Source organism: Saccostrea cucullata, unplaced genomic scaffold (genome assembly GCF_032062105.1).
Source record: "Saccostrea cucullata isolate Sc308-1 unplaced genomic scaffold, CSIRO_AGI_Scuc_v1 ctg76, whole genome shotgun sequence".
NCBI classification, from domain to species: Eukaryota; Metazoa; Mollusca; class Bivalvia; order Ostreida; family Ostreidae; genus Saccostrea; species Saccostrea cuccullata.
The window spans coordinates 15,804-137,699 of record NW_026930419.1 but is presented as its reverse complement, the minus strand read 5'-3'; the positions used below and the strand labels follow the sequence as shown (position 1 = coordinate 137,699).

Sequence of the window (121,896 nt, the reverse complement as noted above, 5' to 3'; positions counted from 1 at the left end):
TAGAATTTTTGCTCGAGCTTTAGCCGTCTCTGAGCCTTTGTCTGGAAACAAAAGCCTATAAATTTTCGTTTAAAGGGAATTAACTCAAAACCGGAAGTGACTTTATGAAATTTTAGTCATTATTCTGATAGAGTTTATAATTGTCTATAACCTCTGAAAATTTGACCGAAATCCGTTTAGAAATGAGTGAGATATGAGGCCTCAAAGTTGCGGTCTAGGAAGCAGAAGAAAAAAAAGAATAATAATCTTTACCAACAGAATCAGTAGAAGGTCTTCCGTTGGAAACGGAAGACCTTAATAATCTTTACCGAACAGAATCATTAGAAGGTCTTCCGTTGGAAACGGAAGACCTTAATAAAAAAGGATCCTACTACGTAAATCGTTGTAAAATATAGGAGGGTGGTTAAGTATGCACTAAAGAGTTAAATAGACTTGAAAAATCCAAAACCGCCATAGAATACAAAACTATGTTTGGCCGAAGATATATAAACTATAATATGAGCATTTTGTGCGGGCATTATGATTAGGAGGAACGAAAGCTTCCATAGAAAACGAAAGCTTAATTGACAACTACTGAGAGGATTGATTTATTTGAATTTCAATTTGTTACGGTTTATTACTGCTATAATTTCTTCATGAATACCCCTGTTTTGATATAATAATTAAGCAATTTGCTTGACAGCTTGTAGAGCTTTAATTGTATTGTATCGTGTCCAACTATCTGTATGTATATACAGCGATATGACTTTGAGGGAATTTGAGATAACACAGGTCAGGCGTTTCCAGTGTTTGGGTGCACCGAATGAATGAAGCACTGAACCGAAGAGATGAAGTAATTTCAAAGCTTAAAATTGTTGTTCCCACTTTATCGTATAATCTTTTTAAATGGTTTTCATTTTTATTTATCATTCAGGTAGCTACAGTTTTGTTAGCTATTCTCTACTACTGGAATAAGACAGAAATGAAAAAAAATCAACTTCTGATGAAACTATTTTGTGAGGATTGTTTTGTTTGTGTTAACTTTTATATGTGGAGAGTATTTTTTGAACAATTGTTAAATGGCATATGATCAAAGACGATATATAGTGCAGCTCCCTAAAGCTTTTATTTCGAAATAGCTGTTCTTGTGAAGATTGGGTATAAGATTGTGTTAAATACAAAAAACTCGTGATTTAAATCATAAGTACTTGCGTATGTATGTAATTATGTTTAATTTATAAGCACATTATTTTTTAAATACCAAATACATGTACTTTCTCTCATATATTTGAAAATCTACATTATGTTATGAATTTTTGAATACCTATCGACGTTTCTTAAACCAAAGGAAGATTTTTGAGAAATGCAATTTAAATTTAACTTATTCTTAATTGTACATGTACCTCCTGGAAAGACAAAGGATTTTTAAATCAGATTTGATAAGACTTACTGACGGACAGAGCTCTTTTTTAGGCAACAAAAAAGAGTCAAACATGTCAGTTTCATATTTTGACATTTCGCTGAAAAAACAAATGGTACCAAATGTGGTTTATATCTCCTAGTTAAATGTACTTGGATACGCAAGAACATACGAACATTTTCTAAACCAAAACAAGCCATTAACAAAAAATTGAAACAAGAATATCACTTGTCTCACTTTATTTTCTTATTCTGTATAATAAGTTCTTTGGTCCTTGTCAGCCCTGGATTTGTTTTTATTGTTTCATGTCAATGGACATTTTCGTTTGATAATTGTTATCTCTATTTTTGTATATTTCTTGCGTAATTCCATGGTTTTAATAAAAAAAAAAAAAACTGACATTAATCTCTTAATACGCAAGGAAAGCTCCATGGTAGTTATTCGCGGAAACATCATTTTGATATTAAAAAGTTGTAATGAACTTTTACAGGAAATATAACTTTTGAGGATCATTAGCGCTCAGAACCATTTTTGAACTTTTTTTTTTTTGCTTCCGGTTATCTGCTTTGAAATGAGAAACAAATACTGTTTCGTGGGGATGTATTTTGTTATTTGAAAATGATAAGTAGTTATGCATATGAATGTTTTTATTTCCTTGTATTCATAAATTAGTAGGTCATCCAATACCCCAAAACAACTAAAATTAACCATCACCCTCTACAAATATTTAACAGTTTTTATTTTCTCCCACTCATGTAGAGACGTCACCATATACCAGTGAAGGGTTTCAAATTCTGACCTTTACTTGGCACTTAAGGTCAGAAAGCAGCGTGAATTTTATCGTGCCAACGCTTGCTGTGGGACCTTGATTTTTAAAATGTCATCCGAAAGACCCACAATTTTCAGTTCAATTGCCAAGCGCATGAGGAAGGAATAGTTGCTTGTCATTTTTATCGACAAATGTCAGTCGCAGCAAAGATTTGTGCAGATGACCTGGGCATTCCACTATCTGATGTCTTCATAACGTTTTGTTCAAATGTCCCTTCTTCCTTTCATCTACATAGTCATGTTTACTTTGACCACCTGTTGTGACTCTTTCATAAGTCTAATAAATGGCTTACATGTAGGTGTTCTTGAAATATTTTAAATATATTTTCTATATCTTCTAATGGTAAACTTTGACTCCCAGCAGTCAAAATTGGAGCAAATTTGAATTTGCACTAACTGAGCATGCTTCTTTTATGTATGATAAATAACTTTACAGATTTTAGAAGAATTATTTTAAAGTAATAGGCATTCAAATCAGATTTATCTTTTTCGTTTTTGAGACAAATACTTTTAAAATATGCCACCAATTTATCACGAATTTTTATTTAGCTCCCGTTGAATAAACTTGAATCCACTTCATCCAAGAATGCTTTGAGGTATATTGTTTTTTAATTGGCCCAGTGATTTTTGAGAAGAAGTCGAAAATGAAAATAAAAGTCCTTTATATCCCTTAGTCTGTATGTTCAGAAGTAATATCTCACCTTACTCCGTACTGTATAATATTTAAATCCGTTGAATTACTGTCTGAAAAAGCCATTTTTGATTCTATCTACAGAATGGATTTTGCCGTGAATTTATTTACTTGTATATTTCCAACTAAACTTGTTATAGGGATGAATCAGGGCAATGCCTTTGTGAAAATTAAAAAAAAAATCCTGCACCGATATTCAATATTTAACATACTTTAAATTTGTGTCTGTCTGAATAAAATGAAAAAAAAGTGTTTGTTTAAGACCTTCTAGGTCAAAATCCTTGTGCATATATTTCTTTTAATCTGAGGAATTAAACATTACCACTTAGTTCAGTTAATTATTTAAATACTTAAATGGTTAACTTAATATGTAACAGAACAAAAGAAACCGTCAAAGAATGTTATAAAATGAGTTTATTTTAATCTCAGCACTTATCTTTTTCAATAATATTGCAGGATCATTTTGCTCTCAATATGCCTGGTATGTACCATTCATAGATGTGTGATCTTAGAAAAACAACATCAGGAAATACAATGTAATCCATTTATGTACAGCTTTGATGGCGATGATTTATCTGCTTATAAAATGTTGCATTGTGTTATAATTAGGCAAGTGTTTGGTACCTTTTTAATTGTTTTACAGTTTTGGACTTTAGAGTCTCGCACATGTGTATGGTAAGTATAAAGTCCCAGCCTTAAATTAAATCTGAAGAAAGTATGTTGTACATGTATAATACTTTCTATTTGAATATCCCTGGCCTTTGTAGGGGTGGTTTTAATCCATGCTGTACAGGACGAAAACCACGCTGGAATAATAATACCAAAGAGTGTGAAGGTGATATTTATTTAAATATCCGTTTGATTTATTAAGTTGTAATAAAAACATTATTAATATTTTGATTAATGTAAAAACCTTGATATTTTCAGCATGTCCCATCGGTTATATTTACTTGGACTGTTCTGAAACATGTCCATATCCAAAATATGGCAAAGATTGTCAAAAAACTTGTGTATGCGATGAAAAAAATTGTAACTTTGCCCATGGGTGTCCGGAATCAACAGGTACGTTTCAAAAACATATTTGAAAGCGGTAAATACCCATTTTTAGGTTACATGTGTAAACTTGTAACGTGACCTATTGATATCCGTTTTCGTCCGTCGTTGTGCAGTATGCGTCGCGTGTTAACATTAAATCATGTTTAGTTTCTTTTCTACACCAATTCAACCAATTTCAACTTCATTTGGCATAAAGCATATATGGGTCAAGAGAAAGAAAGGTTGTGGTCCCTGCCCCTTGGGCCTGAGGGATGAGAAAAATACAACAAAAAATAATGGTATCTTTCAAAATATTCTTTACTCTTGGACACCACTCGTTCCAGTACTAGGGCTGAAATATATAGATTATACATAAAATGCATTATTTTTTTTTGAAAATTTTCTCGACTCCTTGGTGTTATATTTAAATAAGCTAACCCAGTACATAGCTACATGTACATATATGTTGAACAAGCCTGTCTCAACAAAAATTGTGAATTTCATAGCCCATGGGTTAGGAATTTTTGTGTTTGGGCGGTGCTCTAAAGATTATGACGTGAAAATACATTTTTTTTTTAATTAAATAAACAAACTTTATACATAGTTATGTTGATCATGTGCCGTACATGTATAAGGGGGCTCCAATTTTATACTGAAAATGAATTAATGCTTCGAAATCTGCTCTTGGTATTAATCGAACATTTATATGCTGAGCAGGGGTGTGTTGCCGGATGACCAAGCGTCTAATCCATTCTAATTGAATATTCAATAAAACACAATTCCAACAAAGTTTCAAATGTTTATTCTGTTTTTAAAATTACAATAATTCACTGGAATCGTACACGTAGTGTTCCTCGTTGCGCACACTCCCCTCTCGGGTTGTGACCTCAGAGGCTGAGTGTCTGTATCTAAAATATTCTTAGAACTTATGTAGAAATGAATTCAGTTTGGCTATGGGTGGAATTCAAATAATAATACAAGACCCATGCATTTTCTAGCATAACACGGCAGGAAAAGAGAGTGATTCACTCAACCGTGCGCTTTAAATACCTTTGTAGAACTGAGGCTCCATAAAGGATAAAATAAAAAAGGTCCCCTACATGATAACTGAATATATGCAAAAGTAAATAAAAACATAAATGTAGAGTAAATGTGACAGCGTGCCTTTCCAATATTGTGCAATGTGTGGAGTTAGGGTCATGGGTTAATGTGGGGTTTGGTAAAAATGATTACTAGTATTGCTGAATAGTACCGATTAGTTGAAATGTATCTCTGCCTATCGGTGTTAAGTGAGTGAAATTAGCATGCTAAGTATATAATAATGATAAACAATGGCACCTCTTTCCAAATTATGAATGTAATGGCCTCTGTTTTAAAACATGAACCAACTTCAATGATCGGAGATAAGTAACATGATGCGCAGGTGACCTTTAAGGACCAAGTCTCTTGTTTTAATAATGCAAGAACAACTTGATTTGGATTTCATTTTGATTTTGATTTCCCTTTCAATTTCAAATAAGTTACCAATCTAATCAGTCAAAGAAATACGCAGAAAAAAGATAACTTGTTAAAATTACTAAGAATTAAAACTAGTAAATGTAGTGTAAAGATACCTCTAACTAATGTGTGTATGTTTAAGCAAAAGTATTCTCAACCTTTTTACTTTCAACTTACTCTATCTTACAAGTAAATATTTGTCTTCTGAAAGTAAAACGTGCTTTTAAAATCAATGTAATTTTATAATTAAATAATATGTCATGATTATATATATTTATTACAAAGTGCCTGAAAATATAGTGACGTCACTGGAGGAAAACTCAAGTCCACCTCACTTTACAAGAAAATGGATCACAACTACAAACCTAATGAAAGTGTCAAAGTTTGGTATATCAAAAAAATCAAAAGAACAAAATGAAGCAAGTACATTTAAATCGATAGAAAGTACTCAACTATTAGAGAATCAAGAAGACTTTTTCTCACAGTACAAAACATTGATATTCATTTGTATTGCAGGCTTCTTTGTGTTTTTGTTTGCTATCTATGTTGGATCAAATATGTATAAGAATTTTTACTATAAAAGAGCAAATCTAAATAGAATCGAACAAACCACAAAAGCAAATGCTAATTATACCCAACTTAATCAGATATTAGAACCTCACGCGTCTCCTTTAAATGTGCCAATTCAGCCAAACAGTGTCACTGAAAATTCACTATACTTATCACCAGTGCATCCAGGAGGTTCGGAAGATGCAGCATATTTGTCCCCTGTGACTTCAGCAAGGGAATGTTCTGAAGACATTGATGTATATGATGAACCCCTTTTTTTGGAAGAAAACGAAAGTGAAAGCAGTACAAATAATGTTCAAGACTTGTATATAACGCCTACACACATTTACGTAGAAGTGATAGAATGACAAGAATGTTAATACACAGGAAATTAGTAATTAAGAATTTTCATGCATCGGTAACATTCATTTTCGAGGACAATGTAAGACTAAGTATACTTTACGGTAAAGTGATAAGTAAGAGTAATTTTTAACAGTCTCTATCTTACATGTACTTCTCTTCATTTGTATTACTAAATCAAATACAATATAATGTGTTTGTACATCCTTTGTTGCATGTACATGAATTGAAAATAGATGAACAGTACTGAACTTTAAGTAACACTATTAACATGTAAAATACGTATATATGGCAGGTAATTTTTTTACAGAGTAAAATGCATTTTATTATTAAACAGAATAGTATTTAAATATTTTATTAAGGCAATCAACCCAAATGTAAAACTTTTGTTTAGTGAGATTTTTCAATGAGTAGCCGGAGAATGTATGTTATTAATTTTACCATGTTTATATGTACAGGTTTATCATGTTGAACATCGAGGTGGCTTATATAATCGCCTTTTTTGCAAGGGCATACTCTTATTATTTGAATATAAATAAAGGATGGTTTCCTTACATTGAAAAGTGCTGCTGCTTTCTTAAAATCTAGAGTTTGACTTTATTAGGACATAGAATACTTGCTAAAGGTCACACATATTTCGACACGTGAATCTAAATTAATGAAATACGAATTCTTCTTAGAGCAGCAGCACTTTGCAAAAAGGACAAAGTATACAGCAACAAATGGTAACCTAGATTTTTAATTTATCAAATATGCCCTTGCAATATTGAAAATTTTTCATGACCTCCATTCAGTACACATACTATGCATTTATTACATGACTGTCAATTAATGGGATCAAACTTAATTCAGTACAGAGTCTTCTTTTCTAATACGAATTCTTTGCTTAATTTTATCTTATCTCTTTGAAGACATTTCGGCATATTATCAAAATATTTTCATACGACTAGCTTGATATAATCATGAGTTATCAATCAATTGAAGAGAATTCTAATGTAAAAACACTCTAAAAATAAAAATTTTATATAGTGTATAAATTTTCTTTTCTTTAAGTGTGTACGCGTTTTTGACTAATTACATATAAAGTCTGTATCACAGTTGCAAAATGCCACTTGTATTTAAATTTTACATATTTTCAAATGAATTGAAGACAATTACAAATGAACAAATGACAAATGGTAGTTGTAAGTGAATATACTTTTCTCCAAATAATTAAAACAAAGTTCAAATAAATTAAACCCATCTTTAATGAAGTTACACCTTCAACTAAATTGAAAGCAAAATAAAATGAATTTAACCTATCTTAAATTCATTTGAAGACAGTTCGTGCATTTAAAGATAGATCCTCGCCTGTTTGTGTTTGTTTTTCTGCTCTGATAGGTTTCTGTCTACGACTGCGCAACCGCTCTGGAGCTGTATCGAATGTTGCCATTTACACCATGTAGATATACATCAGATATAAGTTAAAGGTATTATTTATTTCTTTTTTCTTTCTTTTTTCCGCTTTTTTGCGTAACAGGAAATCAAAAATCAATGATGTTTTATTCCAGGCATATAATGTCTTGTTTCTATTGTCATTTTCTTATCCTACTTTCGTTTCTTATACATATATATTTACTATCTTCTGAATTTAACAAGTTCAAAATATTTCTACTAATAGAGAAAGAACATGATGAATGCATTTTAAGTTATCAAACTGTCACTGTATCTCAGCGACCATGCCTTAAAGGAAAAAGGAAAATTGCGTATTTTTTATTTTCTTTCTATATGTCATTATGGGAAATAAAACCATTTATGCATTTTATTTAAATGTACATATACCAGTCTCTTGTCATCAACGCACACTATTCCATCGTGTTTAAATGAGAGAATTTTTATAACATATATGTAATATCGCTAGTACGTAACACCGTGCATTTCAAGATTTGATCGAAGAACTGTCTAGGGATTACTTAAGCAAAATTTGCTTGTTATAAAGTATTAGATATGGCATAAATTGCAGATATGATACATGTACATTTTAGGTCACCTGAGTTAAATCTGCTGTCCTATTGCTATTTGTTTTGTCAGTGGTCGTGCATCGTGCGTTATTATTTGAACATTTTCAGTTTGCAACAACTAAACCAATTTTTATCAATTTTGGCACAAGGCATCTATGGATGGAAAGGACACAGAAAATGTAAATTTCATGGTCTCTTCCCTCCTAGGGCCTGATATGCGGGACCAAAACCACTGAAATTGATGCAATCTTAACAAAAATTCTGCTCTGGTCCTTGACATCAAGCATTCAAACTGTTGGCATAATTTTAATCAGTATTGAATCCTTTACCAAAATTGTGAAATTCACTTCTTCAGGGTTATTGGTTCTATTGATAGGGTGTATATACATGTATACTATATATTGAAATGCATTTAAGTTCGGTTACTCGAATTTAAATAAACTAAACAAATACAGAGTAATGTTAAATGAGGCGGCCTCTATCACAATTGTGAATTTCATGACCCCTTGGTGGGTGGTTCTATATATATATATATATATATATATATATATATATATATATATATATATATATATATATATATATATATATATATATATATATATATATATATATATATATATATATATATATATATATATAAAGCACAAATTACAACAACTCTTAAACTAATATAACTGCCGTAAGTGAAGAAATATTAATATAGAAAGCATAGAGAAATTCACTTTTACAAGGATACTCACTTCAGCCCCAGCCCGGGGTTAAACTCTCGACCTACGGAATCTGTCTCCTAACAGTGCAGGAACAGCGCGTTAGACCGCTCGGCTATCTAGGCACGTTAAAAACTTGCTTTCGATGCCGATGGAATCCTCACAACGCTGTCCTACACTACACGGTCATTGAGAATGGAAGTGAGATACAGTTATTTGGACATTAGTTTTTAGAGGATTGTTACCAATACATGTTGTGATGAAATTAATTTTATTTATAAAGCACAAATTACAACAACTCTTAAACTAATATAACTGCCCTAAGTGAAGAAATATTAATAAACAAAGCACAGAGAAATTCACTTTTACAAGGATACTCACTTCCGCCCCAGCCCGATTGGTAACAATCCTCTAAAAACTAATGTCCAAATAACTGTATCTCACTTCCATTCTCAATGACCGTGTAGTGTAGGACAGCGTTGTGAGAATTCCATCGGCATCGAAAGCAAGTTTTTAACTTGCCTAGATAGCCGAGCGGTCTAACGCGCTGTTCCTGCACTGCTAGGAGACAGATTCCGTAGGTCGAGAGTTCAACCCCGGGCTGGGGCGGAAGTGAGTATCCTTGTAAAAGTGAATATCTCTGTGCTTTCTCTTTATATATATATATATATATATATATATATATATATATATATATATATATATATATATATATGATATACTTCTTTTCTTCTCTTCGGTATTCAATAAACTAACGGAGTACAGAGTTATGATGAGCAATAATGTCTTTTCCAAAATTGTGATATATAATAGTCTTGTCTGACCCCCTTATCATATGTTTATATTTTGTTTTGCGTCATTTACTTCAATAAATGACAATTTTTCACTTTCACTACTGTTGTTACTTTAATTTTAATCCATCAAAAAACTAGCTCAGTTGACTTGGCTTCGGTCTTGCATAATAACAGAGGAACATAATATATATTATAAACTTCTTTTCTTCTCTTTGGTATTCAATAAACTAACGGAGTACAGAGTTATGATGAGCAATAATGTCTTTTCCAAAATTGTGATTTCAATGGCCCTGGGTCAGGGTTCCGGTTATTGATCAGGCTCTATTGAAAATATAGCAAAAATGCATGAAATCTTCTCCTCTGCTCCATGGTATGAAACCAAAAAACTATGTACAAGGTTAAAATGTAGAAGGATGATTCTCCATAATTTGTGAATTTGAGAGCCCTTGAGTCAGGGGTCCTGGTTTTTTGGGGGTTCTAAAGATTATATATTGAAAATGCATAAATTCTTTGAATATATTTTTCTTTGCTCATGGGCGTTGTGTCAATGATACAGGTACATATTTATAATGATGAAATGTGCTTCTTCCAAAATAATTCATTGCAGGGCCTCTTGATCAGGGAGTACTTAGTCTAAAAATAAAGTAATGCTTTGAAACCTTATATGTGTTATTTATCAACTTTAAATGTTAAATAAAAATTAGAAAATGCTTTGAAATATGTGGCCCCAGGGCAAGTGATTCCTGTGGGGAGGTGTGCACAACTGGTGTTTATATTATAAAAAGATAATACATTTCCTCTTTGTTACTCTGATCATCATTTTCATGTCCCTCTGGGTATTTAGTAACCAAGGTAAGAATGCTTAGTGTATAATTATGTAAAAAAAAAATGATGTCTTTTTCACAATTGTGACTTTTATGGCTTTTGTATGAAACACGAACCAATTCAATTCTTGTCTTATAAAAATTGTAAATGCAGTTCTTGCAGATCCCGGACTTTTAAACTTCCTATATTACACCCCACCCCCGTCCTATCAACCCTGCTTTCCGTGGATATGATCTTATACTAAAATATTGATTTCTAAACCCGTCTCTTTCATTTCAAATTTGCATAATATTATGCATAAATTTTCCGTGTCCTATGTTCCATTCTTTTTATTTGTGTCTATGTTTACGTTAAGTATGTCATGCCTCATATGTATAATTGCATACATATTTACGAGGGCTGTTCGGAAATTATTGAGACAATTACATATTCTCCATAAAGGACGGAGATATTTTCACGAAAATTCATCAACATTATATATAGAACGAATAAAACACTTATGCGAAATTTCTAATTCCTATGCTAATAAGATAAGTTTTTGTGAAATAATAAATATGCATGTGTCTATCGACCCGGAGCAGCACGCTACGTTATTTAACGTCACGTCAGCCGGAGATGTTTTCAAATGTGAAACGATCAGGAAGCGTTTAATACTCTTCCCTCTTTATTATTACATATAACATTACAAAAATAAGACATTCTCTTTTCTTAAACTACCGGTATTCTTTAAAATGTATGCTGTTGCTACCCCAGTATAAATATTCTTTTGTGAGAAAGGATGACTCAGAATCATGCAACGCGGGTCAACGATATCAATACTGTAAGTAATAACCGATGGTCGTCTGGAGCTTCTGATTTTACTCTGGTTGAATTAATTGTAAAAAAAATGTATACCAATGAAATAACAAACCCTAAAACAATTATTTTTCTAGTTATTATTGTTTTAGCAGATCGATCAGCCCGGAAAATAGTTCTACATTGAGCTATACAAAATTTTAGGTATGCTGGCAGCTCCACCCTTGACGTCAAAATCTATTTTGTCGTCGTTAACAGATTTCTCTACCGCACTTAATTTTTTATGATATCCGTATTTCTAACCAAAATACTAACAAAGTTGTACAATATGAATTTGAAATAAAGCTGAAAAATTTTACACATAAACTAAATTATTTTCGCTTTTATTATCGGTCCACGAAGAAATAAAACGTTGGTGATATATTTTTTCAAGTCCTATGCTTCCTATTTTTCGGGTGTAATTTTTGGACTTCGATAATTTATCCTACCGACCAAAGTTGATAATAAAGAGCTATTCAATTGTTAAAAACGGACTTCACTGATTAGCAATGATTCATTTTACATACACTGTATAAATAATAAAATGCAACAATTGCAATTAGCACAATTCTGACACTAGCGACAGATGTTTTAGATGGAATAACTTAAGACATGTTGAATAAATTAATTAAATAATTAATTTCCACAATGGGACTTTCATATTAAATAGCTAAAAAAAATTTTTCGTGATATTTAAAGTATTTACAATACACCGTGATACAATTATTAATGAAAGTAGAAAGATATTTCTGAATCCATTTTGTGCTGAATCTTTTTTTTCTACCGAATACGTTTTCTTAACACTTTATTTGCTATTAAGATAGTACAGGAGTCATATTTTGTCATTTTATTAGATGCCGACAGCAAGAAAATGGATGTAAGAATCGCATTTCTGTTTACTATTGTTACTCTGATGAAAGAGGTATGCAAGTATTGCATTGATTTTGGTTTCATTCTCTTTCTTTTTATCTCTCTATAATTTCAAAAATGTATTAAGTTTGTCATCGATCCTCATTAGTTTTTATTTTAAAATAATTTTGTATCTGTTATTTTATTTTTCAGACACCTATACTTTGTGAAAATTCTTGTGAAATCTCTGTCAAATCTAAGAAGATTGTCAAGTCTTGTCCTTCGAATAGAACTGAGATGGAAGAGTCTGCGAAAAGATTAAACTGCCAGAAGTATTTAAGAATCAACAATTGTAGCGATGATCCTAATAATATTTATTATCATTGCGTAATAAATGAATCTGGAAATAAAACCATTGAAGTCTGTGCGCCTAAAATTACAATTTTTGGTAAATATCATTCTTCAAAAAGAATTTTTGTTGAAATATATTTATTAAACAATGAGAAGTGTATCGGAGGTTAACAAGCCAACAAAAGACAAATAAACAAAAGAAGTGAGTGCTAAATTCACGAAATGATATCCCCATTTCTTATATGACAATAATGGCAAAAATCATGGTTTACTACGAAAGGCCTGAAATATGTGTCTGAGCTAAAAAAAAAAGTAGAGCTACAACAGGCACTATATAAAAAAGATTATGTTAAAGTCTTATTTATTTATATTCAATGGTTTAAGGGAGTTTTGAATAAGAGATGGGTACCCTAAAGCGTAACAGACGGATAGACAATCCCATCACTATATGTACTTCTTGTTTTCAAGTGTGGGGTATTATAAAAGGGCAACTTTCTCATCCATAGTTACCTTTTAAAATACTGTTTTTAGCACTATGTATTTTTTGTAAGTCTGACTGTGATTTCCTTCGCCAGTCCTTCATTTCATCCTCTCATTTATTGGTCAACTTATTTGAGGGTTTATGGTAACACAATTGTGTATGTGTTTGTCTTTGGGTTTTTATGTGAGGAACGGAAGTTGCATAATTTGCATCGAAATCAATGTAGATGTGCTCATTGCGAAAGTAATTTCAACTTTGCCATGCCTATGTAACAATAGTAATTTTAAGTAAATATTAACATGCATTTTTAAAGCATTCTTAAAAACTTTACTAATTCATTTTAGGACATTGTACAGAGTTTAATGAAGAGGCTGGATATATTCAGGCCAATTATTATTTGGACTGTAAAAACTTTAAAGTAACACCATGTGGCAAATACTACGGATCAAACGAAGCCTATTTGTGTACGTATATTGTTTTATCTTAACGTATTTTTATTTTTTCCCCCATAATTTCAAAAAAATAAATATGTTTATTACGGCTTTAAAACTTACTTCGACAAATCCAGTTGCAATTGTTATACATGTTGTTCCCCACTTTTGCGAAAGCGAGGGGACATAAATCTCACACGTCTGTCCGTCTGTCAGCCTGTGCGTCTGTCAGTCTTTAAGTCTATAAGTCTGTTCGCTGTCACAAAAACTTTTACCTTGGTCATATCTTTTGAATGAGAAGACTAAGGAATTTGATATTAAAAATGTGCATTTCAGGATTTTTTTTTACCCTGTGAGCTTTAACGTTTGATCTTCTTTTGAGACATTAAAATATTACTTTAGAATGGGCGTAATTTTTGCATGAGAAGAGATTGTGCTTTCACCATGATGTAATACATGTGTATTGCCTTCGATTAACCCTTTATTAGTACCACTATAAATTTTGATCCGACTATCTTTATCTTGAAGTATACCTCCTTTTAAAAACTTTAACCTTGGTCATAATTTGTGACTGAAAAGAAAAAGGGCTTTTACACTTGAAACCTGACTCTGACAAACTTTAAAAAAAAATATTTTAATCTCCACAAACCTTTGTCTGAGAAGAAATATGGTTTTCTAATTTGATGAGTTCTATACTTGTGACAAGATATTTTAGTGCATGCCATGATTTCCAACCTTCATTTTTGAACTTATGTTAAAAATCAACTTCAGGGATAACTTTTGAATGATATGTGATAAGGCGTTCATATTTTACACAACGTGCTTTCAATAATGACATTTGATCCACAACGACGCCGAAAGTGGGAGATCACAATTCTTTGAATTAGTTTTTTATTAGTTTTCATCCGCTGCTATTTTGTTTTTAAACTTTTGGAAGACACATTTTTTTAATTATCATTTTTATAGTTATTAATGGACTCCTTGAATTAATCTCAGAATAGACGCATCAACTTTTATTGATGATATTGCATGAAGTTTTAAACCATTTTGCAAGAATAGCCTGTTATTTCCGCATCCGTAAAAATTAACCGTAAAGGCAAGATCCTATACCAATGCTTTCGACTAGCTTTCAATCTATTCATTGCGAAAGGATTCATGATAAACGTATTAAGTTGTTGGTTAGAATCTCACTTGATTGATCGATTAATTCTATTTTGTTTAACATACATCTCGAGAATTTTTCCCTCACATTGACACGCCACCACTTGCCCGTGGAGTCTTGCAAATTTTATGTACTATACTCGGCACTGACTGCCATTGCGCCTGGAGGGATCTTTTTCATGGCAAGGAGGGATATTTTTCATGCCAGGACCTAGGACGACATGGGACCCCAGTCTGTATGGTCTCATCAGAAAGACCGGTTTTAACATCCTACAGTAGATCTGAAAGCACGACATAAGTATGAACTCCTTACTTTTTAACTCTAAAGCAGTTGATCTACATGTAACCACAGTGCCACGTCCAACGTGGAGACTGGATGTGACCGTATAAACCGAGGTACCGTGTTGGACTAGGTGCTGGCTCAAAAAAGAACACTCGCTGCTCAAGTAGCCGTAAGTGTGTACTAAAACAGGGAAGGACAAAAAATGTTGACCATCGATGTTTTTTTTCTATTGACTGGCTAGGAATAATGCATAAAGAATTTTCCCAATTTTCTGTTAATTCTTATAGTTTAATTTTGGTTCTAAGGCTGTACTTCCTTTGATAAACAAAATACAGGTAACTCTTGATGGCTCGAACTTCGATCTCTCGAAGTTCTTGATCGCTTGAAGTGAGTGTCCGGTCCCGAATTTTTTCCCTTTATAACTAAGCAAATTTACTCTTGATTTCTCGAACTCTTGATCTCTCGAAACCCTTGATCTTTCGAAGTAAAATTGCAGTCCCGCTGTACATATTCTATTGAAATTCACCCTTGATACCTCGAAGTGGCTATGTGTATACAAAGTTACATAATTAGCAACTTTACCTGGACATTTAATGACCCCAGGCAGAAGACGCGGGTCTCGTGAAACGGGATGTTTATTCAGGTGACACTAATTCTGCAAGGTGATAATTGATTTATAATTAATCCTATGGTGCCTATATGCTATCAAAATAATTATCATCGTCTGTATTACGATAATTCAGAAACGTTGTGTCGCTGAAAAACTGTAATTGCAGATTACGAGACGAAACAATTAATGAATTAGATTTTTATTTCGAATCAGTATCAAAGTTTAACGAAATATGAAAATTCAGAAACAACCTCGCTGTCGATATGACGACTTTTTTTGACAAATACATACAGAATTTCGTTCAATGCACATGTTTGGAAAAGTAACAATGCTATGTACCACGCTGGTCTATGCCGTTTTCATATACAATGAGTACAATGACATCCGTATGCTAAAAAAAAAAATAAATACACGAACTGACGATGTACATTTTTTGCTTTATTCAGTTTAATAAATATTCACTTAAAATACGAAAACATATCGTTGTTTTGTAAAAACCACGTGTAAAAGGTAGGAACTGCATGAAAATCATTACATCCGGTATGACTAATTTTAAAACCTGTCAAACAATCCCGGAAAAATCCGGACTCTTGAAAACTCGAACTCTTGATCTCTCGAAGTTTTTCCTCGGTCCCACGGACTTCGAGGTTTCGAGAGTTACCTGTACATCAAATCGTATAATACCTACGTCACAATGACTTGCATAAAAACGTATGAATCTGCCTAACATAACATTCAAATCTTGTACAATTTGAAGTATATTTAAGAGCAATTATCTCTTTTCGTACTCCAAATGAATGGAAATAAGATTATAAGAAATAAATTTAATAGAAACCCATTTAATACGTTATAAACGTGGTAGAAACTGTTTTTACGCTTTTTAAAGCCTTTTTGCGGTTTAAAAAGAGTAAACTGTCCCGACCCACTCTGTACCGTATAAAATAGCTTAGGTAACTATTAGATTCATTCCTTAGCTGATATGAAGATTTATAAAAAAAGGTAAAGGAATTAAAGATTGGCTTAACCTTACCCATGGCTCCCAAAACAACGTGACGTCACAATAGGCTCATCGTCAGACACCTAGGGTAAGAAGACTGACCTACACTGTACATTTGGATAATAGTATTATCAAGAACACACCAAATCTAATTTCTGTGTCCGTGAAAATCATCAAGGACGACCTAACTGTAGCAATGGACAATACTTCAGGAAATATTTAACTAGAGTTTTTGAACGACATTGATGATCAGTATCTGATGAATTTTTTGGAACATTAAACCCAACTTAACTACATCACTAACACTTAATATCTCGAGTACCTGGCAGTTATATAACATTCTACAGTTTTTTTGCTGAAGAGTTGAGAAAGCTCTAAAACTTGCAAGATTTCTGGTGAACAAAGCATTGTTTACAGTGGTGACAATAGAATGATTTGAACAATTTTATGTCGAAAATAAAATTCATTGCCAAGGATTGAACTCCAAATAGTAGATTGTCGAATAAGAATATTTAATCAGAATTCAAATGTGACAATTTTCAATGAAAACTTAATAAGAAGAATCTGCTTAGTTAAAAATATCATAGAAAATAAGACATTGTCGGAATGGCTCCTCTCAACGATTGATTAGGTTAGTTCGTTGATTGTTTAGCAAGGTATTCCATCAGGATCTTTTTTATAATCTGACTTAATACAATGATCTATTTTGCATTGGATTTATAGCACATTTGCCCCCATCCAACAGACATTTTCTACATTTATCGCGAAAGAGTTCCGCAAAGGAAAGTAATCGCAATATCAAGTATTTCAATTTTACGATGAACTACAACAATTACAGTAATGATTACGTTTAGAGGTTTTTATTTTATAAAAGTAAACCAACTTTTTTGTTTACACCTTCTTTTCTCATGTTTTCTCACAAAAAGAACGCCTTCATTCTGTACTATATTTCGTTTAACAAAACCGTAATTACTGTCTTTTAGGGCAACAATGGTTATGTAAGCTTACTCAGGACTAAAATATCTCCATCGTCCGGCAATATTTCATCCCTTGGAGGCTAACATAACCAATGATGCCCTCAATCAAGGTCACAATTTAGAACTTGTATATCAAACACCTCAATTAAACCCTAGAATGTGTATTGCACGAATACAAACTTGTACAATCTGTACAGAAAAACGCAACTCCTTTTAATACTATGAAAACAAGTAAAACATATATACGGAAGCCAAAGAGAGAAGAGGAGGAAAAAAAAACAAGAAGGAAGTTTGCATTGGAACGAACCCGGATAAAAAAATCCTAATTTTGATTTTTTTCTTGCCTCTTTCTTTTTTATTTATTTTTTTTGGAAGTTAAAATTTGAAAAAAAAAGAAAACATAAGAAGGTTGAAAGCCCTATACTATATTTTTTTCTGAACGATGTGCTGTAGTTCTTATACTTGAAAGGCCTTTTTATCTATCTTTGTTCAGTGTTCTTTTTCTTTGTACTTTAAACCTCGCTACTCGTTTGAAACCGCAAACAAGGGACGAAACCTTCGTCGACTAATTAACGGAACTCCTATTCTTTGCAAAAGTACAAATGTATCCATTGACACCCTTCAGTGAGTTAATGTCCTTAAAAGTTAATGAAGTTTACGAATATTACAACGCATCTTACAGAGAAGTTGCAATTGCATAATATGTTTTCACCCCTGACCTTAAAAATGTATATAAAGTGTAAAACTCAATGTCATTCCAAAAATGAAGAATTTACTTCTTTTAATCGTTTCTCAAAATATAACTCTTATCTTTTAATCTCTCATATATCCTCTAAAACTGTGATAAAGAGTTCATTTTTTGAGAATTATTGCATCTTTCATTTTTCACTACAAACTTTGTTATTGCTTCTCCTACGAAATAATATTGCCCTTAGATGCAAATTCAACCTCTTCAATGCGAAAGAATTTGATTATCTTATCGAACTGTTTGATAATGAAAAAATTATACATGCAAATTAAATAATTAAAATCCGGCGTTTGGAAACCTTTGGTGTATCTTTTATAAATTAGTACTGCCCAACTACTACTAATATTATATAGAGAATATTACATACTAAAATCCATATCATATGTCATATCAGCCCGAGGGCCGAAAGCTCGAGGGATGATATGGGCCCGAGGGCTGATGTGACATATGATATGGATTTTAGTATGTAGTATTCTATTTATCATATATTTAAAATACTTAATATGAGAGTTCAAAATATGGTCGTTGAAGAATGTTTGTGCATGTTGTTGACATTTTTCTTTAAAATTTAGCCAATTTTAGGTAACTGGAAAAAAATTAAGACCACAAATGTTGTTAAAGAATTATTTTATATGATTATATAAATAAAATCAAGTAAATTAACTTTTAAACTTAATACAAACGTTACATCCGGCTTGATATGGCTTTTCGGACCGGTCCGTGATATGGGGTATTGTGACGTCACCTGTATCACACCGTGCAGAATCGGTGTATTAATTACTAAGTATATGATTAATTAATATAATTTATTATACATGTTATTTTATTGAAAAGAATTATGCTGATGAAAAAGAAATCTTGTATTTTTAGACAAAGAATGTTATAATCATACTAGAAATGCACAAATCTTTGGAGCGACAACACCAAAAACAATTACAACCTCTCAGCGACCTAAAATGAATGAGCCAATAAAACAGTCTCTTAACGAGGACGTTTTGGAGTCTGATACTTCGTGAGTATATTGATATTTAACGACTTTTGCAAAAAGCGCTTTCTTTAACAGTCGACGGTTTACTTTCACGCTAGGACAATATACTGGTGTATAAGAGATGTCATATATTTTTAAATGAACAGTTAAAATGTTTATCTAGCCCCCTTCAAAGAATAATTTACTTTGAATAGAAAAGGAACTTCAACTACACTATACTCAATCCCATTTCTTTCCACCATGACGAGTCTTTTAGAAGTGGTTTTTCTTCCTTGAACAAAAGATTTTAAAAGAAGATACAAGCCACCACGAACGCATTACCCAATTCTTTTTAAAAATTTTCTTTCTTTTATTTCTTGTATTGTTTGTATACAGGTAAATTATGTTAGCACACCAACATATGCAAAGATGTATATGTATGTTTAAATGCCAAAGGAACTCGTCAATCGTAAAAGTCAGCGCTTTCGTAAAGGTCCTCTGTTTAGAAGATATTCCAAATATTTGTATATTATGATATCAAAAGATTAATATCAATTCTCTATAAAAATCAAAATTTTAAATAGGGATGTGGACATGACATATCTCCGATTTAGCTGAAATTCACACCATTTACTACAATTGGTATGTCTTTAATAAATATGATGTTAAAGTCTAACTTTTCAATTTGGTTGCCATGGTAACAGGGATGCTATATTTAGAACCCTCTGATAAAGCAAATTTTGCTCTGTTTGAAATTAAATTTGTGCACATTCAATTAATTAGTAAAAATTCACATGAAAATTATATTATGTGAGCTCATATTACTTAAATCTGAGAAATTAATTTCATTCAAAGATATTTGAATGAAGATTAAGCGAATTTTCATTGCAGCATTAAGGTTGTTAGCAAATTGGCAATTTGCCAAATTTGTCTTTTTTAGTCATATTCAATGAAATTCTTCACCATTTTGACAACTGATATATATGTAACCATGTATCACTAAATAAACTATATATTCTAAGGTTTTATGAGAATAAAAAAATTTAATGGGTAAATCAAAAACTTTCTAGAAATTATTGCATGAAAATTGGCAATTTGCCAAAATTGACTTTTTTAGTCATATTCAATGAAATTTTTCACCATTTTGACAACTGATATATTTGTAACCATGTATCACTAAATAAACTATATATTCTTAGGTTTTATGAGAATAAAAAAAATTAATGGGTAAATCAAAAACTTTCTAGAAATTATTGCATGAAAATTGGCAATTTGCCAAAATTGACTTTTTTAGTCATATTCAATGAAATTTTTCACCATTTTGACAACCGATATATCTGTAACCATGTATCATTAAATAAACTTTATATTCTAATGTTTTGTGAGAATAAAAAAAATTAATAAATTAATTGGTAAATGAAAGTAGGTCAGACAATATTATGTCAAAACAAGTTGGCAAGACCATCTTGATTATAATGTTTGTTTGCCCTAGTCTCCCAGCTCAGGGTAAAATTATTAAGTCGCCTCGTTAGGTAGGTTGTAAAATCTTTTTCCCAGAAAATTTCATAATATTTGTTGACAAGATAAGATGGATAAAAAAAACCATCCTGTCTTGCAATGTAAAAAAAAGTTTTGAATTTTAGTTAGTCTGTTGGGGGAAGGCAGCCAAATTTGTTTAAATGACCTTATATGCTAAATATTGTGGAATTAATTTTTATTACCACATTGCTTATCAGCATATTCAGATGATCAGTTACATGTATACTTTGTTCTTTTAATGGGTATAAATATTTTTAACCATTTGACCTTGACCTTAGACATTGACCGACTTAAAAAAACTTTAACCTTAACCACAACTTTTGAAGTTGGACTAGATTTTTATATTTCACAGGTGTTTTAATTACTTGTGGCAAGACCTTTCTTGGGATACCTCGTGGGAGTCTTGACATAAGCTGCAATGTATGGGGGAATCAGTATTTCACAATTAATCTTGTTCTCAGTTTTGTTAAAATGTATTCATATATATTCTAATCATACATAACATACTGTGTGAAGCCTGCCAATATAAAACTCTAAATTTGTGAGCCCATGTGGGGGTATATAATAAATCAGTATACCACCTCTCCTGCAGAGAGGGGATATAAAAAGGGAAGAAACTGCTTTTATAGAAAAAAATAAACAAGACATAAATTGGAAGGTATGCTTCACTTAAACAGTGACATTTTTTGAAAATACAAGAAATCAATTTAGAATACACATATTCTCTAAGGAAAACAGATGTCCTGCTTAAAAAAAAATTTTGCTAAAATTTGTTCCTTCATATTCTCTCATTTGATGTAAGCTTGGTTTCCTCGAATTCACATTTCTTTATGTCCTTTTATGTAAGTTTGAAAAGTAGCTCAGCCTTGCAGTATTGATTTGCTGTGGATTTTAGTAATGATCATTAGAAAACCCTCTCTATGTCCATCTTGCACCAGTGACAACTTTTACTGGATCCTCTTTTCTTTCTGTTATTTTTCCTACTTTGTATTTTTCATGTAACATTTACTTCCAGTCCACTGTGAATTTTTTTTTTTTTTTTTTTGGGGGGGGGGGGGGGGGGTATTTCCACTGCTCGGGTCATATATATAGTTGACATGAAAAAAAAAAAAAATAACATTAATTTTTGGTAACTGTGGATAAAAAATCATTTAAAAATTGTTTCTAAAACTTAAAACTGGAATCTTAAAATTTTGCTATATATAAAACATATACATTTTCAACCTATAAACATTATTATCTCCCTTTATGCATTGTTGTGGCAATCATGTCTTAAGTCACCATGAATCCATGCAACTTAATACACACTACATGTACCTGTGTGGTCTCTTTGCTAGAGGATCTGTAATCCTGAGAATCTTCATTAGGAAAATCTTGCAAGGGCTGCAATGATCAATTTAAAATTATTTTTTTAATTTGAAAGTTTGGGTTAAAATCCTGAACATCATATATATATATTACATGTACCTTATATTTACATGTTATCCTGAAAATTTTCTGAATCAAGAGGAATGATTGATAAAGGAGTGGATTTAATGTTGTCATCAAGCATTTTTTTTTCAATTTACATATAAAGCTTTTCTGCAGTTTGGACAAATCACCAGATATATAGAGACTAAGAGTAGAAATGAATTTGACAAAAATTAATTTCTAAAGTGGAAAATAAATTGTATTAATATATTCATAAATTAATTGTAATAAAAACATACATGTTTTATGGATACTAACGTAATGTGGTATAATTTATTTTGTTCTTTAATGCGACTATTTTTAATTTTTACAATATGTCCTTGACATGTAAAGTACACAGCATCAGACTGATCTCATCTGTACAGATCAATATTGTCAAACTAAAACTATTCATATTTAAAATGTGTGCAAGATTGATATGTCTGCAATATATAGCTGAAAAACAGTGATCAGTAAAATAAAATTATGAGACAGAAAGCTGCATCTTGGAAAGTACAAATGGAGTTGCCATATTCTAACACCCTTGGATAGATTTCTTTTCCTACTTTACAATACATCACCTTGCAGAGCAAATAAATTCATTGTATCAAGGTCCTAAAAATGATTTCACAATAGTATGACAAAGTATATGTACTTAGATCTAGAACACTATTAGCATTTGTAAATCTGTGTGTCTGCATGTTCTTTCATAATTTTACACTTACACTTTTTTAATCAATTATTTAAAATATTCTACAGTCCTGATATTGCATAAAATTTCAAACATAGGTAATCAGAGATTACAGAGCTCACCTCAACGAATGTTATCTTTAAGTAAGGCAAAGTCACACAATTAACCAACAAAAAGTGTACATTCCAAAAATGAAAATATTTAAGCAATTTTGATCTGATACTTTGAAATAGACCTACATAAACAATTTAAACTAGTTCTTCTTCATGAAAATGTAATCAAAATCCAACATCTGAAGCAAATTTGAGAATTTTCATCTCTTGATGAAAACTTTAACCTGTTCACTCAACCGTAAAATGTAGGTCAGATTCAGCATCCGAAGCAAGCCCGGTAGTGTGCATCCTTAGATGTATCATCCATGCAAATTTGGTCAACATAGGTCTCATAGTTACTTGGAAATGAAACTTACACCAAAAACTTTAACCTGTTCACTCAACCGCAAAATGTAGGTCAGATTCAGCATCTGAAGCAAGCCCGGTAGTATGCATCCTTAGATGTATCATCCATGCAAGTTTGGTCAACATAGGGCTTATAGTTACTTGGAAATGAGACCTGCACCAAAAACATAAACATGTTCACTCAACCGGAAAATGTAGGTCAGATTCAGCATCCGAAGCAAGCCCGGTAGTATGCATCCTTAGATGTATCATCCATGCAAGTTTGGTCAACATAGGGCTTATAGTTACTTAGAAATGAGACCTGCACCAAAAACTTAAACCTGTTCACTCAACCGGAAAATGTAGGTCAGATTCAGCATCCGAAGCAAGCCCGGTAGTATGCATCCTTAGATGTATCATCCATGCAAGTTTGGTCAACGTAGGGCTTATAGTTACTTGGAAATGAGACCTGCACCAAAAACTTAAACCTGTTCACTCAACCGGAAAATGTAGGTTAGATTCAGCATCCGAAGCAAGCCCAGTAGTATCCATCCTTAGATGTATCATCCGTGCGAGTTTGGTCAACATAGGGATTATAGTTACTTGGAAATGAAATCTAAACCAAAAACTGCACTAAAAATGTTAACCTGCTCCAAAAACATCAACCTGGTCATTCCTTTGCTGAAACTGCAGCATCTGAAACTTTGACTGGTACAATGAAACACACTAGAACCATCTTCCATGCATGTCTAATCAATATAGGACATAGAAGTACTTAAAAAGAAAACTGCTCCAAAAAACTTAACCTTAACCTGGGACGCCGACGCCGACACCGACGCCGACGCCGAGGGTATTACATAAGCTCCCCCAACTTCGTTGAGGTGAGCTAAAAAATCTAACACACTATTCAGTTATCATTGTCAGAAGTCAAAGGTTTAATATTACCAAGGTATGATTTCTACAAATCCCGTTTGTAAAAATAGATTGGACATAAGCATATTATAATTTGGAAAAATAAATTCATACAAACAATTTTCTTCAAATATACTGAATTTTATAGAAAATAAAATACCAGTACCCAAAACGGGCACATATATTGCACAGTAGTATTTGATTCAATGTCATGTACATGTAATATGCGCAACTGTGCTGAGGATACTGAGGAATCTCGAGTATCAGTGAGACCTGAATAGAATTATGAATAAAAAAATACTTACACATTGTAATCGGGATCGGTCGTGGACTACCACACCACTGCATTTATCTCTCGATCTCTATTTCAAAGACATCTTGAAGGGAACAGCTAAAATCCTCTCGGCCTTCGCCCCCATACCACCCTGATTTCCTCATAGTTTCTTTTCTACGAGTAGCTCTACGTGTAATACTCATCATGTCCAGATCAACCCTTTGGCTTTTCTTAAAGATTATCCCAACTATGTCAACTGTTTTTCATCAAATTCTGAGTCTCTTGAGGTAGAATTTTCCTGAACAAGATGTTTCAAAACAAGAAGAAAATCTGCAGATTTCATTGTTTGTCTGCCATCTTGTTTACAATTTACACATTTTGTATTCTTCAATGCCGAAGAGCTCCAACAAGGGAAATAACTCGGATAGAGAAAAAGCACATTTAGACCAACTCTAAAGTGTAATAAAACGTTTATTTTTCATTTACCCATAAATGTTTTAAATGATATTTGCAAAATAGCATTTCTTGAATCTAAATCTCCCTACTAGAATTTTCACATCACTTGTCAAAGTCTTTAAATATTAAGTCTAACAAGGGAGGTAACGAGGACTAATTATTCACTTTTTGGGCATCAGAAAATTAGAAATTGTAAAATTTTTGTGACCTTGGCTATTTTTTACATAGTTTTGATTGTCACGAAGGATATAAAAAAATATGAACATAAACAGCTTTGTCTAGTAAATATTTTTTTGATATTATTGATAAATAGCAAAATCCACTATAATTTACATCTTCTAGTCCCGTTTCCATGGCAACCGGATAAACTACCATGCTTTCTTTCATATAGTCAATCTTTTCATTCATTGAAGTTTCAGTAAGAAAAAAATTAGCTGAATCGAAGACATCGCGTGGCCACGTCATTTTGATATTTACGTAGAATTGGTATTAAGAAGTTCAGGTTTCAAATAACAGGCTTTGCTGTTCAGTGATAAGTCATGCACGGATGATAAACCAAAATGTTAAAAGTGTTTTGGTCTGGATGTTTTACACGTATATTTTTTAATTAACTCGTCATTGGCTTAAATGGTATTATAGGACTTTTGAATACATCCATACACACCAATAATGCAGGTCTCTTGTTCAAAAAAAATAAGATCACCTTCGCCTCAATGATATAAGCTACGGAAGATGATAAGCGCCAGGAGACATTTTTTTCTTGTTTATTTTGTACACTTCAATTGATATTTAAAAGAGCTAGGCTCACATTACGCATAAGATGCTGCTGTCCTGATATCAATTAACTGAATTTCACCATCCTTTCAATTTTTGTATAAAAATTAACTTTCTTCTCTGTAAAAAAATTCTTTAGAGATTTCACATATCGGAAAACAGGTTTTTAGCTTAAATTTGGCAGAAAAAAATGCGTATTTGACTACCTTCAGCAAAGAATTAAAATATGAGCCTAGCCCACGATCCGAAATTCTTAAAATCTTTTTTTTTTTTAGATCTTTAGAAAAAGATGTATCATTATGTAATTCTATATTATAGATAAAAGGTTGTGCTTTATATAAAGTTTCGAAACAATACTTCAATTTTAAGTCTTTTGGAGTTGGGTTTACAGGATCAGGTTAAAATGACACAATTTATGATGTTATAATGCATCAAACAGAGGGAAAATTTAAGGTCATCAACATTTAAGTAGGGCAAAAAAGGCCTAAGTGACTCTTGTGTTAAACATATTAATGTGCCATTTCTGTATAAATATCCAATCATACTTGATAATTAGGAAAAAGAACTCTTCAAGGAAAGAAGAACAAATGCTGAAAATTTTCACCAATGACAGGAGATATTTTATAGGAAATTATTATGTCAATTGCCAAAAATCCATGCGGCAGACATTTGTTCAAATCATGACTCTATGTGCTAGCTAGGGGGAGGCACTACAGTTTGGGTGATCAAAGTTTTACTCACGTTAACCAATCGTTAAATGTCTATTAGATAAAAAAAGGTAAAACATTATACCCTCCGGTACTTCGGAGCAGAGGTATTAATGTAGAATTCTTTTCTAGTTTCTGACCAGATGAAATATTCAAAATATATTCATGTATTATATATTTAGGCTTACGAGATTTAAAACACCATATGTTTCTCTCTCTTCAAAACAGCAGTACAAGTCGAAAAAAAGAAATGGTAAACTGCTATTGAAAACTAATAAGGACTATTTTTTGGCGGAATGGTGGCGTTTGAAAGTTTCTTCTCTTCTGCTTCTCAAAATTATTAGTATTTTGAATTAATAATAAGGGACTAATTTTTGAAAATATATCAAAGTATTTATTTGTCTTTCATTTATCTGTTCTAGTTTGTTTCAAAAACTATATTTGTTTAACAAATATATTTGTTTAACTAAATATGATTTTTGAAACAAACTAGAACATTATCAGCTTTTTAGTCCAATCTAAGTCAGATTTGAGTAAAAAAAATCTGAAAAAAAATTTTCTCTCTCTGTCAGTCAATGGTCACAACATTTTGTTCTTATATCATTTTGTAACTTTTTGTGACAACTTAACTATATTTGAGAAATAGAGAAAAAATATTATTGGTTATGTAGGTTATGTAGGAATAACATTTCATAAAAATTGAAGAAAAGTACAGAAAATTTGGATAAACAAATATCCATTTTAGGAAAGTCATTTATGTCTATTTGGCTTTTTCATCCTATAGGCCCTACAATTGCTAGTTTCTTTTTATGAAAAAAGAAAAACATAATCCTTCATAATACACGGAAGGGGTGGTTAATTGGCAACAGTATTTTTTTTAAATCTTAATGTCAAGGAATAAAGTCATGACCTTGACCTGAGCTTGCCTCTAATATAAAACGATCAAATTTGCAATTTAATCAATTGTAAGCTCACTGATATACTGTATGATCACTTGTCTACGTGATTCTGTGCAAAATTCATTAATCTTTAATTACAAAAATACATGTATGAGAAAAAAACTACCTTAATATGAAAATGTTACACATTAAAGAGTAAAATCTGTAAATTTTACTCTTGAATCAATATGATTGTACATTTAACCTGAAAAATTTAAATCCAACTTGAAAAAAGGCTGCATTGAAAACAAGTTATCGAATGGTTCTTTGTTTCATTAAATCATCGGATGAAGTATATTGAAATGAGCAAGTTCATAAAACAATACAAATTAGGGGATTATCAAAGATGGACCTCTAACACATCAGAGGTTAGGTCAGGTGGAAGTATGAATTCCCTGCCTGTTCGCATTATCCTGAAATAATAAAATAATATATGTCGTCAATTCAGTGTATAATTAATGGACTAACAAAATCAGTTTTGAGGTTGGATCAGGTGCAATTGAGGAGTGAACATCCCCTGCTGACCGGTCACACCCGCCGTGAGCTCATTCTCATGATAGTGAAATAACAGAAAATCAATTCATTATATAAAATGGACTAAGAATTGGTTTAAAAAGATCAGTCAGCATTTGACTCAATGATAAATTGTATTTGCTGACATGGTCATTGTATCTACCATGGAACTTAAGAAATTATGACTTTCAACGACACTGCTGATGTTATTGTTTTATCAACTTGCTTGTCAATAATATATCCCTATTTAGAAATTGTTTATACGCATGCTATTGCGTATCGAATCAACTGAGATGTATACACTCCGTATGAAGGTGATGAAGGTATATTGCTGCATAAGTAAGGGAAGTTGACGATAGAAAAGTTAAAGTCGTCACATAATGTAGTAAGGTTATCATTAACTTCCTTTTCAAGTAAAATATCCAAGTATGAAACAGATGGTATCTTTTATCTCAAGCTCTCCTGGATATAATGTTACGACCTAGGAATGGAAATTACCATTGCTAAGTGACAATCCGTCGTCGATATAACTGAATCAGGTCGAGTTGAAGGCAACAGCAAGTGTTTTCTTCTTTTCACGCATAAGATTTTGCATAATTTCTGCTTCATATGAATACAAAAATAGGTCTGCTAATAACGGAGCGCAATTGGTTCCAATGGGAATTCAAATAGATTGTTGGAATACCAGGTAGAATTATTAAGAAAACATCTCATGCATTTGAGTTCAAATAGAAGAGGTATAATCTGAGTGAGGGAGTCTCTGTATCGGATAGGAAAATCAGTGAAGAATCTGAAAAATCTTAAACGCTTTATCGGTAAAATCTGAAGCAAAAAAAACTTTAGAAAGATGGAACTTCAAGATAAGACAAGAGTTAATCAGTAATAAAAGAAATGAACACCCTTTACACAACAAATAACTCAACAACAACTATTATTAAAATAAATGTGAAGTATTCAAAAAAGGTTTATAATAAGGGGATACTTGTCTATATTTGATAAAACGGATAGAGATAGTACATTTTTATTTAGAAAATTTTGGTGCTATATTTTTACGCTCAGCGTGTACATGTTGATTTTGAAATGAAACCGATTTCTGTTAAATGAAATGGAATGAAAGTTCACATAAGTACAAAACGCATATCATATAGTGCTTGTTTTAAATTTCTAGAGACTGATATACCAATGTGGTCTCAACTTTAAAGTTATAAAATTTTAAGATATAGTATATTTTATTTCAAATAATCATATTTAGGATTCTACTATATGTATCATTTGTATCCATGTCTACATAGATTTTCAAACTTAAATTATCATGAATCCCCGGGAGTTACGTTCCGGTGGTAAGGAAACCTTGATCTTTTGCAAGCTAGTAAATATTCCTAGATACGATTCTTTTGGAATAATGACGAATTTCTGCACATGTCTTTACATATACATAAGTTATGCTTTTCTATCTAAAATATCACATGTATAAAAAATATTTTGGTTGTAGAAGTTTGGTAGAAGTCATTGCTTGGGGTTTACTGATCATGGGTGTCTTTTTAATGGTCACATTCGTCTTCTATTTTAAATTGTAAGTATAAGTATGTGTTTATCTGGAAATGAATCCAGCTTTTCATGGAAGAAACAAAATTGTACAAGTTTGTTATAAAGTTAATGCATTTACTTGTATTTATTTATTATTCCACGTCAATCGATATTATAGAACTTTTAACTACATGCAGGGCAGATGATTTATTAGATCATGTTGTTTCAAACTGAAAAAAAAATAATTAGCGCCAATTCCATTCAAATATCTAAGACTTGCCAATAAGACCTTTTTCAAAATTTTCTTGGCTAGTACTTAGAATAGCAATAACTGATTTTAAACCCTAATACCGGTATACTTTTCAGATACAGAACAGCGGATGAAGTCAGAAAGGTAACATTAAATTTATAAAAAAGATATTGTACTCTAGTGACATACAGGTATTTATTATAAAGTATATTTATATTCCCTTTAAAATCTGTACAAATGAAAACAGTCTACAACACTACATATTCACCAGATTCGAAGGCGTAATTACCGGAGTGTCAATTTGTGTGCAGCGGTACTTTCACACTCAACTTCATAAACAAGGTTATAACAAGTGCTGCAACCACCAAAGCTAGCTGTTTTACAACAGAACTTACGACTAAGACTAAAAAACTCAGACTTTTGTAAAATAATGCAAAATTAATAATAATAATTGTCTTTGAAATTGTTTGTGAAAAATATCTTACATGTACCATATTCCTTTTAAAAAGTTAAAATAATTTTCGCTATATTTCTAATATTAAAAAGTTATATGAAAAATTATGCTTGGTCTTAAGTCGTAAGTCCTTTTGTAAAACGGGCCCAGGAACAGCTTAATGGTTTTATATATTTGTCTTTGACTATAACGCTGTAAAATCCTCAGCTACCACCAAAGCCAGCTATGTATCTGAGCAAACAAAAAAAATATACAGACTTATCGCAGGATTATTTTTACATTTGGACGTGGTACATGTAGCGAAACTCGAAAAAGAATATAATTTCGGCATTATCAGCGAGGGTGTTGAGATCTCTAAAATTGAATATCGCTAAAAAAATTATTACATTTTAGTTGTAATGGTTTCTTTTGTGAGCTTTTTAATACAACTAATATTAATTCTCGCTAAAACTTAAATATCCGTTTTAAGGACAAATATCTAAATTGGCATCTCGCTAAATTTTTTAATTATACGATAATGTGTATTTTTTTTTTGTTTCAGATTTGCAAAAACAGCCTTCCACAGAAAACTGTAAGTATTTTTTTTTTACAAAAATAGTGGAAAAGAAACTTAAGGATAACAAGAAGGTCTTCCAGTGAAGACAGAAGATCTTAAAAAGAAACAAATTAAAAACAATATGTTCCCCAACTCCGTTTGGGGGACATAACTAGCAATTATTGTAATTAAATTGTTGTTATACATGAAAAACTTCGTCGGCAAATGATTTATCATTTATTTGTAGATGTCAGAACATTGTTTCTTTTCTGAAACTTTTTCTATGAAACTCATTCTACCTCAGATGTTTCCAGACATATTCATTTTTACCTTTATAAAATAGACCAAAGATTGTTTTTTTTCTGTTTTATAATCAACAATAGTTAGATACTAGTAATCTAGTAATCAATGTCGTAGTAAAATAGCAGAGAACATATTCTGCAACGGTGTACATGTATTACTATATTTTTTATCTTCTGAAAAGAACATCACTGATGATTGTCAGATGGATATGAAATAATTTGCATTTTGTATTACACAAAATAACTCAATAATGCAAAATTCATATTGAACATTAAGAAATTAAATTAAAAATCCCAATAAAAACGTATGAAATGAATTCAGGAGAACTACGAGGCATTTAATTTATAAAAGTGAATCCAAATAAGGATTTCACCTTTGATTTTTTGACAATACAGAAGAAATTTAATTTTTTTTTTCAATTTACAGACTCATGTTCAACAAGAACCCAGATCATCTCAACACAGGTAAATGCATCATGCAAAAATGATTTTATACCTATTCTTTTCATGCTTTTTGCCGAAATCAAAAAAAATTAAATGCCGTTGCATATTTCTTCAATATAACTCACGAACGTCATCAAAAAAATATCGGATCAGAAATACGTATAAAACCTGTATACTTCAAATGCATGTTTGACTCTTGAATGAAATACTTGTAAAGACCAGATCAATGTGTTGTCCTTCGCAATCTAAACGACGTGTAAAATTGCACAAATTAGCTGATTAATGTCGGTTAACAAAGCGAAGTGGGACTGTTCCACAAACCTCCCAACACCACTTTGTCAAAATACTCTTAATCAAAAAGCAAAAAAAAAAAAAAAGGTTCTTTGAAAGTTCCTCATAGTTCTTTCCGTAATTTTCAAATTCTTGTTTTTATTAAACACTTTTTGATCCTGGGTTGGTTCAAATGTATGTATCCATATAGCGAATTCCTTTGAGCTTATATGTAGATGTACATGTAAAAAATATATATAGAGAATAGATATGCCTTAAAAAGTTGGGGTTCCATGTACGTACATTATCAATTTATATCTTTTTATATCTTTTTTATAAAGTCCAATTTTTTTCTTTGAATTACAGCTCTCCTGAGTCTGCTGAAGCATCCAGTCTCTTGCAGAAAGACACTACAAATCATAATGGGGAATAACTTACAAAGTGTCGTATATTTTACCTGAAAGTCATTGATGATCAGTGTCGTACTCTACCCTTTAAAAAAATGATGAAAACAAAAGTGGACCTTTAAAAAATTTAGAATACTCACTGTAAAATAGAAAAAAGGACTGTGCATTGACACAAAGCTTCAGAATAATGTTTACCTTATAGAAGTGGTGAATCGAGTTTAAAAAAATGGAGTTCATTCCATAACATAATTATAAAAAAAAATTTCATCACGTTTAAAATGTTTTTTTCTTTAAATCAAATAAAATTGTTTTTAATACAAAATACTGCAATGGTCTGTCATTAATACGTTGATAATGTAAAGTACTTGTGATTGGAGGATTTAGAGAATTATATTTAAAATGCACGAAGCAAAAAAAAAAAAAAAAAAATGGACAAGCAAAACAACATTGTAAGAAATATTAAGCACTCTGTCCAAGAAGTTCATTCTAATCTTTTTAGTTAAAGATGAGTAAAACCAGTAGATTCGGTGACGAATAAAAAACAATAAATATCCCAATTACTTTTTATTCTTCTATGTAAATCGGTGGTTTGATTGTTAATAAAGCGGCTGTGTTGTCGCATTGAATGTAGAATATTTTTCATGAGCACAACACAACATTACATCAAAGCAAAACGAGAAGTGCACCTTGGGTTTGTTTCCCAAGTTCGCTCGGGGTCCGTGTTTGGGTTCGCATTCAGAAATTTTGGAAGCGCCTTGAATTCGCTCCGCGTTCGCTTGGGGTCAGGTCTGGGTCCACTAGAGCGAACCCGGCGTTCGATTACTGAAGTCGCTATACGCACTTGTGCGTAAAACGAACCCCGCTGATTAATCTTTGCTCAGATTTAGCCCCCTCCATGTAGTCGAAGAGATCAACATAATAGCTACATCGCCAAATATTTCAACTCATCTTCCCTGTATATCAAATCAACCGGGTATGTTGTCGAATTGTAGTTCCAGGCATGAAATTTTCATAAAGAATTCAGTGCGATAATTTGCAGTTTACATGAAATAGGCGAATTACAATATAGCAGTATGTTTAGCAAATGACAATCAAAGTTTTACTATTTGTGTAAAGACAGTGTGAAGACTGTGGGTTTTATCCATGAACAGTGCTTGAATAAAAAAAAATTAAAAAGTTTATTATAAAAAGAAATAGATTTTAAATATAGCTAAAATAGATTTTAAATATAAAAAAAATATTAATAGGTATCCTGCTCAAAGTCCTTCTTTCTATTCCTCGCGGTAGGCATTAGAAACATGTCTTATGCCTGTTAATGTTATACCTTAAATTAGTTTAAATGCACGCATAAGTCCATTGCTGGCTAGCGAAAGACACAATGTAGTGTTAATTTAACGTATACTTTTATATGTAGCGGTAATGTGACGTTCATTGTAGCGTTAATGACTATGTAGCGTTTATGAAAATTTCGAAAATGTAGCGGTAATGATACGCACCCAGAAATCGAATAGTGGAATCGATCATTGTTGTTTTAGCGGTGATCGATTCATTTACATATACATGTACACTGTTCATGTATAGTGAATTATGAAGAGCATTGATAAATTTTCCAAAATTCAACTGTATAATCGACGTGCCATAAAAATTTATTTCCTTGATTTATTCGCTCTCGGAATTTTGATCAAGTGAAATTCCAAGTTTTTCGCTGTTGTATTGATTTTTAATGTATCGAATGGTGTACAAGACGGGTATGGAGATAACGAACATTATTCGATATCAAAGTCCATTAAACAATACAAAATAGGAGCAGAGGAAACACGGACCTCTGAAACATTAGAGGTGGGATCAGGTGCCATAGAGGAGTGAGCATGCCCTGCTGACCGGTCACAACCGCCGTGTGCTCCTTGTCATGAAAAGGAAATAACGAGAAAAAAATCCGTCGTCAATTCAGTATATAAATAATGGACTAACAATTGGTATGTGTCACCGGGTTCCTAGGTACGTGAAAGTCAGTCAATATATCGGCTCTCAATAGCTCAGTGGGTTAGAACGCTGGCACGGTACGCCAGAGGACCCGGGTTCGAGATCCGATTGAGACTTGATTTTTCACAACCTGTGACATATGAAAATCGTCAGTCAGCATTTGACTCAATTGTATTTGCTGACAATGTCATTGTATCGATCAAAGAAATTACAATATGATAATTTTAATTGAGACTGTTGGATTTTTGTTTCATCAACTTGCTTGTCAATAATTTACCTCGTTTTAAAAATTGTTCATACGTAAATCATGATCTTGAGTATCGAATCAACTGAGATATATATACTCAGTATGCAGGTGATGAAGGCATATTGCTGCATTAGAAAGGGAAGTAGACGATAGAAAAGTTAAAGTCGTCACGTTTATCATATAGCCTGGTTGTTAGATTACCATTAGATTAGTTAGATTACCATCCAAGTATGAAACAGAAGTGTCGAACTCTGTGGAATGTTTGTGTAAGTTTACCAGGATATATCGTATCGGTCGGACCCACAGCTGACCCTCAGCAAATGCGGAGAGCACCAGGAGCGCACTCAAAGCGCACCCAGAGCGGTCACAAAAATTTCTGAAAGCAAACCCGAAGCGGACCCCGAGCGAACCCGGGAAATTGGGTTTGCTCTGGTGTTAGGTTGTGTTCGGTCGGTACTGTAGAATTGGAAATTACCTTTAGTAATCGTTATATCTAAACGTCGATTTGAAAGCCACAGCAACTGATTTATTTGAAAACATATACACTAGTACTTACTATGTACTAGTAATAAATATACGTATGATAATCAATTAGGGATCTTAAATACACATAAGAAGCATGCATGCATACAAATCTGATATCAAGATGAGGAATGAAATTCATAAAATAAACGACTTTGACCTAGTAGTTACACAAGTTACTCAACATGTTTTTAAAAAGTTTTTTTCATTTTAACATTAAACAAAATCAGATCTTACATTACACTAGACATCATGGTTGTGAATGTATACATTCACTTTCATCCAGACTTTTGCACTTGTAATCCTTGAAAACAGTATACACTGAACCAAACTTCTAAGTGTTCACCTCACATTTTTGAAGTTTTCAAGAACAAATGCAAACAATAAATACTTTCTTTAATTCTTGGTTAAAGATGCATATTTAAGTTCAATGTTGCGTAAATTTCATGTAAGCATCTGGTCAGAATTTTAAGCAAAGTGTCGATGTAATGATGTACCCTCAAAATGAAAATTCGAACAAAAAATCTCGATGGTGTAAGACCCACTTCTCGCTCTATTACTTCAAGACAATCTTTACTGTTGGATACCATGTAGCCCTGAATAGGAGATTGACCCATCTACTGCCAGACCTACATGTACTACATACTAGATCTTTCCAAACCATTGAAATTGTGAGAAAATGGGGGAGAGGGGACTTTGACATTTCTTTTAAAATCCCAAATGTGTTCAATGGGATTAAGGTCCGGGAATTTGACAGTGTATCGTCACACAAGTACCTTTTGGTAAATATCCTTGGGTGTTTAGCACGTAAGTGCGACACTTTAAGGATAATTCAGACTGCTTGAGCTGATATAGGACTGCCACGAGCACCGATTTCTTATCATTTTCGTACGATTGAAATGGTTTGTTTCCATGTTTCTAAGATCTTTTTCAGGACACTTGAACACTCGCTTTTCCTGGTTTAATGCGAAATTTTCTCCCAAGATGAACATTAAGGTCACTCCCGGTATGGTTAAATTTTGTCAAAACTTTCAAATTGTGATAAATTGGTAATGAAAAATGAGCACAACCTATACAGAAATGTGTTTAAATGGGTTTTTGATATTGTTTGATAATTTTTAAAAGTAATATAAAGTACAATTAAGCACTAAAATAAAAATGAGCAAAACGTGGTGCGAAGATGGTCCAGATATCAATATTCCAACGGCTCTCCCTTCTACATCAATGGTTAATTTGCCAATGTTTTGTGTTTCTAAGTGAAACCAGTTTTTAAAATTTGATAATGATCACAAAAAGATGCGTATTACACAAACACGTGCTGCAAAGTACAGATTTCTTGTTTTTAAGCTTCGTCAGGGAACATTGATTTTCATCGGTGATATTGAATTTTCTTTCTACAATTGCTGAGAAGACACATTTGTTGTAATAGTGTGAAAATATCATACCATTCTATAAAGTAGTTTTTAAATAAATGCATTTATTAAAGTGAACACTTAGAATTTTTGTTAAGTGTATATTCCCAACAAAATATTCAAACATGTACAACTTCAATTCAAACATTTCAAAATGGCGAATTTTGAGGTTACCTAGTATAATTTGCATTTCATTGGATGATTTAACTTGTTTACTGTTGTAGCAAACTTCCAGCGAACATTCAAATTATTAAATGTTACATGCCAACTTGCTGCGAACATTAGATAGGAATGTATGTTTCTTGCAGTGTTTCTGCAAACCTATGTTTTTTTTCGAATTTTCTTCCGGCTTGTAGCAATTGCCTGCAGCAAACATATCATTTTTTGTAAGGGGTCACAAGATCATTCACCTTGGTGTCATTTGAACGAATTTAATTATTTGCGTTCGCAAATCAAATACAAAGCCTCTATCTCCCATGTTCAAAATTCATTGTGAAGGTTTAAAGAAGTCTTTTTAGCATGTTGGTCTCAGTTAAGCTACAAGGTTATTGACCTTTGTGTCATTTGACAGAGCATGATTTGTGGAGTACAGATATAATTTCTAAATATGAAATATTTATTTTTCAATGTTCAAAAGTTATGGCCAATGACAAAGTTTGCAGACAAACAGACAAAGAGACAAAACAAAAACAACATTCGTCCCTAACCTATCGATCTTGGCGCTTAAAAATACAAGAGGCCAACGGGCCTTATAGGTAACCTGAGTATTGTGTAACAACTTTCAAACAATTAAATTTGGTTCGTGTTTTAAACCAGAGGCCATAAAATTTACAATTCACAATGTTGAAAGAGGTACCATTGCTTATCATACTTATTAACTTAGCATACTACCTATATTTACTTAATACCCAGAGGTAGATCAGAGTAACAAAGAGAAAATGCATTTCCACTTTATACCCAGTTGTGCACCTCATTCCAAATGAAACAACTGACCAAAGGGCCAAAGATTTCAAAATCTTGCAGATTTTATCATAAAATGGTTGATTAATACCAAAGAGCAGATTTCAAAGCATTAATTTATTTTCATACTATGTAAACCCCCCCCCCTCTGACCCAGGGGGCATAAAAAACGGTAAAGTGCAGTTGTCCCGTGTTTTTTATGCCCCTGCAGTTAATCTAATATACTCCTGGATTTACGAACTAAAAAATCTAGAGATTTCAATTTACAAAACACTGGATACTTTACAATCATTGAGACCACATGCAATGCGGTTATATAGGAAATCTCTACTAGGCTAAAACAAGAATGCACTAGGATAGCAGCTATAATTAAAAATTGACGTTTATCTCCTTCATCACCCATAAAAACGTATTTACAACTCAGCAAAAAAAGACATGAATGTAAAGTGACACATACGTATGGCTCCGAGTCTTAGCGCAGATTTATCTAACGACTAAGGTGAGTTTGTTTTATTCATTTTTTTACGCGTTGGGGGATGCCGCCCCCACACCCCCGCAAAAAAAAAGCGAAAACTCATGTAGATATCTTTTTTCCTCGTTTCGAGAGTTTCTTACACAACAAAATGGCGTCGCCCATCATAGTTGATACGCAGCGCACTCTCACGCGCGGATCTAGAATCAAAATGGCGGCCGTACCGGTAAAGTGCATTCTATCCAAAACACTTTGCTAGATGCATCTTTCTTCATCATAAATATTCATACTTGGATTCTTGGCTTAAAACCCAGAAGCAAAGAAAAATATTTTCAAAGAATTAATGTATTCTACTATATAATCAACAGAGCCCCGCCCTAACACCAAAACCCCTAACACTGGGGCCATAAAATTCACAATTTTATAGGAGGCACTCTTGTTCATCATAAAGATGTGCTTAGTTAGTTTATCTTAAACCCAAAAGCAGAGAAGAAGATATTTAAAAAATTAATGTATTTTCGCTATATAAACAATAGAGCCCCACCCTAACACCAGAACCCCTGACCCTGGGTCCGTAAAATTCACAATTTTAGAAGAGGCACTCTTGCTCATTATAACGATGTACTTAGTTAGTTTATTTAATACCCAGAAGCAAAGAATAAGATTTTCAAAGAATTAATGTATTTTCACCATATAATCAATAGAGCCCCGCCCTAACACTAGAAACCCTGAGTCCATAAAATTCACAATTTTGGAAGAGGCACTCTTGCTCATAATAGCTATGTGCCTATTAAGTTTATTTAATACTCAGACGCAGAGAAGAAGATTTTCAAAGAATAAATGCATTTTCACTATATAATCTATATAACCCCGCCTTAGCACTAGAACTACTGACCCTGGGGCCAGGAATTTCACAAGTTTGGTAGAGGACTCAATGCTCATTACATTCATATTACTATAATATTATAACAAATTATTCATTTGATAAAATTACAATGCAAGAAAGAATTTTGTATATATTAGAAGGAAATTTAAATAATCATTGTATTTTTGATCAGCAAAATATACTTCAATATCAATTATGGCTTTTTTATATATTGAATAGAATACATATATCAGGAATATACATATTTTGTATTGTCTACTTTGTTTACGGGGTTGATGACATATAAATAAAGTAATTAGCAAGTGTTGAGTGTCTAAACATTAACAATAACCCCACTCCTACATGTACCTAACCAAGCTGCCCATTTTTCCAAACACATTAAAAATCTTAATTTGTAAAACTTAAGGCGACGTAGTATTGATAAACAAAACTCGCGTTCGGTTTCCTGATAGAGGAAATACATGAATATTAAGTATTTAATTACTTATCTTCATCTAAGGTTTTGATTGCTTGAATTAATTTAAAATTATATACTAGAATACGATACAGATTGGCAATATGAATTAAAATAAATGCGGCATTTACTTAAGCTTATATCAAATAGTAGATGAGTTTTAATTAGATGCAGAACTATAGCTTAATGGTTTTTTATCCAATGTTTACCCCTTTATCCCGTGGATAAAGCTCATAGGATATCGTTTTCATATCCCAGACTTAAATGCAGTTATGACGTCACAATGGTTTTTGCGTAAGCATAATGAAGAGTTTCCTAAAAAAAAGTGTAAAACATCGGTTTTGAAGTATTAAACATGGGATAGAAAGAATATCCCATGATTTGTAGTTGGATATGATTTTTATCCAACTTTTTGTGTCTTCTTATCCCCTCGCCAAGGCTCGGGGATAAAAATCACACAACTCGTCATCATATTCAACTGCAAACCATGGGAGATCCTATATATATATATATTTAAGTCTCTGACCATATCGTTATGGCCGAAGACTAAAATATACTCGTGAAACCTTATAACGCTACAGTTCGATTCAGCAGTCAAGTCTCACTGCACAAATGTAGCGTTTTTAAATGTAATAAAATACATATCCTTACTGTGCAGTGAAGAGTCGATGCATAATATTTCATATTTATTATAAACAAATACAATATTCTCAAATAGCGATGATCTGATAAAAAAAATAGTCGAACTTCTTCATTTTGGCAAATGACCCATTTGTTATAAATATATTGAACGATTTCTTGATAGTAAAAACATAACAAAGGGGAGTTATCAAATGTAGAACCCGCTTTTGGTTGGTTAGTTTTGAGTTTCGAATTTCGAGTCTCGAATTTCGTATCACGAAGATCCTTCTGGGCTTTCGGATGTATCTCAATGATTTGCTGTCCGAATTAATTTAATCATCGATGACATACTAGGGAGTTGAACTTTGTTCAATCTCCATAGGTCGTCAAGCAGTTTCTAGCGCAGTAATTTTACAATGAATTATATAGCGGCCGTCGTTGTGTTTCAATATAAACTCGTACCAGGCTAGATAAACTAGATTTGTATATTTGTTTAATGGAGGTTGAGATTGAATACTGTTCGTTATTCCCATATCCTTCTTCATGAAACCTCCGCAATAAAAATAGTCCATCCCATTTTTCTTCATTAATCTAATTTTCATATATGATTTGAAGGAAAATGAAATAGAATTTTATTTAACTTCATTTGAATAGCATATTTTTGTCATCTCTCTTGAGAAATGACACATAAATTTGATTTTCGTATGAAAAAAGTCCCACTACGCTCCATTACAAAATGTGCGAAGTACGTCATCCAAGGAGCAACTGCTGGTCTAACTGGTTTACCAATGACGTGATTGTCTAAATATGGAGATGTAAACAACGATGAAATGTCAAAGAAACGCCGAAGTTTAACCCAACTTCTTTCAATTTGTTTCAGCAATAAAGAGACAGAACAACGTTTCTTTAAAAAAAAATACTACGGAAAATATATCGCTGTCGGACATTTATTTGTTCTGACAAGTGGAATGATCTGACAGACTGGAAAAATTTTGTCAGACCAGATACAGGAAATTTATTTATTCACGTTGGTAAAATGGGAAAATAGCATAAAAGTTGATATTCAACCTCACAATTTCAAACGACATTAATTTTCCATCCTTAATTTCATGAATTTATTAGCATTTAGTTGGTTATGTGTAAAACATCAGAACTGAACTTGAAAAATGTGTGTGCACGTGTTTTGCAGTAATACCTTTTAATATGTGTCATTTGATTTTATAATATAATTTTTAAATACAGTAAAAATTTCTTTGAAATTGAGATCATCTAAAATGACTTTTTATGCAGCAGTTTTGGTTTACTAGCTATCATTTGGTCCAACGCACTTCGTGCAAATATCAATTATAAGCGAACTTCATATGATTGAAGGAAGTTATTAACAACAATTATAAGGAATATTTAGTTGTGGAAACAGTGAAAGGACATACGTTTGGTAATATTTTGATATAACAGTTTAAATACATGGAAAAAATAAATCAATAAATATGCAGTTTTTTTAAAGGATGGCACTGTACATGTAGCTGTCTGGTCTGTCAAAATCTTTTTTTCCGGAGAGCTACAGTTCTGCAGCTACTTTAAGAGCAGTCCTATGATCTTGGCTATTCAAATGCAATTGAAATAATTTTAATGTTTCGTGTTGTATCTCTCACAAATCAGTACTAGCTGGCTTGAATCTGAAAGCATGAAACTGTTCCTCTACTTCCTGTCAGATCTTTCAGATAACTCCAATGAGTACTTTCAGTATTGTTGTGGTCGTTAAATACATCATATTGTCATGTAAATGCAGCATTTTCCTCAATACACATTGTGCCGGTTGAGTACAAAACTATGATATAGTAATCGAGTTACAAGTTTTTTTTTAAACAAATAATTCTATTTCAACATTGCAGTGTAAACATGTACGATTCCTTTGTATCAAGCCGAATAAATTAGTTTGTAGTTGTTATCACTGTTATAGGTAGTGCCACATATATCCCTTTGAAGTATACAGCTGTACTTTAAGGTTCCTAAGCCAAGTCTTCAGTTAATTTGCCTTGAAAATCCTGTATTTTCTGACAAGTACTGCAGTCTATCATTGTGTGTAATCTCCCTTTACTGTGTGACATTTTTATCAACATGTTTTGTTCTTTCATTCATGGATCAAATGCCCCCAGGGTAAACCTTGTAGCTAGTAAAAGAGCATCATCCAGGCATTGCATTAAATGTTGTTGATAAGGATCCCAAACCACCGCCGGGCACTCCTGTGCTGGGCGTACTTTTATTGTACATTCAATGCTCCTGATATTTTTCTTAAAGCAAGCTGAGTACTATGTTTTTATGTTGAAATGTTTGAAGATTTTACGCAGAATAAGTATGTTACTTTCTTGTTCGAAATTTAAGCCACAAAAATGCATTAGAAGTATTCCATTACTTCATAAAACTCAAAGAACAAAACAAATTGTTTTATTTAAATCCATTTATGCAAATTATCTTGTTTTCTATGTGTTTTTCAAAATCAAGCAACAATTAAAACCAAGTCGTGAAAAATGAATGTATAAACACTTTCCACAAATTTCATAATCTCATAAACATTTTTTTGCGAAGAATATATTCAGAAGATTAGAAACTGTTTTCCGTACTTTTAAAAAATGCCATCAATATATAAGACATGCAAATTGAACAGTAAATACAGTATACTCATGATCAAAATGCAGTTCTTTCATGAAACAAATAATACGTGGATTTATTTTGTTCCTTTAAACTGATGTCTATTCATGTGATAATATTGTCCTTCTCTTAACATAACCGCCGATCTAAATCGGTACTTTCGATTCATAGTGTAAAGATTTTTATCCGCCATTTTGGATATTTGAAATACAGTCAGTGTAAAAGGTAGGCTTCATTGAATCATTATCAATATTAATATTAAGACTGTCTTTAAAGTGAAAACGTACATATTTTACAAAACTTTAAAACTTTAAAAGTGACTTAAACAACAGAAAATGCTGTGTAAGTAGTTTATGCACTTATTTAATTTTCTAAATGAAGCGCATTGCAATGCCAGCATTGGTAATAACAAAAAAAATTCAAACATTTTAACTTAAGGTCAAGATCTAGTAAATAATTTTAGACTAATGTTTTGGTGTTTGATCCATTACGACGTCATAATCAATTTCAACTTCCCTTATCCCGTACTTTATGGCTTTAGTAGAATTATATAGAAAATTAGTGTATTTTCATGACATTCAATTTGAAATCATATGAAAAGTAAATCGGATATCTATATTAGATTTGATATTGATTTAAAGAAAAGGCCACAAACATACTAATTACGGTTTTCTGAGAGACTGTGGACAATTTGGATACATTTCCTTTGTCGGTTTTCTTCATTTTTCTTTGAAAATGACAGTGTAAAATAGTTTTGCATTTTGTTTACCGACAAATTATGCCCCGAAACACCTTATTTGACCAAGCTAAATTTAAAAAGCTTCAATAAAGGAATTTATTTCTCAATCATCAATAAAGGAATTTATTTCTCAATTTCTCAAGCTTGATAAAGCTGTATGCACCTTTCATTTAATAGATCTTGACCTTTAGCAGAATTATCAAGATATGAAGTAAATATTCTAAAATTAAAAGAAAATTACAAGTCAAATTATTAAGTACACATCACATTTTATTGCCAATTTAACTTGATATCACGAGCCATTTTGATACAGATAAATTGTAAAAGGGCTTAAAAAAAAGGTAGTATTTAGTGGCGATTTAAGAACAGCTTAAAACATGAACGCATGGTAAAAAGAATATTGGCCTATGATGAAAATAGTTATATTTTTATACAAGCTCGAATAATTACATTGAAACGTAACATGATACCCTCAGATTGGATGTTGTTATGTTCATGTTGCCATGTGCATGTCTTAAATATCTAATGCTGGACAAAAGGCAAAATGATTATAAAATGAAACTTAATCTCCAATAGGTAAAATATTAAATGCAAATTTGCCGATAGAATCCTTCTGCTTTTTATAAAAAATCGGCCTAAAATATAGCTGAAATAATTCCGGTGTCGCATTGCACAACAAAGAAACATTCAATTCCGTACAAAATATGTATGTTATATGTTACATGTAATCCATGTCTGCTTTTATGCACTTGAGACGTAAACTTTAGAATGGTTTGTAAATAAGATTTCACAGAAAATCCATTTTGCAGTAATTTAAAAAGTCATACATTCAAATTTGTCCATAAAAAATAGAATGGATGGGTTCGGTTTCTTTTTAATCGACGTTTAAAACAAAAAAAGAACGCATTGGAAAAAGTCATCAATTCGCCTTAGTTATTTTAAATAATAATGATATTAATAATAATTGTTTTAATATAGCGTTTTTCAAGAATAAATGCTATACAATACATTTTTACCCCAGCAGACCATAACAACCCAGAATCTTTCTCAGTGCAAGCAGCTGTTAAGGACACACATGATACAAACCAAAGAAATGGATGTATGGATTGGTATACAGTGTATATTTTTTGGCCTAATTTCATTGCAAATGGTGCAAATAATAAATTTCTAGAATAAAGAAATTGTAAACCTTCTGCGATGTTCAAAAGTATGCCCTTGTGAAACCATCCTTATTAATCTATACGAATAGTTTTCACTTCAAATTCCATTTCTGTGCAAATTTGCATAAAAAAAAATAAAAACTACCGGTGAAAATTACTCACTTTACTCATTTTAACACGACCGAACTTGTTATTTTCAAGTTCTTTGACAAAAAATTGTTTGTATCATCTGTCCTTGAATTTATTTATTCATTTTATTTTTGCAGTATTTCTACTTGAACTTTTATTTATAACCATCTTAAAATAGAATGTAACCAAACATCCATTTGATTTTGCCTTATCATTCATGTGTAATTGTTATTTTTTTTTTGACGATAACACTAAAAAGTGAAAAGCAAAAAAAAAACCCTCTCATTATCATCAATGTCTCCACCATCGCATTTGTCACAGCCTTGATTCTCCATTGTATGGACTTCATCAGAGTGTTTATCTTTCAAACCTTGGGTAACCTAACAAAAGAAAACCCATAGTTAACTATTAGTTTACTATGTTCAACAATAATGCTCCTATACGAATATGAATAATCATGGCTTTGCCATTCTTGAAAGAAGATGTTTTAAAGAATGTCTCTTCATATTTCTATATAAAATTTGGATTCCATGCTGTGGCCCAGCCCTGCCCCCAGGGGTCATCATTTGAACAATCATGAATCTACGTTACCTAAGGATTCTTCCATATAAATATAATCAATCATATCTTTGCTATTCTTGATAACAAGATTTTTAAAGAATTGTTCTATACATTTCTATATAAAACTTTGATCGGCCCTTGAAGCCCTGTCCTACCCCCAGGGGGTTATGATTTAAACAAATCTGAATCTACCATACCTGAGCATGCGTCCATAAAGAATAAAGAAATGATTATTCATGCCTTTGCTGTTAGTGAGAAGAAGATTTTTAAAGACGTTATAGAAACATACATATGTAAAACCTTTTTTTTAAAACAAACTTAAATCTACACTGCGTGAGGTAGTTTCCATATACATGTTAATATGATCATTCAGTCCTTTGCTATTTTTGAGGTTGCATTCCATTGCGTAAAAAACATTGCAAATAATTGGAAATTATTTGCTGTTTCCCTTAGTAGTTTTGATTTATGGTCACTAGTTTACGAACTTTTCAATAACCCGTTTGATATATAAATATTGGAGAAAATTAAGAAATGTAAACATTTCCTGCTCCATAATTTTGTAATTACAAGGTAACAGTATCCATTTTTATCTATTGCTTAAAAAACATCATATGGCACATTAAGCTCATGAAATGGGCACTCACTTTTAAGTTATATTTCTAAGGGGTTTAAGAAAGTTTGTTCCGTGGTGATATATTTTCCAAAAAATCAAAAAAGTGCTTAACTAAAGAGATGAATAATCAAGTCTGAAAAAATCACAAATGTGTGCTACAGATTTATAAGAAATTCATTTCTAGCAGGCAGTGTGTTATAGGGTTTTTTTCTTCCATTTTAAATATAAATCATACATTTTCAAAGCACCCGAATCACAGAAATGCTGGTCATTTTGAGCAAAAATGTAGGATAATTATTAACTTATGCTTCTTTATAGCGTATCTTGCATCAAACAGGCTGATGAGTGTAGGTATAAGACCGAAAAATAACTTTTTCAAAAATATTAAATGTTTGTCATTTTGAATTTTTTTTAGTGGCTTGATATTTTTTGCATGGTATTTTAAACTTGGTTTTGACCTGTATGTTACTATATGACACAACATCCCAAGTTTTCTGCACAGACATCTGCTCTATATTCTTAACCTTCCCTCATAGTTTCAACAAATGACAGCCAAAACCTTATCAGTAGCAATAAAAAAATGTAAAAATGAAATATCAATATCACAACTTGTTAATATCTTCTCATCTTATTTCTTTTTAAAAATAAAACAAAAACCTTGAATAAACTTTTTCAGAACCCTTTACAAAGTATAATATTAAATCCAAAATTATGCATTGCTTAATTTAGTAGTGGTAGAATTGTTGTGAATGTTACTGATAAAAACAGCTTCAGAAATTTTAACTGGACATTTTTCTTAAGTAAGATAACCAGTTTTTAGAATGTTCTGAATTAAACGACTAAAAAACATAATTTACAAGAAAGTAAAATTCATTTTTTCAATTGGTAAGGTTTTGAAATATAAAAAAATTCTGAAGAATTATCTGTACAATTTTTGCATCATTTCTCCACGACATCTTCTGAGGTTTTTAAATTCTACTGATGAACTCATGAAATTAAGGTTCCACTCAGCGTCTATGTTCTTATCTATTGGCGAAAATTAGGTTCCTGAAAAACATAACTATATATGCATATAATTTGCGAATAGCGCGAAACTTTTGCAGTATAAAGCGTAAGTTACGCGTAATATCGTAAAAGTTTCGCGTTAATTTGCAAAACTTTCACGTTATGAGGGCAAACCACTATTTTAAACTTTAAAAATTAGCTCAATGGGATTTTTGTAGAGTTGTACTCATGTTAATAAAAGTATTAAACATTGAAACATTTTTATATAAAACAGCATTCTTTACTATTGGCAATGGTGTGATAGGTTTTCAATAAAATCAAGACAAGTATTTCAGATAACCGGTGGCTTAACATATCCGGACAAATTAAATGGGAACCAATATGTCTTGATGCGTATAATGATGTTCCACTGTTAAATGATAACTTATTTTTGTTTCAATATAGCATAAAGAATTCATGCATTATCATATAAAAAAACTGAATAACGAGTTAACAAAAACAAATGCAACGGAAACAGCAGATTTGTAATCTGCCAATGAGGAACGTGATATAAACATGTATAAGTACATGTATGACCTTTAAATCGTTTCCATTTAATTCCTAGTCATAATTTGATTATTCAGTTAAATCGTACTGACTAATTATATCTAAGAAGGTATTAGATGAAAAGATGAAAAAAAACTTTACATGTAATATAGAAATAGCGATGATGTGTTTCAAAACGTACATTATGTATATTTCTCATTTCCTTTCCAGATTCTGCCTGCAGTTTGCCTAAAATGGAATTTCCCTGGATAGTATATGGCTTTTGGCTTTTCATATCCACTGTTATGGTACGTGTGAAAAAACATTAGTCAGCATTTTACTCAATGACAAATGCAAGTTCCTGACAAGGTCTATGTATCGACCATAAAGCAATTTGTAGCTGTAGAATTTATGAGTTTTAATTTCAAAACAGATTGCATTTTAATTATAAATTTCTTATATATATATATATATATATATATATATATATATATATATATATATATATATATATATATATATATATATATATATATATATATATATATATATATATATATATATATATATATATATATATATATATATATATATATATATATATATATATATATATATATATATATATATATATATCCAATGAAAAAAAATCAGAAATCACAAATCTCGAAAAATCATTTTTTACTGTTAGCGCTTTCTGCCTAATGGCTCTTCAGACAGTTAAAAGTTAAATATAAAATTGCTTAGTATATATATATATTGGTATTATGGCTAATATGTTTTAACATGGCTTTTGACCTAGTTTTCCTTGACATTTGAACTACTTTTTTGGAAATAAAAAACATTTTTAACATCTGACTTCTTTTCGACAATTAAGAGGGAAGTGTATGCAATTTAGCATGTATACCGTTCTTTTTAAACAATTGTGAAATACCAGACGAGAGTAAAAAAAGATGGTTTTTCATTGAGGTGATTTAAGCATAACTTATTTCCCTATTTCAGCCATATTGTTAGTCAACATTTCCATACCACTTCATTAATTAATCATGTTCAACATTTTTATAATGGGCACTGAAGTACTCGCAATATACCGAGTCACTGTATGAAATACAGTAGCCAGAAATGCTTAAACCAAAGTACTATGAAAATGTATCATAAAAGGTATTTAAGTCTTACCCTCTTTGGATAGTTTTGCATGAACCTTATGCTGTAAACATATTAATACATGTAGCTGACCACTCTTAGATTGATATCTTTAAAGAAAGTAAAGGCAGGCAACACACTTGTTCCTTGGAACACTCTAGTTATTTGCATAGAGCAGTGTTACATTATTCGAAAGTTCTTTAGGATCTTGTACATCAATTTCTAAGTAAAAAAAAAATTGAAAAAATGCGGTTTTGTCAATAGTGCATCTATTATTAATGTATGCAACAATCATTCCGAGGAGTATTCATTATTATTTCCGACCCAATATTTATGATTTGCTTTTAAACTTACAGACAGTATATCTGTAATTGGAATTTTTAGTTTGATATGAAAATATAAACACTTTAATCTAATTTTAATCGTCCACCATAAACCTAATCGAATTTCGATTGAAATGTTTCGTGAATATAGTTAAGACATTTAAAAATCACAGAAAATTGAGATTTCAAAAATATTACTAGTTTAGGGAATTAAGAAACACATTTTTAAAAATAAGATAGATAAGTATTTTACTAATTTTTTTTTCATTATTAATTCAAATTAACAATCAAACTGTTAAAACGAAAAAGTGATACACTTTACAGATGAACACATGACTGCATCTACATTTAAGGTCAACGTTGATGGACAATAAGGTTTTAGAGTGTTCCACTCAAACAAGAAAAGCAGTTTGTAATTTGGCTTTTGAAAATGCATTAAAATATAATCACCTGGCCAAGGTTGGGGTATCTATAATTTTCAGTCGGGGGGGGGGGGGTACTACATTTAAATATACAGAAAAAAGGTGCAGACGGACGCACCAATAATAAGGATTAGGAACCCTCTTGTTTTTCGCGAATTACTTAAGCTCACAAGTTTAATTTTGTATCGATCAAAGTTAACAAAAATTTGATTATCAAACAAGATCATCAGAAGGAACAAACTACAAGCTTAATCAATAATATCATGCTTAAAACACCTTTAGCTAATATTTGAAAGTGAGCAAAATGCGTGAGAAAAAATATTTGTAGGACAAATTAAAATGAGTACATGTATGTGTGGTGTTTCCAAATATCCCTGTTTTGCATTTATTTACTCACGATTGATTTTGTTTTATGCGTTTCTTAAATAGATGACTGTTCATAGTCTACTCATATTGCATTTTAGGTCTAAATCTCCTGTTTTCAGTAGGATACTTTTTAGATAAAAAATTGTTTTGTAATATTGTCAATGGGAACTGTGCAGACGGAATTGGACTGAACGATTAATCGAAAAAATGTGATGTTTTATTGCAATATTAGACCACTTTTTGACAAACAATTTAGCCGTTATGTATTAAAAAAAAGTATCAATGAATTTAAAAATGAATTGCAGAAAACAAGCCTGTCTACTCAACCTTGTGTCTGGTCTTCTGAAACAATAAAGGTCGTATCTTCGTGTCCAACTACCGTAGAGGAGACAGACAGAGCAGCAAGAATAAAAAAATGCTATGGAATAGGACTGAGGCAAAACTGTACAAGTCCAGAACAATTTAAATATCATTGTGTCTATAGTCTCAAGACGAATTCACTTGTAGAAGTATGTGCAACCGAAATTTTTATTGAAGGTAAGAACAGGCCTGGGGGCCATAAAACTTAGACGAGCTCACTTTTGATCTCAGTATCACTTTTTCCAAAGGAATATATAGTGGAAAAGTGAGATTGAGATCAAAGGTGAGCTCGTCTAAGTTTTATGGCTCCCAGGCCAGATCTTTCACGAATTGTCAGATTGATAATAATGAAAATTTCAAAAACACAAGACATTTGGTTAAATGTATCTTTCTATATTTCTTAGGGCTGTGTTTGGTATATAATGCTGCATTATTTAAGCTTGACCTTATAGAAAGAGTAAAATGCACCGACTTTCCAACACCGTGTCCTGCAAGATATGTTTCTACAAAAGCTCATCTTGGTAAGAATACTAGTGTTACATTATACAAATGATATAATATATGAAAAAAGAAATGCTTCTGGTGAAAAAGTGAACTTTTGTCATTGATTTCCGACTTGTTTATTATCACATACTTTATTATCATGATTTAATGTTTATTGTTAATTAAATCAATATTGTTTATACATAATCCACATTCAGAATTTGATACTTTATTATTAATTCTTAATTTTTAAGATGCACCATGTTATAAATTCATAAATCTGACATCAAGTCTCACTTTACCGAAAGAAAAAACAGATGAAAAAAAGACAACAGACGAGTTGTAAGTAGTAATTACAATCAATTTGATACATGAAATTGTTAGAAACATGCTAGCTTCAGAACTGCAGCTCATTGGTCAAGAAAATTCGGAGACTTAAAGCAGATCTTTTGACGTTACGCGCGATGTTGGTGCAATTTTACAATTTTAGAATCCGACCTATTAAACACATCGGTGATTTTAAAAACATACTCGCAATATAGATGAATTTGGTATGATTGGATAGATTTTTAATAGAACTACCCGATTCTAGTAAGAAAAAAACATTTGAATAATTTTTATGCAAAAAGTAGAATTTTAAAACGCATATAAAAGGTATTTTAAGCGTGTAACGCGTTACACTTTTTTTAGCAGGGATCGCGCATTTTTCGTGTGTAGAGCATTCAAAATTGAATCTAGATTTCTAATTTTCCTCACAAAACAAGAGCAATCCATGTCGTTTGTGACTTTATAAAAGATTCTGCATTAAATGTTGGCAAGAAATAAAAGCGATAGTTTTTACAGATGAAAAAAATATGTAACGCTTTCAATTAAAAACGTGTATATGAATATGAACAATAAATTTTCTCATTTACAAGAAAGTTTAAATAGAAACAAATTATATCAATATAATATGCCTTTCTCATAGATTTGAAATATTTCAGTCATATTGATATCGAACTGCATTCTTAGGAGCTAGTAACTGGACTACAGAAATGTCTAGCGTCTAAAATGACGCGCAAAAATAACACAATGCCTTTTTTCGAGTCGTCAAATTATATTGTTTTTCCCATCGAATACAGAAATAATTCAATGTTCATAATGTGCTACACTTCTCGGTTTGATAAGATATCAGATTAATAAATTTACACAATTAATTAATATTTTACGCAACATTTAAGAGGTTCAACATATTTGTCCAGTGGACGTTCTTGCCGGGTAAAGTTCGCTTTGCTTCAACGTACTACATGAAAATGCGTTTAAGATTGCTTCGAAAAATAAATAAAATTTATCATATATTTACAAATCCATAGCGCACTTTAAGTTCATGAGTTTAATTATAAATTATCTATGACTTTTTAAACTCGTATTTCAAGTACAAAGAGATAGCGTTAGGGTACCACTCAAGCATATTACACTATAGACGCATTACGTTAATTTCTTCCGTAGCGCTATGAAAGCGTAACGTCAAAAGTCACCAACATCGCGAGTAACGTCTTTGTAATCAGTGGTATTTCCAGATGGCGCTGTCTCGAACATAATGTTTAATCAACCTTATTGTAACTGGGAAAAAAATCTTTTGATATGAGTATTTGCAATCCAAAAATCCCATTTTCAGGGATGTGATGGAACACAATAGTTCCGTAAAATATGCCAGTTTAACCCCATTCTTTAAGTATTATGACATTTATCGTACATTTTATGTGGAATGTCAGAGTACTAAAGAGCTTCAAAATTAGGTAAAAATAGGGGAGATGTTTCTTTTCTCAAAATGATTAAGTTTCTCTGTAGCCAGTTCTAACATTTCTTAGGTCTATAACAGTTTTTACAAAGGGGAAAAACCTTAGTTGGGAAAGAAACACCTCACCTAAGGACTCTATATCTATTTTAAAGATTAACGCGAGATAAATGCTGAAATAAAAGTTTGCAGTGAAACATGTGGAGATAACGTACAATATTTATGATGAAAAGTCCATAAAAATTCAAAACATGAGCAGAGCAAACACGGACCACCAAAACATCAGAGGTGGGATCAGGTGCAAAATATTTAATTTGTCAATAACGTAGATACATTTTTATGAATCAATTTATATGAATCCGTTTCCTCTTCTTCTTATACGAGAATAAAGCTCATGCATTTAACATTAACTGATTCAGACGTATGTTTACATGCAGGTTTATTCCAATCACTTCTTTTAGATATATACAAGCTTCTGCATAGGGACTACATACCTTTATATTGGAATTGACCCCCAAAACTATGTGAGGGTCTTTTTAGTGCAATAGCATTACGCTTAGAGACCATAATAAATTAATTCTTATTATACAAACACTAGAAATATTAAAAAAAAGGTACATAAATACAGCTACGATCCTCTTGAAAGATGGATTAATTACTTTTATATTTCTTGTTCTTAAACAGCAATTAATAATAATAATAATAATAATAATAATAACTAGATACGATCTCGTTGCAAGCAACGAGTGGGTCTTCCGTCCGATTCTTGATAAGATGAGATACGATTTTGATTGAGAATTTTTTTCTAAAATAATGATAAAGATTGTGAAGAAGAATGATTTTGCCTCCATAATCTGTAAACAGACATTGAACATTAAGACGTAACCATTCGACTTTTGGCTACGTTAGGGATCAGCCTTTTCTTCTTCATATTATCTTAAAGCTCTCAGAGTTTTGAACACTTTTTGTTCAACAACTATTCAGAAATTCTCTTTCGTTTTCGAGTTATTTTCAAAAGAAATATTTAGGGGCCAACCCTTTAACTCCTTTATAGGCACATTTAGCGAAAAATGAAAGGTTGCATATTGTTTAGAACATTATTTTGAACATCTTTTGTTCAATATTACTTATCAAAATATTTCCCACTTTTGAGATATAGTGCGTCAAAGATTTAGCATTTTGGCCCCTTATGGTCCCTTTTTATGCACCAAACGACATTCAAAACATAATATAAAGTTTTAGATTGTTGAGATTAACATTTTTGCTTCAGTAATGTATAACACAATATTAACTGCTAAAGAGTTATCGATTAAAGACTTTTGGCCTTCTCAGCCCTAATTTGAGTGCCCAGGCCCTTTTTCTTGATCTCATCTTAAAGCTCTCAGGATTTTAAACACTTTTTGTTCAACAACTATTTAGAGATTCCTTGTCGTTTTCGAGTTATTTGCAAAAGAAATATATATGGGCTAACCCCTTCAACTCCTGAATGGGGACGTTTAGCGAAAATTGAAATATTGCATATTGTTTAAAACATTATTTTAAACATCTTTTGTTCAATATAACTTATCAAAATATTTCCGACTTTTGAGATATAAAGCGTCAAAGATTTAGCACTCTGGCCCCTTATGGTCCTTTATTATGCACCATAGGACATTTTAATCATAATATATAGTTGTAGATTGTTGAGATAAACATTTCTGCTTCAGTAATTTATAACAAAATATTGACTGCTAAAGGGTTATCGATTGAAGACTTTTGGCCCCTCTCGTTCCTTTACTTGAGTGCCCAGCCCCTTTCTCTTGATCTCATCTTAAAGCTCTCAGGATTTTGAACACTTTTTATTCAACAACTGTTCAGAGATTCTTTGTCGTTGTCAAGTTATTTGCAAAAGAAATATTAAGGGTTAACCCTTCAACTCCTTAATGGGGACGTATAGCGAAAAATCAAAGGTTGCATATTGTTCAGAACATTATTTTGAACATCTTTTGTTCAATATTACTTATCAAAATATTTACCACTTTTGAGATATAAAGCATCGAAGATTTAGCATTTTGGCCCCATTTAGCCGCTAATTATGTAATATAAGACATTAAAATTATAATATACAGTTGTAGATTGTGAATATAAATATTTTTGCTTCTGTAATGTTTAACAAAATATTGACTGTTTACGAGTTATCGAAAAAAGACTTTTGGCCTCTTTTGGCCTTTAATGTGATTAGTCAGCACTTTTTTCTTAATATCATATTAAAGATCTTGTCATTTTGCAAAAATTCTGTTCATTATGTTTTAACAAAATAATGATACTTTAGAAGATATGATGCAAAATGTCTAAAAAATTCAGTCATGATTCGTGTCCTAAATTTTAACCCATACCAAGCTTCCATATTAGGCACTTTCGGAAAATTTACTGACCATGTTGCAATATGGCAACATGTCCTTTATCATCCCTGAAAAAATCAGCTTTCTAGCTTGAGTCGTTATTTAGTTCCATCACAGACATGGAGATCATCAAAATATCGATCAAAGGGCGATAACTTCCGCCTGAAAGTGAATTTCAAAACAATAAAAAAAACGTATAAGGTTTAGATAAAGATACATCTTCTCTGAAAATTTCAAGAAAATCGGTCGAGCCATCTCCGAGAAATCTTCTGCACAAAAATTGTAAAGAAAAAAAAGAATCACTAATAAATGACCTCAATATCACAAGTATAACCGCTAAAGTAACGTGACTGTCACATTGTATGACGAGTGTAAATATTGAATCCAATCGTCATTAATATGCAGTTAATAACCATTATCATGCTTCTTAAGGAGGATCGTTACACCTTTTAAGACAGTATAAAAGATTTTTTAAACATGCATTTGCTAATGATAGGCAAAGTATCAAATAAAATAATGTTCTTATGTATTTAACTTTAGTTTTTTTTTTGTAAATATGTAAAATTCATTTTGTTAAAACTGTCTCATTCTATATTTTCACAAAACTGTCACATTCTACATTTTCAAAGATCTTGTGCTTTAAATTTCTATTCAAAGTTGAATGTCACAAGACATTCAGATAAAAAATAGAAAAAAAATAAAACAGCTTTATCTTGAGCATGATTGGTAAGATTTTTATCAATATCTGGAAAAATATAGTTTCACGGGATTAAAATGACGAAATGATAAGAAAAAAATTGAAGGAAATTGAATAACTGACAAAAACTTAACATAAAATTCATGTGTTACATGTATACATCTGCTTCAAGCGCGGGATCAAATACCTTGGTACTGATTTTCGATATGCATGTACTTGAACTAAATTTTGAAACTTGCACAAGTATTGGAAAATTAGAGACAAAGACATGTATCTATTTTATTCACAGTTTTGATAAAAGCAGATTAATTTACCGTTTTTCCAAATTGTATTATTATTTGTGCTTTTCCCGTACGACATGAATATTTATTTGCTTAGATCAAGAATTTAAAAAAAAAAATCGGTAATAACATGCCTTAATTATATGCAGGTGCATATCAGAGACATTGTTAACTGTAGAAATATTAAACGTGTTAAAGCATGAACTAAATATTTCAAATTTCCTTTGAAATTACTGTAAAGTGTGAATCATCAACTAATATACTTGTCAAAATTTGTAAGTCCCCACTTTTTTTTTCAAAAATTCAAAAACCTTAACTTCAATTTACTAGTTGCTTACAAATTTGCCTTTAATTTGTAATACTTACCTGTCAAAACCAAAAAAAATTTAATCGGATTTGTAATTACTAGACCGTGACCATTCTTATTAAAAAGCATGAAGTACGAGTTCCATATGTTTTTCGGGTGTATTCTTCATATTTTTTTTACTTCCATGTGTTTTCCATCTTTAATTGATAACGAAAAACAGAAAAAAGCTTGAATAAAATGCGGTGTATGTCCACACAACAATGTGCAAGCGAAGTTGCAATGGACCAAGCTGGTCGTAGTTAACGAAATGTCTGTTTTCTTTCACTGTATGACCTTGTTTTACTTAAAACCTTTTTAATTACTGCCAGAAAAACCTACAAAGTGTACCTGAATTTCTTTTAATCGTTACAAATCGCTAGATTTTCAACAAACACCACAAAATCATCCTACAGTTTATCCGAAAAATCAATGGAACCGGAACCGGAAGTATCCTCCCCTCAATGTCACACTGGAGGCGTGGGGAATAAATGTAAGAAGACATGCAACTTTTGTTGATAAGGCACAGACAATTTCGATAAGCCCCTTTATCATCCGAATCACAACCCTAATAAGAACATGTATGGAAGAAGAAAAACCGGAGTTTAAGACAGTTTTTCCAGCAGCAGAATCTTGCGGAACTAGAGGACGGCCTTGTCTCCACACGGACAAACATTAAATACAAGATTTTTTCTTAAATAGTGTGAACTCTTTGAGGAACGGTTGTCTTGTTGTGGATTCGTTTGAATGGAGAATAATGCAGTATTTAACGTTGTGAATTTTTAATTCAAGGGTGCCCTAACTTTTCTACATATTGTGTTAAAGCGCTTCAATAAAAATAAATTAAGTAAGAAAAATTATTTTGCTACTTTATTATCCTGTATACTTATTTAATTATACTTTTAAAATAATTTAATATGAGAGGTGTAAAGCAAAAACTTGCCTGGGGACTTAGAAATTTTGACTAGTATACATGTACGACACAAAACCTCGGGTTTATTTGATCTCACGTAAAGGATTGGATATGCATTAAGGGTTAGTTCTGTACCCTGCGAATCTACATAGTTACTCTACCAACTGCAAGAGGGTGATGAACATAAATAAAATGATAACAAACTCTGAATTCTGTCTCATTTGCCATTGAAAACCTGAAGAGCAAATAATCATAAGAGGACTATATTTCTAAGCATAATCAATAGGAAAACAGATTCTGTACCCACTGCCCGAAACGACACTCATAGCTGCGAGCTATAACAACGACATTGCCTGGGTCAAGAATAAATTCAGACAACTGCACATTCATTCCAAGGAATTTTTTCCACAGAAATTTTGACCCACAATGTTTCCTTTGGTACACAAATGCTACGCAAATTTCTCGCGAGAATGCGAGAATAACAACAAAAGTTAAACGATTTATAAACTTCTACACATGTATTGATTAACTGAATTTATCTGTTGCAGAAAAATAGCAATAATCTGATTGAAATCAGCCCTGTTCAGGCTTATGTTTGATTAAACAATATACAAACGACGTCATATGACGTCAGAGTCTTATACGCACCTAATGTCACGTGCATTTTGACGAGTCTGTTCTAAATGAAAACTAGATAATAAAAGTATCTGTGCTCGCCCTAACGGTCGCACCGTCAACATATCAAACATGCAATATAAGGACAAATATAGTGAAATCGATAATTTTCGTCGAAGTGCAGTTTTCGATGTTTCATCCACGAAATAAAATCCCGACAATTTTTTTTCCTCAAACCTCGAAAAATTAAACCCACGAAATTAATTAATTGTACAGAAACAGACAAATAATTTTGAATCTCTTAAAGATATCACTCTTAAAACAGTGATAAGAAACTAAGTGTCATAAATGTACATCTAGATGAAATATTTCAGATATAACACATGTCCTGCTTTCCATTCACAATGAAAAAAAAAATGCGTAAATTTATACGCCACGTTTTCTTTCAAAAAATAATATAAAATAAAATAAATTGACATTGTGCCAAGAACATGTGATCAGAGTCCTAAATATTTCTTTAAAATTATTTGTTATTTGTTTGTCTCTAATGTAATACATGTAACAACACTACGTTAAAGTTGACGAATTATTAAATTTATTTGATATATATATATATATATATATATATATATATATATATATATATATATATATATATATATATATATATATATATATATATATATATATATATATATATTACGCGATTGCTCTTGTGTTTCTGTGCTCGACTAAAAAAAAATGTCAAATACGAGCATGGGTAAAAGAAAACAATATCAAATTTATTTATTTATTTCAAAGACAAGTGTAAGCGCTTAAGGAGCATCTCTACACCTATAAAGTATAACTGACTTTTGTTGCATGCATTTGTTTCTAATAATAGGCTACATGTCCGATAAAATAAGGTTTCAAAATATTTCAATTTATTTTTTTTTTTAGAAATATTTGAATTTTTTTTGGTTTATTTTGTTAAAACCCTCCTATCTATACCTTTAAAAGTCCAATGCTTTAAATTTCTCATCGAATTTCAATGTTATAAAATATTGAAATGATAACCAACAAATTTAAAAGGAAAATCAGCGTAATTTTTATTTAAATTTACAAAAATACACACAAGAAAAACTAAAACTGCGTTTTCTTGAGAATAGCTGGTTGCATCTTCTCCAATATCTGAAAAGATATATAATATCAAAGGGTAAAAACAATGACAAAAATGAAATTGAAGAAAATTGAAAAACTATCAAAAATTTCAAACATCACAAAAATCCATGTGTGAGAGATCCGGTTCAAGTGTCGGCTAAAATATCTTGGTGCATGTACTTTTTTTATATAAACTTTTAATAAACTCTACTATAATTTGCACAATTATTGAAAAAAATGCCAAGCAAGGGCATTGAAAGGAGTTCGTATTGTACAAGAACTGCTTTTCAAATTTACAGACCTACTTAGAGTGTGACATTATACGAAAAGGCTTTCAGATAAATGTTACACCTAACATAGGGCCAATCTCCAAACGCTTTCTGGAACGCTGGGACGTTATTTCATGAAGATGTTCTAAACAATAGATACCCGTATTCTCTACGTGTGGACGGAGATGTAAATCAATAAATTTTTACATGTAGTTTTCCACTGGCAAGTGGTTGCGTCTCCATATGAGAGAAAATATTTCGTGGGGGAATAAAATAGCACTTAATCAATCGATTATTCAACCAAACTTGACACAAAGCATTCTTGGTTAAGGAAGATTCAAATTTGTTCAAAGGAAAGGCCAAATATATTCCCAAGAACCACAAGGCCACAAAGAGGAAACTCACATTGAATCATCCGAAGTAAATGTAGACGAGAATCTGTTCAAATCATGACAAACGGGGGTAGAGTGGGACCTCAATAGACTTCCAAAATTTTACAAAGGAATATCTTGGAAAAAGCTCCTTCTCAATGGAAAAAAAACCTAATTGGTAATATTTTTATGGTATATGTAGCATCCTTAGGTAGTGTGAAATCAAGTTTGCTCACAAGATGACCCGTGCTGGTCACACATTTTCTTGTTTAAATTCAAGGTTGTTCAAATCAGAACCTAAAGGAATAGGATGGGGAAGCAATGATTGATCAATTTTTAGATATACTAAAATATATTCATTTTTTTTAGAATATCTAAAACAAAATTAGTAATTCGATATGGAAATAATGGAAGTATCTTCAGGTATAGTTAAGATTCAGGTTTATTCAAATGAAAATCCCCAGGGTTCTGATGTGACAACAATAATATATCAAAATTTAACATGCATGTAAGAATTAAAATCTTCTCCAAAACGGTAAAGTTTTTTTTTCGTCAAATTGACATATAAACATACGTATGTACTGAAGATTCAATATTTATTCAAAGCTTGACAGGGATGGATGTAATAGGGTTGAGGGAGCCACAATGGGAGATATCTAATAAGCAAGAAAATAGTTTAGATGTGCTTTATTGAAATCAGTATCAGGAATAAAACAAATATTGAATACTTACATTTAAAAATCAACACCTGCTTGTAAATTAATTTCTTTTTATCCCATTTCATTGGAGTTGCATGGGATTAAGTAACGCGTGCAATGTTTATGTTTATGTGCAAAACGGAAGTGACGTAATATGCTTCGATATCGACGTTGAATCCTAGTTTATTTTTTAATTTATAAATTTTCTTTTCTTTTCAAGGCTTTGGAATCTAATACCCACAATGTTTGCAGTAATGTTTGTCGTTATTATCATCTTAGTGATAGGTAGGTACAATTTTTTCTAAAGCAAGCAAGAACTATTAATTACCTATATTTCCATTTTTTTAAACTGTGATTTAATTTTTTAAAGTAAGGTATGATGATTTCGTGGTGTTTCGATTGAAATGTAAATTTTCCAAAGCGAGAGGCCAGGTAAAGTTCTAATATGCATGTCTATTTCTAAACCGCTCAGTATTGCCAGATCAATGCTGATCTAGGTGATGATTTACTTGATGCTTAATAATGAATTGACCATTAGTGTTAAATGTCAGGTGTATATTTTCTAAAGTCAAACGTCTCTGAAAAAAAGGACAGTATTGCATAAGAGCACTTATTTTCTTAACAGGCTTACATAATGAGTATTTATCACAAGTTTATATTTTTCACTCTTATTTTCAATGTAGAGACAGACAAGCATACTTTATTTTGTCTTCATCATGAAAATGATATTCCCTCAAAATAACCCAGTAGTTAAAACACCAGGATCTGAAGGTCGCATGTTCAAATCTTGATCGTGTCCCTCCTAAGTCGATTAGAGCTGTAAATGCTTAAACTTATATAAGTCAAACTACTGTTAGATCTATGTATTTCTCCATCATATAAACATACAGGAAAAAAATATCTTCATTGCTGCATGAATTTAGTCAGAGGTGAGAAGTCAAAACGTGACCTTATCACACGTCGCAGTAATATTCTCAGGTAACTTGTTCTCCTTATTTTTCATGTATAAATATGAACAAACAAGCAAGTAAAATAAAATAAATTAATAGATAAATAATAAATAAACATATATTTCATACAGTTTTCTTCATTTAACCTCTGTACATAGAGAATATACACGATAGACACGAGCCATTGTTCACAAGTTATGTCACTTTTGTCACCTGCAAAGTTCCTAAAGTTTATCCTTATTTTTCGGTAGATTTTTAATTAAATCTTCATAATAAATATATGTTTTCTTCCATTCTATTCATGATAAATATGTAAAACTGTTGAAAAATATCAAAATATTGCAATCACTTCAGGAACAGCTGATAAACATTTCGGGGTTGTCGTAACTGTAAGCTGTTGCCAGTGTCTTCAATGCCTTTAGATATTGAAATCGTACATTGAATGTTTTTTATCAAATTTAACACATTAAACACATTATAAAAATGTCGAATGATATGTTTTTGATATAATTCTTTTAGGAAAGTAATGCCTCTATTTAAATTAATGCATCATGTGACACCGTCACTACTTTTGTATTGAGAAACAAATATGCAATTGAAAAAAATGAGGTATTTAAACAATAAAATGTTTTCTTTGTTTGTTAATAGTGGAATTAACGGAAGCATCTGTTGCAGAAAAAATACATAACCCACGTAAGCGGGTTATGTAATTTTTTTCTGCAATAGCTGCGACCGTTAATTCCAGTAATAACAAAATAAAGAAAGATATTTTATTGTTTATATTTATATTTATATCTGTTTCAATAATCATATAAAGTAGGATTAAAAAGATTAACTATTGTATTCATGATGCGATCGCCTTCATACGTTTCATTGATGGAACAGCCACTGATCAAGAAATCTGAACAGGTGACATGCCTAATGTAGTTCATGCAGTAATTAACACAATGGTTTTTCTAAAGAAATAAAGGGGAAAATATTCAGAGGATGCTAATATATAAAAAATAACATTTCACATTGTGTGTCTATATACTGTTTAACGAGACCGTGGAGTCTAATTATTTCTGCCCTAGGGATTTTAATATTTTTTATAATATATTTTTACTCTTTTTTATTGTTTTAAGATAAAAAACATCGAGTGTTAACCATCCCGATTCCTTAGGGGGTGATTTCAAATGTTTTCAAATTTTACTATTGGGAATCTTTTTGGATTGCTTGATTGTATATTGTTTAACGTCCCTCTCCAGAATTTATCACTCATTTGGAGACGCCATTACTTGCCGGTGGAGAGCTGCAAATTTTGTTTTATACTCGGCACTCAGGGCCATCGAGCAGGGAGAGATCTGTTTCGTGTCATCACCTACTGCGACATGGAACCTCGGTTTATAATGTTTCATCCGAAGGAAGTTATCGTAAAAAGTCACCAAACTGTGAAAATAAAAAAAAAGTTCACCATCTAGGTCTGGCAAGGAATTGATTACTAAAATTATTTCTTCAAAGCCTAGCTAAAGGACCTCTAATATTGCCATATTACGAAATAAATATATTTCAGTGCACAAGAATTATCGGCGCATATGTTTTTTATCCTCGGTAAAATAGCCATTTTTAAATTGCTGGTATGTTTCTTTGGATGTTCTGTCATCAGTTTTAATATAATATCCATGGACGTCTTAAACATAGACAAATTATGTTTGTTTTTCCAGCGTCATGCATTGCTGACAAAATCGGCGACGTCGTTTTAGCCATTTCAGGATCTTTTCCTAATTATTGTCGTAAAATCACATTTTTCAGACCAGAATTGGTCTTTGCTAATTTTATTTTTGTATTAGAATTCAAAATAACTTCAAAAGTGCACTGATGCACAAATGACTGTATAAAATTAAAAAGCTTTGCAGTTCGAACTTGAGGTTTAAAGTGGATTGGTCCTTAATTTATAAAATTCCCCCTCATTTTTAAGTTCTAACAATAAAGAGGAAGGTATGGTTTCCATACAAATTTTGCCCTGTGAATTTCTAAAAAAATGAAACTGGTATAAGTTGAAAACTCATGGTTTTTTTAATAATTGAAATTCAATGCAGAAAAATCATACAAGTCATATTTCTCACATGTGTTTTTAAATGCTAATTATGACGTCATAAACATGTGCATTTTCCCGTATTTTCTTAAAAAGTTGCAGAAGACACCAATTTTCAATGGAATTTTTTTTCAGATGACATTGTACAGAGTCATTTATCTAAATAATATTTAAGCCAGTTTCAAAACTTTTTGATGTCATTACATTTTTCGGGCGCAATAAAGCTGAAGTATAACAGTCCTGTTAGTTTTAGGCTGCTTTTGTAGTGAAATGTACTATGCTAGTTCTGAAATATCTAAATATTTCCTTTCAATTTTTTCAACATAGTGCGACAAAAAGTAAATAAATACTGAAAATCTTGGAAAAAAACTGATCTTATTTTAATATAAAATTTACACTTTTATAGTAAAATCTGAAAATTTAAATCATATACCCCCACTATTGATGATCGTTTCTAAATATTTAAGATAATATTGGTTTAAATTCAGAAAAAAAGTTTAAGACTTTAAAATAAATTTCTTGCTTATTAAATTTTCAATGTCAGAAAAATCACATTGTATCAGTACAAAAAGGTAAAAAAATTGATTATGTAAAGCAATTTGAATTTTTCCTAGTCACAATTAGAAAGTGTCTCTTTTCAAATATACTTAGAGTTCATTTCGTTTCATGTTTCAATTGGAAAAAAAATTGGAGGGAAAAGTTCGAAGAGGTAATTTTTAGTTTAAGACACAACTTTCAATGCAAAAAGATCATATTAAATGTACTTTAACGCCAAAAAAGCATACTGACCACCATTTTTTTTAATTGTAATTAAGGTATGAATGTAGAAACGAAAAATATACTTGACAGAAAAACATAATTAAAGACTTTTAATAGCAAGATAGAACGTTGTTTTGCACTACCTTCATCAATATTCATGAAAATACTAAAATCTACTAAAACTGCTTTTTAATTGCAACGACTTTAGTAAAACCCTTTTTTTTATTTCTTTAAAACATATCAGAATTTTTTTCAAAACATTTAATTGATTTGTTTCACACAAAAATCGACGTTTTTATGATGTGCAATTCTTTTAAATAGCAACAGTAAATTCTTTGTTCTAAAAATCACCGGCGCTTTAAAGTGTAAACAGTGTGACTTTCGGATGAGTCTTTAAATCGAGGTCAAATACCACAGCAAGCACGATAAAACAGGTTGATGAAACTACAATATCAACATCCTCCTTTAAAGAAATCATTTCGAAAGTTCTGTATGTTGATCTTGTCAGCAAATTCAATTTATCGTTGAGTCATTTGCTGACTGACGTTTTTCATATTAATTGTTAGTCCTTTATTTATACACTTAATTGACGACGCATTTTCCCGTCATTTCCCAATTATGACAAGGAACACTCGGCGGGTATGACCGGTCGGAAGGGGATGCTCACTTATCCATGTGACCTGATCCCACCTCCGATGGTTTGGAGGTCCGTGTTTGCTCATGCACTTCTATTTTGCATTGTTTTATGGACTTTTGATCTTGAGTACTTCTCGTTTTCTCAATGTCTGTCATGTACATTAAATCAATCAACGATTACACAGAATATTAGGACAATAACAACAATAACCGCGTTCGTAAATATTTTTCTTATTACATACCTATATAGGGGAATGAGATGTTAAAAACGGTTTGATTGAAACTTCCATAACCTTTTGTACCGATGAAATAGAAAATTATGGGGCATGTAGTTTTTGTCCAGTCAGACTGTCTGTCTCTCTCCTCAACCTTGCTCATGAAGTTTGGTTTTTATAATTCATCTCGTATTCTTTGTAAAAAGACCTTTGGTTGGGTACAACCACATTAGACTTGGTATTGGAGTTTGACTTCATACAACCATTTCCACACTTTAACTTTTGCAATAACCTATGAACAGAGCTAGGGCATCATAAATATTTCTAATTTTTTTTTCTTGTGATAAAAACTTTCAGTAGGATAAAGTATTTTGACCCTTTGATATTGTCTTTCGAGTTTGACAAACATTTTCTGTAAGATGCCAAATTGTGTATTATAAATAATACAAAATGCATTTTTTTTTAATTCTTCGATATAGCCAAAGGATGCCAATAAAGCAATCCTATATCTTAGTTTTAATTTTCTCTTTGTGCTGAACAAATGGGTATATATAATCATGAGAATTAATTCGTTAACCAGGGGCTTTACTACAGCCAGTAAGGAATGTAAATTACTACAGTAGGCAGAAGACACATTACTGCTACTAGATAGTTCCTAGATCTCTCCTTTGTTGCTCAATTCTCTAAGATTTCTAGATAAAATCTTACTATGGAAACAAACACTATATCAAAATAGGGCCATTGAGACACAGTCCTAGGTTACATGTAAACTGATCTAAAAAACCCTGTATTATATTGGGAATAACATATTGTGTAAATCTAGAAAGGATATATTTAAATCAATTAACGTCATATCCAAACTTAAAGAAATAAAATCACCAATATTTTCATGACCACACAGAATGCCTTCTGTGTGGTCAGGATTATTGTGATTAAATCAATGATTCCTTCGAAAATTACACACTTGTTTATTAATTTGCCAACTCCCTCAAAAGAAAGGAGAAATAGAAAATATTTTATCTGTATATCTGTTAGTACTAATTTCAACGAGTTGCAAATAGTGATATTACTCCGAGCTACGAGCAAGGAGGTTGGATTTGATTTGTCTGGAAACGTTTGGTAAAAGTTTGAAAATACATGGACGCAGCTAAGATAAGGCAGCCCGTAAAATATCAAACTGTCAAACTGTAGTTACTTCTCTGAACTACCAATATGACGTCACAATAGAATATGACGTCAAGTCACTGCATTCTTGAGCTGACATGACGAGGAAAGTGTCATAATTATTACGTGGCATGTAAATTTATTTTGGGGACTTGTTTAATTCAAGTGTAAGGATTGTTTTTAAGCTCGAATATGTTGTTATGATGTTGAACATCAGAAATTTAAATATCCCTATTCCTTTTGCATGTCCGATATGCACATATTTCAAACAATAGCAAAAAATTATGTGTGAAACACTGCCCTTACACGTCTGTAGGCAGAGTAAGAATTTATGAATCGTGTTTATATTGGACTGGCACAAGTGATAAACAAGGACAAGTTGAAGATATTCTGCGTGAATCTAGAAGAGAAGTATGTCCTCTAACTGAATTTTGCTGGGGGATTGTGTGTAGTTTAGCCATTTTGGTATAAATCGCGATAAAGAGTGGAAAATACCCCTTCTTATGTTGGTACATGTAAGTTGAATTTCTCGAAAAATATTTTCTAAACGCGTAAAAATTAAACCTGCCCCCAGCACTTTCTAATTACAAGAGATCACGATGAATTGATCTATGTAAGAAACTCTGCACAATATTTTTGCTTTGCACTTGTGCCGAAGCGATTTTTGTGCAACAAGAAGGAATATCATAAATCTCTGTCACGTGATCAACACAGTCATGTGACATCACAAAAATGCGTTAAAATAAAACCTGATTCAACTATTATCTCAAGTTGACTACAATTTCAAACAAGGATTGCATATTTAAATTAAAATCTAGCTCAAAATATAATGTATATTTTCAAAGCATTTCAAGCCTTCGGACAGGCTTATCATAACTGCGGATCCGCCGATGTTATGACGATACCCGTAAATCTAACTGGAAACACCTGATGATTAAAACTTTGCCTTTTGTATAACAAAAGTTTATTTACTTTTTTTAAAGCCTGTTTAAACAAGTTCAAATAAATTTGGATTGATGTTTTCTAAGCGTTTTAAGATTTAAGAAATGTTTCGAGACTGGTATCTTATTTCCTGTATCCCTAACAAAAAAAACTATACTAAACTATAGTTGACTATAATTTACTATAGTAGATCAAGTTCCAAGGTCTTCACTGTAGTGAATCAAAGTTCCAGAGTTTCACTATAGTAAATGAAAGGTCCAAAGTTCTCACGATAATAAATCAAAGTCAAAAGTTTTCACCATAGTAAATCAAAGTTCCAAAGTTTCACTATAGTTAATCAAAGTACCAAACATTTCACCATAGTTAATCAAAGTTGCATAGTTTTCACCATAGTAATTCAAAGTTCCAAAGTTTTAACTATAGTATATCAGAGTTTCAAAGTTCCAAAGTTTCACTTTAGTAAATCAAAGTTCCAAACTTTTAACCATAGCAAATCAAAGTTCCAAAGTTTTAACTATAGTAAATCAAAGTTCCAAGGTTTTTGTGTTTTATTTTATTATGTTTTCATTTTATTGTCAGTCAGTTTTAAAGGGGTGGTATCGGTTTGTTGTGGCTGGTTTTGTTGTAAATTTTCATTTAAATATGCCAAGTTATTAATTTGATTGATTGATTGTATATTGTTTAACGTCCCTCTTGAGAATTTTTCACTCACCTGGAGACGTCACCGTATGCCGGTGAAGGGCTTCAAATTTAGACCTATGCTCGGCACTCAAGGCCATTGAGCAGTGAGGGATCTTTATCGTACCAGCGCCTACCGTGACACGGGACCTACGTTTTTAAGGTCATATCCGAAAGACCCGTGACTTTCACTTCTGATGCCGAGCGCTTGGCGAAGGAACTGTCGCTTCCTATTTTTACGTCTTAGGTTTGACGCGGCGCCGGGAACGAGAATCGAACCCGGGCCTCCCGATTACGAAGCGAACGCTCTACCACTAGGCTACCGTGAACGGTGGTATTAATTTGAATGCAATATTTACATTTAACAATAGAAAAAAAGGTATCCGAAGTTAAAGAAGCAAATATTTTGATTCTTAATGTCGCAATTTTTATCTCATAGATTTTCCCCCATAAATAATAACAAATGTTGCTTATAAATCGGTGGGAGAGACAATATTTACGTTACAATTCAGTTCTTGTACTTTGTTCATTTAGGAGACAGGCTGGGTTTTAAAAATGTTCTCTGAAAATTTAATGAATCTTGTTCTTGAAATTTCATAAAATGTACTGAATTGGAAGCAAAAACATAGTTCTAAGGGTTTTTATTACTTAATAAAAGTTCCAAAGTTTTTACTATTAGTAAATCAAAGTTCCAGAGTTTATACCATAGTTGTTCAAAGTTCCAAAATGATTAATATTGTAAATCAATGTTTCAAAGATTTTACTATAGTAAATCAAAGATCCAAAATTTTTACCATAGTAAATCAAAGTTCCAAAGTTTTCATTATTATAGTAAATCAAAGTTTCAAAGTTTTCACAATTATTAATCAAAGTTCCAAAGTTTTAACTTTGGTACTATAGTTAACTATAGTAACTATAGTATTTGTTAAGGTTAGATTAATGAAATTAATATGCATAAACAACAAAAGAAACTGGTGCATATTGATAAAAGTAAAAACATTTTTTCAAAAAAGCAGCAGAGAGATATTTTTTTCGATACAATCGAACTGCTTTACCGATTCTTAGAGTAAGTTTTCCTTAATTTTCTCAGTTTTTCTGATCGAATTTCCGAATCAAAACAAAAGGCACTTCAGAATGAATAGTAAAATATATTTTGGTGTGCCTTGAAGATTGAAAACACCTTATTAAATGATTTCGGTGCAATGATCAGTTTGTCTCGCAGTTCCAACATAATTCTATAGGAGTGGCTCTGTAGTAAAAGATTAAAATTTTTTTTTTGAAAATGTAACAATGTATTTTAAATACAACTACCGGTCACATGGAAGTGTAAAAACAAATAATTTGTCGTTGTTCTCTTCAAGCAAAAAGTCAAACGAGGGTCTAGAAGATATAATTGATTATGCAAGATGAAGTCACAAGTCCTAAGTAAAAGCCAATAAAGTGATCTGCCTTTGAGAAATGAAAGACAGTAGGATTGTTTGATCAAAGTTTCAGTAAATGATAATTTCTTTGTTTGGATTTCGAGATTATCACACATCTTCGACTGTGTCAAAAAATTTTCCCTGTGTCACACGCTTAAAATGTGGATCGGTACTGTGTCGGAGAAAATTTTACTGTGTCGGGGCCAACACAGTTACACAGTTCATAGAGAACCCTTTTATTATGTTCCCCAAACGAAGTTGGGGAACATATTGTTTTTACTCTGTTTCTTCTTCTTCTTATTATTATTAAGGTCTTCCGTCTTCACGGAAGACCTTATAGTGATTCTATTGTTTCTTATTATTATTATTATTATTATTATTATTCTTTTTTTTTTAGACAAAATTTTGTGCAGGCGATTTCTCGTAAACTATTCGGTGGATTTCAATGAAAATTTCAGGAATTGTAGGTCATTATATGAATTTTATATAAAATTCCGTTTGTTGGAAAATTTGGTACCAGTGCTAAGTTATGGGCAATTTCCTGATTTTAAAATGCAATTTTGTCTTCGAGTGTTCTCGAAAACGGCTAAATATATTAACTGGAGACTTGTTAGAGATGATAGACCATGAGTTATAGATGTGCAATTTTGACTTTGTTTGCGTCGTAAGTACTTCCGGTCGCTACAGGAAGTGAATTCAAAATGTACACTTTTTCAACTTTTTTTGTTTTTCAATATTTTTCTTTGATATGATTAATGGTAATAAAGACCCTACTGGAAAGGCCTAATATATAATTTATCTAAGAATTCATTAATCCACACACTAGATATTCGCATTTAAAAATCTGAAGCGTGTCCAAGATGGCGGCGGTCTCGGTAAACTCCGCCATTAAGCAAGTCGGGTTCTAAAAGGTCAGCTGAGTGTTTAGATGAACGAAACTTGTACCAAAAAGATTTATGAAATGTAAAGGATTCTTTTGATTGCTACATCGCAATTACGTTGCATTGAGTATACTTCTAACATGAGGTTTCCTCAAACTTCTATTGAAATCGCTTTTGTCTGCTTCTCAAAGTAGAATACAACATGACTACAAGTGGAAATACGATGACTTCAGTCACCAGGGAAAACTTATCCTAAACCATGGTTATAATACTTTTCAAGAAACTTGCATGACTTAATATTCACTATGTTTCTGAAGTATGACTTGACTTCTGTTTATTTTTCTTTACGCAGGCTTGTGATATATTAAATGAATAGAAAAAGACAAAAATAAGAAAAACATTTTTAAAAGATTGTTTATTAAAGGTTATATGAATATTCTTGTAATAAATGCAAGTTATTGAGATAAATAGTATCAGATTCCTTGACCGTCGGAGGACGAGTGATTTTTTTTTCAGTGAAACATTCCAGACTTTTCATGAACGTGTAACTCATCTCCACTTTGGGGGTAAACAGGATACAAAATTCGTGGAAAATCTTACCGAATTCACAGCTTTATTGTTACTTGGCCGTATACGAAATTATATTTGTATAATGTGATAAATATTCTCGTACTTTCTAACGCTCGAAATTCTGGTTATAAGAACATGCATTTCTAATTTTCATTGAAGCTATCACATCTATTAAATAAATCAAACATATCAAAGGAATAGCGTTAAGAACTACTTGTGACGTTTGGCACGAAATAATGCATCATGACCCGACTTAGTAGTAGACAGTGCAGAAATATATAACATTGGCATGTCTGTATATGGAGTTGCATGGGATAAAAAGTTGAATACATATCGAAAAAAAAGGAAAGAAAACTGTATCATCTGTTCATCATTAATAGATTATCTATCCTAAAAATTGCTGTTAAAATTCAAGTTACAAATTCCGATGTGATCATCTTGACAAAAGTTTGGCAAGTTGGCTGTCATTTTACAATTCCAAACTGAATTTTTAAAAATAAATGTAATGTATGTTGGAATAAAAAAAAAAGCAATCTCACGATATTCGAATGTTAAATTTGAAGCGGGTTTCCAAAGGTGTTATTGGTACCGCAATGGATTTTTACGCTGGCGACCCGGATTCGATCCCCCGTGTGTCCGATTTTTAAAATCACTTTTTCAGTTTGATTTTGCGTTGTTTTTTTTCTGAATCTGACGGAAGACCTCTCGTTGCTCGCAACGAGTTTCGTTTCTAGTTATTATTATTTTTCTTCTTCTTCTTCCTGGAACTTTTTTGTCCGGGAATGATCTTGTAAACTATTCGTCCGATGTAGGTAAAACCTTTTTAGGGTTAGTAGACATGTTATATAGATTTGCGGAATCAAGGTCATTTTGCGCGCACGTGCTTGCAAGAGCGTGCACGTGCAACACGTGAAATGACCAATATAATAGATATAGCCACAACTGTTCTATTTTTGGATGAAATGCTTTGAAACTCATAATGTGAGGATATATTAGTAGTATAGACATGACGACATGGTGAAAATAGCAAGATCTCACGCGCATGCACGTGCACTTCGCTCTGATTGGCTGCAACTAAAGTCTCAATATCTTTCTTGTTTTTTGACGAAATCGTTTGAAATTTTGAACATAGCCATGTATTAGGATATCCTACAACAAGAAATAAAGCAATTATCATGAAAATACGTGCATGCACGTGCGCTGCAATCTGATTGGCTGGAACTTTAAACAGCTATATCTCCCTTGGTTTTCAACCAAACAGGATGGGATTTGGAACATAGATAGATATAATGGACTTCTACAAGTAGGTATGCTCACCATGCACATACATACACGTGTGTGAACAAGTGCTGCAATCTGATTGGCTGAAACTTTAAATAGCTATGACTCTCTTAGTTTTCACCCAAATGGGGTGGGATTTAGAACATCGATAGATGTAATGGACTTCTACAAGAAGGTATGGTCACCATGCTCATGTATGCACGTGCGTGCACGTGAAATGAGATAAAATCAAACATACACTTGAATGAGCGTATTTTATTAATAATTTTGGATTGAATACTTTAATACTCAGTGTATTAAAATAAAGATTGTGCAGACAAGATGATAAGGTCATGACGCAAATGCATTCACATGTGCACGCGTGAAATGCTAAAGTTTAAATGATTTTTGTACACTTCTTTGTAAATGTTGTTAAAATCTCAGATGCATAGAGTTTGTCTTATTTAATGAAGCTTACAGGGAATATGGCACCAAAAGGGAGTTGGGGAGCGTTTGGGGAACATCTGTAACGGTCCCCGTTACAATTAGCACTAGTTCATAATAAAGATAATCAAAATGAAACAAAAAACTTTTAAAAACTTGACTTGGTCATATCTTTTCAACAGTTAGAAATTGTGTGTCTGTATTTCTCAGGTGTATTTCTTGTGACAATACCTTCATATATTTAACAACATTTATGATTTTTTGATTTTAACTGTTGGAGTTTGACTTGCATGTTGGACAATTTAATACATTCCCGAACCTGCCATACTGGGACATTAGTATTCCACAGATACATCTAGTTCTATCTACATTAGTGCATATATTGTTAACACATCAGTAAATGCAATTGTTTTGCCTTATTGTACACTGTTTTCAAATTTATAGAACTATTATAATTTTTTGTAGAAAAGTAAGTAAATAAAGATGTTCTCAAAGTTTGTGTGAATTGAGAGACTTTTCATAATGAAGTCTGAAGAAGTTCCATATATATACAACAATGTCTGTTAATTATAGAACATGAAGAAGAAATATTTAACGTTATTTGTTAATATTTTATTCATTTCAAAAACACGGGAAAGTTGTTTAAATTTGCTGCCGTATGCTTTAATTTAAAAAAAAAACTTCTTATCTGGGAGAATTTTTTCTTTGCAGAGTACTGGTGAAAGATAAGACAAAGGTTCTTTATACACTTTATTTCAATAGCTTTATATTAAGACATATTTCGATCATCACGTAAAATGCTAGCATTGCATTTTACTTCTCTTTTAAAACTGGCCCTAGGAATGAAATGCAGAGAGAATATTTTGACAACTGTAAACTTAACATTTATTGAAACACCCGAGGGCTTTGTTACATATTTTAAACATACTTATTTATTAGTAACGAAAGTATGTCTAGTTTTACTTTCCTCTATCTCTTTCTGTTCTATTATAGTTTGGATTGTGAGAAAAAGAAAACAAAGACAGGGAAAACGGAAAAACCACGGACTTTTGCGTACGTAATGTTTTTCTGCATTGGAAACTAACCTGTTTCTATTATTGATGATTACCAGGGGTTGCATGTAGCAGAACGTCGGAGAACAGGCGCTAAAACATAATACCTTCAATGTACTTATATATTTCCTATTTCATGTTTTGCAGGTTTTATATTGTCATTATTATATTAAAAATATTTTCTTTCACCATTTTCGTCTATAGTAGTCGGTACAACCTCAAAAATGACAACTTCCGATCTTAGCGTGTAAGGTATAAATTAACAAGACCGAGTCTAATTATTCCTACCCTAGACAATTCGATAATTTTCGTTATTCAATTCAAATGGTTATATTTATTGTTTTCATATAAAATAAAAGATAGAATGTTTACCACCAAATTTTTAGGGGACCATTTCGAAAGTTGTCAAATTTCACTATTTGAGGAAATGTGAATTCCTAGGAAAAGCGGCAAATTATACCTTTTTTCATTTGTTTTGTATTTCTGCCATAGAGATTTCTTCTTGAGTTGCACTTGGTTTTGTTAGCATCTTTAACTTTTAAGAGGCCATGCCAATAAGCATTGAGCTTCGACCCATATAAACCTGGAAAGTGGAAAAATTTATTTTTTGCTCAAATTTTGTGAACATGATGCATATGATTAGTCTTTCAAAAAAATATATCTACCCGGGCATATGACCTCTTGTTTCCATGGCAACCAGAGCATTTTGTCATACTTTATCAGAGAAATATTTGGAATGGCCTATCCTGTTATAATTCAAATATTTCACATCAAAGTCCCATGTATAATTTTATTATGTGGCTAATAAAGTGCTTTGAACTATATTTTTCTGTTTTCTACGTAAAATTTAATTTCTGCCTAATTTTATTTAGATTTTACCAATAGAATTATATCCCATTTAGAGCCATGTGGTTTGCAAATGCTGTGCACCTTCAGAAATTTCTATATATACCTGTTGAAGGAGAATGTTCTATTCAATATATTAAATAAATAAAATTGGGTAGACTCTTAAGACTTTAAGTAAAATATCGGATTGAATTGTTGTAAAACTCGGTTGAAAAACGATTGGATTGCTTCCCTTGCTTGAGCTCTCTAGTAAAGGAGACCGGAAAGAATGGAACAGACAACAATGGAGGAAATGCTGGAGAAAAGGGAAAACTTTTAACTCGGAGTAGTTGACAAAAACATATAATGGTATGTTAAATATGTATTTTTCATGTACATTTTTGGATAAACTTTTGATAACTTTATCTCTTTAAAGCAAGAATAAAGATAAGGATTGTACTTTCAGATTAATTTCTCTTCCTATGATGCGATATAGATATTGAGAGATGCAATGAACTTACTGCCTGTTATGTGACGCCTTATGTTTAATTCTGCAGTTGTTAGATTACTCCTTATACAATTAAAGATTGATAAATGTTAATAATGATATTTAATTAATTTATGCCTATGGTACGCCGCCTAGGATATTTGTGAATTATGTAAAGTGGTCTTGAGGGTACACTGCTGGTAACAAAATCCCTATATACACACATAAATCAATTTAACTCACCTTCTTCCCCATTTATAAATCAGAGTTTCAAAACCTAAACTATGTCATAATCTTAGTTTTTCTTAGTCTTTCATAACATCAATGGAACACACAAACTGACATAGGGTGAATTCACCCTATATCATACTCATGAATTTTTCTTCTAATCTGCCAAATGAGTTGGGAATGGTACAGTGTACATATACCAATTCAATGTGGAAAAATAGCATCAAAGTTATTTAAGTACCTTTAAGTTTTAGATGAAATATTTTACCTACTCAGTGGCGGATCCAGAAATTTTGAAAAGGAGGGGGGGCAAATGTTAATTGTTCCACTGTTTAACTGATTAAAGCTAATTATATACATTGACTAGCATAGAGAGAATTGCATACATATATAATATGGTTATGTAGTCTTCACAGAAGATAGGATGTATATACATATACAATATGTTAATCCTACTACATGTATCACTTTTTCAGTAGTAATACATAAACTTTGGTTTTTTTTTTACAGCAAAAGGTAGTTGAAGATAACATCCTGTTCCCCTAAAGAAGCCACTGGAGGAAATCTGCATGTGTCTTGTTTAGAACAATAATTTAAGTTTTCATATAATTGTTTTACCATGTTCCAAATTAATTGCCACATAGCTGTCTAAAAACCAGTCTATCCCCAGAAGTGAATGTGAAGGAATGGAATGGAGGACTATGTGTGTTATGTATTTTTTTTTAAATATGATATGGAGAGTTAATTCATGTAATGCCCAAATCACAGGTAAAACTTAAACCTGCCTGGACTCTTTGTATTGTTTATTTTTAGCTTTATGTCTGCGTAAACCAAATTTTAAACAAATAAACATTCCAAGAATATCATGTTTTTTTAAATATTAAAAAACATCTTGTATTTTGAGCTATTAGGAAATGGGACTTGCAAGTATAAGTTTTATTTTTGATTTTCCAAGTTAAAATGGGTTTTTTTTTTATTTATTAACAGGTATTTTCTTAAGCATGTTAAGGAGTAATTGTCAAGAGTTGAAGCATTATTCATACACTTAAAAGAAACCTCCTCCCTAAAAAGGAAATGAAGATTGTGCAAAGGGGACAAATTATATTTAATTTACTTTATCAAAACACAAACAAAACTAAAAATATGTTCATAAGACATGAATGCCCCGTCGAGGTTATATGAGTAATGAAGCAATGAAATTTAGTGTATGAAATTTGATCAGAATATCTTGAATAGTGATGCAGTTGAATTGCCTACTTTAGTATGTATTAGCATATTTGAAGTTTGACAGTAATTTCAGAAAAGTGAGGTCAAGGTCAAAGGAAATGCCAAGGTCAAAAAATGTTGATGCAATTGAAAAGCTCTCATCAGTATGTATTTCAGCATATGAAGTTAAAAAAAATATTAATATGAATGGTTTCTTTTAAACTGATTTAAACACAATTTGATAAAAGTGAGGTCAAGGTCAAATGAAAAGACAAGGTCAAAAATGTTGATGCAGTTGAATTGGTTACATTTGTATGTATCAGCATAGGAAGTTTGATAACAATATCTTGGATGGTTTCTTTGAAACTGAGCTTTGAACTGAGCTAAACTCAAAATGTGACGAAGGAAGGACGGAAGATGGACGTGTCAAACGCTATATGCCCCGGCTATATTCATGGCAGGGCATAAATTGAGGGGGAGGGTTGTCGCGTGAACATGTTTTTACACAATGTGGTCAAATTAATTTTTGTTAAATAATTTTTAGTCTAAATAAACATTAACTGTAGTTCAGTCTGACATGAATGACATACTAGTAAGAAAAGCTAGGGGGAACATAAAATAGATTTTTCATTGCATTTTCCTGTAAGTGCTTTCAGTACATGAAGAATTGTTTTAAATGAGAAACTTTTAAAGGCGAATCATAACTGTTCTTAATGGGCTTTTCTATACTGCAGGGCAGAAAAATCTTGGGAAACATCAAGGGTATTTTAATCATTATTGATGTTGAAGCATCAAAATATTTAATGTTGATTAAAGGTTGATCATGATGAGTTACTTTGCAGTTTGCACATGTTTCAAATACTTGGTATATGTATTTCAACAACTGATCTTGCCGCTTTGGTCAATGTCAACAGTAGAACATGAATTTCTCTTCTTGAATTGTCAAACAGTTTACAAACACTATGTATCAATGTATGAAATATTTGAAGCAGGGTTCAAAATATCAAGAACCATGTAGATTTAGTTAAGAAATTATTAGACAAAGAATAATTTGACCTTGAGGTCAGAGGTCAAGGGGGGTAGTGGTGACTTCTATTGCCTAAAATCTTTCACTTATCATACCCATTTCACACATATTCGCGTTTACCAGGGGGGTCTGCGTTTTCCAAAGGGGGTCCAATGGTAACTATTTTGTTGTCTTAGTATATACATTTTTTAACCCCGAAAATTCCAGGGGGGGGGGGGGGGTTCCTGACCCCCCCGACCCCCCCTCCAGATCCGCGCATGACTTAATATATTTAAGATTTAATTTGTTCAGCTACTGTATACATGCAACCTTTATTGGTCATTTTCAAATTGATCAAAATGCCTCTTATTATACCCCCCGCAAACGACGTTTGGGGGGTATATAGGAATCACCTTGTCCGTCTGTCTGTCTGTTCGTCTGTCTGTCTGTCCGTCTGTCCGTCCGTCCGTCTGTCTGTGCATTCGTGTCTGGTCCATATCTTTCTTACAGAGGGACATTAGAATCTACTACTCCACACTAAGATTGCTCATGACCTAAGGGTGTGTCATGACCTTGACCCAAGGTCATTTGGGAAAGTTCAAGGTCACTGGAAGAAAAATTTCAAAATTCCTGTCCGGTCCATATCTTTTTTATGGATAAACTTGGTAGGTTCTCATTTCATGCAAAGATTGCCCATGACCCAGGCGTATGTCATGACCATGACCCAGGTCATTTTGGGAAGTTCAAGGTCACTGGTAGAAAAATTTCATAATTCATGTCCTGTCCATATCTTTCCTATGGACAAACTTGATAGGTTCTTATTTCACACAAAGATTGCCCATGACCCAAGGGTGTGTCATGACCTTGACCCAAGGTCATTTGGGGAGTTCAAGGTCACTGGTAGAAAAATTTCATAATTCGTGTCCAGTCCATATCTTTCTTATGGATAAACTTGGTAGGTTCTCATTTCACTGAAAGATTGCCCATGACCCAAGGGGTTGTCATGACCTTGACCCAAGGTTATTTTGGGAAGTTCAAGGTCACTGGAATAAAAATTTCATAATTTGTTTTTGATACATATCTTTATTATGGAAAAACTTACCTCTGAAAAACCCAGCGGGGGGTATTTTGTCCTGTTTGGACAGTTCTAGTTTAGAATTATGACATAAAGTTCACATTTCCCTGCCATTTTTGCATATTTTGTATAAAACTGCTTATTTTCAAGCAGTTTTTCATCAGAAAATATAGAGTGCAGACTAGAACAAACTTTATTCTTTTACCAAAGATGTATCTATCCAATTATAATTAGTGACAGAAAAATTATATATGTTCTACACTGCACTCTGTTTCCCATAAGACAAAACATCAAGAAAAGGCATATTTTTGCCTTTTTTGGTTAGATAACAAAAAAGCATTATTTCTCATGTCATTTACAGCCAATGAGTGCATATAAATATGAAATATATTTGGAAATATTTCTAATATATCCTCTTCTTCAAATTAAATATCAATCAAACATATTTCAATATCATTTTAAAATGTTGAGTTTTAGGGGGCCAAAATTGGGTCTTATCATATATAGTCCTTTATAATTTAGCATTGAAGTCAAAGGTCAAGGTGAAAAGAAGGAAATGTTTCTAATATATACTCATCTCCGAATTAAATATCAATTAAACATATCTTAATATCATTTTAAAATGTTGATTTTTAGGGGGGGCAAAATTGGCTCTTATCATGTATAATCCTTTAAAATTTGACATTGAAGTCAAAGGTCAAGGTGAAAAGAAGGAAATATTTCTAATATATCCTCATCTTCAAATTAAATATCAATTAAACATATCTTTATATCATTCTAAAATGTTGATTTTTAGGGGGGCAAAATTGGCTCTTATCATGTATAGTCCTTTATAATTTGGTATTGAAGTCAAAGGTCAAGGTGAAAAGAAGGTTATGGTATTTTATGACTTATTTTCATTCCAGATGCACCAATCTGTTACATTTGACATTGTTTCTTATAGGATAAATGACTTAAAATACCATGAACTATCTGCAGGAAATCATCTTTAAATGCCTAAATTTGCATATCTTTGAATCTCCATGGCAACATTGTTTTTGATTGTCTACCCAATTTTATTTTTTTAATTCTTTAATTAACCCAACCCTAACAAAATCACACTAAAGAGTTTATAAGTAGTTGCACAGCATTTTTTAAAAAGCCTTTCAAAAAATGGTGCAAATTCAACTATTTTTTTGTTCAAACCATATCTCTTCTTCCCATCACCATAGCAACGTACCGAAAAAATGTAATCATATTTAGATGGTCACCAAAGAACTTAGAATTAAGTCCTCTTTAAGGCATAAGTAATTGCAAACAATCTTTTTACAACATCTATGTGCATATACACTCTTTTTATGGCAATATTTGCCTGTTTTGAAAGTAAAAAATCTATTTTGGTAACTAAGGAAATGTTTTTCCTTGGATACGAGAGTTTCGTTATGGTTAAAATCAGTATTTTTGTACTTTTTTGTTTAATTGTGATGGAAGTAATCCATAAACACTGATTTCAAGAAAATTAAAATTTTTGACTTTCCATTCAAAGCTCAATGCTTACTGGCATGGCCTCTTAATAAGGACGCCAGGCTGCACTGGCATACTCAACTATTGGTTTTACTATTAATCTTCTTGTGTGTAATACAGATAAATTAGAAAAGTAATGGATAAAAATTTTGCTATAATTATATAATCTATAGACTTCAACGGGACTTACTTAAAGTATTTCGCCACGACCTGTAAGTCCCCCTTAATGGTAGCTTAAAGGTTGTCTAAAAGCAACCATAAAGGATCTGTAAGCCACCATTAAGCTACATTTAAGCACCCATTAAGGACTCTGAGATATCTTAATGGAAACTAAATGGCGGTGGGAATGTTACTTAAAGGTGCTTAATGGTGACTAAAAGACAACCATTAAACCACCAATAAGGACCTATAAGCCACTATTAAACCAGGCTTAAAGGGTGTGCTTTATCTTGTGAGTAACATTGCAATGAAAATATATTGGATGACATTGCAGAGAAATTTCAAAAAAACTTAATTATAAATATGTTCCGGTTTACCAAAAATATCAATAACAAAGCTTATTTAGTGTTTATTGTAAAGCGCCAGTTCACGAACCTCTTGATAATCCTCGTACTTAAATATTTGTAAGAAAGAGAGTTTCTTTTTTCAGGATAACAAATACAACTTATAAATAATACTTAAGAATTCAAGGTCAAAATTAAATGATGCAGAAATCCACGGATAAAATTAATATGGCTTACTCGAAGGGAAAATAAACTACGAAAAAAAATGCTTTTATATTTTGGTGTATTTTTGCACACTGTGTACACAAGGTTAGAGGAATGGTAAGATACGTGGCTTTAAAAGTATTCTTATTACTAAGTTGGAAGTTGAATGCAAATACCCACAATGAGTTTAATGAAATATGATATACATATAAGGTACTCAAATCCTCTGTCAGGAAAGATAAGTCTTCAATTTATTATTTATTTTAAATACTGTAGACTGGGAAATTTAAGCCCCTTTCACCCTAGTCTAGCTGGCGTGCGCGAATTTAAATCGGCGAAAGGGCGAAAATAACACGGGGCGAAAATAACCATGTATACAGTACTCTCAAAATGAAGGTTGAAAATTAAAACTTTTCATTCAACAATTTTCATGTCATAACTCTCAGTGTGTTTCAAAGTTCTTTGAAGTTCTAAGAAAGAAATTAAAAGACTTTTTCCCCTATAAAAGCTTTATTAAACTGCATATTTACATAGAGACAATGTTCTTTTCATCTAACCATAAAATAAATACACTGTACCGATGTTTGTTAAGAAAATGCATAGTAAATGTTTAATTCACATTTTCTGAAAATTAATACGAAATTTACTTATATTAACTATAAATGTAATAAGCTTTAACGATGAAGATTGAAAAATGATCATGGGTACTTGTATTTACACATTACTTCAGAATTCAGAGAAATTTTTGTAAGCATTTTTAATTAGTCAAATGCATGATGTTCAAAACCTGAGGATCAGAGTACCTTTAACATAATTTTACTAATATTGGAGAGGGAAAGATTGAACTTCATATATTTCCATTCCTAATTTTTTTTTCTCTGCGATAACTCTTTGAAAGTTGTCGGAATTTATTTCTTGATAATTCTGCCGAAATGTAATTTAGGCAGGTCGATAGGTCAGCAGCTAAGGAGGCCTAATACGCATGCAAATCTCGTGCGCATCTGTCTCTGTGTCTGACGCTAAGGAGGCCAAATATGCATGTAAATCTCGTGCGGCTGCCTTTGTGTTTGACGTCAGTGTGCGAGGACTATTGAAATTGGCATGGAAGTCCTCGTGTATTTTAAATCTATTAGTCTATATTTTTAATGTCTAATTTTACAATTTTATTTCATAATGAAATGGAAATATAAGGAATCACTGTCTAGTTTTGAGAGTATGCCAGGGACATCAACAATAGTGGGAAACATGGGATAATTTTAGCATAACGAGCTTCGCCCGTTATGCAAATTATCCCATGTTTCCCACTATTGTTGATGCCCTGGCATACTCTCAAAACTAGACAGTGATTCCTTAAATATACTCAAGACGTATTTATTGAAGAAAAAAAGTTATTATATATTATAAACTGTGTATGATGACATAATTTTAATTTGAATTCAGGAAAAGGTAAAGAAACAGACATAAAAGCCTATAAGGATATGGAAGAAATGGAATTTTTAGGTTCGGAGACGGAGCATAACGTTAAAATGGCTGCTTTCAAAAGTGAAACAGAAGATAGTAAGCATCGTTTCTTATGCTGATTTTAGTAGTTGCACCTGATCTTGAAGCTTATATGACTTTTCCTGATTACGATTTGTTTGAAATTTTTCTAACTGTCCTTCTATTTGCCTGTCCGTCCGTCTGTAAACAATTCAATATACAAATTTAGATTTTTCGAGAAGAAAGAATTTTTATATGACGTTTATTTTGTCAGTTCAATTGATTTGAACTATAATATAGATCTAATCGGTATCCGATGGATATCAAATAGAGCTTTTTGGAACTGTCACTGTCAAATTTCCTCTGATTTACAGGATGATTCATTTTATCAAATGAAATGAGGACTATTTGTCAGGTTTACTTTAACTCACATACATGTAGCTACATAAAAATTCAAAACAAAAATGGGGGTCCGTCTTTTACCATACGGTGCATTTCATGCATGTACGACCCTTTTAAGAAGTTTTCTTTTAAGACATTTTCTTTTAACATTTTTTTATCAAAATGAATTTTTGGATCAACCACCGTCTTTTTTATCTTAATAAGTCACATTTAAAATTTTGACAAGAAGAGTTTTAAATTACTTTACATAGTAGTGAATAATTTAACCTTTCGGTACTCAAATGTTATTTTTCTGGTGTCAAAAATTCAAAAAGCGATAAAATCATTCAAAAGAAATTGCATGTTTTAATAAGAAGAGTGGTGAAACTTATCATATATTCAGAAAATAACTTAAAATGTGGGCGTTTTTTTATAGGTGAAGGATATGGAGATAACGTACAGTATTTCAATCTCAAAGTCCATAAAACAATACAAAATAAGAGCAGAGCAAACATGTACCTCAGAAACATCAGAGGTGAGATCATGTGCCATGGAGGAGTGAGCATCCCTTGCCAACCGGTCACACCCGCCGTGTGCTCCTTTTCATGATCAGGCAATAACGGAGGGAAAATCCGTCGTCAATTCAGTGTATTAATAATGGACTAACAATTTTTTTGTTTTTCTTCATTGGTAACTAACCTGTTTCTATTATTGATGATTACCAGGGGTTGCATGTAGCAGAACGTTGGTGAACAGGCACTAAAACATAATACCTTCAATGTAGTTACATATTTCCTATTTCATGTTTTGCAGGTTTTATATTTTCATTATTATATAAAAAATATTTTCATTCACTATTTTCGTCTATAGTAGTCGGTACAACCTCAAAATATGACAACTTCCGATTTTAGCGTGTAAGGTATAAATTAACAAGACCGAGTCTAATTATTCCTACCCTAGACAATTTGAAAATTTTCGTTATTTAATTCAAATTGTTATATTTATTGTTTTCATATAAAAAAAAATCGAATGTTTACCACCAAATTTTTTAGGGGACCATTTCGAAAGTTTTACTATTTGAGGAAATGTGAATTCCTAGGAAAAGCGCCAAATTATACCCTTTTTCATTTGTTTTGTATTTCTGCCATAGAGATTTTTTCTTGAGTGGCACTTAGTTTTGTTAGCACCTTTAACTTTTAATAAGGATTCCAGGCTGCACTGGCATACTCAACTATTGGTTTTACTATTGATCTTCTTGTGTGTAATACAGATAAATTAGAAAAGTAATGGATAAAAATTTTGCTATAATTATATATTCTATAGACTTGGGACTTACTTAAAGCATTCCGCCACGACCTGTAAGTCCCCCTTAATAGTAGCTTAATGGTTGTCTAAAACCTACCATAACGGACCTGTAAGCCACAATTGAGCTACCATTAAGCTACATTTAAGCACCCATTAAGGACTTTGAGATAGCTTAATGGAAACTAAATGGCGGTGAAAATGTTACTTAAAGGTGCTTAATGGTGACTAAAAGACAACCATTAAACCACCATTAAGGACCTATAAGCCACTATAAAACCAGGCTTAAAGGGTGTGCTTTATCTTGTGAGTAACATTGCAATGAAAATATATTGGATGACATTGCAGAGAAATTTCAAAATAACTTAATTATAAATATGTTCCGGTTTACAAAAAATATCAATAACAAAGCTTATTTAGTGTTTATTGTAAAGCGCCAGTTCACGAACCTTTTGATAATCCTCGTATTTAAATATTTGTAAGAAAGAGAGTTTCTTTTTTCAGGATAACAAATACAACTTATAAATAAGACTTAAGAATTCAAGGTCAAAATTAAATGATGCAGAAATCCAAGAATAAAATTAATCTGGCTTACTCGAAAGGAAAATTAACTTCGAAAAACAATGCTTTTATATTTTGGAGTATTTTTGCACACTGTGTACACAAGGTTAGAGGAATGGTAAGATACGTGGCTTTAAAAGTATTCTTATTACTAAGTTGGAAGTTGAATGCAAATACCCACAATGAGTTTAATGAAATATGATATACATATAAGGTACTCAAATCCTCTGTCAGGAAAGATAAGTCTTCAATTTTTTATTTATTTTAAATACTGTAGACTGGGAAATTTAAGCCCCTTTCACCCTAGTCTAGCTGGCGTGCGCGAATTTAAATCGGCGAAAGGGCGAAAATAACACGGGGCGAAAATAACCATGTATACAGTACTCTCAAAATGAAGGTTGAAAATTAAAACTTTTCATTCAACAATTTTCATGTCATAACTCTCAGTGTGTTTCAAAGTTCTTTGAAGTTCTAAGAAAGAAATTAAAAGACTTTTTCCCCTATAAAAGCTTTATTAAACTGCATATTTACATAGAGACAATGTTTTTTTCATCTAACCATAAAATAAATACACTGTACCGATGTTTGTTAAGAAATGCATAGTAAATGTTTAATTCACATTTTCTGAAAATTAATACGAAATTTACTTATATTAACTATAAAATATAATAAGCTTTAACGATGAAGATTGAAAAATGATCATGGGTCCTTGTATTAACACATTACTTCAGAATTCAGAGAAATTTTTGTAAGCATTTTTAATTAGTCAAATGCATGATGTTCAAAACCTGAGGATCAGAGTACCTTTAACATAATTTTACTAATATTGGAGAGGGAAAGATTGAACTTCATATATTTCCATTCCTAATTTTTTTTTCTCTGCGATAATTCTTTGAAAGTTGTCGAAATTTATTTCTTGATAATTCTGCCGAAATGTAAATTAGGCAGGTCGATAGGTCAGCAGCTAAGGAGGCCTAATACGCATGCAAATCTCGTGCGCATCTGTCTCTGTGTCTGACGCTAAGGAGGCCAAATATGCATGTAAATCTCGTGCGGCTGCCTTTGTGTTTGACGTCAGTGTGCGAGGACTATTCAAATTGGTATGGAAGTCCTCGTGTAATTTAAATCTATTAGTCTACATTTTTAAAGTCTAACTCTACAATTTTATTTCATAATGAAATGGAAATATAAGGAATCACTGTCTAGTTTTGAGAGTATGCCAGGGACATCAACAATAGTGGGAAACATGGGATAATTTTAGCATAACGAGCTTCGCCCGTTATGCAAATTATCCCATGTTTCCCACTATTGTTGATGCCCTGGCATACTCTCAAAACTAGACAGTGATTCCTTAAATATACTCAAGACGTATTTATTGAAGAAAAAAAGTTATTATATATTATAATATTATAAACTGTGTATGATGACATAATTTTAATTTGAATTCAGGAAAAGGTAAAGAAACAGACATAAAAGCCTATAAGGATATGGAAGAAATGGAATTTTTAGGTTCGGAGACGGAGCATAACGTTAAAATGGCTGCTTTCAAAAGTGAAACAGAAGATAGTAAGCATCGTTTCTTATGCTGATTTTAGTAGTTGCACCTGATCTTGAAGCTTATATGACTTTTCCTGATTACGATTTGTTTGAAATTTTTCTAACTGTCCTTCTATTTGCCTGTCCGTCCGTCTGTAAACAATTTAATATACAAATTTAGATTTTTCGAGAAGAAAGAATTTTTATATGACGTTTATTTTGTCAGTTCAATTGATTTGAACTATAATATAGATCTAATCGGTATCCGATGGATATCAAATAGAGCTTTTTGGAACTGTCACTGTCAAATTTCCTCTGATTTACAGGATGATTCATTTTATCAAATGAAATGAGGACTATTTGTCAGGTTTACTTTAACTCACATACATGTAGCTACATAAAAATTCAAAACAAAAATGGGGGTCCGTCTTTTACCATACGGTGCATTTCATGCATGTACGACCCTTTTAAGAAGTTTTCTTTTAAGACATTTTCTTTTAACATTTTTTTATCAAAATGAATTTTTGGATCAACCACCGTCTTTTTTATCTTAATAAGTCACATTTAAAATTTTGACAAGAAGAGTTTTAAATTACTTTACATAGTAGTGAATAATTTAACCTTTCGGTACTCAAATGTTATTTTTCTGGTGTCAAAAATTCAAAAAGCGATAAAATCATTCAAAAGAAATTGCATGTTTTAATAAGAAGAGTGGTGAAACTTATCATATATTCAGAAAATAACTTAAAATGTGGGCGTTTTTTTATAGGTGAAGGATATGGAGATAACGTACAGTATTTCAATCTCAAAGTCCATAAAACAATACAAAATAAGAGCAGAGCAAACATGTACCTCAGAAACATCAGAGGTGAGATCATGTGCCATGGAGGAGTGAGCATCCCTTGCCAACCGGTCACACCCGCCGTGTGCTCCTTTTCATGATCAGGCAATAACGGAGGGAAAATCCGTCGTCAATTCAGTGTATTAATAATGGACTAACAATTTTTTTGTTTTTCTTCATTGGTAACTAACCTGTTTCTATTATTGATGATTACCAGGGGTTGCATGTAGCAGAACGTTGGTGAACAGGCACTAAAACATAATACCTTCAATGTAGTTACATATTTCCTATTTCATGTTTTGCAGGTTTTATATTTTCATTATTATATAAAAAATATTTTCATTCACTATTTTCGTCTATAGTAGTCGGTACAACCTCAAAATATGACAACTTCCGATTTTAGCGTGTAAGATATAAATTAACAAGACCGAGTCTAATTATTCCTACCCAAGACAATTTGAAAATTTTCGTTATTTAATTCAAATTGTTATATTTATTGTTTTCATATAAAAAAAATCGAATGTTTACCACCAAATTTTTTAGGGGACCATTTCGAAAGTTTTACTATTTGAGGAAATGTGAATTCCTAGGAAAAGCGCCAAATTATACCCTTTTTCATTTGTTTTGTATTTCTGCCATAGAGATTTTTTCTTGAGTGGCACTTAGTTTTGTTAGCACCTTTAACTTTTAATAAGGATTCCAGGCTGCACTGGCATACTCAACTATTGGTTTTACTATTGATCTTCTTGTGTGTAATACAGATAAATTAGAAAAGTAATGGATAAAAATTTTGCTATAATTATATATTCTATAGACTTGGGACTTACTTAAAGCATTCCGCCACGACCTGTAAGTCCCCCTTAATAGTAGCTTAATGGTTGTCAAAAACCTACCATAACGGACCTGTAAGCCACCATTGAGCTACCATTAAGCTACATTTAAGCACCCATTAAGGACTTTGAGATAGCTTAATGGAAACTAAATGGCGGTGGAAATGTTACTTAAAGGTGCTTAATGGTGACTAAAAGACAACCATTAAACCACCATTAAGGACCTATAAGCCACTATAAAACCCGGCTTAAAGGGTGTGCTTTATCTTGTGAGTAACATTGCAATGAAAATATATTGGATGACATTGCAGAGAAATTTCAAAATAACTTAATTATAAATATGTTCCGGTTTACCAAAAATATCAATAACAAAGCTTATTTAGTGTTTATTGTAAAGCGCCAGTTCACGAACCTTTTGATAATCCTCGTACTTAAATATTTGTAAGAAAGAGAGTTTCTTTTTTCAGGATAACAAATACAACTTATAAATAAGACTTAAGAATTCAAGGTCAAAATTAAATGATGCAGAAATCCACGAATAAAATTAATCTGGCTTACTCGAAGGGAAAATTAACTTCGAAAAACAATGCTTTTATATTTTGGAGTATTTTTGCACACTGTGTACACAAGGTTAGAGGAATGGTAAGATACGTGGCTTTAAAAGTATTCTTATTACTAAGTTGGAAGTTGAATGCAAATACCCACAATGAGTTTAATGAAATATGATATACATATAAGGTACTCAAATCCTCTGTCAGGAAAGATAAGTCTTCAATTTATTATTTATTTTAAATACTGTAGACTGGGAAATTTAAGCCCCTTTCACCCTAGTCTAGCTGGCGTGCGCGAATTTAAATCGGCGAAAGGGCGAAAATAACACGGGGCGAAAATAACCATGTATACAGTACTCTCAAAATGAAGGTTGAAAATTAAAACTTTTCATTCAACAATTTTCATGTCATAACTCTCAGTGTGTTTCAAAGTTCTTTGAAGTTCTAAGAAAGAAATTAAAAGACTTTTTCCCCTATAAAAGCTTTATTAAACTGCATATTTACATAGAGACAATGTTCTTTTCATCTAACCATAAAATAAATACACTGTACCGATGTTTGATAAGAAAATGCATAGTAAATGTTTAATTCACATTTTCTGAAAATTAATACGAAATTTACTTATATTAACTATAAAATGTAATAAGCTTTAACGATGAAGATTGAAAAATGATCATGGGTACTTGTATTTACACATTACTTCAGAATTCAGAGAAATTTTTGTAAGCATTTTTAATTAGTCAAATGCATGATGTTCAAAACCTGAGGATCAGAGTACCTTTAACATAATTTTACTAATATTGGAGAGGGAAAGATTGAACTGCATATATTTCCATTCCTAATTTTTTTTCTCAGCGATAACTCTTTGAAAATTGTCGGAATTTATTTCTTGATAACTCTGCTGAAATGTAAATTAGGCAGGTCGATAGGTCAGCAGCTAAGGAGGCCTAATACGCATGCAAATCTCGTGCGCATCTGTCTCTGTGTCTGACGCTAAGGAGGCCAAATATGCATGTAAATCTCGTGCGGCTGCCTTTGTGTTTGACGTCAGTGTGCCAGGACTATTCAAATTGGCATGGAAGTCCTCGTGTAATTTAAATCTATTAGTCTACATTTTTAAAGTCTAACTCTACAATTTTATTTCATAATGAAATGGAAATATAAGGAATCACTGTCTAGTTTTGAGAGTATGCCAGGGACATCAACAATAGTGGGAAACATGGGATAAATTTAGCATAACGGGCTTCGCCCGTTATGCAAATTATCCCATGTTTCCCACTATTGTTGATGCCCTGGCATACTCTCAAAACTAGACAGTGATTCCTTAAAGATACTCAAGACGTATCTATTGAAGAAAAAAAGTTATTATATATTATAATATTATAAACTGTGTATGATGACATAATTTTAATTTGAATTCAGGAAAAGGTAAAGAAACAGACATAAAAGCCTACAAGGATATGGAAGAAATGGAATTTTTAGGTTCGGAGACGGAGCTTAACGTTAAAATGGCTGCTTTCAAAAGTGAAACAGAAGATAGTAAGCATCGTTTCTTATGCTGATTTTAGTAGTTTCACCTGATCTTGAAGCTTATATGACTTTTCCTGATTACGATTTGTTTGAAATTTTTCTAACTGTCCTTCTATTTGCCTGTCCGTCCGTCTGTAAACAATTTAATATACAAATTTAGATTTTTCGAGAAGAAAGAATTTTTATATGACGTTTATTTTGTCAGTTCAATTGATTTGAACTATAATATAGATCTAATCGGTATCCGATGGATATCAAATAGAGCTTTTTGGAACTGTTACTGTCAAATTTCCTCTGATTTACAGGATGGTTCATTTTATCAAACGAAATGAGGACTATTTGTCAGGTTTACTTTAACTCACATACATTTAGCTACATAAAAATTCAAAACAAAAATGGGGGTCCGTCTTTTACCATACGGTGCATTTCATGCATGTACGACCCTTTTAAGAAGTTTTCTTTTAAGACGTTTTCTTTTAACATTTTTTTATCAAAATGAATTTTTGGATCAACCACCGTCTTTTTTATCTTAATAAGTCACATTTAAAATTTTGACAAGAAGAGTTTTAAATTACTTTACATAGTAGTGAATAATTTAACCTTTCGGTACTCAAATGTTATTTTTCTGGTGTCAAAAATTTAAAAAGCGATAAAATCATTCAAAAGAAATTACATATTTTAATAAGAAGAGTGGTGAAACTTATCATATATTCAGAAAATAAGTTAAAATGTGGGCGTTTTTTTATAGGTGAAGGATATGGAGATAACGTACAGTATTTCAATCTAAAAGTCCATAAAACAATACAAAATAAGAGCAGAGCAAACATGTACCTCAGAAACATCAGAGGTGAGATCATGTGCCATGGAGGAGTGAGCATCCCTTGCCAACCGGTCACACCCGCCGTGTGCTCCTTTTCATGATCAGGCAATAACGGAGGGAAAATCCGTCGTCAATTCAGTGTATTAATAATGGACTAACAATTGTTATGAAAAACGTCAGTCAGCATTTGACTCAATAATAACTTGATGACAAGGTCATTGTATCGACCATAGAACGAAATAATGACTTTAAACGAGATAACCGATATTCTTGTTTTATCAACTTGCTTGTCAATAATTTACCTATTTTTAGAAATTCCTCATACGCAAATCATGTACTTACGTATCAAATAACATGACAAATAACATAACTTAACAATACTTCTAAGTGTTCACTTAAAAAAATGTCTTTATTTAAAAAACTACTTTATAGAATGGTATGATAATTTCAAATTATTACAACAAATGAGTCTTCTCATCAATTGTAGAAAGAAAATTCAATTTCACCGATGAAAATCAATGTTCCTTGACGAAGCTTAAAAACATTAATCTGTACTTTGCGGCATGTGTTTTGTGTAATAAGCATCTTTTTGTGATCATTATCAAATTTTAAAAACTGGTTTTGCTAAAAAAAAAAACCACACACACACAAAACTTTGGCAAAATGACCATAGCAATAGAAGATTGAGCCATTGGAATGTTGATATCTGGACGATCTTTGCACCACGTTTTACCCAAATTTATTTTAGTGCTTAATTGTACCTGATATTACTTTTAAAAATTATCAAATGGTATCAGAACCCATTTAAACACATTTTTCTATAGGCTGTGATCATTTATCATCACTAATTTATCACAATTTAAATGTTTTTGAAAAAAATTTAACCACATCGGATGTGACCTAAATCTTCTTCGTTTAAAGTCATCATTTCGTAAATTCTATGGTCGATACAATGACCTTGTCAGCAAGTACAATTTATCATTGAATGAAATGCTGACTGACGTTTTTCATACCAATTGTTAGTCCATTATTTATACACTGAATTGACCACGGATTTTTTCCGTTATTGCCTGATTATGACAACGAGCACACGGCGGGTGTGACCGGTCGGCAGGGGATGCTCACTCCTCCATGGCACCTGATCCCACCTCTGATGTTTCGGAGGTCCGTGTTTGCTCTGCTCTTATTTTGTATATTTGTTTAATGGACTTTGAGATTGAATACTGTTCGTTATTTCCATATCCTTCTTCTGAGGAGAAAATGTCGCTTTACACCAGGTTAAAAGAGTGTTAAAGTGTCCTGAAAAAAATCTTAAAAACATGGAAACAAATCATTTTAATCGTAATTAAATGATAAGAAATCGGTGCTCGTGGCAGTCGTATATCAGCTCAAGCAGTCTGAATCATCCTTAAAGCGACACATTAACGTGCTAAACACCCAAGGATATTGACCACAAGGCATTTGTGTGACGATACACTGTCAAATTCCCGGATCTGAATCCCATTGAACTCATTTGGGATTGTAAAAGGAAATGTCAACCCCCCCCTCCCCCCCCCCCGCCTGCATCACAATTTCAATGGTTTGGAAAGATCTATGCAGTACATGTAGGTGTAGCAGCAGATGGGTCAATCTCCTATTCAGGGGTACATCGTATCCAATAATAAAGATTCTCTTGTAATAATTAGAGCGAGTGGTGGGTCTTACTCAATCGAATTTTTTTTTAGTGTGAATATTTATTTTGAGGGTACATCTTTTCCTTGACACTTTGCTTAAAATTCTGACGAGATACTTACATGAAATTTATTAAATTAAATATGCATCATTAACTTAGAATTGAAGAACTTATTTATTTTTATGAATTATGTTCTTTAACACTTCAAAAATGTTAGGCGAACACTTAGAAGATTGGTTCAGTGTATACTCCGTATGCAGGTGATGAAGGTATTTTGCTGCATAAGTAAGTGAAGTTGACGATAGAAAAGTTAAAGTCATCGCGTTTATCATATAGCTTGGTTGTTAGTTTACCTTTAGCTTCTTTTTCAAGTAAAATATTCAAATATATGACACAGAAGTGTCAGACTCTGTGGTACCTTTTATCTCAAGCTCACCAGGATATATCGTACCGACGTAAATTTTTAAGAATGGAAATTTCCATTGTTAATTGACAATCCGTCGTTGATATATCTGAAGGTCGAATTGAAGACAACGACAAGTGTTTATTTCTTTTCACGCATACGATTTTGCATAAATTCTTCGTCATATGATTATAAATAAAAGTTTTCTAATAACGTAGCGCAATTTGTATCCATGGGGTTTCAAATAAATTGCTGGAATACCTGTTGTCCAAAATCCATATAGATATTGTCAATCAGAAACTCAAGCATCTTCTTGATGTCAACTTTAGAGTAATTTTGTGTGCAATCAGAATCTGCTTTAACAAAATAATTTTGCAATTGACCAATGACAAGGTAATTAAATTTACGAGTTCTATTTTTATTGAAGACGCAGCTGTCAATGATATCAAAAAGCTTAGATTTTAATTTGTCGTCGGGATTTGTTGTGTCTAAAGTTGAAAAGTCTTACGCTTTTAAGCTGTTGATTTTTGTAAAATCTTGTGATTTCAATTTGTCCAAAAGTTCTTAAGATTTTTCTAGTATCCACATCTGATTCACATACACACAACTTCTTGAATATATAGTTGCACAGTACCCTTGAAGTTTTTCCTTCACTACTGTCAATATCTTAGTGAGGAGTAACGAAAGAGGCTTGGTTGAACATTCACTGCGCGGGTATATTAAGGAATCATATAAGTAATTTTTCGGGAAATTTAGACTTTTTGAAGAAAATTTAGTTTAATGAATTACCAAAACCACTGATAAATATAAACTGTTATTTACTATTGCATACAGATAAAAGCGTGTCTAACGCAAAGACGTGCATCACAGCCACGGCATCACGTGACTTCTATTAATAGCAAAATTTTCCTTAATATAAAAAGGCTTACAGAACAACAATACCCCGGGGTTTGATAATTTCTTTGAGTATGTAATATAGCTGAAAAATATCTATTTTGTCTGAAAAGTGCTGCTAGAATCCCACTGTCTTGTCCGCAAAATATTTATTCCACACATTTGCACGAAACCTTACCCTTTGTTTTGAATTTTATACATATGAATCGAGATTTTTCGTACAACCATGCTTAACTCGGGATTCTAGCAGCACTTTTCATGTTTGTCAAAACGCAAACTTTCAATCTGTACAAATCGTATGTTTTGAAATATCCAGCTTATTGTTGTTCTGTTGCATTTATTGGTCAAGAATGACGGACGATAGGCCGACCGGGATACGTAATATAGCTGACTGTCTTCGAAAGAGAATATAATCGATGAAAATAAATTAGCACACCTGTTTAATTAATTGAACTCCATATGAATTTAACACAATATTTAAGATATTTCCTTTTAAACTCTATTTTACGTATCTTCGAACATGCCGTCTTAGCCAAATTCTCTTTACACGACATGATCAATTTCCAAGTTACTTGATGTACACATATGACGTCATCGGTGGTAGATTTCAATCATTATGACTGTTACAGCATAACAAAATAAAAACATTTTATTTTTGTTAATGTTTACACGTTTCTAATCATTTTCTAGAGTTAAATTACATCTTTAAATACCAATATTACAAAAACTGGTGTTTTAAAATTGACGCCATCTTGCCTACTATGACGTCATAATGCAGCACTGATTTAGCCAAGGAAGAATATTTTGTATGCTTCCTTATTCCCCCTGCATGGAACCGGCAATGTTTCTTTGTTTGTAAGAATATTGCTAAAAAATGCTGATTTTAGGTTAGGCTAGATTTTGAACTTTTATAGAATTACTTATTATTACATGTATATAAACTATCTATAGTCCCTATATAATCTATACACACGCAAACAGTTCATAACACTACATATTCACCGGATTTTAGGCCGTATTCACGGGAGGGTCAATACACGTGCAACGGCATTGTGACGTCACAATCAAAACATAGAACAACGTTGTAAACATGCAATGGTTGCAACGGCCGCAGCGAGCTACGTATTTGAGCAGAAAAACAATTATCCAAACTTATTTCAGGATTATTTTTTAACATCTGGACGTCTTACACATAGCAAAACTCGGAAAGGAAAACACAGAGGTTACAAACAGTAATCTGGAGATTTTTTTATTTTCAACAATGGAAGATCGCAAATGAAAATGGTGTCGTCATACAGCATTCAATATCTTATTTATTCAAATCCCGACTACATAATCAAACTATATATATTATAAAACAATTATGGACTCTTTTGGTGTTGAATATGGTTTGTTATTCACCAGAAAAATATCCATATTGACCTCGGCTTTGCCTCAGTCAATATGAATATTTTTCTGGTAACAAACCATATTCAACACCAAAAGAGTCCATAATTGTATAATATTTTTACCTAGCATGGTGATAAAACTCATGACGGCCAATTTAATATATACTTTAGGATTAGTATAGAACTTTACAAAATACTCTGTATGCAGCCTCCATGTAAAAAACTAAATCCAAAATTAACTTCTGAAACTACAATTTTAGTTTTAAAAATAATTCGTTCTAGATCCCGTATTATTCTGAAAGGATTGTTTTAGCCTTAAGTTACATTATATTTATATTTGATAATAATCAATATCAAGATTCAAATTCAAATAGATGTTTACTCTTTTTGATACAATTTCTCTCTTATAGAATGGGTAGGCAATTACAACAAGTGGAAGACGAAGATATCAAGTGAGTATTTATTTACGAAGAGAAATTAAATAAATTTATATTTTCTAATGTTCCGTAAGCTCAAAGAAGCTTTTATTTCTAAAATTTGTATACCGGTAAATCAAATTAAACACATTCCTAGAGATGCATTATGCAATTATGATATATCTATATCGGGGAGATAACAACAAGATGTTCGTTTTAAAGGTTTTTGGACACAGATAATACACATCAAAATTGCCACCTTTCCAAAGTATTAAAAATGAAGCTAAAATTTGTGAAAATGCAAGGATGTGTCAATCAAACCCGGCAAAAAATTTAAAGTTTTAATAACTTTTAAATGAAATAAGACTTTTAATTAATTGTTGTGTGAAATGCTTTTGAAATATATATAAGTCGAGATATTATAAAGAGAATATTAAGTTTATATCTGTGTTTAAGTACCTTTAACCTTTTTTTGTCGAAAATTGGCCGTGACATCGTATTTTGTGGGATTCCAATACATACAACGTTTGGGCAAACCTATACAAATTCAACAAAATTCCTTTACACGAACAATATGATTACGTTAAATATGACCATGTCGGGTAAACCGCAAGTGGCTTATTATTTTATTGAAAATAGTTATATGCAAAATTCACAAAACAAAGTAGACCAATATATAAGAAAATACATATTCAGGCAACTCTCGATACCTCGAAATCCGCTTGAACGAAAAAAACTTTAAGATATCAGCTATGTTAAGGAATGCCAAAGGTAGATCATTTTATGCAGAGCTTCGGAAAATCGATTATGACGGTGAAACTGCACAAATGAATCTTGGAGAATAAATGATTTCTTTTTCATACACTTTTGCATATACATGTAGTGATTTCTCTTAATTATTGTAAATATGAATTTTTGTGTAACTTACGTCATTACAACACCATTCGAATTTAAAACCACAGCCAACTTGATCTCGTTGTACTGACAGATATGACGTCATAGACTAGTTTGACACACAGTTTCACTGCACTTGAGATGCAGATCAAACTATAATTGCAATTTGAAAATGTGAAATTTAAAACTAAATAAGCGTGATCTGACTAAAATTGAGTTGTCTTTTTGAATGCATTAATCAATATTTCACAGTCTTATTAAATCGGTAACAAATAGGTCTCTTACAGAGCCGCAGTCAAGCACTTATATTCACAAATGTACAACAATCACATGCACACACCCCTCGAAAATCTGAAAAGTTCAACGATATCCGCTTAACTATTAATAATATTTTATACACATGTAGCTATTGTCTCTACTGTTTTGAAAAAAGTGCCCGGAGCAAACTGTGCGCTGTTGATATTCTCGGTAATTTTACATTATTTCAATGCGTATAGTGTAAATACACGAAGGTTTTTATAGAGACGGCTACATTAAATATAATTTCCGTGAATGGGGAAGTTTCTCCCAGCAATTTTCGGGAACGCACGCTGAACTAACGGTGAACGAACATCGTCAGTTAATGTTTATTTATTTATTCTTTATCTCTAGCCGTACATCATTCTACGCATTCGTTACATGGAAACGAGATTTTCACCCTTACTTATGTTATTGTGATTTAAATTCAAGACACGTGATTTAGGTTGATCTATTCTAAGGTTATAGGGTAGAACCGGTTATATAAATAAAATTGGCTGTAAACTTCATATTGCTATAGAGAAACATCGACATCTTTCGAACGAACGAAACCAAAAACGGGGATGAGTCATTGTAGTCTATTGTATAATCACGGTTGCATTATTGAATTCTTTAATTTTTGGGGTATTTCGATAGATAAAATCCCTACAAGATACCTCAAAACCACGTCTTGTCGTAGTCGCTAACGTGACGCTCCAATACATTTCAATGGACATTTAAACAAGGGAAGGGATTCAAGAGGGGAAATGAAGGAAATGAAAGGAAAATTTTAAAAATGTCATTCTGGTGGATGAAATAAAAAGAAATAGTATGTGCAGATCTAGAAGGGGTCGAAAGGGGAGGGATACTTCACGAAGGGTTGTCGAGACAATAAGAAGTTATGGTCTAAAAGTGAATTGCAAAAGCCTTAAAATTCTTGTTCAATATATTATACAGTATGCTGTGAAAAATAAAATTAATATAGCTTTTAAAATACACTGGTTTATAGCCATATTATAAATCCAGGGGGATGTCCGTTCGTAATTTGTCGGTCGATAAAGCTTCTTCTTAAAAATCTTCATATAATTCTCACGGGTGCTAATGGACAGGACACTCCCCTATTAACATCCTAGACCCAACGTTTTTTTTTTTTTATTTCACTGTAAAAGCTCAAGGACTTCTCGAGATATTGCTTGAAACAAACGTGTTACAGACGGACAGAATTATAATACGAACGGGCAGACCGAAATTAATATCCCCAACTTCCAGGAGGGGGAGGGTGGGAGGTCGGTGCAAAAATAGAAGTTTAGTAAATTGTGTGTTTGAATTAATTTAAGATATATACCGTAAATCTGGATATTTTTACGTCGATTTTATTTTGCGAATTCGGGTCAAAATGGTGTTGATTAATTTTTACGTTTCAAATTTTTGCGAATGACCACTGCTTTGTTTGCATTTCTTATTGGTATTTTATTTTTAAGAAAAATATTTTTGCGAATGCAAATCACCAAGCAGTTTGAAAGCTACCATTTCAATATGCAATCCATCAAACATATTAACATCAAATCTATCTTTACCATAAATCTCCGGTCATTCTCATCGTGTCGTTTGGCAAGAACAAATAACGATTGCTTACAAGCCATCCAATATGACTGTTAGATAAATTCTATAGAAAGAACGAAAATTAAACATATCTGCAATGCGTTTGTCTAGGATTTAAAAAGGATGGTACTGCCTTCAGTTTTCCAAGGCATACTTCAATGTGGAGAGCGAATACGTACCTGTTCTTTTATATCATAAATACAAAATAAATTGATCATAACCTTTTGTTTAACGTTACTTGAAAGAATATTTCACTCAATGGGATTGAACGGAGGATTACTTCATTCATTGAGATTTTACGTACCTCAAAGGAGTGTTTCACTACATGAAATTTCACATTCCTTGAAGAATTATTTCACTTATTGAGGACATTCAAACACAAGGTTTTACTTGGTATTAATGTCAACGTGCACTGGATAGTGAGGAATTGGTAAGAATATAATGGAAGTGCAATGTCCATGATTTGCTACGGAATACGTAAAATACGTGTTAAAAAAAAAATAAATAGGAGCTGCACAATGACAGTATGTAATAAAGATTCTGTGAAAGTTATTATTTTTAATTTCACTCAGTAGTATGAGAGGAGTGCGGATAAGAGATGGGTACACCAAAGCGTAACAGACGGTCGGACGGACATACCGATTACTAAATACCCTTCCATTTTTCAAGCGGGAGTATAAAAAAGCACACTGGTCAACAAAATTACCCCATCACCCCAACAACGATCCCGAGGCGAAACGTACACGTATGTTTCTAATTTGCAACACCTATAATATAATTATTAAACTGAATTGAAATACGTAGAGCTAATTAAATCGATACATTGTAAAATTCTATGAAATGTTAGAACGGGTATAATGTATGTTAATTTTTTCCTTTTGTTTTTTTTCCTTTCTTCTATCACAACTCTATTGAAAATTGTACTTAAATGGGTTGTCTGACCAAAAAGTGTGTTATCACATTTGTGTTCTTGCTTTTGTTAAATGTCGACGCAAAATCTAACAACACAAATGTAATAATTAAAAAATCATTTGATATGTTTTGCATTGTTACATTTAGAATTGATCTCCTCCAATGTGTGATGTTACATTTTGTGTTATTATATTCTGCGTTAAAATGTAATAAGCCCCGTTTATTACATTTTGCGTTGTTATTACATTTTGCGTTCTAACATACACCTTCTATGATTTGAATAGCTACTCCGGCTATTCTCCAGAATGCGAAAAGTGATTGACCAAACCTGTTCTAGAAAAAACGATGATGACCATGCACATCACTTGATTGATAAGATCTTGGATTTGCAAACGATTCTAAAATGAATTGACGATATTTTAATTAAAGAGTAATTGTTGCTAAATGATTCAAGGCATTAATTCTTATAACTGCAAGGTATTTTACTTAGGCATACATAGGGGTGTTTGAAAGATTGACCTTGTGTAAATTCGGACTGACGTTGGTTCCCTTACTCTTTTTAAATATATAATGATTACGTTAAATCTAATATCGATTGTTACCGGTCCCGGGGTCCCTCAGTGGGATTCGAATCTGTTACGTTAGAAACAAGTCCTTTATTCGCCATTCCAAATAAAAAAAAACCTAACAACTGCTCCAGGCAGGCGACATTATGTGTGGTATCAACTTTATTTCCCATATAATCGTATTGACATGTCGACAGACATTTGCTTTTATTTTCTATTTTTTCCCCAAACTAAGAAGGTTAAAAGTTAATTATTAAGATGACAGATGCATACTTTCAATCTTATTTCTATTATCCAGTTTAATTAAGGAATGTTTTTCATGAGAAATATGCCCACGTGCAAGTCCGTGCGAATTAAACACCAATAATTCACACTTACAAGTGTAACTTTAAAACCGTCCTTATATTCACATTTTCAATGTCCTAAAGCATAAAAAATATACTCAATATTTTAATTTCTCGATTCCCTATTTGGTTGCATTTTATACGTCTTTGTAGCCTTATTCTGACCTTATGCTAGCGCACATTTCTTTGTGTAAATTTCTAGGCGTGAGTATACACAAAAATGGTACCGTTGTTGGCTTACTAGAAAAACAATGCTTATGTTAATATTCATAAATTATATATTTTTCAGAGTATTTCTGTTTTATGAACAAAAACGAAAAATTGTTTAAGACGGATCTTATTAATAGATTAATCAAAATTAAAGAATAATTAGTCACAATTACATTTTAGATCGATTTTCCACATTGACTGATGACGAAGTGTGGGTGTTATTCTGTTTTCTGTGTTCTGACTCCGGTCCTCCTGACTTCACTGACACAGAGTGGCTAGACATGCTTAATGAGATACGACAGATAGTGTACCGTCAAGAGAATCCTGTAACAAGTGAGGAAGCACAACAGACTCTGGACAGACTGAAATCACGTGATTACCTTTGGGAAAATCAGGACAAGATAACGGAGGACACAAAGAGTGAAACGATGTATAGGATAGCATCAAAACACCTTGATGTAATATTCTTTTACAGTAGTTATGATACAGCAAGTGTGAATCTGAGATTACACAGATACAACATAAAACCAGGAGAGAAGTGTGTCCGTAGTGTTGGTTGTGATCGTGTACTTATACGCCGTCTACAGATGAACATACTGACTCACGTCACCATGGAGGACAGGGAGATATATGATAAGATATCCCGGATATGTAAGTCAGTGTGAAGAAGTGTTGTTTATTTAAAAAATGTTTTCATTAAACGAACGAATATATTGAATTCATATTACCAATATCACCATTACTGTAGAAATTTTAATACGTTTAAATATTGATCAATGCCAGATACATTTATGTAATTAACAGCAAAAGACAACAGATATTTTTTTATAAAATTAAAATTGAATAATTATATTCAATTGAAAATTAAAAGTTCATGTTTGAGATTATGTTTCTATGTATAATAAAGTACATTTACATGTATAATCTAAATTATTCACTTTATTTCACAGTGAATATCCCAGAAAATAAAATTAAGAGCAGTAAAGATGAACTAGATGAATTTCTAACGGATCTCAAAAGTGGAGGAAACACACATGACACTGTAGATCACGTGACGTGGCTCTGGAGATACAGGAGACAGGCGAGACCTGACATCGTGAGATCGTGCATAGGTCTACATCCACACTGGGACATTTACATCATCGACAACAAACCTTACAGAAAACCAAGTATGAAGAAAGCTACAAAGATGATTATTTGATTTACAAATATGAAAACATAAGGCTTAACGCATTACAATTATACACGTAATCCTTACATAGAAAATTCCATTCATTCGGTTAAGTACAAGACACTGGACGGACGGACGGAGGAAGAGACGAATAGAGATCCTGATCTCGTTAATACCACCTCCCAATTTTCAGGAGAATAGATAACTATACAGTCCCAGTCTGTTGAACACTTATCATACAACAGGGGTTGTTTGTAAAACACCTATATACCCCTCACCCAAATTGCCCGAATTAAGGGTTTAATTTTGTCAAAAATGGCTCGATTGTACCCAAAAGAAAACTTAACTTTAATATGACGTATTGTATTCTTATGATGAATCTGTATACCGAATTTTTTTTTTCAATATATGTTCAAACTCTTTAAAGTAAATGAATAGAAAATGCAAATAATTGGAATTTCTCTAAGTGGAGGGGCATAACTCGTGCGTAAATAGAGCTTGATTTGATTATTCTTTTGATAAATCTGTTTACAAAATTCCATTGCAATATGTCGCAGAGGTAATCAGGAAGCATACAAAATATATTCTACCTTGACTAGATCAGTGCTTCATTATGACGTCATAGTAGGCAAGATGACGTCAATTTTAGAACACAAGTCTTTGTAAAATTTTTATTTAGAGATGTAATTTAACTCTAGAAAATGAATAGAAACGTGTAAATAATAAACACAAATAAAATGTTTTTATTTTGATTTGCTGTGTCAGTCATTTTGATTAAAAATCTACCACCGATGACGTCATATGTTAATATCAAGTAACTTGGGAATTGATCTTTTCGTGTAAAGGAGAATTTGGCTAACAGGGCAAGTACAAAGATAAATAATATGGAGTTTAAAAGGAAGTATCGTTAATATTGTGTGAAATTCATATGGAGTTCAGTTAATTAAACAGGTATGCTACTTTAATATCAACGATTATATTCTATTTGGAAGACAGAAAGCTATATACGTAGCCCGGTCGGTCTTTTCTCTGTCATTCATGACATAAATAATGCAACAGAACAGCAATAAGCTGGATATTTCAAAACATGAGATTTGTACAGATGGAAAGTTTGCCTTCTAACAAAATTAGAAAGTGCTGCTAGAATCCCGAGTTAAGCGTGGTTTTACGAAAAATCTCGGTTCCCATGTATAAAATTCAAAACATACGGTAAGGTTCCGTACGAATGTGTGGAATAATTTTTTCACTGACAGGACAGTGGGATTCTAGCAGCACTTTTTAGGAAAAATAGATGTTTTTCAACTATATTATTTAATCAAAGACATTATCAAACTCCGGGGTATTGTTGTTTTGTTAGCTTTTTTTTTATTAAGGAAAATTTCGCTATTAATAGAAGTCACGTGATGTTGTGGCGGTGATGCACGTCTTTGTATTAGACACTCTTTTATCTGTATGCAAAAGTTAATAACTGTTTACGTTAATCAGCGGTTTTGGTAGTTTATCAAACTTAATTTTCTTTAAAAAGTCTATATTTCCCGATAAATGACTTATATGCTTCCTTAACATATCCGCGGTGCAGCCTCTGCAAAAAAAAAAAAAACAACCGGAAACTGATAGTCGACCAACCGACCGACAGATAGTAAAAAAGTAATACATATATGCCCTCCCTTCTTCGAAGGAGCGCGTCTGTGAGCCATTGCTTACTAGTAATACCCCGCTCTGATGTGAGCATACACATCATGTTAATATACACAAGTTCAGTGATTGGCAGATGCATGGATAAATAGGAAGTCGATATTATATCTAAAAATAATAAATAATTTCAAGCATCTGTAATAATTTGTTGCTGAGAAACCTCGGCAAAAATATTGCCATTGGTACAAAAGGACACATGGATAAACAGGAAGTTGGCATCAGAAGTTGAAACAAATATGTATCCCACCATATGACACACCTTAACAAAAAGTACTGAATTCTAAAGCATCTGTGGTGTGTGCAAACGGACAGGAAGTTGACATTGGATATACGCAAAAATTAATCCTACCATATGACTTGCCTCAAAGAAGATTGTGTTGAAATTTCAAGCATCTGCTGAGTAGGCGCTGAAAAGAGTGCGATGAAAATTTGTGACTTGTGAGACGAACAGACACTCAGATAAACAAGAAGTTAAAATTAGATATAAACAAAAATAAATCTTACTATATGGCATGCCTAAGAGATGATTGTGTAAAAATTTTAAGCTTCTGTGATAAGTAGAGAAAACTGCGACGAAAAATTGTTACGGGCAGACAAACAGACGGACGGAAAGATAGACGGACACATGATGATAAAACAGTATACCCTTTTGCCTTTGGAGCGTGGTATTATTAAAGTATAATAATAAGAATTTAAAAAACATATTAGTAATAATGATGTTATCAATTAGACATTAGTCGCCCGGGAGGTGCAGTGGTACATGTGAGAGCGTCTGGGAGTCAATCCTGACGTCGCGGGTTCGAATCCCAATATAGGTCGTGGAGACCAGTCATTAGGATGAGACCGTATTAACCGAAGACCCGTGTGGTAGTAGGTGCTGGCAGGAAAAAGACTCCTCACTGCTAAATGTCCCTGATAGCCAAGTATAGGACGAAATCTGTAGCTCTCAATTAGCAAGCGGTGGCGTCTTCATATGAGTGAAACGTCCACCTAACGGGACAACAGATGGCTCGATTAAAAAAAAATAAATGTGTGGTGTTTTGTTTCTTTTTCGAAGTAGTAATCAATATTACCGATATCAAAAAAAGTCCGTTTGGATAATTATGTTTTTCTCGTCCCATTCTACATAATATATTTGATAGAAATCATAGATGTTGTTATAAAAACTATATATATTTGAATCATGTCCTCCATATTGTAAGGAAAATAACTGAAAAAAAAAACCTATAAAAGACAAATACATGTATATCTTATAATTATATGTTGTAAACCTTTCTTTGCATTGTTTTAGGTGAATATCTTACAAATCCACCGGGTGCAAGGTGTCTACTGTATTCTTTATTGCTAGCTGAGAAATATCAGCTGAATCTCAATGAACAATCCAACAGCAGCACAAGGGTCAAAATTAAAGACAGATATTTCTCTAATATTACCAATGACGGCTCCTTTGATCTTCCTGGAGGAATCAAAGAAGAAAAAGGTTTGATAACCTTTATATCAGACGACATCCGACATGACGTCATGTACGCCTTTGTTACGGAATGTCTGAGGGAGGACAGTGATCTGGAGTTTTTCCTCACCACGGCGTCACGTGACGTGATATCAGAATACTGCAGATCCTGGGATTATAAAAGAAGTGAGGGAGAAAGATGTCTGTATGTACCAGAACGACCGGAGAAGATGCACGACCTCTTGATAGACAAACTACAGCTGGACATCATCACACACTGTACGGTATCTGATGAGAGGATTCATGGTAGGATCAGTATACTTTGTGAGTATTATTTTCACGAAATTTGATTTTTTTTTGGCTGATATGTTCTTATCTATGGCTGATATGTTCATTGCGTGTTTAGAAACCTGTCGTTGTTCCTTAATATGAGTGGAGACGATCTAAAGCATGACTTCTATTTACCTATAAATAAACCTGTCCACCCCAAAGTGTTCCTATCTTTCCTTACATGTATAACATAATAGTTAATCTTCCATGTATGATATGTAAGTGTGTAACATTTGACATATAATATATTTTCACTATCACTATTTAAGGTGACGTTCCTTGAAGTAAAAATCACTATATATACTTAACTGCTTACCGTAGTTACAACGCACTTTTCTTGTGTATTTTATTATACTACAAAAAACCAATCTCTAAACGTAAGATGTTTTGTGTGAATAAATCGAAACGTGGGTCGAAATCCCATGTCTTTGAAAATATTTAGGTCCTTACAACTTTTTTTAAATAAGTGGTGGAAAATCCCGACCTCAAGTGTTTATGATTTTACAGGCTCCTGGCGCCTCTTACAAAACATATCATAGTTAACTATAGTTTATTATTATGCTTCTTGTAACTTTGCCTTAAATGATCAATATACACAACTCTATTCGCACCTACGGAGAATTCATTATGCTGAAATAGTACAAGGCTTCGTTTTCAACAAAAAATTGATATCACCAACACTAGGAATGAACTCATAACCTCACGAATGGGAAACATACTTGCTACGTATTTATCAACAGATGTCGTTATCTATGTAATTGTATTTTGAAAAACGTATATAAAAACTTAGTTTTAACTATATTTTACTCTCAAATGAAAAATAATAAAATATATTTTTTTCTATAAAAGGCTCATGGGTCACACTGCTCACCTCAGTAACTCTGGCCCTGCTGTTCTTTACCTGCACCCCTTGTAATACCTAATGTGGCCATATCCTACCTCAATGGGTCATGATTTCATAAACCGAAAATTTACATTACCCCACGATGATTTCAAATAGTTATACTTTTTCCTACCCAGTGGTTTTTGAGAAGAAAAATAAAAAAAATATTTTTAAAGATTTTCCAATATTATTGGATGAAAAACTTAGATTCCCTAATGTGTCACCACCCTACAAATTAGTTTCTATAAATACCAAGGGATAAAGGGTGGGGAGAAACTTAAAACTCGAGCCTGTCCATTATAAGGTCAGCAGTTTATTTTACCTATACCGATTTTTGTCAGGTAAGAACATATATAATTTAAGAAGGGATTTAGGTTAACTTTTTGTGTAAACAAATAATCAATTATGAACACTTATATTACTTCATGAACAATGATTAACAATTATTAATGAATACCTTATGAGCTATGGGACAGGTATATTAACATTTTTGAAATATAAATCAGACGAAACCTTTGATAGAGTTTTGTTTAATAGTGGGAGTCCCCAGAGAGGTACTACAATGGGACCAGGAGGCCAGAGAGCGGTATGTGGAGTACGCTAAGAGAGGAACACAGACAGTCCACCACGCCCGGGGGATGATTGTAGGATGTGCTGGGGCAGGGAAAACCACACTTCTTAAACGTTTGCTCGGTTGTAATGAAAAAGACATTAAGGAAGTGAAATCTACTGAAGGATTACAGGTGCATGAAGAAGTATTTGAATTACGCAATGAAACAAAATCTTTAAAAGGTAAGATGCGAAGGGTAATGATGATAAAAAATTAATCTTTATACATGTATCAGCGAAAAATATATGAAAAATTAAGCCCCCTTTCATTCTTTCCATTAAAACGATTGCTTGATTCTTATCTAACATCCCTCGCGAGAATATTTATATTTCACTCATATAGAGACGCCTCAAGTTGCCGGTAAAGGTCTACAAATTCTGAGCTATACTATGCACTTACTACAGCTATTGAGCACTGAGGGTTCTTTTTCGTGCCAGAATTTACTGCAACACGAGAGCTCGGTTTATACAGTCTCATCCGACGGACCGGTCTCAACGTCCCGCAGTGGATTCAATACCTCAAGGACCAACTCTTTACTCTGCTACTCTAGAGCGGACGCTTTAACAACTGCACTATGGTGTAGACTTCCAGTAATATTTTAAAGAAAACAATGGCATTGAATAAAGGAAACAATTCAAAAGTTTCAATACGTACAACTAAACATTTTTTCTCCAAGATGAAGTGTAATAAACATATATATGTTGAAAAGTAAAAGTAAATTTACGCTTCTAAAAAATGATAAATATGTAAAAGGGCTCTTTTGAGTCTAATACTGTTTTCCAAACAAGTACAGTGTAATAATTATGCTTTTAAGCCTAGTTACTTTTTTGTTTTTTAACAATTCCTAATTGATTTGCAGTTGTTGATACTGAAAGTTACTTTTAATGCTGTTCATAATCTAAATCTAAGCTATTAACGAGTTAAATAACAGATGTCACCTTACAACAATCTATAAAACACCAGAAATTGTTTTCAGTAGGGAAACGACATATGGATAACATAAATAAAGAAGGTTATGCATTCGATATTGAACAAAAGACTCTGACTTTGTTTGACTTTGGGGGCCAGTCTGCATACTACGCCTGTCATCAGATTTATCTGACCAGGAGAGCTTTCTATGTTGTGGTGGTGGACGCCTCTAAACGTCTTGACCAGAAGGTGGATAAGAAAGTGTGTGATCAAGATGGAAGCGTCTTCTCTGGATGGACCTATGGGGGTATAAATCGATATATTAAAGAAATAAAGAACGTTATTTTGTGAACATGGCGTTCTGAATAGCAATTGCTCTGCTTGCATATTTTATGATGCGCTAGCGCATCACGGAAAATATGCCAGCAGAGATTTGTTTTATATTTGCATTTTTAGCGGTTGTAAAGAATTTCACAGGAAATCCCGATTTACATAAGGGCGTGGCTGTTGGTCCTCAGTAAAGAAAAACACACGGCTATAAATTAGTAAAAGTAATCAGTGCATCTTTTCTCAAACAATTTATAATGTATTTGCCTCTCAAACACAGTTATCTATATACAAATCATATACAAGCAGCGTCGTCATCACATTCTCCACTTTTTTGTTTTGATGCAGTTGTGACGTCATCAATCAACCCTCTGTCAAAAATCAGTGATTTAAAGCTTAGATGAAAAAAGACAGTGCTTTAAAAATGATTATAAATCTAGAAAACTTTTCTATGGTTATAATTAAAAGTTTTTTAAGTTCTTCTTTTTATATTTAAGAGCTGAAATAGATATACTATTAAAGAACTATTGCTTTTTTTAAAATTTGAAATACCTAAATTTGGCATTTGCATACAATTAAATATATAGACCAAAATTAATTTTTCGTAGATATAAATAAGCTGATTTATAGTGGTTGAAAGCAGAGGGAATATATATATATATATATATATATATATATATATATATATATATATATATATATATATATATATATATATATATATATATATATATATATACTGACACGCAAAAGAAACGCAACAAGAAGTTATCTACAAATGTTTGATTTTTTTATCTTATGATTTTCAAAAGAGAATAATTTAAGGCTAAACTCACTTTTCAGAACTTCAGAGATTTGAAAAAAAAGTGAAATGTTTATCTGTTTACTTTATTAAGTAAAATATGACAGTTAAAACACCCCCCTCCCAGCCATTCAAGTAAAACGTGCAAGACTGTCCTAAACAACAGTTGCAGCTTAATTTCTACGATACAATAGGCTCATTAATATCGAGATCTGAGCGAAGGAATAATTCTTTGGCATTTTTAAATGCCCGTTTTTCAGATGATTAGGTCGAATTTTCTCTAACTAAGAGCAGTGTAGCCACCCTTGGACTTCCGGTACAAGGACTGTCCTAAATGCATATGATACGTAAGACTCTGTTGAGGCGTAATGAAGTGCAATTTCGCATCAGCAATACTCCATCACCTTTACATTGAAATTTTACAGCTAGAGCAATGGAAATGCGTACATAAGCCATTTTCAAGTAGCCTTAGCATCGTTACGGGAAACGAAATGAGAGTTTATTTTTTGAAATATTGCTTCATTACGTATGATGAACAGTAAAAAAACCTTTAAACTCCATAAAATTTCCAAAAGTTTTCTTAAACATGCACTTTTCGATTTCTGTTTAGCAGACTCAAACTTGACTTCCGGTTATGGTATGGAAATCGTTCAACCGTTACATGTAAATTACCGACATTTACCAAATTGAAGATATTCATAATTTTAAGATACAAAATTCTTTACTTTACATAATTATTTCCCCCTAAAGTAGGGTGTTGCGTTTCTTTTGCGTGTCAGTATATATATATATTGGTAACAATCCTCTGTTAAAACTAATGTCCAAATAACTGTCTCTCACTTCTATTCTAAATGACCGTGTAGTGTAGGGAAGAGCCGCCAGAATTCCATCGGCATCGAAAGCAAGTTTTTTGACTTGCCTAGATAGCCGAGCAGTCTAGCGCGCTGTTCCTGCACTGCTAGGAGACAGATTCCGAAGGTCGAGAGTTCAACCCTGGGCTGGGGCGGAAGTGGGTATCCATGTAAAAGTGAATTTCTTTGTGCTCTCTATATTAATATTTCTTCACTTAGGGCATTTATATTAGTATAAGAGTTGTTGTAAAAGGTGCTTAAAAATAATAATTAATTTCATTACAACATGTATTGGTAACAATCCTCTGTTAAAACTAATGTCCAATTAACTGTATCTCACTTCTATTCTCAATGACCGTGTAGTGTAGGGCAGAGCAGCGAGAATTCCATCGGCATCGAAAGCAAGTTTTTTGACTTGCCTAGATAGCCGAGCGGTCTAGCACGCTGTTCCTGCACTGCTAGGAGACAGATTCCGAAGGTCGAGAGTTCAACCCCGGGCTGGGGCGAAAGTCGGTATCCATGTAAAAGTGAATTTCTTTGTGCTTTCTATATATATATATATATATATATATATATATATATATATATATATATATATATATATTTGACATGCATAAAAATATCAAAAGAAATTGGATATTTTTGTTTTATTGGAAATACAATTTTTCAATTTTTGTAGAATGACTGACCTGTGCTCTACCTGAGACTGCTTTTGCGTTTTTTTGCAAGAAAACATCTCGTTATTTTAATATATGATAAAGTTGTAACAATAAAAATGTCAGAAATATTTTGAGGGAAAATAATTACCTTAAGCTTCATATTTTTAGATTACTTTGTTTTCTGGATTAAGTCTTTACATACCTACTGCAGTTATGACAATGAACAAGATCCACAGCCCACAGTTCTGATAGTAGCAACCCATTGGGACAAAAGAATCGGACAGTTCCATGTGAGGATATTTTATTCAATAACACTATCACTTTTATAAATCCCCTCTTAAGGAGAAGGGATATACTGTTTTACCTTTGTGTGCATACATATAGCTGTGTGTCTGTCCGTAACATATTGATGAGCAAATACTCATCGCACGTAATTGATATATATCGAAATTTGATAAGTGGTAAGATACATTTCAATCACTTCCGACGAAACCTCCTCTATCATTGCGTCTCTTCGTACCGAATTTTCGTCACAGTTTTTACAGCAACTACTCATCGAACATTATTGAAATTTTAATCAACTCGTTGTTTAAGCATGGCATATGACAGGGTTTATTTTTGAAATCTGATGTCAATTTCCTGTTTACTCGTGCGTCATTCATTACCAAATTTGCGAGGCAGTTTTCCATGCAACTACTTAGTGCAGATGCTTGAAATTTTAACAAACCCTCTTTTAGAAATACATATGTTGGGACTCATTTTTTGCTTGTACTTGTGACACCTTCTCGTTTATCTATTTTTCTGTCTGATCAAGATTCCTGTTGCATTGTTTTCAGCAACTACTCCTCAAGAATGCTTTAAATTTTAGCAGACTCTGTTTTAAGACATGTCAGAGCGGGAATATTACTTGTGGGTATTCATGGACAGCTTTCTTTCTATACAATCTGCTTGAAAAGTGATCGTGTATATAGTAATCAGGGTGTTCATATATCTGTACGTCCGTCCATCTCTTAATCTTTGATGTACCCATCTCTTCTCTGCAGCTATTTTGTTATACCACTGAAATGGACCGATTCTTTAACAGAATATGTTCATGAAGTGCCATTCTCAACCCTCCTATTACACCTTTTGATCGGGAACATATTTTGGGTTTATCATAAGAAAACTGTAACACTGTCATTTTATATAAAATATGGATGGTTCCAATATATTACCCACAACACCTCCAATGCAACTGGATAATTTTCTTTTGAAAATTTCAGAGATTCTGTATAATTTATTTTGATTTTGCATCTACTATATTGCTTTTCTGATCTGATATATATTTCGGGTTTACCAGAGCAAAATATAGATATTGCCATTATAATCACATTGGAGGAGAAAGTATCTTTTATCAAGGTCATTGCTCATGGTACTTCTATTTTTAGTGAAATTGTTCAGGTAATCACATATGTATATGTTTCAAAATAATCTTCTGGGATTTTTGAAAATGCAATAGATAATAAACTTTTCACTTTTACCCAAATTAGTTCGATGTTAGAAAAAGTAAATTTTGATTATTTGTTATATGATTATAACGGTAATTTGAAGGCCATTTAATTATACACTTGTATTAACTGACTCAGTTTCCATCCACAATGATCAATAGTCAATATATAGATCAATGTCGAACATTACATCCAGTAAGCTTATAAACTGAATACGTCCATTAGCTTTTACAGAAAGACATTGAATATCAAAACAGCATACATGTAGATAGAAGTTTTCTCTTATTAATCCCATATAAAATTATGACAGAAATGGAAAACATTCGATAACTATAGTGATATGAAAAATTGAAAGGAAGATTTTTTTTTATTTGATTTAGGATAAAATTAAATTGATGGAAAACCTTCGCTGTCAGATTCCAATGTCATCTTACTTATCGCAGTACATCAGAAAAGAAAACATTTTCTGTGCAGATTTTGATTTACCTAACCACGATCTAGAATCTTGCATTTTCGACATAGCTTCCCATCAACGATGGAACGAGAACATTCCAAAAGAATGGTCTTTTTTTGGATTAGAAATCAATCAGGAAAAAATGTTAAAACGAATCATGAATATCTCGGAAATAACAACAGTTTCAGAGATTACTGATAGAGGAAAGAGAGCTTCCAATAAAGTTGAAAATGAAAAACTAGATATGCTGAGATATTACCATGATGCTGGAAAAGCATTATATTTCAATGAACACGGGTTGAACGATAAAGTAATAATTGATGTGCAATGGTTTATTGACGCCTTCAAACATATCATCACAGACGAGCTACATTTCAAAGGAATTCCCGTTAACCAAAGGGACTGGAATGAATATTACAAAACGGGAAATCTGAAAGTCCGACTTCTTAAAGAGATATGGAAACACAAAGACGAAGAGTTGTCCAAAAAGCTGAAGGAAGAAGGCGATGGCAACGACGTCCAATCATATGTGAAAGATGCCCGTTTTCTACAGTGTCATAAGGAATCACTTCTTAATTTTATGCAAAGACTTGGTTTGCTTGTTGTTGGTACAGAATCTCACTATGTCCCTTGTATGAATCGTAAAGAAATAGAAAAAGAACTTCTAGATCTCATAAAACAATCAGAGAGGAAATCATCTGTTCTCGTTTATCAGTTTGATTTTCTGCCATTTTTCTTGTTTTTTCGCCTTGTTGTTGCTTGTATGCAAGAGGGTGGTTGGAAAATCCTACAGAATCGAGGGACATCTTGCCTGTACAAAAATGCTGCTTTGTTTTCATATATGGAATACAACATTGTTTTATCCGTTACAGAAGAATCTGTACAACTTCAGGTATTTTGTCTCATACAGGGACATTCTTTGGAAACAGAAAAAACATACATGATTCAAGGAAGAATAGAAGAGCTGTTAAATGATTTAGCACAAACATTTCACAGAAAAATACAGTTTGCAAGAGGCTTTAGATGTCGAATGGACGACGAAGAAATAATTGCTATGAATATAAAGGAGCATTTCTTACCTGAAAAAGATATCCCAAATAGAGACCTCACATTAATGTGTCCTTTGCATTCAATTGATGATCGGCATATCATTGATGCCGCTGAACTTACTAGATATTGGAAATTGTAGAGAGAAAAAAATGTGTTTGTGAAATACTATGCGCCCGGCTGCACAAAGTTCGAAAAAAGCTCTTATTAGCACAAAGGTCAGTGTCGAGGTCACAAGATCAATGACCTAGGTGTCATTTAAAATAACTTGGTGAGTGAAGAACGTAATCATACCAAATATGAAGTCTATCTTTATTAGTTAAAGACGTTATGGTGAAAGTTAAAGTTTGCAGAGAGAACAAATATTTTTAGCATATAAGTCACAGTCAAGGTCACAAAGTCCTTGACTTTGATGTCATTTGAAAGAGCTTCATTAGTTGGATATACATTCCAAATATTAAGTCTCTAACATTCATGGTTCAAAATTATGTTGAAGGTTAATGTTTGCAGACAAACAGACAGCTATATAGCTAGACAGACAGAAAGATAGATAGACAAACCGCCAGGACAAAAACAACATTCTCCACGGATCTATCTATCCGGGCGCATAAAAAGGCATCCACGAACTGTCAATAATTGAGAGAATTGCAAAAGTAACAATATTTCAAAACGCTCGAAAATTATACATTTTTTATACAGGTTTCAGAATTTCAATTTTTTTTCTTCATTTTGTCACTCAATGGAAACTGGAAACATGCTTAGAGTATTCATCTTTATATATATTGGCGTCTGGGATTCATTGTACATTGCTTTTGGTATATCTTTAGCAAACAAATTCTTCATTACTTTTCACTAAGAATATGTACAGTAGCTGTGGTTTGTAATTTTTAACTCTTCGTCATACTTCAATTATGTTTATCTATATCTGTTTGAATAATTTGTTGTTCTTATTTATAATCAAACAGCATTTTCATAATGACAAAATCACATATATATGCATTTTATGATTACGAAACTGAAAACAATAAATATGTGCTATTAATATTAGTTTTTATTACTTTAAGTCATTGATGGATATCAAAATAATCGTCTCATTATGTACAATATTAATCTGTCAATTAGATTATAGATACATTGATTTGATCAAAAATCGGTTTTCAAAACCCTAACAAGGGTTCTGAAAGAACATCAAAGCCATTGATGTTTACCAGTAATTAACTCGGGGTACACCGTCATGACACCTATTATCTTTTTCACTGACCGCTACAATTTGTTTTTGTTGTGGCAGGACGACAGTGTGTAGATTACAGCTGTTTGAAATAACAATTTCTCTTCGTATGAGAACTGATTTTTTAATCAAAAGGAAGTAAAATAATAAAATGCAGTTTTAATATGCTTCAAAAATACTTTGACACATATTTTATCTTAAATAGTTTTACATAACATTAGCCAAACAAATCCCATTTTCGGGTATTTGATTATTCAATTTGTTTGTATCGTCAATTTGAAATTAAAAAAACTGTTTTTATAATAAATAAATAAATGCAGTCACTGTTAATAAGTTTATTTTTTTTATTATTTACTTACTATTCAAAATCACTCATTGTATTGATTTTAAAAACCTAATTATTCCAGAATGCACCAGTACCTCCTGCTGTCTCTCTCTTTTTTTCTTTTCTTTTGCTTTTTTTTAAAAACAGTACACAGTCAAACCAGTATTTCATGAATAAAACAGATTACAGCGAAATAAATACATAGCAAATAAATGAAATAATATAAATGAATAATATAATAATTATTGATAAAATATCAATCTATTTATTTACTTTTGAAATTGAAAATACAAAAAATTAATCAATCATTTATATCTGCAATAAATTGTTTTCTTTAGTTTTATTTTACATCAATAGTTGCATCCTTAGATGTGCTACAAAGTATTTAATTAGCATATCAAATCGACTTTTTATTATTTTAAGTCCATGATGGATATCAAAATATTCGTCTCGTTATGCACAATATTAATCTGTCAATTAGATTTTTGATACATTGATTTGATTAAAAAGTCGGTTTTCAAAACCCTAACATGGTTCTGAAAGAACATCAAAGCCATTGATCTTTACCAGTAATTAACTCGGGGTGTACAGTCATGACACCTATTGTCTTTTTCATTGTCCGCTATACCTTGTTTATGCTGTGTTCAGGGTATGTTCCCCGAATGGCTACTCGAATAAAACAACAAGTAATTATCGTACTCAATTAAGGGGCCCTCTAAGGGGTACAGGTAGACTTACCTGTGTTTACCTGGATAAGCAATATTTTATAAATCAGATATATTCATTCAATTATATTTTAATTCAGAGGGTTTTCTATTTTCCGAAATATACTAAATAAAAATGTAAATAAATGTAAGTAGATAAAATTAAGATTTAAGAAAAGTTAAATTTTTATTGTACCTTTAATTTAATTTTTTCCCAAAATTATTAATAGTATTGATTGAGAACTTACAAAATTATTATCCCTTTTTGTGCTACATTTTCAAACTCTTTTAGATAAATTATCACAAGTGTTTTTTTTTCTTAAAATAATATAGATATATATATGTATGATAAATAAAGTGTTTCTATAAAGCTTTGTTTAATTTATTTTATTAATCTATCATTTTTAATTATCAAAACATTCTATTAAATAATCATAAAATCCAGATGAAGTTTATGAATTTCTTCACCTTGCATAGCAATCCTTTAGTTTCGTAGAAATATATTGAGATGGACTAAATAAATTGTACTGTAATATGTGAGACCTTCATCAGCTGTTCATGTGCTTACTCTTGTATTGTTTACAATTAATTTATTCTGAATGGAGATACACTATAATCATAGTACATGACTTTAAAATTATTATTAATGGTTAGGCAGCATTAATTATGTCTTATTTTTATTCAGATTTTGTTTACAAAACTTGCTGTATTACCGATCGTGTTTTTACAACATCCCCCATTTTCAATAGTTTGTTTACAAATTTTATTCTCTAAGTTTCTGTCTAAATACGGTAAAATAATACATTTTAACAGATTACAGTTATTTATAATTACCGGTTATTGATCTCTGTTCAGTACCAGCGTATCCTTTTACTTACATCTATGTGAAATCGTCATTTTACCGCTCGCGAACTTCTTGTGTACTTTATCATGCGTTTCCTTCGTCTGATTGACCGCTTCACTACTCATCTTGTCACCTGTGATTCTGCTGCCTGATTTCTCATTATCTAACCATGTTGTACATTATTTTATTCTTGAATTATTGAATACGATGCTGACCAATATTTTTGTCCCTTATTTACTTTTTAGTGGTGAACTGTTGTCTTATTTTATCGATCTATCCAAGGCACTATGTTGTGAAGTCGCACTTCCGTATTTGCGTATATCGCTACGCGCACTACCTCTGAAGGCGCCTAGATTCGAAACATGATTTTTATAACAAAACTACGTAGTCTTGGATAATTTCATTTATTAAACTAATTACGTATTTTAGTGTCCATGTAATTAAAGTAATCCGGACAAGGTTTTGTATTGTTCATTATATGTTTATTAAGGGTTTGAATTCTGCTTGTCCGGAGATTGAATATTGTTCGGATTTTCCCTAGATCCGTACAGCGTTTGGATTGGTTATTAATTTTCCGGACAAAAAAGGACAAACGCTGATTGGTGATAGAAGCTTATATATAGGACCCAATTTTACATAAACCGTTGCATCCTAAGATATGTTACATGTGTCCCTGAAACGTTCTACTTTCCCACCTGAACGGTGAACGAACGCTGAGCGAACGGTGAACGAACGGTGAACGAACGCAGAGCGAACGGTGAGTGAACGATGTGCGAACGGTGAACGCAACTTGGTGAACGATGTGTGAACGGTGAACGGTGAGTGAACGCAGAACGCGAACGGAGCGCGAACGCGAGCGCAAAGTGAACGGTGAACGAACGGTGAACGCAAGATGAACGATTTATTCGGAATGCCTTCGGTCTTTTCCTTGTATTGAAATTATTCTTTTATTCTATAATTTTAAATGTCAAAAATAAATATAAATACACAATAGATAAACAAAAGAGAAATAAATAGATAAATACATAAATAAAAAAAATTTTTACACATACGTATGTTTAAATCGACATTTTAATAACAGATTTTAATCGCCGTCAAACATGTATTTGTTACCGCATGTAGTTAAAAAATAAATTAATCTTATATAGTGAATAATTATGCTTATTCTTTTAACTAATAAAATAATGTGGACTTTAGAAGATAAAATTATTACTGAGATAAACAATAGATAAATAAATAAAAACATTTTTTCTGCACATACCTATGTTTAAATCGATATTTTAATAACATGATTTTAATCGCCGTCAAACGTGTATTTGTTACCGCGTGTACTTAAAAAAAAAATTAATATACTTATATAGTAAATAATTATGCTTATTCTTTTCACAAAAAAAATAATGTGGACTTCTGAAGATAAAACTGCTACTTATAGAATGAATTAATTACATTGTACGGGGTTGAAACAACGGTACATGTATTTCCGTGCCAAAGCGATTCTGAGTAAAATAACGGATTTTTTTTTTTTAATTCACAATTATCTGTTGACGTTGATTGTTATCGTACTGCATAAAAATTCGCGTTTTATTTAAATTCTACTGCAAAATATTCTATATTATGTTCCTTTTTATTCTTTTATGACGATTATTTTAGCTAACTTCTTCATGTATCTGTAGACATTTTCCGGCCGTGATTATACTCGGTCAAAATGTTGGAAAGAGGCGTTCAAATTATTTGTAATATATGTGTAGATTAAATTTTCAAAACTAAATAAGTAATGTGTTGTCATAGTTTTATTGAACAGAGAAATGTACGAGAGAGAGAGAGAGAGAGAGAGAGAGAGAGAGATAACCCCCTCGATTCTCAGATATATGTTTTATCAAATAAAAATTCTAATTATTTTTCCTAAATATTCCAAGCAAAAAAGGTTATAAAGGTTATATCTTTTTTTTTAGATTAACAAATCCATTTGGAAGTAATCATTGGCTTTTTCATCATCAAGTTTACACAGTTCACAGGAAGTCCGTGCTATATTTGTAATAGCGTGCTTGTGCTGTCAATCAAAATAATCCGACACAGTGGAGGTGTGGAAATCGCGTTTCACCGAACATGCCGAAGGCAAGGAGTCACTTAGTATTCCAAGAAATTTTAATATTTTTCCCTTTCATTTCTAGATCTGATTTTTGCATTCCTGCAGAAAAAAAAAATAGTTCGAATATATACATGTATTTGGATGAATTCAGTTTTAAATTGAATGTGAAACATATTCCCTGCCAATTTAAAATACTACTGTCGGCACAAGTTTATACTAAACTACTATTGTTTAATGATTGTTTGATGTTGGTTTTAAGATTGATTTTCTTGTGTTACAATAAAAATTAAATATGAATTAAATATACTGAAAAAACTCAATAAGAATTTTATTTCCGGAGAAAAGGCAGCGGGGGGGGGGGGGTGTCTTCCACTACTAAGTCAAAAACGTACTGACATTCCAATTTTTTACTGACAAACTTAGAAAATTACTGACAATGTGCTGTCGTTACTGTAAAACTTAGAAAATTACTGACCTTTTTACTGCCGGTGCTGATAAACTTAGAAAAGTGCTGACAATCTTAGCCGGTGCTGAAAAACTTAGACAATTACTGACCCGTTTACTGTCCCTGCTGAAAAACTTAGACAAGTGCTGACATTTACTGATAATTACTGTCTCTATTGTTCTCGCTCTCGGGGAGGCTGCAGTGGTGTGAAAATGGCTGTGTGTTATACTTTGCGTTTAAAAACAGTCTTATTTTAATTTTTGATGAAAAAAAATAGTTTATTATTTTTTTTTAAAATCTAATTTAAAATATTATCGATATCTGTAAAATAATTCAGAATATGATTTGAAATTAACTACGGGTAAATCAAGTTTAAATTTATGTGTAGAATATATCTATCCCAGTTCAATTAAAGAATTAAAATTAATTATTCATCAAGTTAGTTTTCATCTATTTATTTCTTTGCACACAGATATCTGACTTTAGAGACCCCCTCCCCCTTTTTTCACGATTTGGAAAGTTGTATTAATTTTCTTTTCACAAACAGGACAGATGTCTCTTGTTAAAATAGGGGATCTTCTAAATATTGAATAATGAATTACTCATAGGTAATTAATTCAGTTTCCTAATGTTCTCGGACATCTGTACAAGTCAAATAATTTTTTACCCCTGTTAACGGATTTCTGGTTTCATTTGCTCATACGGGAGTTCCCTTATTGAACAGTACAGTATTCCACTTATAAACTTGTACTATGCCTTGTTTATTTTGTCACTTAAAACATTTTACCGGTATCTAACTGAATGTTTGGTTGGTCGCTTACACAGGGTTCATATGTACCCAATGTCGGAGACTAATAAATATTTATCAGACTAGCAATAAAAATTCATGTACTACATGTAGTAGCAATTATAGTAATCTTACGGAAAATATTCATATTTACTAGGTCAGCGGTAAGACTAATATTAGCAGTAGCACCATTTTCTCCAATATTTTTCTTCACTCTCTCTCTCTCTCTCTCTCTAAATGATGCAAACAGTACTGACGCTTTAAATTACTTGAAAAGTACTCTGTTTATTCACATTGCCGGGTGGGGAGGGGGGTGTAGATCACGATTTAGTTTTTTAAGTATTAAGTATTTTTTAATCATGATTCAATTTGAACAAAAATATTTCATGTTTCATACTTACCATTTCCCCCTGTAGCTATCGGTGAATTGGAATTAATTTAATTTTATGTGCCGAAGTTAAATTTCATCTCATTAAAGTAAGTAGGCGTAGGGGATGTTATGATGTGAACATAATAATAAGGCAGAATGTGGACTTGTCTGGTAAAATATTTTACAAAGTAGTGAAAATTGAAAGTCATAAGCCCGTCGAAACAGTGCCAAGAAATATTTATTTCGAACCCTCTAGTATACATGTATAACACCCCCCCCCCCCTACACGTATTACCTGAAAAAATATGTAGTATAATTGAAAAGGATTTATAAGAATTTGTAAGTTTTTTTAATGATGCAAATTTCTTTGTCCATTTGATCAATTTATACCCGTCATGATATATTTTATTCAGGTTTTATAAACATCTTTCTTTTTCATAAGATTAAGATTATTCGCTAACTGTAGGTGCCCACAATCTTCCGTGTCGAGTTGCCGTTCATCTCTCTCTCTCTCTCTCTCTCTCCAAAAAATCAATATCGGCCCAGGCAAAGTTTAAAATATAGTTAAACTCCGGCTGATTTTTTTACTGTCATGATATTGCCGCATATAAATTGTTTTTTTTTTAATTTTAAATTATTCTAAATTACTGATAAAAAGTTAAGAAAATATACTATGAAATATTTTTTAATTGATTTGATAATCAAACAAATTCCTCACTTCACTGTCCCACACCCACACTAACACGACCTAACAAAAATATTAGGAACCAGTAATTTCTTTTACAAAACTAGATGTAATATACCCCTTCTTATATATATATTTATCCCTGCTGAATTCTTTAAAAAGTGTGTGCCTTTCCCCGGTTGGTTTTTACATCATTCTTCTTTTTCATAAATCGTTAATTTTATCTTACATCGGTATAGTTAAAAAAATAATTTATTTAATCTAAGAAGAGGTTGAAGGATTGTAGATTGCAGTTTTATATTACGTATGTGTTGAATTTCTCAAATTCTAACTGTGTTGAAGAGTCTACCTGTCGCCGTAATGTTGCGTAACTAACTTCCAGTGAAATCCGGGCGAGTGGTCTTCTGTATAATGCTGCAGTGACACCTATTGTCTTCTTTACCCGCTACCGTCACTACTGAATTAAATATCCCCTTAGATTCCAAAAAATCCCCTGTTGTCCCCCTGTCAGTCCCTGACATTTTCCTGTCTCTCCCTGACTTTCTCCTATGATCCCCTGTCGTTGTCCCTGCTCTCCCTGTCCAGTCCCTGTCGTCCCCTGTCGTTGTCCCTGCCTTCCCTGTCTACTCCCTGTCGTCCCCTGACATTCTCTGATCTCCCTGTGCAGTCCCTGTCGTCCCCTGTCGTTGTCCCTGCTCTCCCTGTCTACTCCCTGTCGTCCCCTGACATTTGTTTTGGCCAAGAAAAGGAGTTTAAAATATATTTTTGTTGCATTTAAGAGTGAAAAATGATATAGTTTTGAAAACTTTGAATTATTTTATTTTAAATACAGACTTAGTTAAAAGTTACCTCATTTTTAAATGCCTTAACTAAATCCCCTGTAATTTAGTTTCTATTACTTGTATCAATGTGATTTTTTTAGTTTGGTAGCATTTCGGGGGGGGGGGGGGGGAGAATTGCATCGATTCTATAGAAGAAATAGATTACAAAATTATTGCATCTTGTGATGCTAGACGGCATATACATTGTACTTTATGAACCTTTATATATATATTTATAAACTTTTTCATTTTATCTTCTTTGAAACATCTTTGAGCGTAATAACTGTCTTTGTAAAAGAACTAGATTTAAACATTTAGGAATATATCGTCAAATCTATATATGGGATTTTTTTCCAAAGAATTTAAATGAATAAAAAATAATTGAAAGGAATGATATGTAAATGCATTAATAAAATAAATGTCTAAGAAATAAATGAAAATCATTAAATAAACTATTAATTTATTTTATTCATTTATTTTCTTATGGGAAAAATCTACAAATATACTGAATTAAGATTGAATGGATAAATAAAATAGATAAATAAATATATAATGAGAATTATATAAATTTATCTATTTATTTGTTAATTTGTTTAATTTATCACTCATTTATATCCCCAAAATTTGATTTATTAACTTTATTTTATTTATTTGCTGAAATATGCTACAAAGTATTTTAATATCATATTTAAACGACTTTTTATTTCTTTAAGTCCATGATGGATATCAAAATAATCGTCTCGTTATGTACAATATTAATCTGTCAATTAGATTTTTGATACATTGATTTGATTTAAAAATTCGGTTTTCAAAACCCTAACACGGTTCTGAAAGAACATCAAAGCCATTGATGTTTACCAGTAATTAACTCGGGGTACACAGTCATGACACCTATTGTCTTTTTCACTGACCGCTATACCTTGTTTATGTTGTGTTCAGAGCGACCGTGTACAGTTAGCAACTGTTTGAAATAACATTTCCTCTTTGTATGAGAACTTAGTTCTTTTCTCAATCAAAACAAAATAAAAGTATCAAAGGAACTATTGACGGGTAAAGATTGTGCATAATGAGACGATTATTTTGATATCCATCATGGAAGTAAAATAATAAAAAGCAGTTTTAATATGCTTCAAAAATACTTTGACACATATTTTATTGTAAATTGTTTTACATAAAATAAGCCAAACAAATCGCATTTTCGGGTATTTGATTATTTAATTAATTTGTATCGTCAATTTTAAAAATAAAAAAAAAATATAATAAGTAAATAAATGCAGTTAGTAAGTTTTTTTTATCATTATTATTTACTAACTTTTTAAAATCACTTATTGTATTGATTTTAAAAACTTAATTATTCTGAAATGCACCAGTACCCCCTGCCTTTTTTTTTTTTATAAATGGCACATAGTCAAACAATTTTTTAATGAACAAAACAGATTACAGCAAAAAAAATAAAAATAAATAAAAAAAAAAATATCAATCTATTTATTTACTTTTCAAATTGAAAATACAAAAAAATGAATTAATCATTTTTATCTGCAAGAAATTGTGTTTCTTTAGATATCTTTTAGATAAACAATGGCATCCTTAGATATGCTACAAAGTATTTTATTATCATTTTAAAACGACTTTTTATTTCTTTAAGTCCATGATGGA

At 32.0% G+C, this 121,896-nt stretch overlaps 3 protein-coding genes across 3 annotated transcripts; all 3 read left to right on the top strand.

Annotated features, from left to right (window-relative positions):
- The first annotated feature begins 7,738 nt into the window (after nt 1-7,738).
- LOC134228500 (uncharacterized) lies at nt 7,739-32,460 on the top strand. Its single transcript, XM_062710151.1, has 10 exons — nt 7,739-7,828; nt 12,377-12,444; nt 12,585-12,819; nt 13,548-13,667; nt 19,281-19,422; nt 29,560-29,640; nt 29,961-29,988; nt 30,840-30,869; nt 31,563-31,600; nt 32,216-32,460. Exons 2-10 carry the CDS (start codon nt 12,394-12,396, stop codon nt 32,280-32,282), a joined length of 792 nt encoding a protein of 263 aa, XP_062566135.1. The 5' UTR covers nt 7,739-7,828; nt 12,377-12,393; the 3' UTR covers nt 32,283-32,460.
- Nucleotides 32,461-49,023: 16,563 nt separating this feature from the next.
- LOC134228503 (uncharacterized) lies at nt 49,024-105,623 on the top strand. Its single transcript, XM_062710154.1, has 14 exons — nt 49,024-49,119; nt 49,754-49,985; nt 50,213-50,329; nt 50,546-50,633; nt 59,997-60,061; nt 72,764-72,823; nt 81,300-81,416; nt 85,032-85,148; nt 88,763-88,879; nt 94,458-94,499; nt 99,448-99,918; nt 100,218-100,436; nt 103,425-103,907; nt 105,334-105,623. The coding sequence occupies exons 1-14, from the start codon at nt 49,024-49,026 to the stop codon at nt 105,621-105,623; spliced, it is 2,514 nt and encodes an 837-aa protein (XP_062566138.1).
- A 769-nt stretch (nt 105,624-106,392) lies between these two features.
- LOC134228499 (uncharacterized) lies at nt 106,393-112,837 on the top strand. The gene is made up of 3 exons (XM_062710150.1): nt 106,393-106,622; nt 109,123-109,244; nt 110,822-112,837. The coding sequence occupies exons 1-3, from the start codon at nt 106,397-106,399 to the stop codon at nt 112,082-112,084; spliced, it is 1,611 nt and encodes a 536-aa protein (XP_062566134.1). The 5' UTR covers nt 106,393-106,396; the 3' UTR covers nt 112,085-112,837.
- Nucleotides 112,838-121,896: the final 9,059 nt, after the last annotated feature.

Coding starts and splice junctions, on each gene's coding strand:
- LOC134228500 (XM_062710151.1), top strand. CDS start 12,394: ATGGATGTAAGAATCGCATTTCTGTTTACTATTGTTACTCTGATGAAA. Junction 19,423..29,559: donor GTTTTGGAGTCTGATACTTC/GTGAGTATATTG, acceptor TTTTGGTTGTAG/AAGTTTGGTAGAAGTCATTG. Junction 29,989..30,839: donor CAGCGGATGAAGTCAGAAAG/GTAACATTAAAT, acceptor TTTTTGTTTCAG/ATTTGCAAAAACAGCCTTCC.
- LOC134228503 (XM_062710154.1), top strand. CDS start 49,024: ATGGACAATAAGGTTTTAGAGTGTTCCACTCAAACAAGAAAAGCAGTT. Junction 49,120..49,753: donor AATATAATCACCTGGCCAAG/GTTGGGGTATCT, acceptor AATGAATTGCAG/AAAACAAGCCTGTCTACTCA. Junction 94,500..99,447: donor GTGGAAGACGAAGATATCAA/GTGAGTATTTAT, acceptor ATTACATTTTAG/ATCGATTTTCCACATTGACT.
- LOC134228499 (XM_062710150.1), top strand. CDS start 106,397: ATGGATAACATAAATAAAGAAGGTTATGCATTCGATATTGAACAAAAG. Junction 106,623..109,122: donor CTCTGGATGGACCTATGGGG/GTATAAATCGAT, acceptor TCATATTTTTAG/ATTACTTTGTTTTCTGGATT. Junction 109,245..110,821: donor AAAGAATCGGACAGTTCCAT/GTGAGGATATTT, acceptor TATTTGATTTAG/GATAAAATTAAATTGATGGA.